The sequence below is a fragment of the Punica granatum genome, chromosome 3, assembly GCF_007655135.1.
Source record: "Punica granatum isolate Tunisia-2019 chromosome 3, ASM765513v2, whole genome shotgun sequence".
Taxonomy (NCBI): domain Eukaryota; kingdom Viridiplantae; phylum Streptophyta; class Magnoliopsida; order Myrtales; family Lythraceae; genus Punica; species Punica granatum.
Window position 1 is genome coordinate 33,835,081 of NC_045129.1, and position 117,894 is coordinate 33,952,974.

Genomic DNA, 117,894 nt, shown 5'->3' on the forward strand with positions numbered 1-117,894 from the left:
TATACATGTGGTGTGATTTGATATCTCCATATCCATGACCTGTGAGACTTAGTCATCAATCAACACTCACACTAGTCTAACCGTATTATCGTTGTCCTAATTAACGATAATACTTTGACTATGGACATTTAGGAATAATATTCTGTAATTATAGGATCTCACAATCAAGTCACACTTGATGCTTATTGAACATACTATTCCAAGGACATTATTATGTAAAATCATATTTAGCGCAATCTACACAATAACAGAAATGTCTCGTTTTATAATGAAATAGATATCATATTACAGAACTGATTATAGATTGCCTCTAGGGCATACACCAATTCCCAACATAACAATATTAGAATTAATCATTAACTCAGCAATCATCACATCTATATCAATCAGACAACAAAAACAATATACAGCACAACCAATCAATATAACCATGGGATCGCATTTCCTCGTGACAGAGTTATAACGTTACCATGATCCCGTACCTCAGCAAAAATCTCCATAACTCACCCTACCACTTCTCATAATCGGGGGCCACCCATTATCAAACCTCTAACCTAGCGTCCACTTTATATCTCACCGGTTCAGCGGTCTAGATGTCCATTTTATATCACGCCGGATCAGCGATCTAGGCTTCCATTTTATATCACGTCGGCTCAACGGTCTAGGCACCCATTTTAAATCCCGTCAAATCAGCGGTCAACCACACCCCAAATCCTATTCCGTTAGATCCAGCGGTCCCATGGCTATAACAATCAATCAATATCAGTATACACAAGCACAATCTCAATCACATATTAATGGTATCATATTATCATCATATATCTCATACACAATCACACTGCATATCTCAGGTCAAAATGAAACATAAGAGGGGCATTATCTCTCAAATCCTTTTACACAACATAGCAAGACCGATTCCTTAATCTCTAACTATCACAATATTCTTCTTAAAGAATGTATATAACTATAATACACCATTTCACAAGGGAATAAAGTACTCACAGATAACTCCAAGAAAGATAGCTCACTGGATCGAGCCTTCGGAGTGTAAGAATTCAGTCTCCTCGATCCCTATTATTTACAAAGATAAAATTAGAGAATAATTAATATAGCACCAGTAGGAGGCTTCCAATACCTCCCACGAGCTTCTTTATAGTCTATTGTCTCGATACAATGCAAAATTATTTATGTCATTTTCATTTTTTCCTATAACTCTCTTATCTTTGTCCAAACACCACTTAAAACAATCTCCATTTGACACCTTGTTTAAGTAAATAAACAGAGGATTTCAAATCGATAGTTAATAGGATAATTCAATCAATAAAAGAGCTGAATTCATCAGTACAATTCTATTAATGACAACTTCCTTTCTTTTGGAGCAAGAACCAAAAATTATACTTTCGAAATTACATAATATAAATCTACCCTTGTTCCTTCGAATCATCTACCAAGGCAAACAATAAAAGAAAATTTCATTTTACCTTCCACAAACTTCTTCACAGTACACTCACTTATCCAATTCATGAGAAAGATATTATCAAACAAAGCAAAAACTCAACAGCACGTTATGACTAAATTTCGCACTAAATCTCAATAAAATCAAATTCCACGGAAATCGTACCTTGACCATATCGATGGACAAGGAAAAGAGAAGGGTGATTCTAGGTATTAGCCAATTCTTGGCTCTTCCATGTGAGTGATGAGTCTGAGGATTGCAAATGACGGCGAGGAGAGGAGAAGAGTGATTCTAGGTGTTAGCCAATTCTTGGCCCTGATGACATGTGATTGTATAATGACATACCACCCTTGTTTGTGTAAATAAATATAGAGAAGCAACTGTACATAAATTACATTATAGTCCTTATAATGTGACGATATCACATATATATCCTTAGTAGGAATTAATGATTATTATTGGCCTAACAATAGAAATTTTTTTATTTTTATATGAAAATTTTGACTCTTTTATGGGTGACTTTCACTCTTTCTACGGTCCATATTTTAGTCAGCTTAAATTAAACATTTGAAATGTTTAATTTAAGCTGACTAAAATATGGTGACTAAAAAAGTTTAATCAAAGTCCAATCATGCATTTCATTCACGCGTAGCATAGTTAAATTTCAGTAAATTGAAGTTCACTAATTTACGTAAGCAAAATCGACATGCTTTGCCTGTAAGAAATGGGAACAGGAATAATGCTCCATTCCTTTATCATAGTTTGGTAATTAAAGAAGAATCCAATTTCTGGTAAGCATTGGCGTCCGCCATTGGATCAATCGCCGTCAGCAGACTGACAAGATGTAATTGTACTGATTAATCTCAACAAATGCGTAGAATACAAAACGTGCATGATAAGGCAACCTCGCGAATCCCACATCTCCTGTGCAAGAGGGACATTTGGATATCCAGTACTTTTGGATGACGAACCTAGTGTTATCACGACCAACGGAAACTTTTGCAACGATAAAGAAGCTTGTTACATTGCGGCAAATCATTTTTTTTTTTTAACGAGAGAACTAAACATATAGAGTTCGACTGACATCTTGCCCGCGATCATCTTATTGATGGTCGAAACTACAAGAGTCATGTTTCTAGGAACCTTCAGCTCGCCCACATTTTCACAAAAAAAAAATAAAAAAATTGGAGCGACTGTTTTCAGTTTGAGAAGGGATTGAAGCTATATTAATATAGGTTTATAATAATATTTGTACAATTAATTCCTATAATTCTTTCCTTTGCATTTTATTCAGGAAAATCCTTTCGTGGGACCTTAGGAAAGTTTTATTCTCCATGGGAAATGAATGAGAAAAAATTGCGCATCATTTCGGGCAATTTACAATTTCCCTTGTTGCATTGCATTTAAAAAAAAAAAGTTAGGACATTGCTAAGTTTTAGATAAAGCAAAATCGCGAGTTGATTTACTACTGTCGTTTCTTATATAACGAATATATGTTTGCTTAAGAACTTGGTTGTACTCATGATCATCTGGATAACTCGATTACTCGCCATTTGATTGACATGAAAAGGAAACTAGACCACCTCCGGGGCACAGCCATTATTTACCTCAGTCGTATGTATCACGCTATAGATATTAAGATGTTTGAATTTTATCAGCTAAAGGAAAAACATAATGTTGAAACACTGAATATGATCACGATTGTGCAGAGAACTATCGGAAGGAACTGATAAATGAGGATGGTCCAGGCGGAATGGGAACCCCAACCGCCCCTTCGATCATTTGACTGACTTTCTTCATAGACGGCCTCATAGATGGGTCTTCCTGAATGCACCACATTGCTATCATCACGAATTTTTGCACTCTGTTAATGTCTCCAACCATTTCCTCATCACCCTCTACGATTAGCTCGAGCTTCTCTTCAAGGTAGCAATCCTAAACCCAGTCAGAGAGTATCATCTGGTCCTCGTCATTCAATTCGAACTGACAGTTCCTCCTACAGCAAATCAGCTCCAGCAGAACAATCCCAAAGCTGTAGACATCCACTTTAACGGAAATCGGCATGTTTCTGAACCATTCTGGAGCCAAGTACCCTTTTGTCCCCCTGACCGCAGTCATTGTTCGTGTTTGGTCAATCTTCAAAAGCTTTGCTAACCCAAAATCGGAAATCTTTGCCGTGAGAGACTCATAGAGGAGGATATTCTGCGGCTTTATATCACAGTGGATGATCTGCTTGCTGCACTCCTCGTGGAGGTACAGGAGGCCTCTCGCCACCCCACGGGCAATCTCGATCCTCTTGAACCAGCTCGGCCTCGAATCTCCAAACAGAAAGTCAGCCAATGATCCATTGCGCATGAATTCATACACCAAAAGGCGGTTTTGCCCCTCGTTGCAGAACCCAAAAAGTTCGATGAGGTTCCTGTGATTGGCACGTCCAATAGGGTCCGCTTCGGCGTTGAATTCTCTATCGCCATCAGAAGTTATCTTTTCCAATACTTTTACCGCAATGACACTTCTCTCATTAGACGTGAGAACTCCCTTATAAACCGCCCCATAAGCTCCCCGGCCCACCTCTTCTTTGAACCCATCTGTCGCTTCTTTAAGCTCCTTGTATGTAAAACTCTGCATTGTACTAGATACTCATTTCCCGGGTACGCTTGCAAAGTTTCAGCTTTTGCCCCACAAAAGTATCGATGCCATATCAGAAAGGTTAAGAAAAGCAGGATCAGGTTCAATGCTGCAGAGCCGCTCAGAAGTACGGATCCGATGATTAATAATGGCCTGCTACCTTTCTTCTTGGAGCAACCAAGCGGGTTTCCCAAAGTAGAGTTACTGGTCCTCACCTTGATGAGGGCTGTTCCTCCAACAGTGTTATCAAGCACTCCATTGGAAAGTGGCATTCTCTTCTTCAAACACTTGCCCTCTCGAACTATTGCAACAGCACATAAGCAATCATCCAAACAAACCTGCCTGCAGAAGTTCTCATCCGAATTTTCAGAACGCTCGAAATCAGACAGCCGCCAGTCAGTGTTGGGCATCTCCTTGAATGTGAATAAATCTGTTTCCGCTGTACCTGAAGAAGGAGAATAGATGAGAGGTTTTGGGAACACTTTGAGTTCTTTTTTTTTTTTTTCTGATTTTCATAGAGCAGATTTTTGCAGTCTTGCCTAATGTATATGATCTCATCTAATATAGCATCGACTAGTTTTGCAGTAATACCTTCGTCACAACTCTGAGGCAGAAAGTCCGGCTTGCATCCGTTCATCTCATTTGATGAATCAATATAGATGTAGTCAGGTGGGCATTTGCATCTCGGCCTCTGGTCTTCGAGGATGCAGTAGCTGTTCCATCCGCATGTCCCAGCACCAATAGTTTGATTCATACTGGTGCAGATGTTCTGTGGGATGGGGGAAGGAGAAGGGGTCCACCCCCTGGACCGTTCCAAACTCAAGCTTGCGTTTCTCGGGTAAACATACTGCCTGAACACTCCATCGAAGTCGAGGACCGCTCTCTGGTATGAATCCCTGCTGGAGGACGTGCCAGGCATTATGTTGTAGACCAACGAACCATTCATTGATATGAGATAGATCTGACCCGTCTGATTAAAAATCACCTGATATCCACCTCCTACAGTTGCGGAATACCAGTAGGAGATCTCATAGAACTGGCGAGTGTGCATACAGAGATTCCCATCAAGCTGCAAGTGGAGCCGGAATCTCCCAACCGAGTAGTTCGTGGCGGAATATTGAGAGATTACTTCAGTCCCTTGATTTAACACCTGTGTAGGCACAATGGTATCCGAAGGTTCACTGAAAGATTCCCACAAGTTGGAGCCTGTTTGGTTCGCTAGGACAAAGTTTCCAGTGTCTAGCATAGAAGCATAGGAAACTCCGGTACTTGTCGCTGGCCGAGCCCAAATCTCTCGCCCTCCCGGGTAATTGAGAATTAAACGCCCTTCCCGGGTCAACTGGACCTTGGACCCTTGAGGAGCTGAATTATCCCTGTTTGCTGACCAGATGACTGTTTTTTCGGGTATCCTATCGAACCATATGGCCAATAGGAAGACCCCATTTCCAATCCTCTGGAACCCAAAGGCAAAGTCTCCCGAGGGTGACTTCCATGATGAGTTCCGATCATCTGCGGTAAGAGATGAGCCCAAACCTATTTGGCCTTGAGCTTGGGCCAATATGGCAAGAGGAAGAAGAACGAGAGGAAGAAGATGCAGAAGTGTAAGGGTAGCAGAACCCATGAGAGAGCAAGTGCTAATTCTGCTTCTTGGGTTGGTTCAAAGCCACGAGACTTATAATAATGCCTATTGCTTGACTTTAATTATAATAACGTGTGGAGAGACATGATTACTTGGACTTAGTGCACCACTTCAGCCATGAACTATCCACTGAATGGAGCCTTTTACGCTAAAATTCCAGTGCATAATTTACTTCCATTGACCTCTCAAGTATTCATCTATTCCACTAGACTCCAGAGTGCAATTTTCTTCCATCGTCTCTTGCAATGATGGCTGTACTGAATGGGAGGGGGCACGGGGGTGGATAGGAAATCGAATTTGCTCCTTCAACCATCATAGGTGAGCTTTCGTTCTGTGGTCTACATTGCATCACCTGATCATATTAATTTGGGAAATATCTTCCAACATTAAGTTGGACCAACCTTGGAAAATATACACCAACAGAACTTTCTTTTGATCTTATCAAAATTGGTGACGCTTGTTTCATCCAAAATGGCATAGCCAATTCATACTGCGTAAAAGGTTGGATGCAGTAACCGATACAAGTCTCATAAATATGCAGGAATTGAATCGAGTTCAATCTTGTATTATAAAAAGGTTGGCTGGCTCTAATACCGATGAACCGTTGCAGAAAGGCAAACATGTGCGAACCAAAGCCCAGCAGAGGACTCTCAGCTTATCCAAAGGTGTTGATTAAAAATCTTCGACTCGCTTTGTTTACGTATGTAGTGCAAAGCCGAGATTATATCATCAACAAATTCTAACTTTATCCGCATGACAGGAAATGTGATTAAAAACTTGGTTGCACTCGTGATTATCAAGACAACTTGATTACTCGCCATTTGAATGACATGAAAACAAACATGACATTCTCCAGGACATAGCCTTTACTTCAATCGTATGCATCATATTACAGATATCAAGATATGATGTTCGGATTTGATATCAGAAACACAGGAAAACCTAATATTAGAACACCGAATACAATCACAATTGTGCAGAGATTTATTGGATTGAACTGATAAACGAGAATAGTCCCGGCGGAATGGAGACCTCAACCGCTCCTTCGAGCATTTGAGTGACTTTCTTCATAGACGGCCTCATAGATGGTTCTTCCTGGATGCACCACATTGCTATCATCACGAATCTTCGCACTCTACTCATGTCTCCAAGCGTCTCCTTATCTCCCTCTGCAATTAAGTCGAGCTTATCTTCATGGTAGCAATTGTAAACCCAGTCAGAGAGTATCATCTGAGCCTCGTCATTCAATTCAAACTCACAATTTTTCCTGCAGCAAATCAGCTCCAACAGCACAATCCCAAAGCTGTAAACATCCACTTTAACAGAAATCGGCATGTTTCTGAACCATTCTGGAGCTAGGTATCCTTTTGTTCCCCTGACCGCAGTCACAGTTTGTGTTTGGTCATTCTTGAAAAGCTTCGCTAACCCAAAATCGGAAATCTTTGCCGTGAGAGACTCATCAAGGAGGATATTCTGTGGCTTTATGTCACAATGGATGATCTGCTTGCTGCACTCCTCATGGAGGTACAAGAGGCCCCTTGCGACCCCGCAGGCAATCTCGATTCTCTTGAACCAGCTCGGCCTCAAACCTCCAAACATAAAGTTAGCTAGTGAACCATTAGGCATGAACTCATACACCAAAAGGCGGTTTTTCCCATCGTTGCAGAACCCAATAAGTTCAACTAGGTTCCTGTGATTGGTCCGTCCAATTGTGTCCACTTCGGTCTTGAACTCTCTATCACCATTTGGAGTTATCTTTTCCAACACTTTTACCACGATGACCCTTCTCTCATTAGATGCGAGAACTCCCTTATATACCGACCCATAAGCTCCCCGGCCCAGCTCCTCATTGAACCCACCAGTGGCTTCTGTGAGATCCTTGTGCGTAAAGCTCTGCATTCTAGAGAACCGCTTTACCGGGTACAGTCGCAAAGTTCTAGCATTTTTCCCGTGAAAGTATCGAAACCAAATCAGAGAAGTTAAGAGAAGTAGGATCAGGTTTAATACTGCAGAGCTGCTAAGAATGGCTGATCCGATGATAATCAATGGCCCGTTACCTTTCTTCTTTGGGCAACCAATTTTTGAAGTAGAGTTATCGATCCTCACCTTGATGAGGGCTTTTCCTCCAACAGTGGGATCTACCACTCCATTGGAGAAAGGCATCCTCTTCTTCCAGCAGTTGCCCTCTTTAAATATCGCAACATTGCATAAGCAATCACTCAAACAAACCTGCCTGCAGAAGTTCTCATCCTGTTTTTCATAACGCTCGTAATCGGATAGCCCCCAGTTGGCATTTGGCATGTCCTGCAATGTGAACAAATCTGTTTCCGCTGTACCTGAAGACAGAGAATAGATGAGAGGTTTTATGAAAATATTAAATTCTGTATTTGTTCTGATTTTCATAGAGCAAATTTTTGCAGTCTTTCCTACTGTATATGATCTCATCTTACATCAACTAGTTTTACAGTAATACCTTCATCGCAACTCTCAGGTAGGAAGTCCGACTTGCATCCATTCATCCGGTTTGATGGATCAATATAGCTGTATCCAGGAGGGCATTTGCATCTCGGCCTCTGGTCGTCTCCGAGGATGCAGTAGCTGTTCCACCCACATACCCCTGGGCCAATAGATTGACTCATATTCGTGCAGATGTTCAATGGGATAGGGGAAGGAACTAGGGTCCAGCCCCTGGGCCATTCCAAACGCAAGCTTGCGTTTCTCGGGTAAACATACTGCCTGAACACTCCATCATACTCAAGGACCGCTCTCTGGTATAAATCCATGCTCGAGAACGTGCCAGACATTATGTCGTACGCCAAAGAACCATTCCTTGCCGCGAGATAGATCTGACTGGTTTGGTTAAAAATCACCTGATATCCAGTTCCAACAGTGGCTGAATACCAGTAGGCCCAATCATAGAACGGACGAGTGTGCATACAGAGATTCCCATCGAGCTGCAAGAGGAGCCGGAATCTCCCGCGCGAGTAGTTCATGGCGGAATACCGGGAGATGACTTCAGTCCCATGATTTAATACCTGAGTTGGCACGATGGTATCAGTAGGTTCACCGAAGGACTCCCACAAGTTGGAGCCTGCTCCATTCGCTAGGACAAAGTTTCCAGTGTCTAGCATAAAAGCATAGGAAGCTCTCGTACTTGTCGCTGGCTGGGCCCAAATCTCTCCCACTCCCGGATAATTGAGTACTAAATGTCCTTCCCGGGTCAACTCAACCTTGGACCCTTGAGGAGCTGAATTATCCCTGTTCGCTGACCATATAATTGTTTTTTCAGGTATCTTATTGAACCATATGGCCAATAGGAAGACCCCATTTCCAATCCTCTTGAAGCCAAAGGCGAAGTCTCCCGAGGGTGACTTCCATGATGAGTTCCGATCATCTGCGGTGAGAGATGAGCCCAAGCCTATGTGGCCTTGAGCTTGGGCCAGTGTGGCAAGCGGAAGAAGAACAAGAAGAAGAAGAAGAAGAAGAAGAAGAAGTAGAAGAAGAAGCAGAAGCGTATGGGTAGCAGAAGCCATGAGAGAGCAAGTGCTAATTCTGCTTCTTGGGTTGGTTCAAAGCCACGAGACTTATAATGATGCCCCTTGCCTAACTTTTACATTAACGTGTGGAGCCCTTTACGTTGGAATTCCAGAGCCTGATGTGCTTCCATTGACCTCTCAAGTCTCTATACATTCCATTCAATTCCAGAGTGCATTTTTCTTCCAGTGCCCTTTGTGAGTCTAAGGCTGCTCTTTGTATCGTCGTAATCTTTTACAGAGACGCCAAAACAGTACGGCTACGGTATACCTTCAGCTTCATATAATTTTCCAACCCTCGGAACCTTTTAGAACGTCTTACCAAAACAGTCATCCTTGACAATCGATTCTCCCAGTTGCAGAGTATGTCCCGATAAGGCTTTTCTTGTTCCCTGATTATCCCTTCTATCATGTGCACTATCTCGGTATGTAGGATTGTTTACAGAGCCATGGCCCATGCATGTAGCAGTAGTCATCACCTTACATACAGCTTTATATTTCTTGTCACTGGTACAAGTTGTAAAACTTTTTCTCATTGACGATGAAAATACGCTTTCTGTACTGCGTTTGCATTAACATATCGAGATATCCAAACGCAGCAGACAGTAATATCCCTAGTCTAAGGAGCAGAGAGCCAGTGGCCCGAGGCTTTATCGTCACTGGCGACAATGAAGCTGCCCACAGTTATGTTGGTTTGAGAGATGGCAATGTGTGGGAGGAGAAGGAGGCAAAGTATGGGAATTAATACCCACAGTATATTAAAATGACTAAACCAAAAACTTCACATCGCACCATATCCACAAGCATTTTGTACATAACTTAATACCTACAATATATATAGTGGATCTAGCATGAAGTCCTTCACGTTGATCCCCGACTATCCAAATGGTTCTCTTATGCTTCCAGTCTAGTTCCTAGCTCATCTGAAACAAAAATATATATTTATATATATTAATATATATGTATATACAAGATGTGTAAACTGTATCTCAGTGAGTAATATGTTCAAAAGTAAATGAACCAATATATCATTATAATTCACATACAATCAAGCATATATATACATGCACACACAAATATATATATATATATATATATATATATATTCTACCACAATATAAAGTCTAATGCCAGCATGTTCCTTTCACACGAGTAACTCAGCAACAATAATATAGCCACAGGGTCGTGTTCCCCGCAATAAAGTTGGGATAGAACTGTGACCCCACATATGTCTAAAAAATTATACACATATTCTCATAACATATCTCATAAGCGGGGGTCGCCTATTAACCTCTGACTGTAAGAGTTAATCTCAATTTATATTCCGTTGGATCTAACAACTGATCAAACCCTTATTTTTATTCCGCCAGATCCAGCCACCCAAATCTTATAATCCATTGTACTTATATCATGCTAAAAAGAAAGAGTATTCAGAAATTCACTACCGTGCTAATCTCAGTCCACAACGATGTCTCATCTCTCTCAATTAATCACGAAGAGTGAAAGTAACATTTTAAGTAACTAGTTCCAAATACACATCGAAAAAATGAACTAAAATCATAAATAACAGAAGAATACCCATCCACGGAAGTCTTAATCCGATTACCAGTAAACAATTCTTAAACACTCACTTTCAACTAACTCCGTTCCCTTCTACTATGTTTGTTCTGCTTTCCTCCCTTTCGTTTCTTTATTCTCGACAAAACCAGCTTCAAGCAGGAGAAATAAAATAAGAAAAAGAAGGCGGCAGAGGGAATTGTCAGGCAGAGGAAAGGATGTGTTTTGTGGGCTATAATTAGTAAGCATAATGGGTTGGGCTTAAACAAATAATCCCATGGGCTTTTTCATGATCTAAGTGAATTAATAGTCCCATTTATACACACATCAGACATAATATAAAATATAACATATATAAAATGCACATCATGATGGTACTTATATAGCAGATATATGATGCACGGTGTTTACAATATCAGTGAGAAAGAGAAGCCATAATTCATCGCTATACGTACCTCAGCTCCGTAAGAACATATGTGGAGTCGTGTAGCAATAGTCATCACATTATACGCGAGTCAATACTTTTGGTCACTTGGGATCACGAAAAAGCAGTTGCTGAATCTATATTACATGCAAATTCCATTTCTCATGCAAGATTTAGACATTCGGTGATGATTAAAGATACGGTTTTCTGTAACTTTTTGCATTCAGTTAACTAGATATGCAAACGAATGTGGGAGACTGACCTTATTTCTTTTGGAGAATTACGAGAAAGAATGAGGATAAGATCTGAAACAATTACCAATAAGCTTCCCGTAAATTTCAGCCCTCGAGCCGCCCATGCTTCAAGAGGATACTAAACTGAGTTTTCCATCTAACTCTTATCAAACAAAAGTAACAAATACAGTCACTGGCTTGGCAGGATTTCATCTTCTAAGAGATGGCTGCACGTCAAAAAAAAAAAAATATATATATATATATATATATATATACCGATGCTACACTGTACTTATAGTGCTGAATGGGAATGGACACGGGGGAGTAGAGACTTGAATTATCCCTTCTAGCATCAGCATGACCTTCTTCATAGTCGGCCTGAGAGAAGGGTCTTCCTGGATGCACCAGATCGCCACCATCACGAACCTCTCGAGCCTCTTGAAATCACTTAATGCCTCCTCATCGTTCTCCACGAGAGCATCGATCATCTTCTCTCTATAGCAATCGTAGGCCCAATCAGCCAAGATCACTTTATCTTCCCCTCCAATCTCAATATCCACGCTCCTCCTGCAGCAAATAATCTCGAGTAGGAGAACGCCAAAGCTGTACACATCAACTTTTACGGTGATGGGCGAGTTCCTGAACCACTCGGGAGCAACATAGCCTCGAGTTCCTCTTATGGCAGTGTTCGTGTGGGTTTGGCTTAATAATAAGAGCTTGGCAAGCCCGAAATCTGAAATTCGGGCGCCATAGTTCTCATCAAGCAGGATGTTCTGAGGCTTTATGTCGCAATGGATGATCTGCGTGCTGCATTCTTCATGAAGGTACAAAAGCCCCTTCCCGACGTCCAACGCTATTTGGACCCTCCGTTCCCAACTAGGCTTCATCTCATTGCCAAAGAGGAAGCTAGCCAAGGTCCCGTTACTCAGGTACTCATAGACCAGAAGACGGTTCTGCCCCTCGTTGCAATACCCAAGAAGTCGGACAAGATTCTTGTGGTGTGTTTGCCCGATGACGAGCACTTCGGTTTTGAACTCCCTCTCGCTTTCCTGGAACAGCCGGTCTAATTTCTTGATTGCGACTTCGGTTCTGGAATTAGAACCATTGCCCGCCTCAATATCACCCCTATAGACTATTCCGAATGATCCCCTCCCAAGTTCTTCCTTGAAACCATTTGTGGCATCTTCAAGCTCTCTGTACGTAAAGCATCGAATGTTTACATCCAAACCACTCTCATCCACAAAAATTCTGCTCAATTTCTTCTGGTATATCAGAAAGAAACCAAGCCCAACCGCAGCCATCAGCATGAAGTTCAGAAACACCGAACTTCCTAGAAGAACCGACCCTGCAATTATCAGAGCATTGTCTTTGTTCGAACCTGAGCTGGGAGAGCCTGGACTCTGAGTTTCAGAACCATACTTCCTCATCTTAACGAAGGCCTTACTGTTGGGATTGATTTCATACCTTCCATTTGACAGAGGCAGCTTCTTCTTCCAACACGTGTCGCCTCCAAATATTGCAACAGCACACATACAGTCCCTTAAGCATGAGTCCTTGCAGTCATCCTCACCAAAAGGCTGCAGACGCTCATAGTCCGAAGTTGGCCAATTAATGTTCACCACTTCATCAAGCACAAACTCATCCTGTGATGAGCTCGGGTCACCGACTCTGCAGCCCTGGGAAAAATTGGGTATGCAGCCTGTATACTCATCACTTTGGTTGAGAAGAGAAAACCCTCTTGGGCACTCACATTTCGGCCTCTTGTCGACTCCGAGTTTGCAGATCCTGTTATACCCACATATTCCGCTTCCAAATTGCACGTGGGTAGTAATGCATATATTATCAGGCGCTGACCAAATAGCTGACCACTTCCTCTCGCGTGCTGATGTTTTCTTAGGATAGGAGTATTGGATGAAAACTCCATCAAACTCGAGAGTCGCTCTCAGATAGTAGTCTTTGCTGGAGACCACTTTGTTCCCCCGAGCCAGTGGGGATTTTTCGCCATTTTGATGAAGAATATACAGGTATCCTGTCGAACTGTTGAACCCGATTCCTTTACTGGGATTGGTTGAAGCATTCGAGTCATCGCTCACATAGTAAGGCTCATTCTGATAAGTGCTAGGGAAGTTCACGGTCCTAAGTTGGACGGTTCCGTCTTGCAGATAGAGTCGAAACCTTCCTTCCCCGGTAAGGTCGGAACCTGATCTCTGAGCAATGAGTACCACTCCATTCGTCTGGATTTCCTGACCGGGTAAGATCGTGTCTGTGGGACTATCGAAGCTCTCCCAAGCTGTCCCGTTGCGCTCGTCCTTGAGGCCAAAGTTCCCAGAATCCTCAAAGAACCCATGGGTGACTCTGCTCACTACAGTTTCGGTGCTCCACAAGAAACCTCCCTTGGGGTCGTTTAGGACCAGCCCACGGCCGGAGGTGACCACCAATCTTGATCCCGTGGGAACAGGATGGCTTCCCTTGGCATGCCAAACAATGGTCTTCTCCGGGATCTTATCGAACCACGTGGTTAGCAGGAAAGAGTCGCTGTTCTCAATTTGACAGAACCCAAACGCGAAATCCCCAGAAGGGGAGAGCCAGTGGCCTGGGGCTTTATCGTCACCGGCGACTATGAAGCCGTCCAAAGATATGAAGGTCTGAGAAATGGCAATGTGTGGAAGGAAGAGGAGGAAGCAGAACATGGGAATTAGGCTTAGCTCACCAAAGAAAGAAGCCATCCTTTTCTTTTCTTTCCCACAAGGCGTTGTGCTGTACTTATAGCTCTTAGCAGAAGGAGATATCGGTGAGAATGAGAGGACTGAAGCTTCCATTAACCTCTTTGTAATATCTTACATTGAAATGTTCAATATTTTATAAATAACAATTAATTTTTTAATCATATTTTACTTTTTTTCTATATTTTTTTATTTTTTATTTTATTATAATTTCTTTTGCAGATTTTAATAAGTTGCCTTTATGAATTTTTTAATAATTTACATAATAATATTTAATTTTTTGAATCATTTTTACTTTTCTGTAAAAGTTTTTTATTAGTTGTATTTATTTCTAAGAACTTTTTAGATTTTAATTATTAAAGAAAAGAAAGAGGAATGTATGAGTGTCTATATCTATATCTATCAATCTATATATATATATATATATATATATTAAAACAAGTCCGACCCGAATTCTCACGCCACTATATCATCAAAAATAAAAAAAATGGAGCTCTCTCACTTTATCATGTCATTACTTATGTATTAAGAAAATTTTTATCATTAATTATGCAATATAATATACATATTATTTGCATATAGCCCAATAGACTATATGCTATATATATTAGCAACTATTTAAGAATTTTTTTATATTGTAATAATTGAATTGTCATTCATATTATTGTAGCAAAATATAGAGTTGGAAAGTAATATTGACGAGAATTTATAATATTTATAGAGTTGTTATTTGCATTATGGACAAATATATTGTTATAATATTAACCACGGTCAAATTCTTATTTATATAACATTGTTTGTTTATATTACCGTTTATATTGCGTCGTTTATATAAATATATATATATATATATACATACTTACTGCACGAGTTGAACAAAGAGAGACAGATTTTAATTGTGTTGGAGCTATATACATATATATATTGCGTCGTTTACATATATATACATATCATTACATTATCGTTTGCAAAGGACATGTTAGCGCCTTTGTGGACTTTATATGTATACTGTGTCACATGCTCATTCATTACCAACACCAACCGATCTATATCAATTTAATCGTTTAAAAACATATTTATCATGTTTTCTCTTCACTTACTTTATTATGATATTTTATTTAGAGAAATTATTATTTTCTATAATTGATATATTTACTAGTATATTTTCATTCAAATCATCTTTTTCACACATTTGTATGAGAATCTTTTATTTTCTTTTAATTGATATGTTTGTTCACATATTTTAATTTGTATTCTTTTCCTCAATTTTTTTAATGAATTTCTAATTGACGCATATATTTATAACATCGCGTGGTTATTCAACTAGTTACATATATTCTTCATGGAAAACATATGCCTTTGATTTTGTATGAGAACACGTGTTGGCACCGGGTCAGAGAGACAGAAAACGAAGACATGAAATCTGACCAGAAGATGAAGACATGAAATGGTCGCATCGAATGATAATCATTGCCCCGATAGCGATGAAGACATGAACTTTTTATTTTAATATGAAAAATTTGACTCGTTGAGTTTCCGTTACTTTTCTAAAAATTTGACTCGTTCAAGGGGAACTTTTTGCTCTTTCTACGGTCCATATTTATTTTAGTCAACTTAATTAAATATTTCATCCGTGCGTAGCATAGTTAATTCCAATAAACTCAATTTCACTAATTAATTAGACCGGCAGCAGTTAACAGAGACATCTGATTTACTTAATCTGGTAAGGAAGAATTCAATTTTCCTTAACCATCGGTATTGGCCATCGGATCAATCACTGTCAGCAGAATGTCAAGATGTAATTGTACTGATAACCTCAACATATGCGTAAATTACAAAATGTGGTACCAGTAAGCTATGCTTTTTTTTTTTTTAAATACGTTGTAACGTTGTCATCTAAAAATGAAACAAATCTCTTTAATAATCTTCCTTCGAGACTTCTAAATGGGGTTGAGTTTCCTGTTCATAAATTTACGCCTATGCACCTTCTATAAGTAATGCACAGAAAGCGTGTTGGATCGATAAACTAATCGTGCCGGACTTGGCATCGTCTCTTTCGGTGAAATTACTGTTTTAGACCGAGTGTATCCCCACAGAAAACGATCCGTCTTGCCACAAAATGTACAAAATACCAGAAAATTCAGTGCCGGCTTACCGTATCCGAATTGATATGCCAACGTTTAATGAATTTTCAATCACTGACATTTCTTAACAATTTGGTATGACAAAATCATAAAAGAATAGTTGGGTCACTAACCTTGGATTTATATGAAACTTAAACCTTCGTAGATGGTTCAAGGGGCTAAATCTAGACGCGCGGGGCAAAATAATGGGTTTATTTACTATTGTCGTCGCTTAACGGATATAAGTTTGCTCGAAACCTAAGTTGTACTCTTGATCATCGAGATAACTCGATTACTCGCCATTTGATTGAGATGAAAGCAAACTAGGCTTTCTCCAAAAAAGAGCCTTTACTTCAATCATATATATGTATCATGTTACAGATATTAATATTATGGAAAGAATCTCTTTCTTTCTATTATCTTGTTTCTACTTTTATGTATATATCTTTATGTACCATACAGAGAATAAACTTAGTATAGAAGTAGATAATATTTTCCTTTATTATCAGCTAGAATAGTTGTATACATACCTTTTCAGAATGAATGCAAATTCAAGCTTTTCTGCTCAATCACATCTCTCTACATGGTATCAGAGCATCGATCCTGAGGAATCGTCAAAATTCTTTCATTGCCGGCCAATCTTTTGGTCGAGCTTCCATCCTGCCAGTTCCATTCAAACTGAGCGTCCTACTCTTAATTTGCTATCTTGCCAGTTCCCTTCAAACTGGGCGTCATCCTTGATTTGTTATTTTGCTAAATTCACCTTTGATTTGTTAAAATGTCAAAGAATACAGACAGTGGTAATTCTGCCACAACCATGCCTCCAGCATACGTTCTGTCTCCCTCTGATGGCCCTGGAACACAACTTATCTCCTGCAAGCTCAACGGAAGAAATTACAATACAGGGTCTCAGGCTATGCAGACTGTATTACGAGCGAAGAACAAGCTCGTTTTTATCGAAGGTAAATTGAAACAGCCGGCAGAAGGAGAGGCTTACCACGAACAGTGGATGACATGCAACTCGATGCTTGTCTCTTGGCTCTTCAATCACTTAGACGAGGAACTACAGAACTCTGTGGCTGGAGCGAAAAACGCCAAAATTCTCTGGGACGATCTCAAGGAACGTTTCTCGCAAGGTAATGAAGCGAGAATTCATCAGCTCAAAACTGAAATTTGCTTACTCAGACAGGACGGAAAATCAGTTTCGGAATACTATTCGAAATTAAAGAGTTTTTGGGACGAATTAGACTTATAACTTGATTTACCGGCATGTATCTGTGACGTCGGTGCCCGAATCGCTGCTCAGAGGGAGAAGGAAAAGGTTCACCAGTTCTTGATCGGGCTCAACTCCGATTTTTCGACCATTCGGTCGCAAATCCTAAGCATGGACCCACTGCCCAGCGTCAATCGAGCTCATTCGATGGCCGCTCATGATGAAGCTCGGCGCTTGATTGCTCAAGGAAGGGATTCCGGCTTCGACGTGATGGGCTTTGCAGCCAAAATGGCGACCGATTCAGGGGTCGTTAACCCTAATTTCTCCAGGGTCGGTAACCCTAATTTCAACCCCAATCGAGGCGATTTCAAACCTCGAGCCCGACCATTCTGTGATTTCTGTGGGCGAAACGGCCACCACCGAGCCACCTGCTACCAGCTTCACGGCCACCCGAACTCCGACCAAGCGAATCAACGCGGCGCGCGAGGGAACCCATCCGGGCAGTCTCGGCCTGGAGGAAAGTTAGGGTTCTCGTCTCCTTCTATTTCGCAGATACGCGGAGGAGGAAATTCCGATTCCGGTTCCGGTTCGGGTCATTCTGTTCTATCGGGCAATCACTATTCGAGCGGCCCATTCCAGACGCGCTCGGCCCAACAGACTCGTGGGCAGTGGAGGCCCAATCATTCAGCCCAGCACATTCCGTCCCAGAGTGGAACAGGCCATATGGCGGCCCAGGCCCAGGCCCAGGGCGATCAGGCCCCTGACCTTAGCAAACTGGCACATCTCACTGAGGCCCAATTACAGCAACTGGTTTTGATGGTCTCACGAGATGATGGTGAGATAAATCGTTTAAGCGGTGAGACTTTTGTGCCAATTACTTCAAAAATTGATTGGATCATTGATTCAGGAGCTTCTCGACATATGACTGGTAACTTGGACAGTTTTTTTGATATTACTCCAGTTCATGATGGTCCGATTATCCATGTTTCAAATGGAACAACGAAAGCCACTTTTATTGGGAAAATCTCTTTGGGAGCAAATATTGTCCTTCCTAATGTTCTCTACGTGTCAGATTTTAATTGCAACTTATTATCCGTGGCTCAATTATATCGGGAATTTAATTGGAGTGTGCACTATATTTCTGGCTTGTGTTTGATTCAGGACCGCACCTCGGGGAGTACGATTAGAGTGGGTGAACTTCACGGGGGGGTCTGGCTTCTGCGACGAGTGTCTTCTTTATTTCAGAGAGCACGAGCAATGAAAGCAGATACTGAAGACATTTGGCACAAGCGGTTGGGTCATCCTTCATGTCGTATTAAGTTTGAGAGTAATTCCATTTTTATGAATCGATCAGACAGTAATGCACTTTGTGACATATGTTGTCGAGCGAAACAAACAAGCTCCAATTTCCCAACAAGTCCCAATAAAGCTTCCTTCCCATTCCAATTAATACATTGTGACATATGGGGGCCTTACAAGGTTTCGTCAATTTCTGGTGCTCGATATTTCTTATCGATTGTGGATTATTTTAGCAGAGCTGTATGGGTTTATCTCCTCCGAGATAAGTCAGAAGCCCAGAGTTTCCTGATCAGTTTCTGCAAGCTGGTTAAGAATCAATTTGATCGAACAGTGAAGACTGTACGCAGTGACAATGGATCAGAATTCACAAGTCGGGTTGTTCAAGGCTATTTTTCTGATAATGGGATTATCCACCAAACTTCATGCATTGACACACCTCAGCAAAATGGGCGGGTCGAACGCAAGCACCGTCACATTCTTAATGTAGCCCGGGCATTAATGTTTCAAGCCTCGCTTCCTATTGAATTTTGGGGGGAGTGCATCTCCGCTGCAGCGCATCTCATTAACCTCACACCTTCAAGTGTTCTATCGGGAAAGACACCATTTGAACTCCTTTTTCATCGGAAGCCGGATTATCAGCATGTTCGTGTCTTTGGATGCCTTTGTTATGCACATCATAATCCACGTTTTAAGGATAAATTTGGGCCACGTTCCAGAAGATGCATTTTCATTGGATATCCTTTTGGAAAGAAAGGTTGGCGGGTTTATGACTTGGAAAACCGTGAGGTCTTTATTTCTCGAGATGTTCGGTTTAATGAGGCTGACTTTCCATTCAGCAAAAGACAGTCCGCTGATTTAATTAGTCCTGGGATTCGTTTCTTAGATGATACCGGCTTAGTAATTCAGGGGGAGTTTTTCGGCTCAAGCGGCTCAAGTCCGACTGGGGAAATGTCATCCAATCTTGACCAGTCCAGTTCAGATGAGGGTACACATGATCTTGAGCCCAATCTGTCCAATAGAATAACTACTGAGCCTGTTCCGCTTGACCCGGCACCCGATACATCTTCTTCTAACCTGATGGTTTCCTCTTCTTCTGGAGTCCAAGCAGATTGCATTGCCCGTTCCAAGGCCCCTCGAGATACTCGTCAACCTAGTTGGTTCAAAGATTTTGTTTCTCACACAGCTCGTTGCCTTGATTACCCCCCCACCATCAAATCACCTACTCCATCGCGCTCTCCAGGTACGTCTCATCCTCTCGAACATTACCTTACATACTCTGACATTGATGCCACACAATTATCCTTTCTTGCTGCTATTGATTCCGACATGGAGCCGAGGACCTACTCCGAAGCAGCTAGGGATTCACGTTGGTGCCACGCAATGTCAGAAGAAATTCGCGCTCTTGAGGATAATAATACTTGGGTTGTTCAGTCACTTCCTCCTAGGAAGAAACCCATTGGCTGTAAATGGGTTTTCAAGATTAAAAGACGGGCGGATGGCACTGTAGAGCGTTATAAAGCTCGACTGGTGGCAAAAGGCTTCACTCAGATTGAAGGTGTCGACTTCCATGAGACCTTTGCTCCAGTTGCCAAATTAGTCACAGTACGTTGTCTTTTAACCATTGCTGTTGCTAAAAACTGGGAAATGCATCAGCTTGACGTTCATAATGCTTTTCTTCACGGGGACTTGGATGAAGAAGTTTACATGTCCCTCCTCCTGGCTTTCGCTCCGCCAACTCTGGTCAGGTTTGTCGATTGCAGAAATCTTTATATGGTCTACGCCAGGCCTCGCGCAATTGGTACTCAATAGCCCATTTCAAGAATTATCTTCATCAATGCTTCCGCATTAAAGATCTTGGACCATTATCATATTTTCTGGGGATAGAAATTATTCGGAGCGGTTCAGGTCTTTTTCTAAACCAACGGAAGTACACTCTGGACATTCTCACTGAAGCTGGTATGTTAGGCTCTCGACCAGCTTACTTTCCCATGGAACAACAGCATCGGTTATCTCATGATAGTGGCGATTCCATTCCTGATCCAGGACAATATCGTCGCCTCGTTGGTCGTCTTCTATATCTTACTATCACCAAACTGGAGCTCAGCTACTCTGTCCATATTTTATCTCAGTTCTTACAGGACCCCCGTCAAGGCCACTGGGATGCTGCCATACGAGTTCTTCGCTACCTCAAGCAATCTCCAGGACAAGGAATTTTTCTTTGTCCCACTTCTCTATCATTAACAGCTTACTGTGATGCGGATTGGGCCAGTTGTCCTATGACTAGGCGATCCGTGACTGGCTATTTTATCACTCTTGGTGGAAGCCCCATCTCTTGGAAGGCCAAAAAGCAAACAACGGTCTCCAAGTCCTCCGCAGAAGCAGAATACCGAGCCATGGCAGCAACAGTCAGTGAACTCCTCTGGCTTCGCTCTCTTCTTAGCTCCCTTGGTGTTCTTCATGCTGGCCCCATGCGCTTATTATGCGATAATCAAGCGGCTCTCCACATTGCCTCCAATCCTGTCTTCCATGAGCGCACCAAGCACATTGAAATCGATTGTCACTTCATCAAACAATATTTACGCTCTGGCACTATTGTCACTTCCCATGTGTCTTCGCGCTTTCAACTGGCTGACATATTCACCAAGGCACTTGGGCGCGATCAATTTCATTTTCTCCTCAGCAAGTTGGGAATTCGGAATCCTCATTTTCCAACTTGAGGGGGAGTATTATGGAAAGAATCTCTTTCTTTCTATTATCTTGTTTCTACTTTTATGTATATATCTTTATGTACCATACAGAGAATAAACTTAGTATAGAAGTAGATAATATTTTCCTTTATTATCAGCTAGAATAGTTGTATACATACTTTTTCAGAATGAATGCAAATTCAAGCTTTTCTGCTCAATCACATCTCTCTACAATTAAGATGTTTGGATTTTGATCAGCCAAAAAGAAAAACATAATATTAGAAGGCCAAGTATGATCGTGATTATGCAGAGAACTATTGGATGGAACTGATAAATGAGGATGGTCCTGGCGGAATGGCAACATCGATGACCCCTTCAAGCATTTGAGTTACTTTCTTCATAGATGGCCTCATAGATGGTTCTTCCTGGATGCACCACATTGCTATCATCACGAATCTTCGCACCCTATTCATGTCTCCAAGCATCTCCTCGTCACCCCCAACAATTAGCTCAACCTTATCTTCATGGTAGCAATCGTAAACCCAGTCAGAAAGTATCATCTGAGCCTCGTCATTCAATTCGAACTCACAGTTCTTCCTGCAGCAAATCAGCTCCAGCAGCACAATCCCAAAGCTGTAGACATCCACTTTAACAGAAATCGGCATGCTTCTGAACCATTCTACTGCTAGGTACCCTTTTGTCCCCCTGACTGCAGTCATTGTTCGTGTTTGGTCGATCTTCAAAAGCTTTGATAATCCAAAATCGGAAATCTTTGCTGTGAGAGACTCATCGAGGAGGATATTCTGTGGCTTTATATCGCAGTGGATGATCTGCTTGCTGCATTCCTCATGGAGGTACAAGAGGCCCCTCGCAATCCCACGGACAATCTCGATCCTCTTGAACCAGCTCGGCCTTGAACCTCCAAACAGAAAGTCAGCCAATGAACCATTAGGCATGAACTCATACACCAATAGGCGGTTTTGCCCCTCATTGCAGAACCCAATAAGTTCGACAAGGTTCCTGTGATTGGTCCGTCCAATCGTGTCCACTTCGGTCTTGAACTCTCTATCGCCATCAGAAGTAATCCTTTCCAACACTTTCACAGCTATGACACTTCTCTCACTTGATGGGAGAACTCCCTTATATACCGCCCCATAAGCTCCCCTTCCCAGCTCTTCTTTGAACCCACCAGTCGCTTCTCGGAGCTCCTTGTACGTAAAACTCTGCATACTAGAGAACCGATTTACCAGGTATGATTGCGAGGTTCCCGGCTTTTTCCCGTGAAAGTATCGGAACCAAATCAGAAAGGTTAAGAGCAGTAGGATCAGGGCAGAGCTGCTCATGATGGCTGATCCAATGATAATCAATGGCCTGTTTATATTTCTTCTTTGGGCAGCCAAGCAGGTTTTCGAAGTAGAGTTATCAATCCTCACCTTAATGAGGGCTTTTCCTCCAACAGTGAGATCGACCATTCCATTAGAGAGAGGCATCCTCTTCTTCAAACAGTTGCCCTGTCGAAATATCGCAACAGCGCATAAGCAATCATCCAAACAAACCTGCCTGCAGAAGTTCTCGTCCTGATTGTCATATCGCTCATAATCAGAGAGCTGCCAGTCTGCGTTGGGCATGTCCCGGATTGTGAATAAATTTGTTTCCACCTTACCTGAAGAAGGATAATAGATGAGAGATTTAAGGAAAACTTTACATTCTTTATTTTTATCGATTTTCATAGAGCAAATTTTTACAGTCTTGCCTATTGTATATAATCTAATTTTATGTAGTATCGACTAGTTTCGCAGTAATACCTTCATCACAACTCTGAGGTAGAAAGTCCGGCTTGCATCCATTCATCTTCTTTGATGGATCAATGTAGCTGTACCTGTGAGGGCATTCGCATCTGGGCCTCTGGTCGTCTCCAAGGATACAGTAGCTGTTCCACCCGCATGCCCCAGCACCAAGATATTGTCTCATAGTCGTGCAGATGTTCGGTGGGACTGGGGATGGAACCAGGGTCCATGCCTTGGGCCATCCCAAACTCGAGCTTGTATTTCTTGGGTAAACATATTGCCTGAACACCCCATCATACTCGAGGACAGCTCTCTGGTATAGATCCCTGCTCGAGAACGTGCCAGATGTTATGTTGTAGACCAATGAACCGTTCCTCGCTGTGACGTAGATCTGACCTGTCTGGTTAAAAATCACCTGATAGCCACTTCCTCCAGTTTGGGAATCCCAGTAGCCGAGATCGTAGACCGGGCGAGTGTGCATAACGAGATTACCATCACTCTGCAAGATGAGCCGGAATCTCCCGCTCGAGTAGTTTGTGGCGGAATAGCTGGAGATGATTTCAGTCCCTTGATTTAATACCTGCGTAGGTAGAATTGTATCGGAAGGATGACTGAAAGTCTCCCACGAGTTGAAGCCTGTTTCGTTCACTAGGACAAAGTTTCCAGTGTCTAGCATAGAGGCATTGGAAGCTCCGATACTTGTCGATGCAGCCCAAATCTCCTCCCCTCCCGGAGAATTGAGTACTAAACGCCCTTCCCGGGTCAACTCGACCTTAGAACCTTGGGGAGCTAAATTATCCCTGTTTGCTGACCAGATAACTGTCTTATCAGGTATCTTATCGAACCATATGGCCAACAAGAAGCCCCCATTTCCTGCAGTCCTCTGGAACCCCAAGGCAAAATCTCCCGAGGGTGATTTCCATGAGGAGTTCCGATCATCTGCGGTGAGAGACAAGTCTAAGGTAATGTTGCCTTGAGCTTGGGCCAACGTGGCAAGTGAAAGAAGAATAGGAAAAAGAAGAAGCAGAAGTGTGAGGCTAGCAGAAGCCATGAGAGAGCAAGTGCTTCTGCTTCTTCGATTGGTTCGAAGTGCACTGCATGAGATCAATGCTGAGACTTATAATGCTTCGTGTTTGACTGTAAATTTGGATTTCTTAACGTGTGGAGCCCTTTACATTATGACACCACAGTGCCATCTTCTTCCATTGACTTCTCAAAGCCTTTTTTGGACAGTCAATTCTCTGGAACTGGTCATTAATATGCGATGCGAGCGTAATGCTTTTCTTCTACTGTCGTAATCGTGTACACAGACACTAGCTCAGCAAATATCGACTATAATACAAAGCCATCGAGCAGACCTTACAATATGCCAAGATATATACTTCCTCTCATTCGGAATCACATGGTCTAAACGAAGAACGCTTCTAAAGGATTCAAATATTGGACCAGCAACAAGGAAAACTAGCCTATCAGCCCGCACATTGCGCGGGATTCATTCTTAGTCATTCTGAAGAAATTTCTCTATCATTAACAAGTAATGGTACTTTTTAATTCTCATTATTTAAATTATTTCTTAATTAAACAGTAACTTAAACTATTTTACCTAGTGTTGAGAAGTTAAAATTGAATGTATTCTAATAATTTTAAAAAAAATCATAAATTTAAATTGAATTCCTAATGAAGTTCTTATTTAAAACTTTGAAAATTTCCAATATTTAATTTATAATAATATATACAGATATAAAATATCTATAATTTTTCCCCCAGCAATTATTCCATTTAATGAAAGTTAAGTAAACATTTGATGATGATGATGATAACATAATAGAAATAATATAAATAATATTCTTTTAAGTGAAAGTTATTATTATTATTTTTACTTTTCCTCAACGATCAGCCCATATAGTGAAAGTTGTGAAAACATTTGATATATAATAATTATTATTATTATTATTTTCTCTCATATTATTATATATAGATTATTACTTTTGTCCCCAGCAATTATCTCATTCGGTGAAAGTTATTATTATTATTATTATTATTAATTTTATCCCCAACAATTATTCCATTTGGTGAAAATAATGAAAACATTGATTTATAATAATAATAATAATAATAATAATTACTATATTTCTCCCATATTATTATAAATAGATTATTACTTTTGTCTCTAGTAATCATCTCGTTTAGTAAGAGTTATTATTATTATTATTATCACTATGATTATTATTATTTATGTCCCTAGCATTTATCTCATTTAGTGAAAGTTATTATTATTATTACTTTCGTTACCAAAATTTTTTTTCCCGTTTGGTGAACGTTGCGTAAACATTCAATATATAATAATAATAATAATAATAATAATAATAATAATATTGAGAACATTTGATTTATAATAATAATATTGATTATTATTATTCTTTTTGTAAGAATTACGGAAGCTTTTGAGCACACAAATAGTCAGTGAATGAGAAACTCTCATTTGGAGTTTTCGGACAAGTGGCATGCAACCATAATCTTCCTAACAATTATATATTACTAGCCTATGAACCGCTCTTTGTGCGAGATTCTTTATTAAATTTTCATAAAAAATTTACTCGTTGATAACTTGTAAGTAGTTTAAACCATAATTTATTTGGATTGTTATATGGTTTTTATTAAGCATAAACCTGATGAATATTGAGTTTCTCCTACATTGGTAGCTTTTCTAGCAAGTCGAACATATATAAAATCCAAGTTTTTAGTATCATGGCTGAGTATCTAGAGAGAGACAGATTGTTAATTTGATAATTCGTATAATTAATTGAAAAATACTTAATTTTAATTTGAACCGAAATTTATGATTTTATTATAGACAGTGATGTCGAAAATCAATATATTTATATATAGGTAGATATGACAGTAATATATATCACTCATAAATTCATTTCATATGTTAAATACATATAAATAATTATACTATGTACTTCTATGTATATTTATATATAGTGTACTTGGAATTGCGTATTTTTTAAATTTTTTAATATTATTTATTTCGAAGAATAATTAATTAAGCATAAAGTTTATATTAAGATTAGACTATTTTCAGGTATATTTAATGTAACCGGTTAATAATCATATACAATTAATTGACGTTAGTGATTACAAATGCATATGGAGCTTTCATTTTGCCGAATAATACATGGGGAAATTCCGCGATTGACCCAACAGTTGTATATTATATATATATATATATATCCGGAATTATATAATTTCTAAAATCGTATTTATTTTGAAGACAATTAATTAATGATAATATCATAGAAAACAAGGAGTTTGGGATTTGAAATTTAGGCATTTTCGGAGAAAAATTCAGGCAATTAGTTTAAACGTAGTTATTTTGAATTTTAACTAAAATTTATTATTTTACTATATGCAACAACCCATAAATATAATATGAATATATATAAGATTAATATAATTAAGCATAAATTTTATATTAAAATTAGATTATTTTTAGGTATATTTAATGTAAATGGTTAATAATTGTATACAATTAATTGACATTATCAATTTCAAAATGCATGTGGAGCTTTCATTTTGCCGAATAAGCATGCATGGAAGAATCTGGTGATTGACTTAGCAATTATATATTATAGATACACATAAATAGATTTAGTGAAAGTTATCATTATTATTATTACTTTTGTTCTCAACAATTATCCCATTTGGTTAAAGTTGTGAAAACATTCGATTTATAATAATAATAATAATAATAATAATAATAATAATAAATTTAGAGTTTTTGGACAAATGGCATGCAACTACAATCTCCTCAGCAATTAAATATTATATATAGATTGGTGAAAGTTGTGAAAACATTTTAATAATAATAATAATTATTATTATTATTATTATCTTTCTCTTAAGTTGTTAAAATATTGAGAACATTTTATTTATAATAATATTGATTGTTATTATTATTCTTTTTTGGGGGAGTTGTAGAAATTTTTGGACATACAAAGAGTCGATAAATGAGAAATTCTCATTTGGAGTTTTTGGATAAATGTCATGCAACTGCAATCTCCTAACAATTATATAGCATATATAAATTGGTGAAAGTTGTGAAAACATTCGATTTATTATTATTATTATTATTATCTCTCTCAAATTATTAAAATATTGGGAACATTTGATTTATAATAATAATAATAATAATATTTTGTGGAAGTTATCAGACCTAAAACAATTACCGATATGCTTCCCGTAAATTTCAGCCCTCAAGCCGACCCTGTTTCAAGAGGATACTAAACTGAGTTTCCCATCTAACTCTTATCAAACAAAAGTAACAAATGCTGTCACTGGCTTGGCAGGATTTCATCTTCTAAGAGATGGCTACACGTCAAAAAAAGATACCGATGCTACACTGTACTTATTGTGCTGAACGGGAACGGACACGGGGGAATAGAGACTTGAATGATCCCTTCTAGCATCAGCATGACCTTCTTCATAGTCGGCCTGAGAGAAGGGTCTTCCTGGATGCACCAGATTGCCACCATCACGAACCTCTCGAACCTCTTGAAATCACTTAATGCCTCCTCATCGTTCTCCACGAGAGCATCGATCCTCTTCTCTCTATAGCAATCATATGCCCAGTCAGCCAAGATCACTTTATCTTCCCCTCCAATCTCAATATCCACGCTCCTCCTGCAGCAAATAATCTCGAGTAGGAGAACGCCAAAGCTGTACACATCAACTTTTACGGTGATGGGCGAGTTCCTGAACCACTCGGGAGCGACATAGCCTCGAGTTCCTCTTATGGCAGTGTTCGTGTGGGTTTGGCTTAATAATAAGAGCTTGGCAAGCCCGAAATCTGAAATTCGGGCGCCATAGTTCTCATCAAGCAGGATGTTCTGAGGCTTTATGTCGCAGTGGATGATCTGCGTGCTGCATTCTTCGTGAAGGTACAAGAGCCCCTTCCCCGACGTCCAACGCTATTTGGACCCTCTGTTCCCAACTAGGCTTCATCTCATCCCCAGAGAGGAAGCTAGCCAAGGTCCCGTTACTCAGGTACTCATAGACCAGAAGACGGTTCTGCCCCCTCGTTGCAATACCGAAGAAGTCGGACGAGATTCTTGTGGTGTGTTTGCCCGATTACGAGCACTTCGGTCTTGAACTCCCTCTCGTTTTCCTGGAACAGCCGGTCTAATTTCTTGATTGCGACTTCAGTTCTGGAGTTAGAACCATTGCCCACATCAATGTCACCCCTATAGACTCTTCCGAATGATCCCCTCCCGAGTTCTTCCGTGAAACCATTTGTGGCATCTTCGAGCTCTGTGTATGTAAAGCAGCGAATGTTTACATCCAAACCACTCTCATCCTTAAAAAATCTGCTCCACTTCTTGTGGTAAATCATAAAGAAACCAAGCCAGATCGCACCCATCAGCATAAAGTTCAGAAACACCGAACTTCCGAGAAGAGCTGACCCTGCAATTATCAGAGTATTGTTGCTGTTCGAACCCGAGCTGGGAGAGCCTTCAGAACCATTCTTCCTCATCTTAATGAAGGCCTTAGTGTTGGTATCGAATTCATACCTTCCATTTGACAGAAGCAGCTTCTTCTTCCAACACATGTCGCCTCCAAATATTGCAACAGCACACATACAGTCCCTTAAGCACGAGATCTTGCATTCATCCTCACTGAAAGGCTGCAGAAGGGCATAGTCAGAAGTTGGCCAATTAATGTTCGCCACTTCATCAAGCACAACCTCATCCTGTGATGAGCTCGGGTCACCGACTCCGCAGGCCTGGGAAAAATTGGGTATGCAGTCTGTAAACTCATCACTTTGGTTGAGACGAGAAAACCCTCTCGGGCACTCACATTTCGGCCTCTGATCAATTGAGTTGTGCATATCTCGTTATACCCGCAAATTCCGCTTCCACGTTCCATGGAGGTATTATTGCATATATTATCAGGCACTAGCCAAATAGCTGACCACTTCCTCTCGCCTGCTGATACGCTCTTCGGACAAGAGTATTGAATGAAAACTCCATCAAACTCAAGAGTCGATCTCAGGTAGTAGTCTTGGCCGGATACCACTTTGCTCCCCGTAGTCAGTGGGGATTTTTCCCTATTTTGATGAAGAATATATAGGTATCCTGTCGAACCGTTGAACCCGATTCCCTCACCGGGATTGGTTGAAGCATCTGAGCCATTGCTGCTGTAGTAAGGCTCATTTTCGTAGCTGCCAGGCAAGTTCACTGTCCTTAGTTGGACAGTTCGGTCTTGCAGATAGAGTTGAAACCTTCCTTCTCCGATAGCATTGGAACCCGATCCCCGAGAAATCAGTATGACTCCATTCTTCGTAATCTCCTGACCGGGCAATATCGTGTCCGTCGGATTGTCAAAAGTCTCCCAAGCTGTCCCTTTGTCGTCCTTCTTGAGGCCAAAGTTCCCAGAATCCTCAAAGAACCCATGGGTGACTCTGCTCGCTCCAGTATCAGTGCTCCACGAGAAACCTCCCTTGGGGTCATCTATTACCAGCCCACGGTCGGAGGTGACCACCAATTTCGATCCCTTGGGCACCACCAATCTCTTGGGCACCCGACCTCTCCCCTTGGCATACCAAACAGTGGTCTTTTCCGGGATCTTATCGAACCACGTGGCTAGCAGGAAAGAGTTGCCGTTCTCAATTTGACGGAACCCAAACGCGAAATCCCCTGAAGGGGAGAGCCAGTGGCCTCGGGCTTTATCGTCACCAGCGACTATGCCAGTGCCCACAGATATGATTCTTTGAGAAATGGCAATGTGTGGAAGGAGGAGGAAGAAGCAGAACATGGGAATTAGGCTTAGCTCATGAAAGAAAGAAGCCATTTTTTTTCTTTTTCTTTTTTCCCCATGGAGAAGAACAAATGGCATTGTGTTGTATCTATAGCTCTCAGCAGAAGGAGATATCAGTGAGAATGAGAAGACGAAAGCTGCGGGGAAATATCCATAAAGACTACTAGTACATTGGAGAGTACATCATGCATTACATTACATTACCTTACCTTACACCACCACCACGCGGATAATATTTTAATTTTTAATAACAAGTAACATGTAAAATTAAATACATTATCAATGCTTTCAAGCAAAATATGTTATGGGTCAAGATGATTATCAAATACGTTATATGGAGATTGCAAGAGCTTGAGTTTGGTATATATATGTATGGATCTTATAAGTTGGTTATGTGCTGATGTGGCGGTAACTTAAAGTTTACTCTAATGTTTATTGTCTGATTTTATTGGTACTTGATTGATTAAGTATAAATATTTATTAATAATTCCTTTTATTACAAAATGTTGTACTCACTTAAATACTGCCCGCATTCTACTTATATTTTCATATAATTTCTAGCTTCTTGGGAGAGATATTTTGACAAAAGGGATTAGCATAGCGAGGCCTTTCTATCTTATAGGCACTAAATTTTTGTATAGAATGGTTAGGGGATTTGTTGCGGCCTGGAAATTTTTGTTTAGCTTCTCTTGGTTGTATCAAGAATTATGTGATTGTTTCTTTTTGCAGTTTTTTTTTAGGTATATATTATAGGGAGCTGGCTATTACAGATATCAAGTCTAGGAGTTTTATAGAAATATTTTAGGGATAAGATGCTCCCCTTGAGATGTTAATAAAAAAATATATTAGTTGAGTATTACTCATTTACCAAGTATTTGCTCAATGTGATTTACTAGTTTGAGTAATTGGTTTAGTTGATTGTAATAACTGTTGTATTTGGAAGTTCAGGATCTTTTTTTTTCCATTTAGCAGGTTTTAGAATTTCAGGAAAAAATGTGTCAAATTTTTGGGACATTGGACTTGGACGATACTGAGATATACATTGCCTACTTTTTTTTTTGTCCTTATTTTATGAGAGTTGGATTTTTGTCATATTGGAGACCTTAAGGTACGTATGAGTCCCTTCACACTAAATTCCACAGTGCAATGTTCTTCTATCGACTTCTCAAGTCTATAAGCCTCTAGACCACTCAAAATTAATTCTAGTCCTATCAACTTAGTTTTTTTTTTTTTTACCCAGCAAAAATAAATAAATAAATAAAAGTTTAAGACTATTATCATACGTACCGTCTTTGAAACAGCTTTTCTCATATAGGAGACCTTAAGGTACGTGTGGGTCCCACTAAATTCCACAATGCAATGTTCTTCTATTGACTTTTCAAGTCTATAAGAGTGTGGACCACTCCAAATTAATTCTAGCCCTATCAAATTAGTTGTTTTCTTCTTCTTTTTTTCTTTACCCAGCAAAAAAAAAAACAAAAGAGTTTAAGGCTATTCTCATATGTACCGTCTTTGAAGGCACGAGCTCAGCAGGTACGAGTACAATGTGATGCCATGGAGCTTTCATCACAACATCCCGAGATGCTACTTGTCATCTGGAATCATGTTTAAAGAGTTTGTTATTTCTAAGATAAAACTTTTACTCATTCATGCCTAATCTTTTGTCCTTTTTATAGGACTTGAATTTTTCTCATATTGGAGATATTAACGTACGTGTGGATCCCGTCACCCTAAATTCCACAATGCAATGTTCTTCTATTGACTTTTCAAGTCTATAAGCGTCTGGACCACTCCAAATTAATTTCTAGTCCGATCAGATTAATTGTTTTCCTTTTATTTTTCTTTACCCAGCAAAAAAAAAAAAAGAGTTTAAGGCTATTCTCATATGTACCGTCTTTGAAGCAGGCACGAGCTCAACAGGTACAAGTACAATGTGATGCCATGGAGCTTTCATCACAACATCCCAAGATGCCACTTGTTCACGTCAAAAGAGTCTGCTATTTCTACTAACAACCCCTGCAGGTTAATCGGGTTTCGCTCCGGAAAGCGGCATAGGTGCAAGAATGGAAAGGAAAGATAAAGTTCGGGAGTAAAGATGCAAGGAAAGGTAAAAGTGCAGGGTAAGATAAAGATAAGTAAAAGTAAAGTGCGGGAAATGAAAAGATAAGTAAAGGGTATGTATTTGATGTATTGGTCGGGGACTCTTATAATAAATTTGAGAACGCATATTTATATGCGCGTACATAAAATCCTAAAAAATTTATTCAAATCGGATACGCCTATAGAATACGATATCAAAACTCTAATCCAAACAGAGAGATTTCTTTAGAGCCGTCCACTTGTAAATGCACAAGTATCACCTCGTGTTCTAGATCGATTCAGTCTGGACCCACTGAACAGCCAAATAATTTGGTGGGAAAAAAAAAAAGAGTGCCTGAAACGCCATTTCAGATTTGTCTGGGCAGTTTTCGTGCATGAATCATTTGTTATTATGTGCTGGTGCTGATAAATTTTGAACTTGTGCAGTCAATTTATTCAATCTGCATTACCATGGTCAACAGAACAGATCTTTAAAATGGTAATATGTCTATTGGGCTAATTAAAGAAAAGAATACATCTATTTTTATAGAATATTTGAGCGAACAATTCAACCCTTCTTTTCTAATGCAAAACCAAACAGAAAGCAGCAATGGGAATAAAAAAACTGCAAAAATGAAGAGATCTGAATTCGGTTTCTCTTCGCTTCCTAGCTGGGTGGATCACTACCTGAAATCCTCTCAAACAAGGGCCATTTCATGTCCATTGTCATCTATTGTGGGTCGGGTTCGATTTGCTTGGTGGCTTTTTCTGCAAGCTGGCCTCTAAAGTTTTCTTCCCAGGTTGAGACCTCTCAGATTCATCGATCATCAACTCCAGTGTAGCCGGAGAAGATGATGTCTTGGAGAAGGTTAGCAGTCTTCTGGGTCGGCTCCAAACATCCGGGCTGCGGACTCGATGCTGCATGTGCTGGTGGACTCTGAGGAGAGACAGCACCACCAAGAAGTGGAGGAGGATCACTGAGAGTACTGTGACGAAAGGCCGATGGATGATCACCATTTTCATGGCTGTGCTCCTTTTTCTTTTTTCCTGGTGGGAAGAAGGGGGCAATGGGAAGAGCTTGTCTGATATAACAGAGTAGAGTGTTCAGTGTTCTGTCTGTGTTATGTCTTGTTTTATATAGAAGCCTACCTTCTTAATGAAAGTGAGTAGCTCCGAGCATACCATAACGGTCGCAACTCCTAGCTAGTGACATGGATAACAATTGCTTTTCTTTTTTCACCCCCTCAAATATTGATCTTGGAAATTGGAAGAAGCTCTAATCACCATGTGATGCCGAATCGAGAGTGATAATCTCCTTCTCCCGATGCCTCTGCAGATCCCTTTTAAGATATATAATTGTAGTAAGGCAACATGTCCTCATGTGACTTAATCACATGAGAGCTGAACCAGTGTTCTCAGTTTCCTGTCCTTAATCCATTCTTAATTTGGCCCCATATGTCTCTATATCAATCATTAATTGTAACAAAAACAGCTCAAGCTAGCTGGGTCAAGCCCCTCCCATCACCTTCCAGGAAACCAATACTCGTTTTCACTCAATACTTGAGAAGAGAGCAGTTCTTGCTCAGAGCTCGTTTCCCCACCACCTTACCCGACTGGCACAGAACGCTCAGCAGGCCCGGCTCCTACTCTAGTTTCTTAATCCTGGCTACAGAGTTCAAGGTTCAGGCTGCTAGGAAAAGCTCTAGGACTGGCCTTTCCTGCTTATCGGCACATTCCAGGACCTACACAGCGAATACTGTAACATCTCGATATCGCTATTCACAGGTTTGAATCCAAGCCTAAAATTAATCAAAACATATTCGAGAAATTGATTTTCCTACCGATAGCTGGCTCATCAGACATGATGGAGCTATCATCTTGACTAGCACGCACAAAAAAAGGATAATTCCCTCATGAATGTGGAATTATCTCTATCTCCTCCAATTCTGCATTCCGTCAAACTGAGCCGGATCGATTCCATTGTTTTGTTATTTAATTATTACGATCCAATTTTTCAAATATTTTGGTTATGATCCACATTTTAAATTGCTACTGCAGACATATCTTGGACTAAATAAGCGAAGAACTCAAAGCCGCGTTGTATCTAAGTCTTCCATGGCCTTAGTCTGGTATGACGCAATAGCAAGAGAAAAGGGATCGATGGAAGGGAACAACTTGCATATTTCGGTTTTGGTATTGTAAAATATGGTTTCATTTCATTTTACACCACTGAGTAAGCAGCAAAATTAGCATCAAATCACCGTCCTGAGATTCTAATTAATTTTATAACTAGAATCCGATCGCATGCCGAACTATCTCTTACTTCCCCTTCATCCAGCCTCCTACATGGAAACATTATACAAGTTCCGATTCCAAGCTCAGATTTCCATAATAATATGCCCAGTTGAAGAAATTCAGCAATTTTACTACATCTCAAGCAAAGATCCGCCGAGACATTTCGTTGCTGTATGTTTAACTAAAATAATCTGGCAGCTGATGGTATTATATCAAACATCTAACTCTTGTGAGCTGGCGAAGAGCAAATTAGTACTCGAGAATTTTCTCTTTTCTCTTGTGATTCGATCCAAATGCTCGTCTGAGCTAGAGGATTCGTCTGCTGCTAGCCTAGCACGTGAGATATCTTGGTTTCAAAACTATTCGAATCATGAACCCAAAGCAGAATCTGGTCGATGCTTAGAAGAAAATTCTTCTCTGGAATCCACACAGAACCTTCCATATGTTCTAATTTCTTATGTTTATACTCGCACGAGATTACAATCTATTAGGATTTTCTTTTTAAATAACTGATAGGGTAGTAAATTTAGAATTCGAGTGTTAGTTTGATTTTTTTGTTATCTCTTAAGATTCTTTTGTATTATTTCGTTGTAGGCCGATGGCAAGGGGAAACGTTTTCGATTGCATTGCCCTTTAGACGTGATCAATTCACTTCGAGTCTCAATTCAGATTTGGACTTGAGAAACCATAATATGTCTACCGATTCAACATCGAGAAGTAACTATTTACACTGACTCGTGCTCCTTATCGACATGTCCAAAAGGCCGTCAAGAACTATTAACATTGCCCGACTGCCCATAAGTTCTCTCTGATACCAAAGAGCTAGGAACCTCTCGTTTCTCTGTTCGCTTGGAGTTGGAAACCATAGGAAATCAAAATTCCGTTACAAAAATTCTCAATTTTCTCCAAAATTGTAAAACGTTTCCTGATTGAAGACGAAAAAGGAAAGCAAAAGGTTTTCTTTGAACCTTTTGTATTCCAAATAAGAGAAGTAAAGGAAAACTTCAATTTTCCGGGAAAAGGGAATTATCATTCACGCGCCCAAAGGTAATCACGGAACTCAAACGCAATCATTAACAGAAAAAAAATATTAGGGCGCGGCGCCGCAAATCGGATTTCGAGTCCGCCTGCCTCCTCTGCCGCCTCTCCGCCCTCAACAGTACTCTTCATCTTGATCGAATCTCTTCCGAGCAATCGGAATTTCCATGACCCTTTTGAGCGCTTGATTTCGGTGGAGATTTCTCGGAACAACCGATCGGTTTGTCACCGGAACAGCGTTGACTCGGGGACAAACACGGAGCAGCCGATTGATCGCGTTGTTGCAGTGTTTTTGCCCTTTTTCGGGCTCAATTCTGCTTCTTTTGAGGTCTTGCGGAGATTCCGAGAGGATTTGGATCAATTTCGGGAACCTTGTGGGGTCCCGGGAAAGAATTGCCCGGTTCCCGCCCTGAAGCATTCTTTCGAGTTCTCGCGATTCGAGACTGCAGTTGAAGTGAATTGGGGGCTTTTTGTTGATTGGAGTGAACTTTCAGTTCGAAGAAACGGGGATGGATTATGATTTATCGGACAGTAGCGGTGAGTGTGTTAAAAGTTTCAATATTTATATTTTCATTGGCTTCATCCTGTGGTTTGTAGGGTTTATCGTAGTTCGGCATGAATGTTGTTCTGGTATGGTATCTTGATGGAAGCTGATGCAATGTGCTTAGATTTTCGGACCTTTTTCTTTCAGTTCTTGAAAGCATGGAATTTGATGAATAGGAGGGGTTGGGGAATCATTTATGTGGACTGCAGAGGTTGAGATTTTTAGGCATAAAATGTTGTCAATTGTTGAAGGAAAATTAAAACTGATGATCTATTTGCAGGAAGAAAGGATCCAATACGATATTGCAGACGAATTCTCACGAATTCTCAGAATGATTGTTGCTTAGTTGCAGAAAAGTAATTAGCAGAACGAGTTTGACTGTGATCTTTCTACCTATAATTTTTTCTTCATCATTGATGTACACTCCTAGCTCTTCAAGGGAGTGCCTAATTTTGAGTCTATGGGAGGTCTTGATTTGATTTAGACACTGCAGGTCTAGTATGGTTTGATTGGCTTAGCTGTTTAAGTTACCCTACAATCTGACTTTTATTTTATGCTTTGGTTAAGACTTGCCCTTGCGGCTTCGTTTGATTAACTGATGAGGCCGATTATGACCGTGGGAATACGGGAAGTGCAGCACTGTCCAAAAGCTAATTTATCAACTCAAAGGAGTTGATGGCATACGTCTCTATGATGATGTTGCATTCTATTATCAAACTTGGCAAGAGCAATGTGTTGTTCGCATAATGGCCTTATTCCTTTCCTTATTGAGTAACTGCAGGAACAGACGATGACCTTCCTCCTTCCCATCAGAATAGATTCCAAAGAGGTGGAGGACGTGCTACCGGAGATGGAAGGTCTGCTATTGTAGGAGCAGCACCATTGCCTAGGGTTCACAACGAGATGGAAATTCAGATCCACCTTATAGAGCAAGAAGCTTACTGTTCTGTTCTTCGGGCCTTCAAGGCTCAGTCTGATGCCATCACTTGGGTATCTATTGCTGATTTCATAATGCTCTGGTCAATCGTCAATTTTGTAGTTTCCATGTTTTGTGTGAGTTGTGGCTATTGCCTGATTGATCTCATCTGCTTCCAGGAAAAGGAAGGCTTAATTACTGAACTCAGAAAAGAGCTGCGAGTGTCAGATGAAGAACACAGGGAGCTCCTGTCACGAGTCAATGCTGACGACATGATTCGGAGGATAAGGTCTCATTACTGACACAAGCATCTCATTTCGTGTTATATTCTAGTGAATGCAGCAACTTAGTGCATATTACTTCACCATCTGTGGATTCAGAGAATGGAGGAAAGCCGGTGGACCTGGACCAGGCCTGCTCAGTAAATCTAAGCCAGTTCATGACCAAGCTCCTAGCCCCACAATGTCGGCATCTAGGAAGAAACAAAAAACGACAGGGACAGTGGCTTCTTTGCCCTTTCCAGCATTCCATCCCTCTATGCAGCCATCTTCATCTGCATTGAGATGTGGACCTTCCTCAATTTCCAAAAATAAGAAGCAGAAATCAGTGAGTTTTTACACTTAGTCCAAGCAGCAATCTTATTAATTGAAAATTGTTCATTTTCTTATACTTTTGAAGTCATATGTTTCCTTGCAGTACCCTTCTGCCGGTGCTAGTGGGAGGGCCCACGGTGCTAAGAGGAGCTCCTTGGGTGCCTTTGCAACAAATGAGCCTGGTGAGGCAGCAAATTTCGATCCATTGATAGGAAAGAAAGTTTGGACGAGGTGGCCGGATGACAATAACTTCTATGAAGCTGTAATTACCAATTACAACCCAGCCAAGGTAGTCAGTAAAGCCTTATTATATAAACTCAGTCTTTGTGTCAGTATAGTGCATTCATTGACCTGCTTCTCCTGTTTTCATAATAGGGTCTTCATGCGTTGATGTACGATATAAACACCGAAAATGAAACATGGGAATGGATCAATCTCAAAGAGGTGAGATGGTTTCTGGTCACTTTCACTAATTTTGAAGTTTATCTGGGGTGCATTATCTTGGAACTTTTCCATGGAGGCCAAGAGGAATATCTTTTTTTCTGCTGAATGTCAAGAGGAATATCTTATCCTATTGTCAATTACTGGAAAATAAAATTGTAAACTCGGGCATTCTGTGGAGCAAATTATATAAGTGATAAAATAATTTTACAGTAAGTTGCAAACTCATCAAATCTTGATTAGGGTCTTCTGGCATTGACTGCGATTCTGATTTTCATACTAGATACCTCCAGAAGATATTCGATGGGAAGGTGAGGATCCCGGGATTTCACATAAAGGAGGCCGTCCTGGACAAGGCCGGGGGCCCAAGAAGCCTGTGGTGCGCGAAGGCAATGTTGGCGGTGGCCTAGGGATGGTTAGAGGAACCACGAAAACTCATCAACCCAAAAAAGGATTTACTCCCTCACAGAATGGCAACACCAAGAAGGGTCTAAGTGATATCGTAATACTTCACACAGATACCCTTATTAGGGAGGTAAAAGAAAATAGTGTGAACCTTCTGTGCCAAATCTTGATTAATTACTCCGTAATTCTCCTCATTCCTGTATTGTCATGGCTCTCTGAACAGCTGGAGAAGGTTCTTAGCACCAGTAATTCTGATCCCGCAGAGATTGAGAAGGCAAAGAGAGTGCTCAAGGTAAAAGCACTTACAGATTATATTCAACTTGCTTCAGCATTGTCTTTTAAACTTTCCCAGAGTACAACCAGATGGAGCTGTTCTGTGTGCAGGAGCATGAGGAAGCCCTTGAAGATGCAATTGCGAGACTCGAGGACGCATCCGATGGAGAAAGTGGTAATAACTAATTTCTTGTTACCATAGTGTATAATAATACAATTGATAGGTTAAGAAGGGGACGACAACACTTTGTACTTCAGTCTGGTAGATTCTTGTGTTCAGACAGTATAGTATTGGCTTTGTAGAAAGAAACAGATTCATCAGAAGTTTGCAACAACGAGAGAATGGAATAATCGAGATCGTGAGAAGTTTTCATTCTAATCATTCCCTTAGTAGCCTTCGACAAACAAATTAGTATTTGTAGCCTCAAATTAATTGAACCTTAAGTCGTTCTTCATTTGAACAAAGTTACCTTAATATCAAAATGGCACCAACTTACTGGAGAGACTTTTTACCTTCATTTCACCCGAAAGGGATTCATCTCTACTCTAGCCCATTTTTATCTTTATTATTATACTTTTCTGCGATCAAAAGCAGATGGTGCCGGACAAAGAGCCTGGAGAAAACGGCCATACGAAGAGGTGGGTGAACGTAGAGTCGAAAGTTCAGTTGGTGATAAGACAGCGAGGGACATCTGATGATCAAGAAGGCAATTAACTAATGATATTGTTTAGTTGTAGAAGTAGCCGAGTGACTCTGATAGGCAATCTCAGATTACTTGCTGCTATTTGTAGCAGGTTTGACTGTTAGCATAGGCTTCTTAGCCCCTTGTTTTACCCTCCTTGGGTGCTATGTAAGCAGAGAATAGCATAGATATGGCTAACCTGCATTTGTAACTTTGATTCAACAAATAAAACTTCAATTGTATATGCTTTTACATAGTCAAACATTTTGGCCACTCAATTTGCACTCTCCCCCCCTCCCTCTCTCTCCCTCTCAAATCAATATCACGATTCGAATAAGATATCCAACAAATACATAATTTACATATGACACAACTGATTCAGTGTTGTTTAGCCTACAAAGATGCAACGAAGTCAAGGATAAGACTCACCATCTGAGCATCATAAGCTGGTCCTTCCATTTGGAAGTGTCCTGCTCCTTCGATTAGGTGGATATCAGCACGTCCTGCAGCTCCGCTGAGCTTGCTCCTTAGCTGCTTCACACTCGTAAATCCATCTCGAGTTCCCATCACAAAGAGCTTGGGCTTCGGGGACTGCAGAATATTCTTATGGTGACGCCCAAAGAGGATGGATGATAGCATCCCGAAAGGATATCCGAGGCTCACGTAGCCAATTACTTGCTCAACCTGATCCACTGCTGAACCTGAGATCGGCGCACCTGTGTATAACACAAGGAAAAGAGGGGCCAAAGGATCTATCGTTAGCATTTCATCCTGGGCATTAGAGTGAAATCAGAAGTTCCAGATGGACAATTCCAAATCCAAACTATCGTGCATTCATCATTAACAGAGAACATAAATCATATACCAAACTTGAACAGTCATTACAGTCATGACACAGGAAATACAGTAGGCTCTGTTAAATATGGAAAACAAGACAATTTCTAGCTAGGAAGATTTCCAGAAGAAGGAACTAACTTCTCGCAAACTAAAGAAGCTCGGCGTTTCGTGTACATGAAAGTACTTGTGCAAAATTGTACAAACATTTGCCACCTCAAAGATACCAAATTTCAAGGTAAAATATGAAGACCATTAGTCCTCAACAAACTCGGAAACAACTAGTTAACATATCACGATCGGACCCGAATTCCTGGGTGTTTGTTTTCGTTACAACTTCCTACTACTTCATTCGATGAAGCATACAGGGGAAGAACAACTATGCAAGATACAAAAGATTCTCCTACTCATCAAAACCATCTTCAGAGAATACTACAGACAGCAATATTAACATATATCTGCAGACAACATATCAACTACAGACAGCCCAGCCGATCTGCAAAATCGTCTCAAACAAAGCAAAGAACCAACACAATCTTTGCCCAAAAAACCATCCAAAACAGCTTCAATCCTTCTAAAGATAATGAAGCACGGCATCAGACAAAGTCAGAAGCTTGGACAGATCAAGATAATGAAGCCCACACCTGCAGATGAACCCGCAAGCAAAATCCTGTCGACAGAGAGATCGCTGTTCCCGCAGACCCACTTGCAGACCGACACGACATCCTTAACTTCCGCGAACCCAGTAATGGAGGCCCTCCCGGTGGACCTCCCGACGCCCCTCATGTCGAAGGTCACGGCTAAGTAGCCCTTTTCGGCTAATCCAACCGCGATTCCCTTCAGGAGAGCCTGGCAGCCGCCGAGGACGGAGTAGGGGTGGACGAGGACGATGCCGAGGTTGTCCCTTCGGATGTCGGGGTTGGGTTTGAAGATCCGGGTGTGGAGCTTGATCCCGTCGGGGGCCTCGACCGTGCAGGACTCGTACGTGTAATTGGACATCTCGAGGCCCTGGGGGTTAAGGAAAAGTGGTTGTCTTTCTCGGAAGGAAAATGCAGAGTACGTTGTTCAAGAGCCGAGAAAAAATGGGGTTTTTGCAGAAACAGAGAGAGAGAGAGAGAGTTAGGTGAGGCTGTTGGCCAGTGACAGACAGGAGGACATGTAATTTCCTCTTTCTTTTTTGTACGTTTGATCTGAAATGAAATATAAAACGAGAAGTTTCATTTATGAGAATTATTACAGAAATGAGGATTTTATTTTTCCGTAAATGAATGGGGAAATTCGTCGGGAAGGTTTGATTGCTCATGGACCGAATTGATCCGCAACCGATTGATCTCACCACTGAAACAATCTTATTCATTTTGGAATCATGCTTGTTATGCATGTGCTTTATGTTATTATAAACTCACATTAATATATAAAGCATGAAAATCCTAATGAGAAGGTAGGATGGCATCAACAATAATCCATTCACTGTAAACAAACTATGCTTCCGTTATTTGTACTTTCAATCTAATTTCAAATAGACGAAAAGATGGAAAAATGTTTGGAGGACGAAATGCAAGAAAATGGGGGAGATTTTATGTCGCAGTCAATTAAAATGGTTGCACCTTACAATCAAATAAATTTCTAAGAAATTAAGTAAAAATCAATTGTTTTAGTAAAAGTTTAAGTAAATTTCTTTAAAATCTGTGTAAATTACTTAAAATTTTGTGTGATTACAAGAAAATGACATTCCCTTGAATATAGTGGCCCGTGGTAGTCGGTAAGCGGCCATTTATGTTTACTAAAATGAATCACTAAATAATTATTTATTTTAATTATTTTCAATTGAATGATGTACATGTACCTTGATTGATTTCACCAGGAAATGATAATATAATCAAGAAATCATTAAAAAAACGGGATTATTCTTGCAAAATGTCTAAAACATGTAGAAAAATGGGTTTCAATTTTACACGGTCTTTTATCACGAATTAACCACGAGATTCCTAGTTAGATTGTTACTGCCGAAATTTTCCATGCAAATATCACGATCCCTTCTTGATCACACGTCTCCTTTACGCAAAATAAAAAAAGAAAAAAAATTTCTTCGCATGCAAAATTAAATAAAACAGTTGTCTATTGAGATGGGACAATATTGACAAACACGAAAGGCTTCTGCTATATCTACTTTCCAGAACTATACATATTTTATAAATTTATAAAGGGTTATACTATTATATTCTCTAATGCAGTAAATTCTCTTTTCTTGCTGAATGGTAATTCACAATGAACTAAATTTCTCAGTTTATCAATAATCAACAAAATTGTAATTCGAGAAGAAAAAAAATTATTAACATGTGACATAGAAAAGACCTTAGAAGTCTCTTTTTTATTACTGTATACTTAAAGTAGTATAATAATAATAATAATAATAATAATAATAGTAGTAGTAGTATTAAAATTAGAATAGTGACAGTCACTAAAATGCCGATAAATGTCGATAAAATTATAATACATGCCATTGCTTTTAGTTAAAAGGATTATTAGGAGATTAATTATAGGAATTTACAAGACTCTATTAATAAAAATAACAACAAAACCAATTGATAGCGCTGGTTCCTTGCATTGCGGCTCTATGTGATGAGCCCCAACCACAATTTCACATCAAACAAACAATGGGAAAAAAAAAATAAATGCAATTTCTCGAGTCTGCACAGCAAATATCGATGTCTTTGGAATTTCTCTCGACTTAGATAAGGTTCCACGTACGCTTAAGCTGTTAACTTAATTCATTTTCGAAAGTTCGTGCAAATTTACATTCTACATCGAAAAAACTAAGAAAGATAAATTTGGTAGCAAGAAGAATCAGTTTATTTGTACCCCAAACAACCTAACTCCATTCTCTTCTTCCTTACACTCTTCCTCTTCTGCTTCCTCATTGTCATATACCCCAAGGCTGCAACCTTTTCCCAGTTTCAACTCCAATTCTTCCTTATTTTGCAAGGGCGGCTCCATCCCGTTATCGTTACACTCGCCCTCGAAATAATTTACATCGATCAGCAAAAATGCGTCTGCCTCCTTCTCTGCCCGGTTCACGTATGTGCAGGTATAAAACGTGACGACATCTTTCGCTCTCAGCTCCTTCTCCCGCACGAACTGGTTCCACCCCCTCGTGAACACGAAGCTCTGACTGCTCTTCCAGTAGCAGTACCTGAACTTCCACACCTTCATGAGCCTGTCATGGAAGACCAGCTCGGTGTCATCCACGTAGTTTTCCCGACCCTCGTGGCCATTCCTGGACTCCATTATGCATGGGAAGTGCTTGACAGCATATTTCTTCGGGATCACGAGCCTATTCAGCTTCCCGACATCGCTTGGTGTCAGCTCCTTATGGAAAAGCTGTCGGCACGATATCTGCCCTGAGTTCGAATTCATCCTCCTCTGGGGGTGGCACAGAGCATCCTTTGTTTTCCCCTGATTTCCTGATAGGTTCCTGATAAAATCCCTGAACTTCGATTGGTACGTTCCGTCTTTGATCCTGTCGAGAATCTCCTCCTCCGTAAAATTATCCTGAAAGGTCGGCTCGAGACATGTGTATTGCGTCACCGGAAAGTTCCTCTGGGTGTCGCCCCTACGGAGCTTGATGGAGGCGCTGTCGTACGCCATTGCCGCCTCCGTCTCGGTCCTGAAGGTCCCAAGCCAAATCCTCTGATGGTTTGCATAAATCTGGGCCCCCCAGTTTCCGTTTGGCTGGGGCAGGACCCCTCTAAACTTCACCGATGGGCCAGTCCGCTGATCGTGCCTCTGGCGCTTCCGGGACTGCAACACCATCCATTCATCTCCCCTGCTAGAACCGAACATCGACAAGGATAAACCGGTGGAATCCTAGCGATGATCACATCAGTCAATGGTCGGCCATGGGTTCAATGTAATCTGGTCCCGATCCTTGAATTAGATCCAGACCCGGCATGGAGACGATTCCCGGAGATGTGAAATATCAAGAGGAAAATTTGATGTTGGGAATTATCAGGAACACGGAAATGTGCATTACGATGTTTCTATTATAGGTAATTAAGGTTAAGGAGAGCTGAAAAGAACAGAACTAAACCTTAACAAAAACTGTTAAGGTGGAGAACTGGTTTGAAACAAAAGACAAGTGGATTTGTCTTAAAATAGGAATCTATTCCTTCTGAGCTTCCAACAACTGAAAACCACTTAGATTAAGTGTATGCATAGATATTACTTAACAATTAATTGATGAGATCTTAGGTCGTAGTTTGGTGTCTTTTGGATAGCCTCGGAGATGCTTAGGTTATAATTAAGTTCGATCTCGTGCTTCACTGGGCATTCGTGTTCTAGTAGCAATAAATTATAATAACCCCACCAGCTTGCTCGACCCTATATGTTAAAGATGGATCAGTGATTGCATTAATGCAACAGATGGTATCAAAGTTATACGTATGTTTGTTGACTAGGGTTTGCAATATTCGAAATTAAACTTTCACAATTCGTGTCGCATTGGGATATCATGAACCCGTCCGAACTCATAAGCAAAATTTCAGAATGTCACTGCTGGTTTTTTATTTGAAGTTGGAAGCAGAAGGGCTAAACTGACTAACAAATTAATTAATGGATAGCTAAATCAAGATTACTTACATATCTGGGACAAAACTTCTCTACTGTTTGATTTAACCAAAAATAATCCAACCAAAAAAGAAATACCTACAAAAAGAAACCCTATCTATTATTTCGTAAAAAACATTCCTAACATGTTTTTCTCTCTGCCATGTAAAGTAAAATACCCACTTTGGCCTACACGGACTCTAGCCCATCTGCAACCCAAAAGCTTAAGCTGATAGGTTACTGGACCCAAATCTCATATAAGCTTGTGGTTTCTTTATCAATTTTTCGATGTGGGACAACATATCTCAACACCCGCCCTCACGTGACAACGTGTGGTCCAACACGTGCCACGTGCCTTAAACACCCGCCCTTAACAACTGACCCGAGCTGGGCATCCTCTTCCGTGCTCGGGCAAGGGGGGATAAATACCAAACTAGCCTCGAGCTCCACACTCGGGCCTAACTAGAGGTGCACCTTTAGCTACCTCGGAACTGGACCGGACCACTCTTAGGCCTGATTAACATGAGGCGCACTATTGGCTACCTCAAAATCGAATCTGGCGTGGTGTGAGTCCACATGAGTGCGCGGAAGCATAACCTACTCTGATACCAAGTAAAATACCCACTTGGGCCTACACGGACTCGAGCCCATCTGCAACCCAAAAGCTTAAGCTGATAGGTTACTGGACCCAAACCTCATATAAGCTTGTGGTTTCTTTATCAATTTTTCGATGTGGGACAACATATCTCAATATGTAACATGATCTTTAAGGATATATTCTGTCCAGTCCACTGTTTCCATAAGAATTTCGGAGGAACTCTTGAGGGCTATTCCGAGAAGTAAGACATTTGAGTCGCGGAAAAGTGGGTGTCTTTCATTTGTGATTGCACCAGGAACAATCGTTCAAGTTGGTGATTCAACATTTCGTGGGGATTTCAGTACTCCATTCCAGTTCGGTATGTTAAATTCGAACCATACCCGTTTATTCCCCAACGTCCAATGTAAAACATTTCCTATGGGTGATTCAACATTTCCTACGGGTTATTTGATAGCCAAGAATAGGTTATTTATTATGAACTAATTCCGTGCAGAAGCCCCATTTCTTGGTCTAGTATGCAAACATGGAATGGCTTGCTCTCCAGTGGCAGTACCTGAACTTCCACACCTTCATAAGCCTCTCCTGGAATACCAGCTTAGTGTCATCCACGTAGTTTTCCCGACCCTCATGGCCATCCCAAGACTCCCTTATGCATGGGAAGTGCTTGACAGCATACTTCTTCGAGATCATGAGCCTGTTCGGCTTCCCAACACGAGTCGGTGTCAGCCTTCTGGAAAAGCTCTCTAAACAATATCTGCCCCGAGTTTTCGAATTTAGCATTCTCAGGGGGTGGAACAGAGCATCCTCTGTTTTCCCTTGATTTGCCAAGTGGTTCCTGAGAAAATCTCTAAACTTCGATTAGTACGTCCCATTATTGATCACGTCGAGGATCTCCTCCTCCGTGAAACCACTTGGAATAAGTGTGTATGTGTGCATTAATTTTGCTCTACGATTAATTAATGAGATCTTGGCCTTGGCCCCGTGGTTTGGTGCCTTTTTGGATAGCCTTGAAGGGGCTTAGGAGTTGGGACGTTATAATTGATCAGTTCGGTGTCGTGCCAGATGTTCACGTCCTATTAATGAAATTATGTGCCTACGATCATAACCACAACCAAGTTCAATTCATTCATTAAAAAAAAAATTAAAAAACCTAGTTCGATCCTATAATGTAAGATTGGATCAGTATCGATGGGAATGCAATCAATGGTTTCATGTTTGATAATTAGGATTTGTAACATTGAAATTAATTTGTGCATATCTTTGTAGGTAGCACCGGAAATTCATCAGTTTGTGTCCGAATTAGGAACCAACATGTCCCTGTTTTTTTGTTTGAATTTGGAAGCAGAAGGGCTCAACTGATTAACAAATTAATTAGTGGAGGGCTCAACTTATTAAAAATTAATTAATGGAAGCTAAATCAAGACAAATTATACGGCTGGCGGCGCAAACTTCTATACTGTTTAATTTAGACAAAAATCATTCCAACCAAAAAGAAAATGCCTACTATCTATAGCTTCGTGAAAAACATTCCTAACATGTTCTTTGGTTTGTCGTATAAACATGATCGACAGGATATTCCATCCAGTCTACAGTTCCCATAATTTATCAGACCATATATTGAAATGGAAATTAACCTGAAAATGTAAAAGATTAGAAGTTAAAAAAAAATTTCAAAATTTACCCCAAGAAATCAACGTGAGTTGGGTCAAGCGATTTAATACTTATTAAATAAAATTTCAGATTTGAGTATTGTGAATGAAGAAAACTCACGTTAGGAGAACTTTACCACGTTTTTGGTAATCCAACCCCGTTCAAACTAGAGTAATCGAGGTCTATTGGGCTTCCAATACCAAAGTGCACCAAAAAAAAAAAGCACCCAAAAGAATAATGTGATTTAAAAGCTTTTGATGAGGATTAACTTGCAAACCCCATGGAAGATCAGTGGAAGTGATCAAATTGGTCCATAATTATAAATTCTATTCGAGAGAGATTTTCTGTTCAGAGTGATAAATGAGCCGGAACCAAAATTTACAACCTAAGATATACAAAAGTTGTTACGGAGGCCTCAATAATATATGCTAACGACAATGTCATAGAGGAAGAGAGGAAGCTCCCAGTCTAGCAAGTCAGTCAGCACGAGAGTTTCCTTCTTGGTGTGTATCCCGCAGAACGACCTCCATTAGTCTAGTGTAATAATATTAATTATCTTGTAACATAACACAAAAGCATATATATGCTAATTCAGTAAAATTCTTAAGTAAGCAATGATCAATAAAGCACCGCCAAGAAATTAACTGATAATAACCTCTGAAAATGTCGAACATGCACATAAAAGCATGCAAATACAACCCGCAAACCGAAATTCAAATGACAAATAAGGTATATGAGAGTTCTCATAATTTATTTCTAAGATCCATACTGTAATATATGAAGCTGACCTTGAAATGTCTATGGCACCATCAATGCACGTACGGCAGCATCATTCACTTTTCGAATAGAGGAAACAAGGTGTAAAGTGTTACACCTTTTTTTTTTTTTTTTGCAGAAAATGTGATACTGTCGTACCCTAATGGTGTCATAGAGATTTCCCATCGTTTTATTAAGAAAGCACCCGAGAATTGTATTTCGGAATAAGTCCCAAACAGCACATCCAAGACATATATTGGATGAATTGCAGAAGAGCCCACTTTATGATTAAAAATGGGAAAGTGACCAGCGACCGGCCCTGGAGTTGCCGAGCGCCCTTGCCGTTTTCACCTTCTGCTTCTCCTCCTCTTTCCGGTACTTTATGCCGCATGCATTACAAAGTGTCTGAAAATTCAGTCAGAATCATATATTGTCACTTTTTATCTCAAAAAAGAATCGAACAAAATAAACAGCAACTATAAAGGTTTCCAAGCTACGAACTGGTCAATATCTAAGCTAAGGAAAAAGAATGATAAAGAAAATTATTGTTAGAGTATTTTTACGAACCTTGGGGCCGAAGGGACCACGGCGCCACATTGGAGTATCAGTGGTGTTGCAGTTGTAGTTCGAGCACCTCTTGATAGGGTTCTGAACAGGTGCATTACTCCCCAATCCTCTCCTCGGCATCGAAGAGTTCCTCCCATTGTACATGTAACTGGTGTTGTTGTTGGCAATACTGTTACCAGGAGGGGCACCAGAGGAGTCGACCATGACCTCCTCGAGATATTTTCTTGCAGTAGACATTGGGAAGCCATTGTTACCATTCATTGGAGCAGCTGGTGATGCCGGGAAGCGGGCATATGATGGATTCTGATAATTGTAATTATAGCCAGCCGAGGATGGTGGTGGTGATGGTGATGATATGGTGGAGGTTGCAGGGAAGTTGGCAAGACCACCACCATGTCCTGCAGGGTTTGGTCTTGGAAATAAATGGCTTTCCCTGGGCCTCCCTCCAATGTTACGTTCTCCGGTCCTTTGGGGAAAAAACGGAGCTCCAGCCTCGAGACTTTTGTCCCTCATCAAACCGGAATTGCACGGGGCCACATTCATCTGCAGTGAAGTTTAGACATGTGATGGAAAAGTACACTAATCAATTCACATGTAAATAGCACTAAAAAATATTTATCAAAACCGATGTATGCCAATGCTTTTTCTAAATGTTGGCACAGAGTGTAGCATATATATATATGATTTTTTGGGGCCGGTACGTTTAAATAGAGACAACCAAACTCGGGAAACATTCTAGGAAAGAGCGAGCTCGAACTTCAATCCATAATTAAACACTGAAAACATCAATTAATTAGCAACTGACCAATCATTTGATGGAGATAGCAATCTTATTGCTCACATTGATTAAGTGTTCGCGTTGTAATTCGGAAAACTTGATTGGCCAAATATTATATTTATTTGCGGAATTTAAATTTTAAATAAACAAAGAATATGCAAATATTTACGCATTATTAGAATACTGATGGTACCTGGTCAGGGCAATTAAGGGCGGTAAAATTAGGGAGCTGATAAGGAGCAGCCATGGGAGCTGTCCTCGGGACCCTTACTGGTCCAATAGGGTTGCCCCGAGAGTTCCTCATCAGTCCAATAGGGTTGCTCCTTACGTTAACATTATTTTCTTCCGGCAACCCAAGCCTTAGGGTTAGGTCCATCCCGGCACTTGATTTTCCCATTCCATCGACTTCCTCATCAATCTTCTTCATTTTTCCTTGGAGCCAGTTGGAATTCATCTTACAAGTCGCACTTCCTGCGTGAAAATGCAAAAATTGTTAGTAATTAAACGAGCGAAAGTTTGATATATATTAAAATGGGATTTAAAATTCTAGAAAAGGGATTCTAAATGTGTTATTGACCATTTTGTAATATGTGTTTTATCCATACAATTTACAAAATCAATATACATATATTTATATATTCATACGCGCGCACGTAAACATATGTATTGCACTTGCACTCCTCAAACCACTATATTTATTAAACGACATTTGCTAAAAAATAGTGCATATGTAACTATTAAGCAAAGGTTATTATGCGTGTATAGCTCATGGTTGATGAGATCGTAGTTTAGATTCCCATTAGTCCACATGATTTTGTTTAGACAAATTATATATATGTAATTATACAAAAATTTACACTATTTGAAGCGTAACTCGAGAGAATAAATTCCTCATAATAAGAATGAACATAAAATATGATTTTAGTTTGTTTTGGGGATTGGAATAAGGCATTGCATCAAAAGGAAAGGGGCACAAAAATGATTATTGGAGGACGTTAAGAGAACCATTGATTGTAACCAATAGGGATAATAAGATATAGGGAATGGTTGACAAACGTGGTTATCATCATTAGGATGTTTTTTCTTTGTACTTGTCCTAGATTTTCTTTTCTCAAAATAGAGAACAACAATCCAAAGCTCAGATCTAGTGATGATCATCTCACCTAATGTGAGATTCCAAAATTTTAAAAAAAATTAATTAATAATAATAATTAAATGGATCTTTAACAAATATATATATATATATATATATGCATGGATCGCAAAAGGCATGTATTTTTCCTTTTGGGTTGGTCTGTAAAACCAAATATTGGGATAATTGGTTTGAAATTTAAGGTGGATGAATATATAACCATATCTGAAAGACATGGGGATAAAATGAATGAATTGAGGGTGGACTTGCAGAGATCTAATCAGAATCCAGCAAATTGCTAGAACAAGTCTATTTTGACTGCATAGATTCACATAGAATGGCACGTCAAGTCGTATAACAATGTGATCAAACGTATATTAATGAAATAAATAAATGAAAAATAGGAAAATTGTAATGAAACAAAAAATTGCATAAACAATTGTGTATGTCAAAAGGAAAGGCGGTTTTATTGTGGACTAGGCACATGCGCCTCCTCGTAGCCACAGTGGTAAGGACAGATCTGAGTGGGCACGATGGTGATTGCATCACTAGATCCCGAAAAGATAGTAAAATTATATTTATATATGTACTCTAATAATTTTTAAAAAAATAAAATTTTCCCAACACACATCACCTGGTGGTAGGATATCTCACTACGGCCGGAAATTCCAATCCTCTGGCATGACCAGATTCCTGGATATGGCCTTACTATTATCAAGAGAACAACAGAAGAAGAAATGAGTGACTTACAGACTACAGATGGGATATCTGGACTGGTAAAGAGCACTGCTGCCAGATTCAGTTTTTGTGATATAATCGGTGGCGAATAAAATTCATATTTATAGACCGATATAGCGGTAACATATGGAAAGATGTTTCTCTCCAATTATGGATTGAAAAATGTACATAATTTACTGTGGAAACGTGGACGGCGTGGATGAACCCACGAGTCGTCCCGGTCCATTATCAACGGCCGGAAACCTAACAGGTGAGATCCAATGCAAAATCTAATAGAAATTGTAAAAGAAGAAGGTAAATAGTTGTAGTATTTCTGTCAAGTGGTCTAATTATTTTTGTGCCAATGTGGCCTAATTATCAATTTAACACCGATTCACATGGATGTGAGATGTCGATCATCTCCAAGATCGTTGGATACAGTAGATCCACAATCCATTTTTCAAAGTCGCATTTTTTCTCAAAAAATAAAAAGAGAGGGAATATACGTGATAAATCTTTTAAGATCAAATGATTATTGGCTTAGGAATCTGTTAAAGGTTGTCCTGTTGCGTGTGACACATGAGGTTTTAGAGTGCAGGGATAGGTGATCATAAAAACTATTTCTCTTATACAATATTTTTTTTCGATTACAAAAGAGATACAATACCTAGTATACTGAAATAAAAATTTTAATAATTAATAAAAGAATACGGATAGTCTCGCTGGATATCGAATATGGACCTCTTAGTTACGAGGCGAGAGCGTGCTCCATTGCGCTACGTCCTCTTTTGATCACTTAAACAATATTTTAACTATTGAATTAATCTTCTATATTCAGCAGTTTTACGTCTTTCATGTACTTTTAACTTTTTTGGCAGATAAGCTAATGTTTCATTGTTTTCTTGGAAGAAATGACATTAATCATTTAAATTACATCCTTGCCATATTTCCCTTTGTGCATTTCATAAAGTACAGAAGAGGATATTATTACCTTGACTTAATTGGATAATGCATGGAATTGGGTCCACAAACTTCCTAAATAGGGTTTCCAAAAAAAGAATTATAACCTCATAGTACAGTTTTGATGTGATAAGAACAGCAATATTCCAATTAAAAGCCTAGATTTTCTTTTCCTAAATTACAAGGAGGCTATAAAGGAGTTTAATTGCAGCCGAATCACCCTTGGCATGTGATCGAGAGGTCATGGTTCGATTCTCATCAATAGAATTTCTCATGTCCCAATATTTCCCTTTCCATATCTATCCATTTCTAAGCTTAGAGCGTCATTTGTAACCGGAAAAAGAAAAATTACAAAGGAGACACTTAAATCTAATAACAAAGAGGAAAAAGGAACCATAAGGCAAATAAATTCTGATTGATGAGAAAATTAAACTTAAGACCTCTTGATTCAGGACTAAGGTTAAGTGCCAGTGCACAAAATTTATACTAGATTCTATACCCGTAGTCCGCGCGGTATAGTATTCAAGTTTAATTAATATATATATATATATATATATATCCATGTATATATATGAAAACAAAGTGCCAAGTTGAATTCTCACGCCGCTACATCATCAAAAATATAAAACGGTGCTCTCTTACGATGTCACATCATCATTTATACAATAAAGAAATTTTACAATCTTTTATCAAGAAATATTTATCCACCGAGAAAATATATTCATTATATTTTCTTATTTAATATATATATATAGTAGAATATATAGATTATATCCACATATAGCCCAACAGTATATATATTATATATTGAGACTTAGACTGTTGTTATCGATTATATCTATGCCGTATATATCGTATAGTGGAACTCAGACAATTATTTCCTAAGATAAAAATTTTATTATATTGAAAGTTTTATATTTGATAGGAAATTTCCTTATTAATTTGTATGATATTTGCACTATATATATTGTACATGTTTATTCGATATACGAACACCAATATTTCACAGGGCTCCACCAGTATTTCATTAGGCTTCGTCAAGTTTTCTCAAAATTCATGATCATCAAATTTATGTATTTTTTAAAAAAGTAATTTGTTTAGGATGTTATATCTTTATAATTGATATTAATTTGTTTGGTGCTTTTATTATTTACTTAGAACTATTATATTTGCATGAAAATCTTTCCTCCATGTTTATTTTTTTAATCTATACCTTTTATAGATTTTGAGATTATACAATGATTTATCATATTTATAAAAGAATTGAGACCGAAAAAAGTAACAAAATTATGAAATTTGATAAGATTTCCATTGATAAAAAAGTATACTTTGCAAGTTTGACTAACTATATTATTTTATTAATCAAAATTAATTATTGCTAGTTTATTATTTTTAATGAAATTAAATATATTACTAATTTAGGATCCATTGATGCATTGTAAGTATAAAAGAGTCTTAAATTGATATGTTTCGGCCCTTACTTTGGGAAAAAAATTATACACAATTAATAATTTCAAGATATTATATTCTCGACGAAGTTTTGTCCAGTTAATATTGAAGTAAAGATATCGTTTTTGTTTAGACAATATGAATCAACTTTTGTAATTTAATGATATCCTTAACATAATTCATTTAGTTTTAACTAAAATTTATTTATGCATAACGTGTAAAATTATTTAGATTAATTGCAATAAAAAATTATTCAATTACGCCAGCACACGGCGCAGGTCATCAACTAGTTAAATTAAAATTTTATCAATAGTGGATATGTAATTTAGAAATTTACAAAAGTTTACTTATAAATTTTAGTGATTCGACGTACTCAGTCATGCTGTACCATATCCAATTTACAGTTTTGCCCCGTATTAGATGTTTTATTTTTCCCTAGGCCAATATAATTAAAAATAGTAAGGACGATCTGGTATAAACAGTTCGAAAGTAATTGATGGGGGACCCAAATTCTCCCATTATAGTAGTCTAGTATAGATTTGTCAATCCAATAATTAGTGTATTTCTAGTTTAAAAAACTAAGTCGTCAAGATAATCATTTTTTTTCTTGGGAAAATTATGAGAAACAATTATTTTAGACTTAAGGTTGTTTGGTAGCCATTTAAAAAAAAAAAAGTTGATTGGTAGCCAAGAATGGGTTATTATGTTATGGACCAATTCCATGCGGAATGCCCATTCCGTAATTGGTAGAAATATAACTTAAAATGATCTTTTTGGATTGGACCTCAATTTTGACGCAATAGAAAATTAATATTTACTATTAACAATTAATAATTAAGAATTAAGAAGAATCTTAAAAACACATAAAATTGCAAAGCTTTGAAGCTTAATGAAGAGAGTGTAACGTTGTTTTATAATCTTGCAACCTTTTTTTTCGTTTGCTTTCTTTTAAAAATTACTTTATTCTATTATTTTATTTTATTCAAATTTTTATTAAAAAAGAAAAAGAATGATGGTTTGTCTTATTAGGTAATTTTAAAATATTTTTTTCTTTTTTGTTCTACTTTGATAATTCAATATATTATTATTATCATTTCTTGATTCAATTTTCTAATGCATACAACAAGAAATATTGAATAATAAATTTTGTAATTAAGGATTTTATTGCAATTTACATATTATTGCTATAATAGAACCTTAAGACCCTAAAAATAATAAATTTTGAATGATAAATATTGTAATTAAGGATTTTATTGCAATTTAGATATTCTTGCTATAATGAAAAGAAAAGAAAGACGGTTTGTTTTAGCAGACAATTTTGAAATATTTTCCAAATTTACTATACTTTAAAATTTAAATTTATTATATTATTTTCAATTCAAAATTTGTGAGTACAAAGATAAAAGAGAAAATTTGTAATTAAGTATTCTGTTCCATTTTGGTTATTTAATTTATTATATTATATAATTTCAAAATTGTATAACCTCGATTTATAATGAATAGAAAAAAGAAAGAATTTTTTTTAGGTCATTGAAAATAAAAAAAAAATAATAATGAAATATATTCTTTAACCTCTTTTTTTCGGTTTTATTGATATTAATTTAATATTATATATATTTTCTATTCAATTAACATTAAAGAAAAAAAAGGACAGAAATTTTCTCATTTCTTATTTTACTTTTTAGGCTATTTAAATATTACAAATAAGAGTAACATATCAATTGACAGTAGCGTGAAGAAATGGGATAAAGTTCATAACTACGAAGGATTTGATAGAAAAAAAAATTGCACTGTCATATAATACTAAATCGATTGTTGTTTCCTACCAAAAAAAAAATTACTAACGGTGCATGCACGGGGTATAATCCTAGCTGGGATACAAATCTAGACTGGTTTCTCATTGGCTACAATAAAATAAAATTGAATAATCATATTAGTCCTTGTATTTTGTAAATTTGCAAACCTATCCCTATGCTATGCTACTTCATTCTGAGTTACTCTATTACCTTAGTATAATTCATTAAGCATTTAAGGGGAAATTATTTATTTGATTTAATTGGATAATCATTAAATTAATATGGATGCAATTTAGTTTATGAACTTCCTAAAAAGGGATCGTTGCCTTATGAAACAGTTGTAAGGTAACGAAGAAAATTGGATATTCCAACTAAGATCCTAGATTTCTTTCTTTCCATCAAAAAATATATATATATATATATAAATTATTTGCATGTCTCTCGCCCAGTCACCTTCCAAAAAATAAAACGTGAAGAAGTCACGTCATCACTTATAGGCTTTCTCGCATAAACTCTCTCATCAAGCCAAATCGTTGTTTTAATTATATAAATAGATACTATATGATGAAATATATGTGGAATATTTGATAGACAATGGACTATTATATGGTGATATGCAAAATATTTAATATACAGTGGAATCTATATATTAGCAGGTGAAGATAAATTACAATCTTACATTATAGATATATATATATATATATATATACTATGATATAATAAAATATAGTGTAATTTTTAATTTGGCAGATATGCATGTGCGTAGCCTTTGATGCATTATGCCATTATAAAAATATAGGTTCCCTGTAATAGGCAATATATAGATATTTATGAATTCACATAATTGAGGTATGTCTAATTTTTTTATATTGTATTAATATATTCAATGACTTCATTTTTATATAAAAGTGTATAAATGTTTTCCTTTTTTCCTTATATATATATATATATATGATCCATCTGTTTTGAAAAGATGTGATATATATTTATATATATATATATATAGTATTTTATAAAAAGTAATAAATGGACGTAAATAAAATAATACTTCCTACTTTGATATTTGATTATTTTTTCTTTATTCTACTTTGATATATTGATAAAATTACTTTAAAAATCATATTTTTATTAGAAATTGATATATATCATGCAATATTTAAATAAATAAAAACCATTAATATCTTAATTGGCATATAAAATTCGTATATAAGTACCTATTGTCAAATTTTTAATATCACAAACTTTTTTTAATTTCATTCATATTCCAATATGATAAACTTTTTCTTTCTCTTCACTCCTATATCTTCGTATATTTCTTCTCTTTTCTTCTTGTAATTTAGGTCGATCTATTGCTCCTAATCGTTGGGGATTATTCTGTTTTACTTATAAATGTTTATATTTTATGTTGACGGATGCAATAAGTGATTTTGTCAAAACAATGTATATGTATTTGATACAAATGATTTGTTGCAATATAACATATATATATATATATTTGAGCATATTAGTTGCAACTAAAAAATATCAGCTTGTGCAATACGAGGGTCTCCAATTAGTTTTTATTATTTTCGAGCAAAAAAAAACTAGTTTTTATTATTAGGGAGACAGGTGATCTAGTAAGGGAGAGGAACATGGAATTAAAAGACTAAAATAAGCCCGATTTATAAAAATTAAAATAGAGGACATCTTGGCTCGAGGTCAAGGGTGATAAAAAATAATGAAGTCGTACTTGAAGTCTTGAGCCAAGGCTCATGCTGTCGTGCCTTTTCTACCCAATAAGGTTCGAACCATTATTTTGCCGTGCCGGGTGAGGTCAACAAAAGAAAAGAAAAGTATAAAGATCCATGATACATTCGCTTCGTTCTTATACACGATTCCGATCGACAATGCTGGTCAACAAAAGAAAAGCCTAAAGATGCCCTGCAAAATTGGACCGCAGTTTTGGTCCATCCTATAAAGATCGCCGCGGTTTAGAATCAAGCAAGTTAAAACACGACAATGAACAGAGAGAAAAGTACCGCTATATTCAAGTTTTGGTCTTCTTCCGCTTCCACGACTTCCTAGAGTTGGAACATGAGTTCTTCCCAGCAGAAGGTTTCCATTTCTGCTTCTTGCTTGGGTTTCTCCTGGACAGTGTTTCAGTGTTATCATCGTCACTCGACGGCCCTTCTTCATCAGAGCTCATAACTAAGTCCTCCACCACATCTTCCTCCAGAGCTTCTGCCCCTTCGAGCTCATCAGTCTTCTCATTCTTTTTCCTCTTCTTCTTCTTCTTCTTCTGGACCTCCTCCTCCTTCGAATGCATAATCCTGTGGAAAAGCAAATTGCACCAATTCAATAAATTCCTTGAGTCCCATTACTTGCACAATCTCATTGAAAAAGAAAATTAAAATCCTACTTCGAATCGCTTCTGGGCAACCAAGAGGAGCTAAAGGCTGCAGCACCCTGTTCATGTACAGTGTCATCATCCTCGTCGCTTTCTGTTTCATCCTTTCCAGGCATTTTCCTGAAGACCGAGGATCTCTCGCCAACAAGAACACTGAAGGCAAGTATTGAGTTAGAAAACGAGAAAATATAAATTATGTATACTCAATTCCCCCTGTCACCAACAGACAAATTAATATTAGAAAAGAACCTCGACTCCGTCAGGGATTCGCTTCGCTGCTGGGCCCTCTGTCTTAATTTTAGAACGTACTGTGACAAGGGACTTGTCCCTAACTTCTTCTCATCCTGATAATTATACAAGGAGTTTTCAGTTTCTGAAAGGCAGTATCAATCAGAAAAGAACTCATGCTAAGGAATTTCAACTTTTAATCAGACTCGAATTTCGTGTGGCAGGGGAGCTTCACGAAATGAACTGAAGATGAAATGTTGAGCCAAACAGTAAAACTAGCACATTTCTATAATATATATGTAACTTGATCGACACTGGAGAATACGTGTTACGACTTGATTAAATATAAGCTTCTACTCCATGTACAATATACGCATAAAGATCATAAATCCCCACAAATTACATCAATGGGACAGATAGGAATGTAATATGAGTGACCAAACCTCAAGAAAAGAGGAAGCAGCAGGATCACTTGGAAGAAAGGATACTGACGAACGTCTTTGGTTAACAAATTCGGAATTGGCATTGATCTGTAATATAGAGTAGCAGAAGCATCAGAGCACTGTTGAATGAACTCCGGTATTAAGTAAAAGGATGAACTTTTTATCAACATGGGCATAATATCAACCATGAATTATTAGCTGACTTATACCTGACGAACAAGGTGCCTCATTTCCTTGCGAAATCTCTCGACTTTGGTAGATTTGCAAAAGCTACGCAACCTCACAGATGGGATAAAAGCCAACTCAAAGAAAGCAACACTGTAACTCCATTGTGCCAAATGTTCGGCAAGTTCCTCGATCACTGAGTATACACATTCTTCTTGAAATGCTCGGGTTTTTATAGTTTGTTTGTTTACCTGACAAATTCAAAAGCAAACCGTAGACATAATAAGATAATCGAAAGCAAAGCAAATTAAATAAAGGACATTGCACATTCATCTTCCGTAACCACCTTGATAATGGTACGCAAGTCAACGGCCTTCCCGATACCACCAGTGGGAGGCCTATTTAATTCTTTCATCTCAAGCATGTCCAAAAGAAGCATTGAGACCGGTATAAATGTGCCGGTAGAGACTGCAATACGGTTCAGCATTCTAATGCACCTCAGTCTAAGAGGAAAATAACGAGCAGAAGGAACAAGACGGGCAACCCCCGACATAACTTGTGTCAGTGGGTAAGCAAGAGGCTGAAAATCAGCTTCTGCACCGTAAGCACATATAGCTCCTGTCCAGAGCTCAAGGCAGTTCATGAACTTCCATTCATACACCTTCCTAAATGCATCCTGAGGAGAAAAGGAACATGAGTACCAGTATGATGAGAGAGAGAGAGAGAGAGAAGAGTATACAATGGAGGTAAAGTAGAGGAAATGCAAAGCAAGTACACCTACTTAGACACTACTTTGCAGCAATACTCATGAAGAAACTTCTAGGTACTTGAGCCAAAATGGCAGTTAATCGAGCCCCAAATTGATTTCCATTTACAACTTGCACACTTAATCGAAAAAAGTTAACTTGCAAGTGAGCAGCAAGGTGAGAGTAATACCTTAGTCTTCATTGTAAGTGCTTTGTGTAAGATCATCCCTAGTTGCCTAATATAAACAAAGGCATGCTGATATGCAGTTCGAAGGTCTACCCCAAGAAGTTCAATGACGCAATTCCTGAGAAACTGGATATGCTGTAGTTTGGTTGCATTCACAAACTGGCAGTTCATAATGTATGCTTTGTAGACCCCTTTAAAGCATTCATCCAAACAATCCAGACCTACTCGAATGCAAATATCTCTTAGGAAAAGAAAAGAGACAACAGGTAGTGCTCCTCCCCCCGTACCCCAGAAGTGAAGAACAACCTGGAAAGGTCAAAACCGAAATAAACATGTCGTTACAATATAAAATTAAACACAGATAAGTTAATAGCAAGGCTAAAGATCGTGTAATACCTTGATATACCTCCTTAAGAGGCTGGGGAAAGCAGCCAAAAATAAGGACGAGCTCTTGAGACGACGTAGAGTGAAAGATATCATATCTGTGTCGGTCATCTGGTTCAGAATGTGCAAGGCATTCCCAAGATATGACTTCACCATGTGGCTATAGTTTTTCCATTGCCTCGTGAGCATGAGCTCCATTATGGTCTCTTTCTTCCCACCAGAAGCCGGAAGCTTCAGTAGCTTCCGAAGCACTCCATCCATCTCAGTTAACACAGATATCATAATCTTATTAAAGACAGTACTGGTCATGGTCCTAAGTTTTGCTGCAGACTCATCCCCTTCATCGTCACCGTAGTGACTGGCACATCGAAAAGCTCTCAGAAGAGATCGAGTCGCTCCAACTTTCGGACTTTCTCTGATGGAGTTACACCAGGAATCAACCATGGCAGTGGTAATGGTCTTCGCGGTCGGCTTCTTCTCCTCGTCAACATCATGACCCATGATCTCATCATCATCTCCCGGTATCTCTCCATCATCTTCCAAAACCGAACCAGCACTCTCCTGCACGGATGATAATACGTACTGATAAGGCAAATTTCCTTGGATAACTTCACTAAGCATAAACAGATGCAATATTCGTACTCACGTCGACATCTTCGTCATCAAACTCAAGAAGCTCCTTATCATGCTCCTTCAAGAACTCGTAGAACTCTGGGTCCTGCACAAAGAAACTATTGAGAACTTGCACCCAACAATCTAAAACGACAGCAAAAGACATGCCCGGAAGGAATCCAAGTCACAAACCTTTTCAGCCAGCCTCTGCAGCTGCTCTTTATGCTCTCCGGCCTTACCGCTCGACATCCCAGGGTCTTCTTCCTCTTCTTCCTCACTCATTTCGTACTCCAGAGTCTCCACTGCACACAGAACATCCGTAAACACAAATACAACACGAAAGAGTTCACACCAAAATTAATCACCAGAGGAATCAAGACATGAATAAAGACCTGAGTCCTCTTCGCCCATATCTAGAAATTCGACAAGTTCCAAACTTTTCTCGACAGCAAAGTGACAGCCGACAAGTGTTGTTCTCCTGCTTCAACCATCAGACAACAATTCTCGCAAATCAATCCCAAGCTTACGGGGCAAGAGACGGAACGAGTTACACTAACCCAGCATGAAAGTAATCACCTTTTCCCTTTCTCTATCACCCCGGCGGCTACTGCGGCTGGGGGAAACCTCCGTTGCAGAGCAGAGGCAGCTGAGAGTGCGAACGGAGGGAAAAGGAGGCGGAGCTGAAACAGAGGGGACTTCCTTCATGGGCGAAGAGGAGAGGGAAGAAGGAGGAGGGATTTCAAAATGGCCTGGGCCTAGGCCTTCTCCAATGGGCTGGGCCTGGGTCTTCTTCAATGGGCTGGGCCTTGGCCTCCTCCACCACCGCGGGAACCCTTAAACTGACTAAAGCATTAGCATCTTTCACCTCCCTCAATGCGGCCATTGCAGCAGTCACCTGATCTCCGCCAGGCCTCCCCCTTCCGCCGACGAGCCCTGGAGCTCGGAGCCCTCCACCGGCGACCACTGCAGCACGACCCCTCCTTTGGGCGACGCCTCAGCCCACCTTCGTCTTTGTCGGCCGAAGGGGTTGCTCTTTGGTGCCGACTAGAGCCCCTACCGCCACCTCCTGTCCGGCAACTCTTACAGTCACAAGAACCGCCCGGGCCGCGGCGACTTCACCGCCCTTTCTCGGCCCCAATTCGAAGGTATACACTTGCACATTACTCTGAATACGTTTGGAGAGATTTTCTTGATTGAATGCCACTGCCAAGGACATTAGTTAGAACTGACTTCACGAGTTCATGAAATGCTACCGTCAAGCATGTTACTTCCATGGTGAAACTGAAAAGCGGTTGTGGATTTTATGATATATTGGGGACAAAGTTGAAAGTTGATGTTTTTAGATGTAATTTACCGTTATGATTTTGCGAAAGCCATAAACCCTGTGATTGTCGCAGAGTAAGCATCAACAGACGATCGGCTGACGATCGGCAATGGGAGCGTTAGGGCTTCACCTGACGGACTGCGAGATTGTTCTGTCGGAGATTAAGCATCAGGAGAAGCAGCTCCGTCTCAAAAGGAGGTTCGTCATCTTCTTCTATTCCTCTTTCAGTCGTATTTCCAGTCGACGAGATTTCTAGATTATTGCCAGTTTTAGTACATCCCTTGCTTAAGACCAGGCTGGCTTCATTGGGATGATTTTGTGCTTTTAACTGCACTTTTATTGATGTGATGTAGCCATTACATTCATTGTGTTATCTCACATATAACTAGGGAACATTATGCAGGTGGTTGATGGGATTGCCATTAACCCAAGGGGAGCAGAGGCATTTCGAAGGACCCAAGTTCTTGAAAGAAAAGTAAGTGCCACGTTTTCTTCTTGTGTTGACTTCGTTTTAGGGTTTCTGGTTGTAGTCTTACCCCCGTTACAAATTCCGTGCATTCGCAGGACCTTGCCTGAATCGCTGCTCAGAGAGGAAGATGTAAGTTTTTTGGCAAGAACTGAAGCCTTACTAATTTTATCATACTATTTTGTGTTACATGTATGGCTGGCACTAATCGCTAATACGATTCGGATTTCTCTCAAAAAAAGTTTTAGTATAAGATTCTAAAAAATTGGAATATTAGCTATCTTTGGTTTGTAAAGTCATCTGCCATGATCATCTGTGTTATCATCTAAAAATCAACTTGTTAATGTCATAGAACACTGGCTGCTTAATACTCTCCTAGTAACATCGTTTTTATATTATCTCCTCTATCCTTATTTTTGGCAGTCTTCCTCTTGTCTCTCAGATTTTTTTTGAGACTGCAAAAGATCGTGTTGAGGAAGCATTTGGAGAACGATGTACTGAAAATGAATGCAGTGTTGCTCCTGAGAGTTTTGAACCTTTTGACCTGCCTAAGACAATAAGACATATCCGCTCTCATATCTATGATTTGACCTGTCGTGGACTTTATCATTTGGCAATGATAGTTTCTGGAGGCTCTACTAGACTCTCGAGAACTCGCCAAAGTATGAGAAAGGTTGTTATAGAATCTGTCCCAAAGGTTCTTCGTAAGCACAGAAACTGTCATTGCAACTGTGAACTGTGTAAACAGCTTTATCAACTTCTGCATGATCCTCGTAATTTCAGAGGAAATAATGCAGTGTTCTTGGCTCCTGTAACGTGGTCTGAGAAGGCTGCTGTTATTAAGATTCTTGATAGACTTGAGGGCTTGCCTTACGAAGTTCTGAATGCAATTAATAGAAAGCTAAAAGGAAAGGCGGTAAAAGCCCCTTCCAGATGTGGACGAAGTCGAGATCAACTGGTGAAGCAAGTGAGAAGAACTAGTATGGAGATGCTTTCAGAACTTGGTAAGAAGGATGTGCTACCGGAACCATTAGCCAAAGCAATGACAATAGCTGTCTTGTCTCTGAAGCTGATTTCTGGCCCTCAAAGTTTCTCCTTTTCAAGATTTTGCAAGATTTCAACGGAAATGAAAACCTTGCAGGATGACATAGTAAATGCTCTTTGGCTAATGAGAACAAAAGAATTCCAATCTCAGGAGCTGAATAAATTGCGACTTTTGTTTGACCCCAGTGCTAAAATTTCCAGCAAGTATACAAAACCTTTGGTTAAAAAGATGCTTACTGGATATCTTTTCGAGTGCTCTGATGTGGATGCCGTTCCCAAATCTATATTGGAAGGACTAGCTTTTATTAATCGGAAGTCTTGGACTGTATCAAATGCACTCTTTTCCAAGGATAAACTTGAAGAAGACATTGAATGTATATTGGATTTGAGTGCTCGGACCAAGCAAATTGCTTGGGATTTGCTCCCTGAAAATGAGTATCACAAAGGTTTCACCGATGCATATCTGGAGGAATTACAGGAGAGTGATTATGATGAATCTGGAGATGAAGATGGGGATGAAAGATCCCCAAAATGTCTGAAAGATGATGGCTCAGAGACTGACCTCCTTGTAGAAGGTTTTGGGGAATCAACTGCCGTTAGTTTTGGCCAATCACCTGTCACTGTTAGGGAGAATAATATTTCCCCTCTTGTCACCACCAGCGGAGTTATCACTCCAAAGCTAGAACCAGATTGCTGTACTGGAGTTGATTCTGCTTCACCTTGGTATACTGGTCCTGCAGTCCTATTCCAAGATTTCAAGCCTTCTGAAGGCATGGATATAGATGCAACAGGACATATGAGCAGTTTCTGTTCTCCAAAAGCAGCAGCTGAGGATACTTTCACAGCATCCCATGTTAGATTCTCTGCCAATTCGTTTGAGAGACACAAAGTTGAAAATGATAATCTAGAGGACCAGAAACAGTATCCCAGCAAAGAACTTTCTTGGAGAAATCAATACCTCGCTATTCAAGATGCTTGTGATGAGACAAGTATGGTCGCCTATGATCTTGTGGGTTTTATGCTGGAGGAATTGGCCCAGGCGGAAGGGTTAGAGCTTGACCCAACGCAGAGATTTTATCTCAAGGGTGATTACTCCGTTGATGAAGAACTTTCAGGTAAATGATAAGAATGTATTTTTCGTTGAAAAAAGCAGTTACTAGCAGAGAATGATGTAGGTGCGACAATGCGTACTGGTGACACGATAGAAAATTTAACGAGAACAGTTGAATATGTAAGGAAACTGCAACAATAAGGTCCCTAAAAGATTTTAACTGGATCAGAATGAAGCTAATAATTCATGCTATTTTCTTTTCTCCTTTGAACTTTCAGATGATATGGTGAGTCTCATTCTGGAGTTGATGATTAATTTGACTCAACTTTGTTCTCCAACCCACTTAAATGTCTAGGCTGCCTTTCTACTTTCAAAGAATTAGATTCTAACAATTGCATATATGCTCAAACAGTTGGAAGAAAGAAGAAAGCCACCTCGTGGGAGGATGTTAAAGGTTCAGTTATTCATCGGGCAGTTCAGAAGTTAATTCCCTCCCTCCCAAAGAGGTAACCTGGGTTCTTAGAATTATTCTCTGGACCTCCATGTTCTTCGCATCATTTATTGCTAGATGATTCTCATCCTTGCAGCATCTACTTTCCTGCTCTCAATTGCGCGTTTCTAGCAAAAGCTACTTATTCACCATTTGAAAAACAGAGTTACAAGGATTCATGGATTTTCACAATAAATTGCAGGAAATGTGTTATATATCATTCTTGTTGCACTCTTTCCTTGGTATGGAACATAAGTACGGTACAGCTTGAAATAAGATTAAAAACCTTTGCTGTATAAAAATCGTGGAATATCAGTGAGATAACAAGCACGTTGTCCCCCTTGGTCATTTGTAGTTTTTATATCTTTGAATGTGTTGCAAACTTTTGATCCCTTTGAATTTTCAAGTTTTGCGTATATACAATAGCAACAATACCTTAGACTCTGGTTCCTTTTCGAGTCAACTGCATTTTTTATTTTTTTTCTGTTTATGCGTTTGTAATCTTCATGATTCTTTTACTTTAATGCAGTGTGATGGAAAAAGTGGAGCAGATCCTGGACTTTAGGTGATATCGCGCTTCTTCCTTCATTCCTCAAACTCCATCTGTCTCATTTACCTCCTCACTTCTTTTTCCACAAGTTTTGCTTCGTGAGGGTATTTGATGAATGGTTTAGTTTAGGTTGAGGTGAGATGAATCTGGGAAGAGAGAGATCGATGGAAGCTAAATGAACCCAGGATCATAGCAAGCTCATCTGAAATTCATATAGAACTTTATTGAACTACTTCGATTCTTTTAGCATGTGCTGGGGTTGGAACCCTTGGGCTACAGCAAGTACTGTTAACGTGGAAGGCATGCTCGGTCTGAACCTGCATATCTCAAACTCAACCAGGATGATATACTTTTATAACGATATAAACACAAAGTACAGTTGAATGTATTGTTTTATAATTGTGTATATATCATCTAGATTATAGCATTTTGATACTTGTAGATGAATGTAGAGGGTCTTTCAGGATTTCATGATTTCCCCTATCACTATATTGGGCAATTTTCAGCAGTTTAGTGCTGGTCCGGTTAGTTCATTTATGGTGACCTGAGCATTTACAAGTTATGGGTATTATCGTGACTCGTGCTGTGCGTGGAGTTGGACATAATTTTGTCAGTTAGAATTGATTTCATGTTTGAAGTATGAGAAATTCCTCCTGCCTAAGACCTCCCAACACCATCGAATCTTCTCCAGATAGACTAGTGCCCTCCCAGCATCATAGAATTTCCGTTTTACATATGTCGAAAACTATGTCAAATACAATTGTATATGAGTTTTACCCTATGATCGATGTAAGGTGGGTGAAATAACAGCAGCAGCGATCAACCACAAACTGAAGCTGTGCCTTCAGGAAGGTAACGTTGGAATTTATAGAGCCACTTTTATCGCATTCGAGAATAGCTTATAGTGCACGAGTATTCTCTCTGAAGCGATTAACTTTTCAGCTTTGTAACAAAGTACATTAGACCTTTCATCAATCACGCAGAGAGAGGAGTGTTTTCGGGTATATCGCAAGCCAAATCCTCATTTTCATTCATAAATTATTATTTTTAATTGTTTTTCACTTGGCATCATTTTCCCAGACATTGTCCCACGAACCAGTTGGAGCGGTGGTGGCTGCAGCAGCAGCCTTGGGTCCATCCATGAATCCCTGGGGAGGTCCATTGGGTCCAGGGAGCGCGAGACCATCGGGGCCAATTCGGTTAACCTTCCTCAGCTTTGTCCTGATACCTAACAGCCTCAACACGAATCTTGCTAGCTCACCATACAACATGCCAGAACGATCAAAAAGCTGCAGCACGTATTTTACAGTAAATGAGGCGCAGCTTAAGAACAAATTGCTCCTTTTCCTGTCGAGAACAAAATTGCCTTCAAGAGAAATGACGAGCTAAAACATAAAATGAGAAGCGAAATTACCTGAAGAAGTGCGGTCATAAACATGTGGAAGGCTTGTGTATTCTGGTCTATGAGCATCGAAACCCGTCCGAAAAAGTTTACCACCCCTTGCATCTGCAATCGCAGAGAAGAAAAGACCATGAAACAAGCTTTTTCTACCGCATAATCCGACGAGGCTTGTAGAGTGCAGTCACTATATTTCCCCTTACTGCGATCTTTTATAAATCGAGAAACAGAGAACTGTACGACATTGTAAGCCATGGATTCATCTTGCAGGACAACAGCAGTTTAGAAGTACTCGGGCATTGAGAACTTCAACCTTCTAATTGAAGAGAGGCGCACAGCAGAGAAGCGTATAACTCACCACTCGTAGAAATGATATCCAAAAACCAGGAGGAGAGGGCGGTGCTGCATATGGATCGTTCGGATCGTGAGGCCCGTAAGGACCACCCATGCCCATAGGACCACTCATGCCCATACCGTAACCGCCCATACCACCTCCATACATCCCACCCCCGTACAAGCCCGATGATCCATAAGGACCACCATACCCTCCCCTGTACATTGAATTACCGTACATTCCGCCGCCATAAAGTCCGCCTCCTAAGCCACCATACATACCACCCCCATAGGCAGAGTTATAACCAAGACTAGAACCATAACCTGCAAAAAAATCTCTTAGAAATTAGACATTATTAACTTTAAAAGGGGCCCTTCCGTAGTCTCTTGTCTTAGACCAGGTAGCTACTTCAGATTTTTAATGACAGAGTTAATTTATCCCTAATGTTATCCGAACCATTAAATTCGAACAGATGACATCACATTCCAAGTATATCATCCATCGAAAACGACCGAGGTAGTCATTAATGAAATCAGCGAGCAGCCAAGTAGTTAGCCACTGCATGCTCAGTGGATATGGCTTAATCCTCTATAACCAATCTCAAAGAATCATAAATTAAGCTTCCGCTGAAACGAACCCAAAATTCAGGGGACGAAAGTCGTAAAGTTCTGGTGCCGCTTTTTCATTTACCTCCATAGGTCGTTCTGCTCCCGTAATTCTGCTCCCATGGGCTTGAGGGAAGAGGCCTTCCCAGGGCATTTCTATTCTCAGTGGTACTCCTGTCAGCACTGGAAACTATCTCATCGGGATTTGCGGTTCCAGAAGCCTCAACGACATCGCCGGTGTTCCCTGCAGAAGGTGGTTTGAAAGGTGCTGGCCCAGATGAGCCACTGGCTCGTTCCCGAGGTTTTGGTGGAGGACCACTACCTGAAATCAAGAAATATAATACCTATCTCAGAAAGTGATATCAAAGAAGAGCATGATCGGGCGACCTTCAAACATAAGCCGCTGTTTATGATCATCCGAGCAATTAAATCTTTGACAGAACTCAAATAAGAGTGGCCATGTATAGCAACCTAACAATATTCTCAAAACTCCAATTATTTTCTAATTTTCCTCCATTCAGCCATCTAGCTTGTCCCGCAAGTCAAATCTAACTACAAGCCTATATATCGAAGACGAAGGAACATTCCACATGGAACCTAAAAGAACTTGCAAGCATAACATAAATACGCCAAAACGAACATTCGAACATTCTTTATTTCATGTACTCCATGGAAGAGAGCCACACTCTGACCCTAGATCTTTCTTTTTTTTTTTCTTTTTTTGGCCCACTTTAGATCAATCACCACAACTGATAATTTCCTACATTTAAAGAGTTGCAGAAAACTAAATAAGCACTTCATCTTCAACCTTTCCCCAAGAAGAAGGAAAAACAGAACAGTTTACGGACAATGCGATACCCAAAGATTCGAGATTTCAACCCATAAACCCGACAATCCACCTCCGCCATAGCTGAATAGCAGTTCAATTTTCAGAATTCAAGATTTAAAGCCATAAGTATTCAAGATTTCAACCCATAAACCCAATAATCCGCCTCTGCCAATGAAATGCATCAGCCCGACAACCTCTCTCCATCAATGAAGCTGAAACTGAGCTCTACTATTCAGCAGAGCACAAAACGCAAACTTCTTCAATCATTTTCTTTAGCTCCCGCAGCCAAACCCACGGTTAGATTAGATTAATCTCCATTGAAAAGCATGAAGTGGACATCGATGATCAGCAGGAACACTATGAGACCGACATGAAGATTACTATTTAAAAATAATCATAAAAAAAGAGTAACGTACTGGCTTCACTGAAAATCAAATGAACTCATAAGTAATGAAGAAACAGAAGGAAAGAGAAGATTAAGGAACCAACCTGAAGGTTGCTGAGGATTTGACGCCATGGGAGTTAGAGAGGAACGACATGTATGACTGGAAGAGGAAAAATAAAAAAAAATAAAAGAAAAAAGAAATGCCGGAGAAATATATTTCGCGGTGACCATAAAACGGAGAGAAAACAATATATATATATATATATATATATTATAAAAAATAGATAAATTAAATAAATATATATAAATGCCACCCCAATAACAAGGATCGAAATTTCATCCACGAGAAGCGGAGCAATCGGCAAAATGCACTATCAGTGGACGAAAGCCTACTTGAAGTGGTCTGTGATCTCCAAGCGAGGAGTCGCAGCTAATAAGGGTAAGGACACCTCACAACTCGTGATATCGATGGAAAAGGCAATAATTTGAATATGTCACCTGAATTTAGCTCCTTACTTCTTTTGCTCTCATATTTCTCTTTGCTCCCTCGAACTCTTGGCATCTTCATTTACGAGAATCATATCATATCATATCAGGCGCTCTGTGTAGAACTATTAGTACATTTCTACTAAGCCAACTGGACACCTAATTTGCGTAAAAATCAATATCAAGAGCCAATCGAGATTTGTCGTGGTTTTTGGTTTTTCTCATTTTTTTCTTTTAATCAGGAAATATAAGAATTATATTCATTTATTGATTGTTCACGAATTTTAAAGACATTACCTTAATCCAAGAAAAAAATTTATAGAATGTATTTTTTTTGGGTCAGGTTTCATAGATAGATGTATTTACGGCGTTTTATTTTTTGTGACGACCATTATCTTTAATTGGTTACTTTGGATTTTCGTAACCTTTTCTTTTTGGCTAGTACATTATCTATTATTAATTTGTATTATTATTTGATTACATCTCATCACATGATGTGAGAAAATACTAATTTGATTGTGAGTCACGAATGATTAAATGAGTGTTAATAATTCGACTAGTATCACAAATCGTGACTAATGTAGAACCATCTAATATCAAGGCCACGATGAAGCGCATCCATGTAAAAGTTATTTCATACTTTCGAGTTAATTTTACTATAAATTTACGCAACTTAAATTGATCGATCCGTCTTATTGAAAAATCCTCCAGCTGCTTACTGTTGTTATAGATGCCAATGAATATTGTAAAGTTACAACCGATTCCTTTTATGATGATTTGGAGGATTTAGCAAAATCTATGGTAGAAATGCTCTAATTATCGAAGAATGAGCAAATTCTTCTTGGACTGGACTGATCTAACCTAATTAACAGTGGGCTTGAACAACCAAGCCCATTTGAATGGGCCTTGGGGTTTTGAAGAAAATGTTGAGGCCCAAGAGACCCTTATTGGGCTTTACCGGCCCATGATCACGAGCCGACATGGGAAGAGTGTCCTCCCCCCATGTTGAACTTAACATTTGATATTTTTGCGCGCAGACAGAGAGAAGAAATTTGTTCGTATACGTACAGAAGGATCGCGATCTTTCTAGAAAGATCATTTGAGCCTAATTCGACGCATGTCATTGTTCATATCATTTGAACGTTTATATATGTGCTCATGATGCATACCAATGTCATAATAGAGACTTGCAACTAATTAAAAGACCTATTCGACATATGCATAGACGAGTAACTGTTTTCGCATTAGACATGTGAATTATGGGTTACGGGTACATAATGGTCTGGGTAGAGAAGCGTTTGATTGAACATTAAGTCAATGGATTTTCGACGTGCCAATGGTCGTACTCGTGTTTTAACCTTAAGTCAATGTTAAAATCTTCGTTCACGCGTACAAATCTATCTGATTCACCTCCTTCACGGGAGTCATTTTGAACCGGACGCTCAATATATTTTTCTCATACGACACTCTTTTTTGAAGATGTGGTCTGCATTTATCAATTGGCTTCCATTAACAGAAACAAAATGCATGAACGTCAATCTCTCTTTCTCTTTAAGGCAAGCAAATTCGGGTCTCGGTTCAGTTGCTCAACTCGTTTCCTGACATGCATATTTATACTTCGTTTGGTTTCGCAGTTAAAATCACAAAAAATTTAATTTTAATTTTAACTCAACACACTATACAATAAAAATACACTGAAAATTTTTAACTTTAACTTTAACTCAACACACTACATAATTATTTGTCCTTTTCCACGATCAAAATCAAAATTACTTTAACTCTAAAAAACCAAATACACCATTAGGTTCTCGGCCTATTTGAGATTTCTGCAATAGTAAACGATCCTAATCCGACCTTCCAATCTTTCCGTGAGAAAGAGGGAGCCCAAACATTTCTAGAAATGCCGAAACATAAAAAAATCTTGTCACACAAATCACGTTCTTCCTAATGACACGAAAATCACATGTTGATCCTCAAAAACGAATGAATAATTTAACTCCTGGATTTGAAATTGCGTAGTTTGAAAAAGAAAATTAAAGTTTAATCTAGATCTTCCAAATAAAGGAAGATATACAATAAAAACTCGCACACGCAATCGGCATTCCGTGGAGGATAAGTTGTCCATCGATAGTGATCTCTCCTAATTAGAGTTACCCACTCTTTGACACTGTTTTCTTGTCATTAAGCAGGAATAATCGTATCAAGTAAAAATAATACATGTCTTCTGATAAGATTACTCTTTCAATATAGTTTTTCTTTTAATAAACATTCAAAAAGATTCATATGATATCAGACTATATGTTCAAAACTAGTAATTGTCTAATTGATCAACGTGTTGTATGCAGATTGAAAACGAGAGAGATTCTCTCATCTATCGTTAGGCGAACACTGAATTCAAGAGATATGCTTTCCTCCGATTGCATATCATTAGATTCATTACATCACAATAGAGCCCCTTCCCGTGAAAATTCTATGGTACAATAAGCAAAAGTTGCTGGAGATCAAAGTTTTCAAACTCATACTCCGAATCCATTGACAATCAAAAAACTTATTTCAACAAATACGCTTTCCTTGTTTGTCATCTTTTCGACTTTGAGTTCATTTCGTCTTCTCCGAATCCGAATTCACTGCTATCTTTGTCTCCGAACCATCTACCCTAAGGTACAAATCCCCAACAAAAGTGGTGGTGTATATATGTATATATATATACATATATATATATATATTTATTTATTTATTTTTTATCTTTTGACAAGTATAAAAATAATGGTATAATTTACCGAAATATTCTAGTAAAAATTTAGGTTATCTTGAAAGTAATTTAAAAATTAATTTCTCAACATACATATAAGATACTTAAAACTTAAAGTTAAGCTATTTATTGCAATTTTAAGTAATTTAGTTGAATGCATAGTGCATCAACTAAGCGATTGCACCTTAAACCTTTCGCCATTCCCATAAAATGCAGCATTTTTTATTGCGTAGAGACCACCAACTAGGGTTAATCCTTGTTCGGTGACGTGTGATATTGCTGTTGCATGTCCAGGCGAAGAGCTCTATCTGGTGCGAAGACTAAAACCCTTTAATTTAAGTGATGAAATTCTACAAGATTAACTACAATACTAGTAGTGACATAACCATAAGAAATGGTGGAGTTGATAAACTGCTCTTCAAGTATGGACGGACTTTATTTGTTGTATAAGGATTTCAAAATTTATTGAAAGTATCCTAATGGTAGATTAAACGTTCAAGTGAGAATTTATATCAATCAATATTTTGATAATATTTCGTGTCTTTAGCAAATGGCATTAACTATTGTTGCATATATTTAGGGGCGCGTATATATTTACTTTTGATCTCCACACCTATGTTTACGTAAACAAGTTGATTAATTAATCTACGTTAACTTGGCCAAAAAAATAATAATAATGATAATCTATGTTCACCAAGGGGATGCTCGGTAATTGTCAATGAATAACAATTATAATACATAGGGTTAACGGTTATGCTTTGTGTTCTTCTCAAAGTGATGTTTCTTCCAAATTATTCATAAAAGAATATATTTCTTCTAAGCACAGAATGGTGACTGGATTCAGTGTCTCTGGTGATCTCTATTTGCTTATATGTTAAAGCAAGGAAAAATTCAATTAAAGAGAAAAGACATGGAAGAACATCATGCGTGGATGGCTCCAGAAATGATAGAATCAGATCAGAGGTAACTAACCACCTAAAATTGAGAAATTTCTATCAGATTTTCTTTTTCGTGTATTCTCATCTATCTATCTTTTTTTTTTTTTTGATAAGACATCTATCTATCTATTATTATTATAAAAGGTAGAACTTAATTTTTTAACGGCTGTATAGTTTTCTTCAATAACGGCAAGATACCCCGTCCTACCCAGCGAGTGACCATATATCTGATAGATGGTCATCCTACCATTCTTGAAGGTAAGAATCCGCGAATTTTTCCGGCTAATATAGGACTAGGATGATGGTTCCGCTTCTCAGGACATAGGCATGGGGATGGTGCACAGCCGCGATGGCCAGGTAGGTCTTCAAAGTCGGCAATGTATCATGCAGACCGCAACCACTGCAATTGCATATCGTTCATTTTCGAGTTGTCAAGCCTTCTATATAGGTGAGCACGGGAGATCGTTGCACTGATTTCTATGTTAATTCCACGATGAGAACGTCCTAATGATCTGCTCGTGCAGATTTTCATCGAAGGATTTTCTACTTGATGGGCAGAGAGTAATGGGAAGTTGGATCTCAAGGCTGTTGAAGTTTTGCACTCAATAGAAGTACACGGCTATAGGGAGAAGGAGTTGGTCACGATGAAAGGGGGCAAGAGGCTCAGGGTGTCATGCCGGTCCGGACCAGCGGGGATGGCCTCCGATTTGGCAACTGTTACAACGGCCATGTAGTCAAATAAGTAATCGCTGCATCATAAGAATACATGATTATGGAATCATTAAGAAAAATAATTATGCGTGACGGTGTTACTGAAAAAGCATTCCCTTTTCGTTACGTTTACTACAATCAATCAGGACAAAACAAAAGTTATTGGGTGCCAAATTAAACCATGATGAATTATTGATACAAGCCACAATGCACTGAATATGGACTAACGTACGAGTAAAAGTACAAATTCATACATCGTATGTCGCCTAACAATTTTTGACTCCATGGCCTCGAAGAAATTGGTAAAAATTTCAAAAACTTCATAGGCAATAGCACAAAAGGTTGAATTTTTTTTTTGGTCGGTGCTAAAAGTGGAACTATCATCTAATAGAATCTGATAAATCGGGCAATCGCTCATACCATTCCGTTTGTGCGGACTAGTATTATATATAATATATTAAAGAAAATTTCTGCTTAGAAGTGTAATTCTTCAATTTTTTTTTTGAAGAGCACAAGCTTTCGATTGAGACTAATACATGACTAGACGTTAACCATATTATCCAAAAAAACAAATCTTGCATCGATGGAAAAACGAAAATTACTAGTCCTCCCATTGGGATCTCATCTCCAGTATCCGAATCTTCAAGTCCGTCGCGAAGAGGGGGAAAAAATGCAAAAGACAAAATACGTCATTCATATTTATTTATGGATCGTTAAAAATGTGGGAATTATAAGGAAGAGAGTTTTGACTCAGCAGCATGGTTATTAAAATCGTAATTCAAATCGTAAAATCTTACAATTTTATTATTCAAGGGGTGGCTAGCGATTCCAATTTCATGGCATGAATCGAGAAGGTAAAATCGTGGCTGAATTGCTATTCGAATCGTAAAATCGTAGAATCGGACCGATTCTACGATTCTAGTTTCAACCCAAAGTTGTATACTCCCTCCTTCTCCCTCCTCATTTCTCTCATTGTGCGATAATATTGCTCATTGATTCTCTTATTTTATGAAAAGTTTGAAACTTGTCTTTTGATTGTAAGTGATAAGGACTTGGAAAGTTTTTCGAACTGTTTTGAATTGGGTTCTGACCGATTCCTAATTGTAGTTTGGTTTGATTTAGGCTGAAATTTTTTTCAACCTTTTTAGGTGCAGAGAAAGATGATTTCAAAAAGGGATAGACAAAAAAGAAGTTATGGAGAAAAAACAGCTTCGCCTACAGGATCCGTGACCACGGTACTATATCAATTTTTATTGAAAGTTGTTATAGTGAGAGCGTTCTCCTGTGAAAACTAAGCACCATTAGATTCTGACAAACGAAATAGGAAGTAGCAAGATTTATCATTTGATATTTACTTATACTATTTTTAACATGAGATTTGACATATATATGTATATGTTATTTTTTTAATTATAAATAGAATTTTACGATTAACGATTCGATTTTACGATTCACGATTCCATAACCTTCGACCGATTCTAGGTAGAATCGCGATTCTAACAACCTTACACAGCAGCGTAAATTCTCACCTATTAATTAAGAAATTATAAATTCAATTCTCGTTATTGAAGTATTCACGCTCATTTATTAGCTACAATAATTTTTATTTTATTATATTAGGATTTTAGGGTATTGTTAAAAAAAAAGTGGGAATTGTTAAAAAAAGGGTAAAACTTATGGAAGACTAGAATCAGCCGTGCATCAGCCACAGGTTTATGGTTTGTGGTTGGAAATTAAGCATGACGCGGACCGAACGGGAGAAGAGACGGCAGGCAAACGGAAGAGATATTCCAACAGGGGTCGACAAATCCCGAGGTGGATCATGTGACCCTCACGTGTCTCCCCCCTTCTCTCTCTCTCTCCATCTTTCTCTCTCTTCTGTCTTCTCTCTACGTAGTGTTAGGGGTGCCATGTCGTGTTGACGAGTGTTCCGCGATCTGCTTTGCTTTCATGTCGAAGCCACCACGGCCAATTTCGTCACATCAGTGTGGGATCCTCTTGCTATGGTCCCATGGTGGTCTGTGCACATGCATGATGCATTAAATGAGGGAAGTGTTTGAGCTGCTATTATAATAAATAGCAATTAGGTGCAGGCCCGGGCATTAAGAATTAATTATTCCGAGCAATGAGGAAGATAAATTAACTACGGACTGAGAGTTCATAAAATATGACATTGCGACGCTTTTTTATGCCGTCAATTTATACCGATATTCCAGGTGAATGCAATTCCTCAAATGACTATGGGTCTCGAGATGAAGATATTGACAAGGTGCATATATATACACGTTCATGGATTTAAGGGAGGAGCACATTTCAGCAGAGGAATGATGAATGATCACCTTCTCGACGTAACCATGGCTCATGCTGCGATGATAACGGCTACACGAGAGAAAAAGACCGACTTATTAAAAAATACAGGGTAAACTCCCAACACATATAAGGTCACATACTATTGTAACAGAAGGCGTTATATATAGTTGCAATATATTTAAACATATGATCATTTGTACATTAACTGTCCACAAATTTACGCTGTAAAAGTCTATGGGAATTGAAAATATAAGAGCATTGTTATCAAGAAGAATTTGCCCGAAATATAAGATCTTCATAGACTTTTTTTTCTTTTTCAGTGTACAACTTGATATTCAGAAGTCCAATGAACCCCGACTAATTCAATCGAGTCGGGTAGGCTCATTAAGAAGTAAAATTCTCAATTTTCTCCATTCTTAAGACTCGAACTCGAGAATTAACTTGAGGAAAAAAAGCGTTGAATGGATTAAACCATTCCCCATATGGATTGAGCAAAGACTTATTTCCTAAGTGTGAATAGAGCTTTTTGAAGAAACAAATTTATATCTCTCCCTGTCTTAGCTCTAGCCCACGAGAGTGTACTAAGCTAAATACCAATAAATCCAATCTCTGTACTAAGCTAAATACCAATATCTCTCCCTGTCTTAGCTCTAGCCCACGAGAGCAAAGACTTTTTTCTTTTTCAGGGTACAACTTGATATTCAGAAGTCCAATGAATCTCGACTAATTCAATCGAGTCGGGTAGGCTCATTAAGAAGTAAAGTTCTCAATTTTCTCCATTCTTAAGACTCGAACTCGAGAATTAACTTGAGGAAAAAAAGCGTTGAATGGCTTAAACCATTCCCCATATGGATTGAGCAAAGACTTATTTCCTAAGTGTGAATAGAGCTTTTTGAAGAAACAAATTTATCTCTCCCTGTCTTAGCTCTAGCCCACGAGAGTGTACTAAGCTAAATACCAATAAATCCAATCTCTGTATTGGACATATCGAGAATATAGCATTTGTTATTTAAAATAGGGTATAGTGCAGTGACGCACGTCTTTACCTGTTGATCTAGAGGTCATAAGTTTAATATCTGACGTGACTATTTATATATATTTATTAATTATTTAAAAATTTTCTTTTATTATACTTGAAAAAAAGAAATTCATAAAAAAAGAATTGGTTAGTAAAGGCGGGTCAATCGCACTTACGGCAAGATCAATACATTAGCCCCTCAAAATTAGCCCATTTGATTTCACAATCTCATTTTAAAATTTTAACTTTACTCACTACACAATAAAAGTTAACAATACAATTATTATTTTTTCATTTTTCTTCAATTTTTTTAACCATTCAACTTAATTTTTAATAATAAATTCTCTCAATTATTCATTACTTTTTTCATAATTCAATAATACAATTATTATTATTTTAACTATTCATTACTTTTATATACTTTTTCTTTTAATTCAACATCATAATAATTACAAACCAATTAAAATCAAAACTCAACTCAACTTAATTCTAAAACCAAACATACTATAAGTATCTCCTACGTTCAGCGGACCTAATCAAGGTGATGAGGCCGTGGTGGTAAAATGCCTCGAGATAGTGTTTTTTCATGTAAAATTGAATTACGTATAAACATGACTTGGTTTAAACAGTTCGGACACTTATTCCTCTTAAATAAAGTCATGAGTTCAAGTAACATGAATGAAGAAAATTTATACTGGGAAATATTAAGAGTGTGTTTGGAAAATGAGTTTTGTTCAACTCAATTCTGTTTAACTCGCATAAAGACAAATTGGCCCCAACATTTGAAGGAGCAGTGGGTTTCGCATGCTTAGTTTGACTAGTCGTTACAAATAATTTTTTTTCGCCCCTATCGGTGTTATCTCAGAGAGCCGTTGAGAGAATAAACACACAACAGAAGCCGCTTATCTCTCTATCTCATCCTCCTTTAGGCATGTTCTCCTTTCTTCCTTGTCTGCTTTGTCCGTATAATATAGGCCGAAATCAGCGACATTTCTTTGTAATCGAGGTCGGAAACTGCCTATTTACTGACTCGGAGTTATCAATTTCACAGATTACTAACTTATCAACACGTTATTTACAGAGGGCTGTTCGTCCGTGAAGGCTTACGTGTGCAAAGTTGGTGCAAAGAACAGTGAAAAGCACGACCTTTTCAGGAGTGATTCGCAAAGGACGTCCTGTCTTCACCGGCTGCCAGAGATTCTCGACTTTGGTCACTGTTGGGGCCCCCTCTAGTTCACTGTTCTCCACCAGGGTTGGGGCTTAAGAACCGCAGAAAGTTGTTGTTTTGGAGAGGCATCGGCAGTGAGGTAACATCTTCTGCTCACTATCTTGATTAATGCTTATGGATTGCAAAGCTTGGTGGAATTTCGAAGCTATCTGCTTAGTGAGACCTCCCTAGTTATCTGGTGCCATTGCCCTGTTAGTGTAAGGTGACGTATCTGTGTCAATTTCATCGATTTGTTTTTCATCTCAATGAATAAACCTTGTATGTTGTCCTTTCCGGAACAGGCTGAAGTTGTGAGCCTGTTCTTCCTGATCTGTTAACAGAATACCCATGTTGCTGTGGATTTCTGGTTCGGCCTGTTTGTGCTTTTCTTCCATGTTTGCTCAATTAATTTGAATCATTCTAATCTGGTTGCAAAACTCTATGTTGACGCCATGGTCGTGGTTCAGAATTTTTGGTTTATGGTCGTTGCCATCTTACTGTGCATTCTGTGGGATAGATAGATGCATGTTCTTTGCAGTTCAAGAAAAGAATGTCTGATTTCGGTGTTTAATGTTGTTTGTCTATTGCTGCTGATAGATCATTATTAGGTGCATTGTTAGATCATTGTTATTATGAACCAACTGCATGCATCATGGCTTCTAAAGGTGAAAAGATCATCAAATGGAGTGATAAAATGGAGTTCGCTTTCATAAACATAATGCTTGAGAAGCTGAGAAGAGCACACACTACAACATGAAAGCAAAATGCTTGGAAGGATATCACAACTGAGATGATAAATCTATTTCTCGATCAGCAACCATAAAAGAATTTTTAAACCCAAAGAACCCTACCATCCCACAGTTAGTCCCCATGTTTTGGCATTTGCTGAAAAAAGATTCAACCGAATTTGACCGTGTGATTGTGCTGCAGCTGGGTCCCACAGGAAGGGAAAATGCTGACCCAGTTATCGGGTAGTAAACCAGGATTGAGCAGAGTTGAACAAAACTCATTTTCCAAACAGGCTCTTACCATTTAGTGGGTAATTCGGCTTGAACTAAATTTGTTGTGATTCATTGAATTTTCGGATGTTGAAGTAAGAAAAATTTTTTTTAAAAAAAGGTTAACGGGCGAAATTGGAAGGGAAGGGAAGGGTTGGCCCATGTCAGACAGACAACCGCATAAATCCAAATCACCGCAACTGCTCATCATAATAGAGCAATTCTTTCTTTTATGGTCCAGCTTGCAACATCCCATGCACGCAGGGGCATTTCCGTCATTTCGAGGGGAGAAATCTCGTGCGGCGCGGACCACGTAAGCCTTTCCCGAAGAAGCATGATCGTGCCGTCGATCCCCTCCACTTTAAAGGCACGCCAACCTCAATAGGTGGCATCGGAGCCACCGCGAGGGCGACGCGTGGCGGGCGGAGAAGATATTTGCATTCCAGGCGGAGGGTACGGGAGATTCCATGTGGGCCCGGTCTCTCTGGGGGTACCCGTGAAGATTGTGCTTATATACAGCCCTTCCCCATCTCCCTCTCCCTCTTCCACGGCCGCATAAAGAGGGAGAGAGAGTTCAGAGCTGGGAAGAGGCTTCGATATCCCTCCGAGGTACATTCCCTCCCTTCTTCCCCATCCTTATGCCCGGCGATGTTCGGCGCGAAACCGAACATAGCCGGGATACGTAATGGAAATGGAATCGCTATACAAAACAGTGCTTTAACGCGATCTGCTTAATTTTATTTTATTTGTTACTCATCGAATATGCTGATATTATCGCATTAATTACTTCCCTTCCCATATTGCTTTCTTTCGTATCGAACGCAGTACTTCACTCTGACCTCATTCCTAGTGTTTCTGGGCTAGAATGCCGGCTGGGCCTGCCTTTGGTTTCCCTTCTCTTGATGGGTGCAATCGGCAAGAGCAAATGCACCGGAATCGCGATATTATTCGATCGATAGAAAACGGAAAAAAAAAAAGCTGAAAGCACCTGTTGGATAACGGATAAGCTAGATCTATTCTAATATGATTGTAGATCTTTGGTGCGGTCTGTGGGTTTTTTTTTCCCAAGCTATTTTGCATGGATTTCTTAAAGACAAACAAAAATAGAGAAATTTAATTTGTTTTATTTATTCAACTAAATAATAAAACAGTCATGGGAGCTGAAATATTGGCTTTAATGGTGATTTTAATATCGTCAGGTCGTTGTGTATCTCCTCTTGCAGTTACATATTTCATGCTTGATATAATATTTATTTTCCAGATAAAATGTAAGAGGAGAGTAGAATTCCTCTTGGGAAGAAAATTGTAAAATTAAGTAAATTAATTAATGATGATAAAGGCGAAGAAAAATTCCTCAGTAACATTGCATGACATTCTGTTCTTCGGAAGTGAATTTCTATGAAATAATTTTTATTAGGCTTCTGCATCTTTTATCCACCGAAAGAAATAATTTTTATTTTCTTAGGAAGCTGAAATTTCAAAGTCCTGTCCATTTTCGACCGTAATTAATGTTATAGACTATTATTTTCCAAGTAACAAAAAACAAATTACGAAGCAGAAATTTCAAAGTCTTGCCCATTTTTGACCGTAATTATTTATAGACTTTTATTTTTCAACAAAAAAACAAAATACCAAAAATTACGCGATTTCATATTCTACTGTATGTTATTTCGCCACTCAATTATTAGCTGGTATCTGCTAAAATCCTGTATATCATCGAAAATATTCTTGACATGGCAAGTGATTAATTTAATAAAATATAAATAATATAAGTAAAATAGAAAACACATCGCCCGACCAATATGGTAAGTGGACAAAAAATATCTTATTTGGTTTCTTTTTTTTTTTTTGGGAATCTGGGAATATCCGGCCTTTAAAAGATTATTTGTTCATATTTGGACAGTGATATTGCGGTATAAACAATGATACAAAGTCAGAGAAAAAAAAAGCATATCCATTTTTTTTTTTGGGATAAGTAGCATATCCAAATTAAGCCTGCATGCGTGTCTTTTTAATCTGAAACAAATCAGTAGTAAAAAGGAAAAAAAAAGTAAACATCATGTCAGAATCAAACTAAAATAAGAAGAAGAAACCTTTGGATATTTCTTCTCGTGAAGACAAGATATTAACCCCTGAGATGAAAGCAAATATGTTTTACCTTATTTAATTGCTTAAATTAATAATTTTACATTTTTCTTATCTATGAATATATTATTGAAAGTGAAAAAATAAAATAAAAAATACAAGCTGGCCATTCAATTGAAACTCGATGTTCATTATCTCCTGCACAGCATGGGAATGCGTGCTGCGGACCCCGGCCATGCATTCTCTTTCAGCCCAACATTTGTCGCACACACACACATATATATATAATAATTTTAAATTATAGGTCCTGCCGATATTAATGCTGTGCTTGACCGCTGTCTGTTTCTGCCCCTGGATCTTTTGATTTTTTAAACACTATTTTTGGGACCAAAGTTCTTTGTATTTATTATATTTTTTGTCGATAAAAAAGTTATAAAAAATTCATTAACTAGTTCAATTTCGTCACTTTGAGAAAACAATAGTATTTATCGCAACAAACTTATGAATAAGTCTCATAATGCATGACAATGAGTTATCCATTTATAAGTTTATCAAAAGATTCATCAAAAGACAATGAGTTATAAGTTTATGTAATACAAGGAGGGGCTTGTGATGCTACCCTTAGAATGGACTGAGATCTTTAGATTTAAGAGTAACTGAAAAAATAGATTTATGACAAAAATGATATAAGTATAAAATCATGTTTTTTTCGTTTCTTATTCTTATTAGCATACAAGCTAGTCTCCATAGGAGAAAGGTCTAATTCATTATTAATAGAATTTTTTCTCGATTACGAAGAAGATTATTGAATCTAATATAATGAAGTTAAAATTTTAATATCTTAATAATTCAGGGGCACGATAATTTTTCTGTGAGATCGAACATGTAATATCTTGCTTGGCAGGCGAGGGCGTGTATCACTGTTCTACTCTTTCTTTCTCTTGTTGCAGGAATTATTTTGGCTAGAGAACAACCAAAGCCTTGTTTGGTTTGTGAGTGTTATTTTAGAATCATAATTCTAACTTAATTCTACATACTACAAAATAAAATAATTCATACAAAGTCAAATAGTGGACCTCATTTATATCACTTTTTTTTCACTACAAAACAACATAATTCATATAAAGTTAAATGGTGAACCCCATTTATATTACCCATTTTCAAAATCAAAATTTGATTTTAAAATCCTATTATGAAACCAAACGCAACACAAGTCTTTCCTTCAATTATGGACCATACTTTCTTTTAATATTTCATCACGATATTGTCATATTTTCCAGTTGATCATTTTAGTCCATGTTAGACGTACTATCATGTCATATGATCGACCGATTTGCTTTCTTTTCTTGGAGATTGATTGGTCGCTTGACACGATGAGAAAAGTATCACGTCACGTGTTCGATGATTAATTAATAAGCTAAATCAGAAAAGTATAGATTTCATTAATTTTTCACGAAAGTAGTGTCATATCAAAGGCTTTGATAAGAGATCATGCGCCACGTACTGCACTTGTCTGGCCACCGTAACTTGGGTTTAGTGGGGCCCACGTAATCATGAAAATCCATTACTTTTCTACGGCCTTGTTCGGGACGTGGGCCCGCCATACTTTACTACGTAAACCGGCTTGGCTATCCCCCGACCTAATCAAGGGAGAAGTGGATTGATGCTGCGAGCAGGTCAAGGTGCTCTTTACTTCAATTCATGCCCTTTTCATGGAGGCCTAATCGGTTGCGTACACCCCGGCTTGTAATAATAGGGCTTGGTATCAATAGCATTGGCTTCTCGCCCGATTTTGTGGTAATGAGAGCACGTATTCTGAACACGCTCTTGTTGGGGCATGGGGGGTTGATGTCAGGTTCCGTGTTTATCTAGCGTTTTGGCAATAAAAGTTTCGTGTTATCTGTGTGTTTTGTAGTAGTGTCCAGGCTTGAGGAAAATGCTTGTAAGTTTAAAACTGATCTCACAATAGTCTCGTAGATTTTCACTTACTAATCGTTACCCGTTCTTAGTTGATGATGAGTAATATTCATTGGATATATTTTCGTCTAGTTCATGAGGGAACGCCGCAACAGTACGAGTTCGGACTGTATTCGCATTGTCCTCTCCATGAAATAAATTGTCCGATTCCTACTTGGGTCGACTGTATTTATTCAACACCGAACTTCCAAGTGGGGTGCATTTTTTCTCTGGTGAAAGGAGCCAAAACTTTAATGCATGACCTGATTGAAACCTTCCCAGCTGTTAATTTGCCATCCACAACTGGTATTATATTCATTCCCATACATTATAAACGCATGCGTATTGGTAATTATGTTACACATTTTCGTGCGATCAAGTGCCAGACCAAATTAACTTACTTCCCGAACCGGCGTAGACCAGCCTCACCAGTTTGGGTAGTTAGGTCTAGTTTCAACTCACATAATGTCTTCCTGTGTCGCATATAACACCCAGATTTGTTACTACATCTCTAACAACTTGTTCGATTGTCAGGTCCGGAGAAGGTGAGCTCTCAGGGACGACGCGATGGGAGCCGGTGGAAGAATGACGGTCCCGAACAAGTGGGAAGGCGAGGGAGACGAGAAGAGCCAGAAGCCGGTCCAAAGGGTTCCCTCCGCAAAGCCACCATTCACACTAAGCGAGATCAAGAAGGCCATCCCGCCACATTGCTTCAAACGCTCCCTCCTCAAGTCCTTCTCTTATGTCCTCTATGACCTCACTTTGGTGGCCATCTTCTATTACGTTGCTACCACTTACATCGACGCCCTCCCGGGTCCACTACGCTACGCGGCCTGGCCCGTGTACTGGGCCCTGCAGGGGTGCGTGCTCACGGGTGTCTGGGTCATAGCCCACGAGTGCGGGCACCATGCGTTTAGCGACTACCAGTGGGTGGACGACTGTGTCGGCCTGGTACTGCACTCAGCGCTCCTCGTTCCGTACTTCTCCTGGAAGTACAGCCACCGCCGGCACCACTCCAACACGGGCTCGCTGGAGCGTGACGAGGTTTTCGTCCCCAAGCCCAAGTCCAAGATGCCGTGGTTCTCCAAGTACCTGAACAACCCGCCAGGCCGAGTCATGACGCTGATTGTGACCCTGACCCTGGGCTGGCCGTTGTACTTGGCATTGAACGTCTCTGGCAGGCCCTATGACAGGTTCGCTTGCCACTTTGACCCGTATGGCCCGATCTACACCGACAGGGAGCGTCTCCAGATCTACATTTCTGATGTAGGGATCATGGCCGCCACGTACACGCTGTACAAGATCGCAGCAGCCCGTGGCCTGGCCTGGTTGGTTTGTGTATATGGTGTCCCTCTCCTGATCGTGAACGCATTCCTGGTCACGATCACCTACCTCCAGCACACCCACCCGGCCCTTCCCCACTATGACTCGTCGGAATGGGACTGGCTCAGGGGGGCACTGGCAACAGCGGACCGAGACTACGGGATCCTCAACAAGGTCTTCCACAACATAACCGACACGCATGTCGCCCACCACCTCTTCTCCACCATGCCGCACTACCACGCGATGGAGGCTACCAAAGCGATCAAGCCGATACTGGGAGACTACTACCAGTTCGACGGGACTCCGGTATACAAAGCGATGTGGAGAGAGGCTAGGGAGTGCCTGTACGTGGAGCCCGACGACGGGGCCAACAGTAAGGGGGTTTTCTGGTACAAGAAGAACCTCTGATCACCATTTACCACATTGCTGGTCGCAAGTTAATTTCAAGGTCATACCGAACAAAACGAATTAGAATCTTTAGCTTTAGGGTGTCCTCTCTCTCTCTCTTGAGCGAGCGAATAAACTAGTACTTGATCGGACGTTTGCGCCAACGTGAACAGTTCGTATCGTGTCGGTTCGACCTTTAGTGTACTGTGTGTTGGCTGCAAGTGATGTGTATTGTAACTTTTATCTCCGCTTCCAAGCTTCTGAACTCGAAATTGAAATCCATTCCCAGTTCTCCGTTTTTTCGAGATCTTATACTGCTCCACTGCGGAACCAATTGATAATGCACGAGGTTTCGACTTCGCTATGGAACTATTTTGGAATGTATCAATGTCAGGACCAATGGACTCTGAAAATGTCAATGGTAGATAGATGATGAATCTGCCACTGCATGTGCTGTTGGTGTGTTCAGTAGGCCCATTCTTGGGCTTATGGGCCCAATTGAGGATATGTCTAATTGTAGGGCCCACACGAGGCCTTTCTTAATCAGGGAGGCTACCAAACTCGGTCAACTGATAACTCAGACCAGCCGTTGACGGGGAAAGGACACGTTCTTAAGATAGATCTGATCCCCTCAAATTTACGCAATAATAACATTCATATTATTATTATTATTATTATTATTATTTCATAAAATACAAGATACATCAATTTATTGGGTGAGACTGCTACTAACTTCATCTAAACATAGATAGATACTCAAGTTTTGAGGTTGAAACAGTGAATACACAATTCGTCAAATACACTACATTCAGTAATTATCATAATCAATAATATTAGCAGCCTATCCAAACTAACACATCATTTAGAGGCTGCTCTAGGGTATGATCTAACGGTCTGGACATGTTTTTGAATGGTCCAGCTCTTGAATCAGATAATTCTTCTATAAGTGGTTTTATATTTATTTATTAAATAAATGAAGCTTAATTTCAGGAAATATATATTTTTTAAATTGGCGCTGATATTTTCAGAGGAACGTTGTTGAACAGTTACCGTAACCGTAACGGCCGTTACCTCAAGACTTTTTGCTGGCGGAAAAGTCACCGGAGGAGAGGCAATAACACGGCGCCCTGAGGTTACTTATCCGCGTCAACCGCGATCAATTCAATCGAAAGTCCTCTCTCCACCGTCCCCCATCCCCCTTCCCGTCACCGGCTATCGCCGGTTAACCGTTACCGGCTCCCTGTCTCCTCACTCTCCCCCCTCCTCCTCCTCCTCTGCTGATCCATCTTTCTCTCAAAAAGCCATCTTCAAAGCTCAGAGAAAAAGGAAGAAGAGAGGTTTTGAGGTCCGATCGACTCGAGTCCTCGTCAACTCAGTTACTAGGTTTTCATCATCTCCCGAGTCAGGTGAGTGTCGTGATTCCCGATTCCTGCTCCTGCTCCCTGCATGTCATCCTCCACGGCGCGAACTCGAGAGTTTCGTGCTATTTCATGGAGCTTACGCTTCCTTCTCTGGAGCTGCGGGAGGCTATGAATAATGCTCTATTAGCTGAATGTTTCTTCTTCTTTGCTCGGTTCTGCGGGGCCGTACCTTTAGCTTGCAGTCTTTCGAACAAGCTGTAGATTCACTCCGGCAAATTCGACGGAGGTGCGGTGGGTTTTTGTTTCAGGTGGAGCTGACTTGCGTGTTTTTTTTTTTTTCTGTTGAATAGGAGATGTCTCGAGCAGAGCATCTATGGGAGAGGCTGGTGCGAGCTGCGTTGAGGTGGGACAGGACGGGGACAGACGTCTACGGGCGCCCTGTCACTGGAATCGCTGGAAATGTACCATCCTCGCTCGCGAATAATAGGGATATTGATGAAATTCTCAGAGCTGCGGATGAAATTCAAGATGAAGATCCCAATGTCGCTAGAATCTGTACGTGTTGCACTCTAGTGACTTAACATTTGCCTTCTTGGAGAATCCTGTTCGTGTTGTTACAGCTTTTGGTCGTGAATTTGGTTCGAGCTCTTCTAAGATTATTCCCTCTTGCAGTGTGCGAACATGCTTACTCACTAGCCCAGAATCTGGATCCCAATAGTGAAGGCAGAGGAGTTTTGCAGTTCAAGACTGGCTTGATGTCTGTAATCAAGGTTCGGTTTAGTGATGGAATGAATTCCACCCCCCCCCCCCCCCCCCCCCCCCCCCCCCCCCCCCCCCCCCCCCCCCCCCCCCCGAATCGGTGTAGGCATTCTGTGTATTATTAGTAGTAGTTTCTGGCAAGCTTCGATGACTGATGAAAAGTCTCGTGCTTGATTTTCTATCCCGAACATGCTGTTCTATGCTTGCACTTCTCACCTTTTATAAACTATATCATGCTACTGTATATCCAAGGAAAAATACATATAGAATGCTCAATGCATCTCTCAAATAGTTCTTCTGGTGACTCTCTGTACTTTTTTGTTCGACCTATAATTGCTGTATAAGTAGATGCTGCTTTCTCAGTCTGGTGACTGTGCTAACCTTGCGGTTTATCTTATGCTGTGGCTCTTGTCGAAGATAAATTAGTAACATCTTTATTTTCTGGTTCTTCAAACAAAATTCAGCAAAAGCTAGCGAAGAGGGAAGCTGGAGCCATAGACAGAAGCCAGGATATTGCTCGTCTGCAGGAGTTTTACAAGTCCTATAGAGAGAAGAATAATGTGGTAAAATTGCGAGAAGAGGAAGCGAAATTGAGAGAGTCTGCTGCTTATACCGGGAACCTTGGCGAGTATGTTTTCTGTGCTTCTTATGTTTATTAACTTGACTTTGACTGAGATGTTTCCCTGAGATACTGGATAATACAGTATATACAAATTTGACCATATTGTGTAGTTTAGTGCAAGTTACTTGCGCCTCTTTACTCACATGCATCTCATTAGTATGAAGGTAGTGTTCAAATATCTGGCCTACCAACCGAAACTGGTGTTGCTTGGTTGCCACCAGTCAAACTTACAGTCCCATTAAAGAGCATTCTACAGGATAGAGCCTCTTTGGGAGGAATGTAAGATTTCATGAGGCTGATCTTGAGCCATCATCTAGGCACGAATGTCTTCGTTAAAGAGAAACTCTGGTCTAGATTGTAGAAAACTTTAAATTCAGGATCTCCTGCTGTGGATTCTCCTGAGGATCAGAATCATAGAAGAAAGCGCAGGTTCAAAGCCTGACTAACCACTTCAAGTGCACTCATCCACAAACTGGTTACTGTGTCGAATAAAATAAAGGAATTCAGAAAAATTTGGTTGAAAATAGCAACTCCAAAGTTTGGACTGAAAGACAGAAACGGTGACCATTGTGGAATCACTTTCAGTGTCCCTAAATCGACAGAGGTGGCACATCTTAATTGTTGTTCAAGATTTACCATATACAATAGTTTAAAATTATCAGTTACTTACGTTTCCATTGCTTATAAGAGTATTGCTTCTTATATGCACGGCAAAATGATCTTTCTTCCAAACATCAACTGATGGATTTATCTTTTGTCAAATATAGACTGGAAAGGAAGACAGTGAAGAGGAAAAGGGTCTTCGCTACTCTAAAAGTTCTAAGGTCTGTCTTGGAACAGTTGGATGAGGACATTCCCGAGGAGGTTAGTTCATAGCTGCAATGTGGCTTGGGTAGATGCTGTCTGGCTTCTTAGATGTCTCTTTTGATTTGAATTAGAGCTTCCTTTGTGGCACTTGGCTTCTATTGGGTTTGTTTTGTTCAACTAAATATTTTTATACTTAATGTTGATGTGGGGTGCACGTGCTTCTTGGAAGTGTTTGGCGATGCTTTGGGTCAATTGTATTGGGTCGGACTTAGATTATGTTTTCCTTCCACATCAAGATCACAACTTTGCTTCTATTGTTCCATCAACTTCTGCCATAATGTCTGTCTGTTATTTCTTGTTCGCTTAAGCAAGGGCCTTAATTTAGGAAACTGTAAATACTCCTCCTTTTACTTTGTGTAGTTTGTTATCAAAAGCTAGTTTCCATCTGAGTTCTTCATCATATATTCCTGTGTTGGCCATATTTGCAGTTGAAACGAATGATGGAAGCTGATGCAGCAATGACAGAGGACCTAATTGCTTATAACATAATACCGTTGGATGGTCCAAGCACAACAAATGCTATTGTGACATTTCCAGAGGTTACTGTTTTATCCTGGGATTTAAGTTTAATTGTTGTTGATGGTACCTTGGTATAATCAGGATTGTTCATTTGTAGGTTCGCGCAGCAATTTCAGCTCTCAGATTCACAGCCCTACCAAACTTGCCCCCGGATTTCCAAATTCCTGCCACAAGGGATGCAGACATGTTTGATTTTCTTCATTATGTTTTCGGATTTCAGGTTTGTGGATGACATGATTTTTTGCGATCTTCATAAATCTCTTCTAGACATTCTGTTACTCAGCAGAAAAGTGAACTGAGTCTAGTCATGGAGTTGTACATTAGATATTGAATTTGTCAGGGGAGATAATACTAGTCAGAGACACATGACACTTTGCAACTAATCTGGTGATATATGTGCATGATGCTCGGGTAGACTTATAGCTAAAAGATCTGAGGCTGAACATTGGTTCATGATGTGTACTGGAGGCACCTCATTTATTTCAGCACAGTTTCTGATGCTGCCTCTCTCTCTTTTATACTGGCATTGCTTTTCTGGCATCTCTCTTCTCTTTTGTATACATTGATAAATGAATATATTGGGTCACATTTGATGCACCGCAATAGAATGGAATGTATGTCCCATCCTTTCACTTTATTCTTACTGTCACTTTAAAAGAGTTTGAATGAATATTCCATTAGGAGGGCCTCATTCTATCCTTCAAAAAACTTAGGTAGTGCTTATTCCACCATTTTTACTAATTTTGATATAAGGATCATATATATTTTTAAAATTTGTTGTATCTATTCATGTCACTCTATGAAACGATTTCATTCCATTCATGTATACTGAACGTGACCTTATAGTTACTGTCCTGTGTCTCTGTTGGTGTTGTAAAAATAGGTTTTTTAGTTTTTTTCTACTGTTAAGATATAACTGCTATCATGTGAAATCTAATGCTAAATTAATTTGGCTACCAGAAAGACAATGTCTCCAATCAGCGTGAGCACGTCATTCATCTGCTGTCAAATGAACAGTCTAGGCTGTTCATACCGGAGGTACCTGATCCAGTAAGTAGAAATTACTCATCTTATGACTAAAAAAAGGCATTGATCTGCAGCATTTGTTAAACTATCATCGAAGTTTGGGCTTTTGACAAAGTGTTAGTTCATTGCTTTGACAGTTAGAGGCCTCATTTGTTGCAATAAATTTTCTTGAGTTCATTTTGGGCGTCAATAAATAAACTCTTATTATATAGCTGTCATCCTCAAGGATTTGGCCTGTTTATTGGTAGCGTCATTGAAGTAGGTACATATAGGGTGATTTAAGTCCCTAATTGTCATAATTACCAAAATAAGTGCTCCTGCCTATGAATTCAGAATTGACATTACAAGTGTCCAAGAATAACGAAAAAAATGGTCTATCTGGTCTTAAGCTGCTTACTAGAATTGCCGCCGATAGCAGGGATGGATGTAGGATTTACCTCGAGGGGTCCTTGGAGGGGCAATAAGAACACAAAATTTCCGATTTAGGGGGGGCGAATAGCAGTAATTTTATGAAAATTTGAAGGACCATATACTTATTTTTTAGAACATCGGAATTTTAGGGGAGGGCAACTGCCCCTCCCTCGCCGTGGGTGCCGCTCCCCCCCCTCCCCCCCCCTCCCCCCCCTCCCCCCCTGGGTCCATCCCTGACCGACATGAAGCATGAATGCATTTTTTGAGTCTAATGATATTTTCATTTTTCCATTTTAGATTTAGACTGTTGTAATTTTGATCTTCAACTTGAGCTTATTGCAGAAGTTGGATAAGGCTGCTGTTGAAAGGGTATTCCAGAAGTCCCTGGATAATTATATTAAGTGGTGCAGCTACTTGGGCATTCAACCAGTGTGGAGCAGGTGCTGACTATTAGTTTATTCTAGTCCTGTTGATCAGATAAATCACGGTATTCCATTTTTAATATTTGTGTTTGACAATTATCTGAATCAACTTTATTGCACTTGGCAGTTTGGATGCTGTTACTAAGGAGAAGAAATTGCTGTTTGTTTCGCTGTATTTCCTGATATGGGGCGAAGCCGCAAACATAAGATTCTTGCCAGAGTGCCTCTGCTACATATTTCATCATGTATAATTTACCTCACAGAAGTCTTATCCTTTTCTGTTGATGGGCTCACTATCACCTTTCTGAGTAATTTCTATATGGACTGTATTTGATGCACAGATGGCTAGGGAAATGGATGAGATATTGCGACAGCAAGTTGCTCAGCAAGCCAATAGTTGCAGTTCTGAATCTGTTGCATCATTTCTTGATCAAGTGATTGCTCCTCTATATGAAGTTGTTGCAGCGGTATGCATCAACTTTCATTCTACTATGTCCTCACAGCGAAAAATGACGCCAGTTTCTGTAGTCTCTAATATAATTAGTATAGCTATTTATGTCTTAAATGTTTCAATATGAATAATTATGTCCTACAAGAAAGTTAACCAATTATAGATTTATTTCTAGAAAATTCTTCATGTGAAGAGATCTAGTCACTTTTCTACTCTAAATAATATTAGTTAATAGAAGTATTTAATCATGCTCGTGAAAGAGATCAGATAAATAGAAAGAAGCATAATTGAGCAGATCCTTTTTAATGTTTTATGGATGAATATTTTGTTTGCGGGATTCGGAGGAAGATAGCGTTAATTAGACTCTATGTTGTTCCTTAATTTTTTTTTTTGGGATAAGCAATTGTTCCTTAAAAATTAATAGTTGTGTATCTCCGTTTTATCATTTAGTTAAGTTTATTAATTCAGATGATGGTGATGTCTTGTCTTCTCATGTATCTTCTGTGATGAATGAGCATGCAGGAGGCTGCAAACAATGACAATGGGAAGGCACCTCATTCTACTTGGAGAAACTATGATGATTTTAATGAGTTTTTCTGGTAATTTATTCCTCTTTTTCTTTCTTCATGATGGAAGGCATATATGCTATATTTTCTGTTTATTATCTGTAGTATGAAGGTTTCACTAAAAGTGCTTGCTTCATAGGTCTCTTCGATGCTTCGAACTTAGCTGGCCTTGGCGTAAGAATTGTCCCTTTTTTCAAAAGCCAAAGCCACGCACAAAGGTACAATTTTTTTAACCCTTTATGTTTGAAATTCAATCTAATTATCTTTTATGAGTTAGTACATAGGTTAACTGAAACTTTATTTCTTTTTTGGAGAAGTTTTATTTCACTGTTGGTTAACTTCAAGCTACATCGTAGTTGACCTTATACTTATGATCTGTCATTATGAGTGTTACTATATGATTTAGGCAAATAACAGATTGCCAATGCTCTATTTGGTTCATTAGTGATTAGTGTTGTACGTATAGTAGCATGTTTTTATTTGCTTCATCCTTTATCCCAGCTTCTTCTCAAAACTGGTGGAACTGGAAGCAAGCGCCGGGGGAAAACTTCATTTGTCGAGCACCGGACGTTTCTTCATCTTTACCATAGTTTCCATCGCCTCTGGATCTTTCTTGTTATGATGTTTCAGGTTAGCAGGTCTATTCTAAAATGCTTGATTAGATGTCCTTTCGTGCTGCTTCTAGTTCATTGATCTCAAATACATCGGTTGGGTACGTATTCGCCTTTGTTGCAACATATAAAGTACTATTTAAGCTGGTAAGGGAGCATTTCAAGTCTCTCACTCGCCCCCTTCCCACACCCTCGTCCCCCTCCCACTCCCTCCCTCTCCCTCTCTCTCTCTCTCACTTGTGCTTTTAAAATTGCGTGTTTACTATTTCCTCCCTTTCCTCTCAAATCTTCCCACCTCTTGATGAAATTGGATGAGGGCCAAGTCTTCATTTTTTGTGTTGACACGTTTTTTGGGCAAGGTGTTGATTTTGTGAGTGCTAGAAATTGCACAGATGGCTTAGTCTTAGAGGCTACTTTTTGGCAGTAGTTTGTTATTTCCATCTTGAAGACTCAGTGTACATCTCAAGCTTTTCTATTCATCAGGAGGAGGATTTTTTTTCTATTGTTGCTTTGTTTTTATTATATTATATTATATATATATATATATATGGGGCCATTTACTCTCTCTCTCTCTCTCTATAGGGCCTTGCTGTAATTGCTTTCAATAATGGTAATTTCAACTCGAAGACATTGCGGGAGCTTCTCAGCCTTGGTCCTACATTTGTCATCATGAAATTTATTGAGAGTATGATTTATCTTGTTCAGTTTGGTTTGTTTATATCGGCATGTCATACTTATTTTCTGCAGAAGAGTTGAATTTCGTGAAGTTTTTCCATGCTCTGCCATGACCTTTACCTGATATAGTTATCTTTTGGGACGTAGGTGTTCTGGACATTATTATGATGTATGGAGCATATTCTACGACAAGGCGCTTGGCAATTGCTCGCATTTTTCTTCGCTCCCTTTGGTTCAGCGCTGCTTCTGGTTTCATTTCTTTCCTTTATGTGTACGTATTTTTTGATTTCTTTAAATATGTCTTTTTTCCACGATTTCCTTTTGCCTTTTGGCATTGTTAATGCAAATCTGAAGGCTCACTTTTTCTTTTTTAGTAATATATTTCCCCCCCTACATGCCCTTATTCAGGAAGGCTCTCCAGCAACCGAATCCTTCAGATTCGGCTGTTTATAGGTTGTGCGTGATTGTTATAGCCATCTACGCCAGTCTCCAATTTTTCCTGAGTTTCCTAATGCGCATACCATTCTGCCATCGTCTAACTAATCAATGTGATCATTGGCCGGTGATACGCTTTCTAAGATGGATGCGCCAGGTTTTCATCTATTATAAGTTTCTGTGGCTTTTAGTGAATTATTGGATCTCCATTATGGATTCTTATTATTCATCCACATGTTCAATATTTAATCAATTTCATATTTTTTGTTTGAAGGAACGGTACTATGTTGGACGTGACATGTATGAGAGGAACAGAGATTTTATCAAGTATATGCAGATATCTTTTCCTCTTAGATTATATTTTTGTTCTTATTTTATCTCATTTCTATTAGCTCACTTGGCAGGTCTTTTATTTTCTTTTAATGATAGAGAATGTGCATAAAGATAATACAAAATTTAGCGGTTACTTCCCATTCAAAGAATAAATAAATAAATAATGAAGAAATGGTGGTTGAAATGGTCGTAATTAAAATCATAAAAAGTACTTGGCATCAAAGAGAGCTTGCTTTGTGCTCTTGAAGAAAAGGGAGCAGCTCTTTCTATGTAGTGCCACAATGTAGGCGGCAACCTCAGAAAGTATTTATTAGGCCCTTGAGATGTCTCTCTGATGTGCACCCAACAGCTTAGTCAACATTTTTGGAGACTAAGGGAAGGAGGATATGGTGAGGAAGAATAGGAAGATGAGGAAAGGAGAGGATTTGAAATTGGAATGTTAAGCAGGAGTTTTTTTTTGTTTTTTTTTAAATAGAGGATGTTATCCAAAATTGCCAGCTCGCTTGAAGCACCAAGCAGAACAAGAAGTTGGAGTTGAGGGTCCTAGATGATATAGTTTCAAGTGGTATGGAAAGACTAATAAGGAAGAAAAGCATTTTGGTTTGCAAGCAGTGGCCTATTCTTCATTGAAATCTGGAATTCTTCTAACTGATCGAGGAGGATAGTTATGGGAAGGACTGATCTCTGGGCTTCTAGGTTAATTTGAATTTGTAGACTGATAATTAAAAGGGAAATTCAAAGTGATGTGTAATGAATGAAGGATGTCAAAGATGACTGGATAGCTTTTGATGGGTAGAGACTATTGATTTTCCTTTCACAGAAAGATGGGTTTGGCTTTTGAATATATGGTATAGTCAGGGAGATTCCTGGGAAATTCATGTGATCTTGGAGATGATAGAATACCTGTCACATCATTGAGTGTAACTAGATCATTGTACATTTGTTGTTTCTCCTTCCGATGTTTGTTAGCAGCTTCTAATGGAACCTAATCTTTCAGGTTAAAATTTGGCAAAGATTACTGACTTTATTCTTTTGGTTAGTAATGCTATAAATTGTTTGGGGGTGGGGGAAAACGAGGAGCGTCTGTTTAGAAAATGTCAAATTGGTTTAGGTTGGCTACCTGGTTAATTAGATGAATCGGTTCCATTCTTTTTATTTTTTTTAGAATTTCTTGTTTGATTAAAGTGGGCCTGTATATATATATATATAAATATTATATACAGATATATTCATACAATCCTACAATATTTTGAAGTACGATTCCCTTGGTTTAATGTTATTGGAAATTGGAGTCTAATAAGTTTCTAATCCTATAGAGATCCCTTACACATATATGCATTTTGCTGTTTTACTCTTCCACTTAAGTTGAATCATATGATAGTGTTGCATATCCCTTTTTCAACCCTTATCGGCTACTGTTATGACTTTGACTTTTGCTGGCTTTGGTGATGAGCTTGTGATTTGTGCATAAACTTCTCTGGGACTGTTCCTTTGCAATTTTGACAATGAGGTTAAGAGCTCTTAAAAGAACCTAAAATGTTTTTGACGTATCTGAACTGCAGGTACATGATATTTTGGGTGGTCATTTTGAGTGCAAAGTTTTCTTTTGCATATTTTCTCCAGGTTGGCTATGATTCACTTTAGTTTGTATTATATGACATTACGCAGCCATCTCTTATTTACTTTTAATTTATGTCCGTTTCATAACGCTGCTGCTTTCTGCAGATCAAGCCATTGGTGGAACCAACAAGAATTATAGTGGAGCAGAATAACATTGCGTATTCATGGCATGATTTTGTATCTAAAAGTAGGACTTGTTATCTTTGTCCTCTTTATGTCTTTCTTTGAATTTCAACATATTCATGAGCAAAGCAACTATCTCACTTCATCTCCCCCCCGCCCAAAACAATTATCTGGTCTCGCTCCTTATCTTTTAAAATGCTTTCACTTGCAGATAACCACAATGCTTTGACTGTTGCTACCTTATGGTCTCCTGTGATTGCAGTAAGTTGGAATCTGAACCAAGATAGTGCTAATCTAATGTCTTTTCAATATCCATTTAGATGTTTGTGGAATATGACTTGGTGACCTCTGGGATGTCCTGGTACTTCAGTTTTGTGATATGATTCCTTATGTAATTGAAGATGCTGCTAGTAGAGGGGTGTGGCTTAATAATACCAACTCCTGCCTAGGGTGATTGTGACTATGCTATCGTATAATAAATGTTGTCGCACATGTATTTTGATTTGGCAATTGATCTTTGTGGCATGGGTATCAAGAACCAACTTACAATGGGGTCAAGAGAACTAGTCTTTGAGGGTTTATGTGTGTGATAGCCCTTATTTCATTTTACATTACTGTTAAGAAAACAGTATCAACTTGCTTTACATCGGTGGGCTGTTTCCGTAATATTCTGCCTTATTTGATCAGATCTATCTTTTGGACATCCATGTGTTTTATACTGTCTTCTCTGCTATATGGGGATTTTTACTTGGAGCAAGGGATCGCCTTGGGGAGGTAAATTTTGCCTTTGTCTTAAGATTACTGCTATTTGCTCTTCTGGTGATTTCACCTTTCTATCTCATGTTAAGGCTATGTTTGACTTCTTATGATCCTGTCTCATCCATCTGGAAATCTTGGTTTTTGATCCAACTTGTTCTATTATAAAGAAGTGAATTTTCATGTTGATTTTGTAGATCCGATCCTTGGAATCTGTGCACAGAGATTTTGAACAGTTTCCTGGTGGTTTTATGGATAATCTTCATGTGCCACTTCCTGGCAGGTCTTGCATCTCCCTACCTTGAAGTTGCAGATGTTTTTCTTTTCTTCATCCATATTCTTTATCAATATTGTGGCATTTCTATGTTCATCATTTTCTCTTAACACCGTCACAACTTTTTTGTGCAGGGAGAAAAACCGCTATGGCAATCAGGTGAAGTATGGTTCCAGAATGTAATATATACACATTTGCATGCGTGCACACAGCCACACATGTTTACATCTCTATTTATCAAAGCTGGGTGGACACAGCTTTTTAACACAACTATGTCTGAAAAATTCTTCTTCCGTATTGTCTGATATATAGTGGCTTTTCCTGCCCCTCTCTTTCTTAAAGCATGAATTTTGAGTAATACTTTAATTAATCTCAAGCCCATTATGTAGACAATGGACTGTCCGCTTTGAATAAATAAGATAGCTGATGGTTAAAATTATTCTTCCCTTCTTTTCTTTATCTAATAAAGATTTACTATTCTAGTATATCACTTCTTGGTTACATTCTAATATCAACAGAAATTCATTATTAAAAATCATGATCATGATAAGGATCTAAATTCGTTACTCCATGGAGTCAGAGACCCTGATTATCACATGTTTAGAGATTTTGTTGATAGTCTGATCCTTTGTTTAGTGCCTCTCAAACTGCATGACTTTGTAGTCATGTAGAGCAAGCATTTTTTTTGGGGGGTGGGGGGGGGGGGGTGGTGGGACGGGACAAAAATACTTGAGCAACTCATGGATAGAGAGGTTTTTTATTCTGTGAAGGATGTGGAAACAAGCAAAGTGGATGCTGCCCGATTTTCTCCATTCTGGAATGAAATTGTCAGAAACCTTAGGGAAGAAGATTATATAAGTAATCTGTGAGTATTGGAACACCTCTTTTATTATGCTATATGCTTGATCATCCTGCACAAGAATCCTTCATTATTATTTCTTTTGGCATACTCAATATTTCGCGTGTTCCTTTGTTATAGGGAAATGGAGTTACTTCTGATGCCTAAAAATTCTTCCAAACTGCCTCTGGTGCAATGGCCGCTTTTTCTTCTTGGTAGTAAGGTTAGATAGTCACTTTTTCGCTCAGTTACAGTTGCTCTTTCCAAGTTATTGACTGCTCCATAATTTTATTTTGCATTTCTTTCCAGATTGCATTATTTTCTTTTAATCGTTCAGAAGGTTTGAAATTCGATTAATATTTCCTTTGGACTATCTGTGCAGATATTTCTAGCTAAAGACATTGCTGCAGACTACAGGGAGTTGCAAGATGAACTTTGGGAAAGAATTAGCAGAGACGATTACATGAAATATGCTGTAGAAGAATGCTTTAGTACCATCAAGTATATTCTGCTAGAAATATTGGAGGGAGAGGGACGGATGTGGTATGTGTACTTTGACTGTCTGAGTTCATCTTCTCATATTGGTTGTGAGTGCTCTAATTATTACCATACGCCAGGGTTGAGAGAATATATGAAGATATTGAAGCCAGCATTAAGAAGAAGAGTATCCAAATCGACTTTAAACTAAATAAGCTGTCACTGGTGATTTCAAGATTAACAGCACTACTGGGATTATTGGTTTGTCTACTCCTGACCTGCTATATTGATTTAATTTATTAGTTAGTTTTTATGTATTTATGCTTACTCTCTTTTTGCTGATCTGTTACTTCTGTAGCAGTGTAACCCCGCATGTTTTAAATCTGTCCAGAGATGTAATTGATCTGGACTGTTTGGACTCAAGGAGTGAATCTGTTTAGAAAAGTGGAATTCTCTGCCTTCCATTGGATGCAAATTACTGTTTTTTGATAAATAATGCAAATTACTCATGATTGTATGGTTTGTGGTTTTATTATACATTACTTCTCTTGGGACCCTTTCTTAAGTTCTGTTGATATGGTTGTCCCACAGAAAGAGGCAGAAACTCCAGATTCAGACAACGGAGCTGTGAAGGCTGTTCAAGATCTTTATGATGTTGTGCGGCATGATGTGCTTTCAATAAATATGAGGTTCTTACATCATCATTCTTGGTTACTGTTTGCTTGATCCTTCTTCCCTTTTTCTATATTTTATATATATATATATATATATTCAGGTAAGTCTTCTATGACCATCATTTACAGGGAAAACTATGAGACATGGAATTTGTTGTCCAAAGCAAGGAATGAAGGTCGTTTATTTTCAGATTTAAAGTGGCCTAAGGATCCAGAGCTGGTAGTTACTTGAATCTTTTATTTAAATGGTGCTGTTGTATCCAACTATTTCTCATTATATTTGGCTGGGGGATTGAATAACTTCATATTGTTTACAGAAACTACAAGTCAAACGGCTACATTCATTATTAACAATCAAAGATTCTGCTGCAAATATTCCCAAAAATCTCGAGGCCCAGCGGAGGCTGCAGTTCTTCACTAACTCACTATTCATGGAAATGCCCCCAGCCAAAGCAGTCAGGGAGATGTTATCCTTCAGGCAGTATTTCTGGCTTTTCTCTATATTCTTCTGTTTTAGATGTGTTAGAATTGCTACTTAATGGTGATAACATTGTAATTGGTTCTTTATGTGCAGCGTGTTTACCCCATATTATTCCGAGATTGTTCTTTATAGCTTGTCTGAACTCCAGAAGAAAAATGAAGATGGAATATCAATTCTGTTTTACCTCCAGAAGATATTTCCAGGTATTTTTCTTGGGAATTACTTTGTCTATTCCATCTACGGTGGAATCTTGGCCCTCTATATTGCTGCTGTAATTGTAAATTGGCAAATTAATATCTTGGGTAGATGAGTGGAAGAACTTTCTTGCTCGTATTGGGCGCGATGAAAGTGCTCTGGAGTCTGAGCTTTTTGATAGTCCAAATGAATCCCTTGAGCTTCGTTTTTGGGCTTCTTACCGTGGACAAACATTAGCAAGAACAGGTACAATTCATTTTTGAAAAACATTAATGTTTTTGTTAACAGTGCTTGTTTCTTATGGTTTATTATTATTTTGCATTTCAATGTTAATGGTGCCTTGATTTTAAAGAATTTTCTTACAGGATTAAATAGTCAAGTTAGGCGAGTTAGTGTTCATGCCTTATTGTGGTTGCAGTCCCTGCTCATTATTTAAGTTTAATGGGATCTTTTTCATTTGTTTATTATATTTTAATGGGTAATCATACTTATTATTGGGGAGAAACTTGCCAAGTGTACAGTTGGCATAGCCTTTTTTCTTTTGAGAGGATTCCAAACACTTGTTGCCAAGAAAGGGCATTCTTACTGAAAAAGCATTATCTTTAATATGGACACCTGCAATTCTTGAAATATGTTAGAACATGATGGCAGTCCTTAAGAGTCATTTGAGCCAATATTTATTTGACCTTGGTGAAGTTATGATGTCGTGAGAGTAGATATTGTCGAGTTTCGACATGGTATGTCCGTATGAATGCTGTGACGAAATTCATGAATGTGGGTAAGTTTGTCTTCTTTCTATAAGGAGTTTCTTGCTTCTCAAAGTTTCGCAATCTCCTGGTTTTGTTTGATTATAATGTGTTTTTATAATGTGATCGACTTACTCTTCTTCGAACAGTCCATGACTAACCTGTAATTTTCAGTTCGAGGGATGATGTACTATAGAAAAGCTCTAATGCTTCAATCCTATCTGGAAAGGGCTGGTGCTGGAGGTTAGTGCGCTCAACTGTTTAATTTTCATTGCTTGCTTGGATTCTGCATTCTTATCTGATTGAAATGTTCCAGATATTGAAGCTGCAATTTCAAGTGGTGATGCGACTGATACTCAGGGATTTGAGTTTTCTCCTGAAGCAAGGGCTCAAGCAGATTTGAAGTTTACTTATGTACTGACCTGTCAGATATATGGAAAACAGAAGGAGGAGCAGAAACCTGAGGCTGCTGATATTGCGCTGTTGATGCAAAGGTAACAAAGTCAACAGTTGTCTTTGCTGGCAGCTCCAACTTGTGCATATGAGCAAGTAATTGTGCATTTGAAATATTCAATATGGCTAACTTTAATGTTACGTTGATATCTTAGAAATGAAGCATTGCGTGTCGCATTCATTGATGAGGTTGAGACTTTGAAGGATGCGAAAGTCCACAAAGAATTTTATTCAAAACTTGTGAAGGCAGATGTTAATGGTAAAGACATGGTAGGTTCATCTTTCTTATTCCACTAGTTAGATGGTAGCAGTTTTATTTGCGCTAAGCTGCTTAGTGAAAAATGAAGAGATAGAAAGTAAGTGAGTTTTAAGTCCGTTTTTCAACTGAATCTGTTGTAAAATTACAAAAGAATGCTTTTTGTGATCTGGTAGTCAAATATATTTGATCAATGCTTATAGTTTCTTTCTGAATGATACCTGTCAATGAAAATTTGGTCAACAGATCATGGCTGATGGTTCTGATTATTAATGCTCTAGACCCAAGGTCACGAAGTGGTAATTATGATTCTAAACTTAGTTGTATTTTCTCCTGCTACTCTCTTTCAGGAAGTCTACTCCATAAAATTGCCTGGAAATCCAAAACTTGGCGAGGGAAAACCAGAGAATCAAAACCATGCTATTGTTTTCACTCGTGGAAATGCAGTTCAGACCATTGACATGAATCAGGTAGATATACTGTTATCTTTTCCCGGAGATGCATCCATTCTTTCCTGCTTGGCTAGAGGTATCCTTGACTATTGGTTCTTGAATCTATCATATCTTATCATGGCTATTCATCTGGTTGATTATAAATGTCAAATAAGTCACTGAACTTGATCGATATCTTTTGGCATCTCTCATTGGAAAAGCCTAAATTGCTTAGTCAAATCTTGAGCATACTACGGTGGTCACGTTATATTTATGATGATATGCTTGTCAGCACATTATTTGATCCAAGGAAAGGATGATTTATAACATGATCAAAATCCTTTCAGATATATTAAACAGTATTTATCAAGACTGGTTCAACTTGGTCATGCTAAGGATTATAACACCCTTTTCATGTTTCTTATGTGGCGCCTGTTTTGATTTCTGTAATTTATTTTCATAAATTATAATTATCCCCCTTTTCTCTTATCGTGGAATCGTCTTTCAGATTCATTTCTGATAAATGGTTGCCCCTTCAATTCAGGATAATTATTTTGAAGAAGCCCTGAAAATGAGAAATCTATTAGAGGAATTCCATGGCAATCACGGCATCCGTCCTCCTTCGATTCTTGGTGTAAGAGAACATGTTTTTACGGGAAGGTATATCTCTGACTCTGATTAGTTTATAATGACTTTCTGAATGTTTATTTCAATTTGAATGTGACTAATGCTAATTCATATAATTATCTGTAGTGTCTCGTCTTTAGCCTCATTCATGTCTAATCAAGAGTCTAGCTTTGTAACACTGGGCCAGCGTGTTCTTGCAAATCCTTTGAAGTAAGCAATTGTTCCTAAACATGTAACGCTCTTTGAGAGAATTTTGTAATGAGCTGCGTGTCTTGACTTTTTTTTTTTTTTTTACCCAACAGGGTTCGTATGCACTATGGTCATCCCGATGTCTTCGACAGAGTTTTCCACATAACTCGAGGTGGCATAAGCAAGGCCTCACGTGTGATCAACATCAGTGAAGATATCTATTCAGGTTTCACATTATTTGTCTTAGCATCATTCCTTTTGTTTATGTCTGCATTAATTGTTGTTTTACTTCTATTAGCAGTTTTATGAGCGGGGTAATATTACCTGATTAGTCTCACACTGTATTAGTTCATCTTGTACAATCTATGTTATCTTAGCAACGGATTTATGTATAGTATATGTAATTGCTTCACTTTTTAGTTGTAGGTCCCAAGTGATTGGTTGTCAGTTATATGATAACTTTAACGTTGAACTGAAAGTAGTATGGACCTTAGCTTGTGGTTTGGTACATCTGTCAGACATCCAAAATTTCTGCCATTGAATTATAACTGTCTCATCTGATCAAATTATCCAAGTAGGTTTGTGATTGTTTGCCCCATTTACTTGGGCATTGTTAAGTGGGGATTGCTGCTTCCGAGAGATATAATCCAACTTTTCTTGTTATCTGAATCTTGCTTCGCTTGTCTCTGACCATATGGAGTTAATAAATGGCAGGGTTCAACTCAACTTTACGGCAAGGAAACATCACTCATCATGAGTATATTCAAGTAAGATTTCAATCTAACAAGACATCCCAAAGACATGGTTGTCATGTGATAAGTTTGCTCGTCTCTGTGGCTACATATAAGCATGCTGTCATATATTTATGTGTTATTAAACTTTCAGGTTGGGAAAGGACGTGATGTTGGCCTCAACCAGATAGCATTATTTGAAGGGAAGGTTGCTGGTGGTAATGGGGAACAGGTTTTAAGCCGAGACGTCTACAGACTGGGGCAGCTCTTTGATTTCTTCCGAATGATGTCATTTTACTTCACCACTGTTGGTTACTATTTCTGCACTATGGTATGCTCTTTTGACATCACAAGTGTCAGCTAAAATTCTTGAGCCTCAAACCACCTTCTGAAAATCAAAATATTGTTTCGCTAGTAATTTATAAAAGGAGCAACTAGAAGGTTTGATTGAGAAACTTATTAATACTTCTCAGTGACTCTGCGGAGTGACTATTCTAATTGAGCATTTCTGTTGATGTTTCGCAGCTGACGGTGTTGACTGTGTACTTCTTTCTGTACGGGAAGGCATACTTGGTGAGTTGCAAGCAACTTTAAAGAAAAAATAAAGGGAAATAATGATAAGAACAAAGTGAATTACCTGTCATGTTATCATATATAACTTGCACTAAATCGTAGTTCTTCACAGGCACTATCTGGGGTCGGTGAAACAATTGCAATAAGAGCTCAAATAATGGATAATACTGCCTTAAGTGCTGCCATCAATACGCAGTTTCTATTGCAAATTGGTATCTTCACGGCTGTGCCCATGATTTTGGGTTTTATTTTGGAGCAAGGTTTCTTGAAGGTTAGCTATTTCTCCTACCTTTGCATTTCTTTCGTTTATTCTCTGCAGCAGGTGCATTTATCTTCATCTAGATGTAGCTCTTTTATTATTTTTTCCTTTTTTTTCTGGGGGACAAATATTTGTAATGATTTGGTATTTATCGCATCCTTTATTTCCAATTTCATAGTAATCTTTCTGTTTTAACCTCTGGACTGCTTTCTTTTGAATCTTGTTGCAGGCTCTCGTCAGTTTCCTAACCATGCAGTTTCAGCTTTGTTCTGTCTTCTTCACATTCTCATTGGGCACAAAAACGCATTATTTTGGCCGGACTATTCTTCATGGTGGAGCGAGGGTCTGTGTTCTGCTCTCTTTTTCTTTTCCTCCTTCTGTTTCCAGCATTTCGTGGAGTTTTACCAAAGTGATCAATTTTCTTCTCATAGTATCAAGCCACTGGTAGGGGGTTCGTGGTCCGTCATATCAAATTCACTGAGAACTACAGACTTTACTCGCGCAGCCACTTCGTGAAAGGGTCTCTCTCTGTCTCCCTTTCTCATACACCTATACCCACTTCCACACACCATGCTTTAAGATTTTACTGAAAATGCCCTTTGGCTGATTTGCTCGGCAGGTTGGAGGTTGTGCTATTGTTGGTGGTGTATCTTGCATATGGATATAATGAAGGTGGTGCATTGTCATACATTCTTCTCTCAATCAGCAGTTGGTTCATGGCCCTTTCCTGGCTCTTTGCTCCATACCTGTTCAATCCATCGGGATTCGAATGGCAGAAGTAATCTCTGAACTTATAGACACAATTCCAATCTGGGCCATTTCATACTATAATCTTTCTTCGATTCTGTTTTCTTCTCAGGACGGTGGAAGATTTCAGGGATTGGACGAATTGGCTACTTTACAGAGGTGGAATCGGAGTAAAGGGTGAAGAAAGTTGGGAAGCTTGGTGGGATGAAGAACTGGTATCCATTTCCCCGAGTCAGTATTATTCCTCATTCTAAAATAGTCTAGAATGCAAAGTTGACCGTCTTGATAAACTGCTTGTACAGGTGCATATTCGAAACTTACGCGGAAGGGTGATGGAGACTATCCTGAGTCTCCGGTTTTTCATCTTCCAGTATGGTATTGTGTACAAGCTGAATGTTCAAGGATCAGACACATCATTGACTGTAAGTACTTCCTGTTAGAGTCCGTTTGATGCTCCTGTTAGTGACATTATTGATCAATTTCTAGACTTGATAAACTGGATTGACATGTTTTATCAAATCTAAAATTTCTGTGCAGGTTTACGGTCTCTCTTGGGTTGTACTAGCAGTTCTCATAGTCCTTTTTAAGGTGCGCAACCATTCTCTGACAACCGATTATATAAACTCATGTCTTCAATATGATGCATGGTAGTAATGTTTACGAGTATCACTGCAGGTTTTCACTTTCAGCCAGAAGGTGTCGGTCAACTTTCAACTTCTCCTTCGTTTCATTCAAGGCCTCTCCTTCCTGATGGCACTGGCTGGTCTAGCCATCGCAGTGGTGTTCACTGATCTGTCAGTGCCCGACATATTTGCTTGCATCTTGGCCTTTGTGCCCACAGGATGGGGAATCCTCTCCGTAAGTCTTTCCTTTAAAACGAAATCAGTATGAGCTGTGCACTCAATTCTTACTCTAACCTAAGAACTTTTGAATTTGGAACAAAGTTCTTAAAAGATGCATTTGAGTATTGCTTTGGGTTTGATAAATTGATATGATTTTGCAGATTGCCTCGGCTTGGAAGCCATTGATGAAGAGGATCGGTCTCTGGAAATCCATCCGATCAATAGCTCGGCTGTATGACGCGGGGATGGGAATGATCATATTCATTCCAATCGCGTTGTTCTCTTGGTTCCCATTCGTCTCAACATTCCAGACTCGGCTTATGTTCAATCAAGCTTTCAGTCGAGGTTTGGAGATCTCGCTCATCCTTGCCGGGAACAACCCCAACACTGGGATCTGAACATACCACTCGAACTTCTTCTGAGCTCGAATATGTAGTTCTTTCCTATCCCTTTATCGAATTCAGAAGGCTTATTAGTTGCAGGGCAGCCTAGATATGACTCGACCATGGTGATGTACATGTACAGATTGCTGCATTAAACTTAAAACCGCAAGCTGATCTGTTGTATCTTATGTTTATAATCTGTGGACAAGTAAATTAATGAATTTTCCGCTTTTGTAAGCTCAGAACCACAAGCCCTATGTTACGCGTACGATTCGTGAAAATTTTCAAATGGGCTCTAAGCGAATAAATGAGCGATATGGGCCCCCAAAAAAAGTGACAAATTATAAAAAAATTTCTTTCTTGCCTTTTGATTTTTTTTTTCACATTCAAAAATTGTAGGGTACAACAATTTTGTTGGAGACAAATGCCTGAAAAAATAAGCAAGTTATGCTGTCTAATTTTGAATTAATAAGATATTATTAAAAATTAAGAAGGGTGGATGACCCAAAAAATTACGAACTGTCAACTCTTTTTTACGTTTTATTACATTTTTTTTCTGCGAAATATAAATGAACTTTCGATACGTAATATGATGTTAATTTTTCTGTCAATTTTGACTGATGTGCTGTACTAATGGGGCCGCGTGGCGCACGCTAATTCGGCGCGTGGGATCCACATGAATTTTTTTTTAAAAAATAAATCTGAAAATTTAAGAACAAAAAATAGCAAAGTTCGTGTATATTTCGCAGAAAAAAAATTATAATAAATAGTAGAAAAAATGAAAAGTTCGTGATTTTTTGAGTTATTTACGCAATTAAAAACGAAAAATTATATTAAAATAATTCTGTCCATGCAGTTCAAGCAATGACTGTCCCATTTTTGTCGTTCTTTTACGTTTGAATTTCCTACGAGATGGTACATTCCTTCCGTTGTTTTAGTTTGAACAATAATAATCATTAAAATCCAAATAATTGATCAAATGAAAATAATAAAGACGAATATTAGAAAGAGGCACTGAAGTATAATTAGCTGTTCCGGATCCATAATAAGCAAACTTATCGGTCCTTAGCAAACGCTCTAGTCGGCGGACGCGTGTCCCCAAATCCCGAGATCCTGGCCGTCCATCTCATCCCCTTCAACTTGTCCTACTATATAAACGCGCCCCCCACCCGGGAATCCTTTACCTGTTCGCCAAACATTGCCACCACGGACGAGAAAGGGAGATTCGTTCGAGACTTCTAGAGAGAGAAAGCATACAAACGCACAGAAGATAGAGAGAGAGAGAGAAGATAAGCATCAATTCTAGGGTTTCGGTCGAGATCTGTGATTGATTTCGATTTCCATTTCAAGGTTAATCGGTGCAAATCGTTAACGATTTCGATCCAAAAATCGACTACCGATTTCGAGATTCGTTTAGGGTTTTTGTGAGAAACTGCACTGAACTGAAAACGATGAACGATCAGCCTCAGATAATAAACCAACCACCACCACCACCGCAGCAAATGATGGCGCAGGGTCCGATGCTCAGCAAGGCTCCCCCTCAGGTAATGATAAATGCCCCTCCTCCTCCTCCTCAGATGATGGCTGTGTCGCAGCCCCAGATGCTGGGCCAGTCTCAGTTGATCGGCCAGTCTCAGATGATTGGCCAGGCTCCGATGTTCAGTCAGTCGCAGCCTGTGATGAATCGGAATTACAAGCCCTGGCAGCAGTCGGGTTTGGACCCCAAGGCTAACAACCCCAACAAGAAGTTCCACAGCTCGAAGCCCGGGTTCAGTCGGGGCAATTGGAAGGGCAAGAAGCCCAATGATATGCTGCGCAATGATTCAAGGATGGCCCCTAACCAGTTGCTTAACCCCAGCATCGGTGGTGCTGCTGGCGCCAGCGGAGGCTACCAGCCCCCGACCCTCAATGAGCTGCAGTCTCAGAACCGGCTTAAAGCCCGCAAGTTTTACCCGAAGAAGAAGTTCAACAATAGGTTCGCGCCCTATGCTCCCAGGAACACGACCTCGTTTATTATGCGGGCGAAAAAGTCTGGTGGAATTACTTCGCTGGTGTCTCCGTGCCCGGTCACACCAACTGTGCTCCCCACCCCAATATTCTCTCCCTCGAGGGAGGTCCTCGTAGACATGGCCAAGGAGGAGTGGGGTGTTGATGGGTATGGGTCGATGAAAGGCCTGATTAGGCTTCGCAATGAGGTAGACAACAGGGAGAATGATGACGAAGAGGTCGACGACTATGAGAACGAAGATGATAATGGATCTAGTGAGAGTGATGTGGAGGAGGAGAAGAACAATGTGTTGAGCAGGTTGGATCATGAGATGAGCCGGTTTGAGATGGTTTATCCCAGTTATGGAGTGGGTTACAACAACAATTTAGAGAATAGGGTTGATGATCAGGATACCCATATTGCACAGCTGGAGGAGGAGAACTTGACATTGAAGGAGAGGCTGTTCCTGATGGAGAGAGAGCTCGGTGACTTGAGGAGGAGGTTGCTGTTGTTGGAGAGGCAGAATCGGCAGGGTGAGGATGCTAATGAGGAGGTCGTGGAGAATGGTTCTGAAAATGAGAGTGAGGGAGGATCAGATGTTCGCGGTTTGGGAGGCGATAGCAAGGAGGCAGTCATGGAATATGTAGATGCAAACACAGCTGCGCATTTCTGTGAAGGTGGCATTGCAGAGGATGATAGCAATGGTATTGACGCAGAGAATAAAGGTAAAGCTGATGCTTGTATGGTAGACTTTGCAGCAAATGAAGCTGGACTAGGGGCTATAGCTAAGGAACATGATGCAGGGAATGAGAAGGTGCACTGCGATGTAAGTGAAGAGACGAATGATGTGAGTAATGAGAAAGCGCAGGATGTGTCAGCAGTAAACGAAATTGATGTGCAGGACTGCAGAGAAGAAGGTGCTGGAAAGTTACATTAGGAGAAGAGCATTGGCGATGGAGACGAATGTTATGTCCCTCGTTCTTGTAAGTCTCTTCTTTGGATACCAATTGGTTTTTGGAAGTAACAAGCAGAACGCTGCCATCTCATCCATGCTCTGAATATATCTACCTTAGGAATTTTTTTTTCTTTTTTAGTTTTCTCCTCTTGTATGTTCTGATTGTCTGAGGGGAAATCAAGGAACAAGAAGCTTTTGTTTTCATTGGTATGCCCTCATTCTGCTTTGCGTACAACTGCAGGGTTTAGTTCAGATATCCATTGTAACTTTAATGTTTTTTACTTTTCATCCCATGTTCATGTCATCTATGGCAGTGTACTCTTGCTTATAAGTTTGATACTAGTACTGTTGGAACTCTCAGTTGTGCATTGTATATGATGAATCTAGTATTGGCTTTCTATCACTATAACTTGTGTGATCTCTTTTATATTTTATAATTGCACCGGCTTCATGAATTTTGGTGGTTTGTAACAGTATGAAGACTTGTTCCCCTATTCTATCTGGTCAGGAAGTGGTATCCAGGATCGAGCAAGTGGTGCTTTGCCCATCTGCTCAATCTTCAAGGAGAGATTTCCAGATAAGTCTCTACCAGGAAATTTTGATTTCCAGATGAGTCTCTACCAGGAAATGCAATAATGCGAGTCTTTTACATGTATAATCGGATGGTAAATTGCCTCTGTGAGATGTTTCTTTGGTCAAATAAGTCGGTAGTCTGCCATGCTGTCTTTTCTGTGATCTTGTTGTGATAACGAATAAATGAAGCGATAAAACTCATTTTTTGTGGGTTGAGGGGAAAATTAAAACATCTTTTCCTCTGAAATGTATGAGCGGGAAAGATTATCCAACAGAATATTATGGAAGCAGTCTGTCTCCTTTTAGGACTGGGCATGTGTTTATTTTAGTAAGCAAGAGGCCATTTTTTCTCAAAGGGATTGACTTATTTATCTGCTGGGAACTATGTAAATGTTTGTAGATAAAGGACCAGAAAAGTTGTTACCTGTGAAAAATTCCCTCGGGTGGACGCTTCGTGTCAACTGCTGCAGATGTATACACTTAAAATCTTTGCTCGCTGGAAGTAGCTTTGGAGATGAGATGAAACTCAATCGGAAGGGGATTGAGTTGAGCATATGAAGTCCGTGAGGGAGAGTGATGAGACTGACAGAGATATGGCTTGCCTGTGGCTGGAGGATATTTCTATTATTGAATGATTAATGATTATTTCTTGTTTATCAGCTTTGATGTTCGACGATGTATCTTGAATAACTTTGCGAATTATGCTATGTTTCAAAGAGTTATGCTGCGTTTGGTTTCAAAGTAGGATTTTAAAATCAGATTTTAATTTTGAAAAAGAGTTGTATAAATAGGGTCCACCTTTTGATTTTGTATGAGTTATTTTGTTTTGTTGTGGAAAAAGAGTGGTATAAATGGGGTTCACCCTTTGACTTTGTATAAGTTATTTTATTTTGTTGTGGGTAGAATTATTTTAAAGTAATATTTTAAAATCTTACTTTGAAACCAAACAAGCCACGTATTTTGCTAATCTTGCTGATAATGGATTTTTGAGTCAAAACCATGGAAGAAATATTTGTTTGATGTGGCAGGCCAGTCATATGAAGATCATCCTCTCTCAAGGAGGTCGGTTTGTTCAATCTATACCCTCTTAATTGGTGATTAGTGATCCGAGTGATGTATGTGTTTGAAGAGGGCAGTCTCGATGGTGTCTTATGAGAATTTATTGAAAATTTGGCAACTCAACTCCCTTGAATGAATTTTTTAAAATTTTAAATTTTGCTCAAGCTCCTTCTCTCTCCTCCAGTTTACTATTCATCGTATTCCTCCTTTCCTTCCACTGTTCATTGTCCCCTCCCGATTGACCTCTCTCTCGTTCTCTTCATCTTAATGCCTCAACAAAGCCCTAAATCATTATCGAAGGAGAAATGTAATCGGCCGAAAAGAGAGCCAGGCCATGGAGGACGAATGCTCGACGATCTCCACCTTCGAAGGCTGAACAGTAGAGGTTTCATTTCCTGAAAAGGGCAAGGTCCTTCGAAGGCTGAATCGGCAGCGAGAAGGTAAGGGAGCAGCCGATGAAGGTGGTGTCGATGCTGGAGGTCCTGATGCGTGGAGGAGAATGGTTCATTCCAGTTGAAGGAGGTAAGGGGCCCGCAGATCTCGGAGTTCTTGCTACCGCTGAGGAGGTTACGAAGCTCCACGCAGGAAGTGGTGAGGAGGTCAGGGCATGAGAAGTCCTTGTCGGGGACGAGGGCGGCCTTGGTGGGGTAGGGGAGGTCGAAGGAGAGGGCAAGGTCGAGGCGGATCTCGTCGGGTCGAAGGTGATGGTGGGTCTAGTGCTGATGAATAGTGGAGAAAGAGGAGGAAGACGATGAATAGTAAACCGGAAGAGAGAGAAGGGGTGGGCAAAATTGAAAAATTTTAAAAAACTTGAGTCATTTTGAAATTTTAAAAAGTTTAGAGTTAAGTTAAACAGAGTTTTACTCCGTTGCCAAATGTGAGTTTGCATTGTTCGGCTGCCATGTTGATTCCTCCCCTTTTATTTTTGGATAAATGGTAGAGATTTTCATTAATCAAATGGATTTACATCAATAGACCATTTATCATGTACAACGTCAACAACATCTAAGAACTCCCAATCTACACCCCAAAAGAAAGCTGATTAACTATGAGCATTAATAGAAGGGTAAAACATATAATTGACTATGACAGAATTTACAATTTTGTTAGAGAATCGGGGGAGCACATATAACTTTGCTTTTACATCTGCAAAAATCTTTCGAACCATAGCCGATGTAGATGAGATCTGTCCTTGATAGATTTTAGCATTCCTCTATCGCCATATGCTGTAATTGTAGTATGTCCAAAGAAACTTCAGGCAAATCACATCGAGCTTCTAGCCTCGAAGAGAGGGTATCCAGTGGAATTCCGTACTCCAACTTACTAGTGTTCGGTGCACGCCGATCCGAGCCAATAGACTTCTCCAAATACCTTGGTGACTGGACAATCAAAAAAGAGGTGGTCGCGAGTCTCCCACTGCATACTACATAATTCACATTCAGCTGCTTCGAGCTGAATCCCCCATTTTAAAAGACGATCTTTTGTAGCTAATGTGTTATGTACACAGAACCAACTAATAAATGAAGAACGAGGAAAGTGCCCATCAAACTGAATTGCATTGCTCCATTCAATTCTTGGACTGCTGGGACTTAAACACTTCCAAGCATTAGCAAGAGAATGTTGCCTCGATTTGTGAGGAGACCATAAAACTCTATCCTGGTTGGAAGGTTTGAGAGTAGCGACCATGTCTCGGATCAAAGAAGCTTGTAGGTCAGAGCTCCTCGGCCAGCGCCAATGGCCTTCCGTTAGAACAGCGCTAACATTCACATGCTCACCAAGAGAAGGGAAACATTGAAGTTCTCTGAACAAAATTTGATCAAAGAACCAACTGGAAGCCAAGTGTCATGCTAAAATGAGATAGTTGAGCCAGAGCCCACTTCGCAACTAACATAAGGAAACATCAAAGGTCTAAGTTGCAATAGTTTTCTCCAATTCCAAGAGCAGTCTCCAGGTATACGTAAAGACCAAAGACTTTGGTATTTTGTTAAGTGTTTATTAGCCCACGTAACCCAAAGGGACCCTGAACTCATTGGGAGAGACCATAAATTTTTCAGCACATAAACCTTGTTCTACAAACTTAGATCTTTGATGCCGAGGCCTCCCTCAGCTTTGGGAAGACAAACGGTCTCCCAACTGATTTTGCCTCCAACCTGCGTGCTGTTCGAGACCTTTCCAGAGGAAGGATCTGCTAGTTTCACGGGGCGCAACGGAAGCGAAAAAGGAACAGAAATTCAAAATTTCTTACCCGTGAAACAAATTCCAAGACCTACTAGAAGAATAAGAGTAAATAAAAGCGTACCTGGAATATTTAAAATTTTCGACCGAGCGTCCCACGCGTGACGCCTCTACCGGTATCCACACCGATTTTGTCGACGAGTCTTCGAGATCGGCGGTGCTAGCGACCAACACTCGAAAGAAACACTGATGCGACATCCGAAATTTTCAGACTAATGGACCTAATTTGAGTTGAACAATTCAACCCAAATTATATATATATTTTATATGCATACACATATATGCACGCAGACATATATGTATCAGCACATATATATATATATATATATGTGTGCTTTTATATATATAAAAGTATATGCATATACACACATATAAGCATATATCTATCTTATTTATCTACCCAAGACTTCCCCATTTTATAATCAAATTTGGGGTAGCCTTGGACATGCACGGCCGGTGTGGGATAAAAGGGAATTAATTTTCCCAAGTGACATGTGTCCATACACATGTCACTCCAAATAAAAGCCATGTGTCATCATATGCATCGTGTATCAATTTGGTCCATTTAATCTAATAAATCGAGTCTAATTAATCGACAAATTTAATCTCATTAAATATCCGATTAATCGGTCACATCATAAATCATCTAATCTCAATTAGACGATTTTATTATTTCAAAATATCTCGTCAATTTAGTCGTAGTGTGTGACCCTGTAGGTTCCTAATTACGTTGACAGTAATATCGAAATCTCTATTTCAATATTACAAACAGTGAGCGGCATCTAGCAATGCATCACTATTACTCAAGTAATCGGAAAGTCAATTTCTCGACGAACCTCGTGACCCATATTACTATGTAATATAATCCCTTTGTCCTCTATATATCTCTATTGAGCTCAAGGCATGGTCGATGACATCCTTGTATGGCTCAATATCTCTTTTTCTTGGTTTACCGGTTAAGTCTATCAGAACAAATGAGCTCGATATCGCTATATCGACTCATTTGGGTATGCATACACTTTTAGACTTAACCACCAAGTGGCCGTGAGATATCGCTCCCGTTTCGTAGGAGGGACAAATCCTATCTTGGTCACTCACATTCTTTTCCATGCTTTGTGGCATACCCAATAACTATCTTTATAACCAGCCTGTTACGGTGGCGTTTGACAGTATCAAAATATACGACATTACACGTAGGAATCTATGGTGACCTCAAGTCAAATGACCATTACACTATAGTCACTTTGAGATATGCTAATGACAGTCACGTAACAACCCATATAGCAATCTCATGGCGGGTCAGTCCAATACACATTACTCTTAATGTATACATGTGGTGTGATTTGATATCTCCATATCCATGACCTATGAGATTTGGTCATCAATCAACACTCACACTAGTCTAACCGTATTATCGTTGTCCTAATTAACGATAATACTTTGACTATGGACATTTAGGAATAATGTTCAGTAATTATAGGATCTCACAATCAAGTCACACTTGATGCCTATTGAACTTACTATTCCAAGGACATTATTGTGTAAAATCATATTTAGCGCAATCTACACAATAACAGATATGCCTCGTAATATAATGAAATAGATATCATATTACAGAACTGATTATAGATTGCCTCTAGGGCATACACCAATTCCCAACAGGATCGACATTTCTGATACACTAGCTTTACAACTTGTTTCGGAAGAATGAAGTGGCAGCACCAGTAATTGGCCATACCGAAGAGGATATAGTTGATTAATTGCACTTTACCTGCATAAGACAGGTGCTTCACAAACCAACTCCTGATTCTTTTCACAATTCTCTCTGTTAGGGCTTCACAATTCCTTAAAGAGAGTTTCCCAGAGACAAAGGGAAGACCTAAATAACGCACAGGAAGCACACCTCTCTTAAAACCAGACCAAGTCATCAGGTCAGTCACAGATTCCCCAGAGATGTCTCCCGTAAATATTCAGACTTTTCAGGGTTCAACTTCAAACCAGACCAATGATAAAATGTGTTCAACAGATCAAGAATGGCAGTGATGGACGTCTTAGAACCATTTGTGAAAAGTAGCAAATCATCCGCAAAGCATAGATGGGTTAGTTTAAGTGACTTACATATTGGATGATAGCCAACTTTACCTTCAGTTGCAGCCGAATCCATAAGCTGTGAGAACACCTCCATGGCAATGACGAAAAGAAATAGGGATAGCGGGTCACCCTATCTGACACCTCGCCTGGGAAGTATCCTGCTAAGGACCCATTAATAGCCACAGAAAAATAAGGCGAGGTGATGCAGCCTTTAATCCACTAGAGAAAAATGGGAGGAAATCCCATGGCTTCCAAACTGTTGAGAATAAAATCCCAACTTAAGGAGTCAAAAGCCTTCATAAGATCTATCTTTGTAGCACATCGAGGGGATACTCCTTACCGGTGGTAGTTCCTCACAAGCTCATGAGCAAGTAAAACATTATCTGAAATTCTCCTTCCTTGCACAAATGTTGTTTGGTTTAAGCTAATAATATCAGGGAGTACTTCTTTCAATCTATTGGCAAGCACCTTTGTAATGCATTTGTAAACTACATTACAGCATGATATAGGCCGAAAATCTTTCATGCAATCAACTTTCTCCTTCTTTGGAACTAGGGCAATGATAGTCGAGTTTATCTCCCTTCGAAGCTTTCCTGAGGAGAAGAAGTGCTGCACAACACTAGTGACATCCTTCTGAACGATGTGCCAGGCATGCTTATAGAAAAAAGCTGTGAAACCATCCGGGCCCGGTGACTTGTCATTACCCATCGAGAATAAGGCTTCTTTGATCTCCGCGTCCGCTATGGGTGACAGGAGCATATGATATTTGGAAAGGGGAACTTTCCTCTTGAGGATGGAGGAAAGCATAGAGGCCGAGACTCCCCTGATACAGTCATCCTTCCTCCCTATAAGACCCTCATAGAAATTTATCTGCAATTTTCCTTCTTCATGCCCTGTAAAAGAGTCATGGGTTCTCCATAAGTTGGCCTCATGATATAGAGGGAGGAGGAGAAAGCAATTGGGAATTTGCTTGCCCTTTTACTCTTGACGAGCAGTTGGGTCCCCATTGAAGCAGCAGGACATTCGGGTATGAAGGAAGTTCACCTATGCCTGTTGTTCCCTGGAGGCTCGGCAAGAGTACGTGCCATCGAATTCCACCATCTCATTGAGCTTAATGGAGTAAGTAATGAGTTCCATCATCTTCTTGAGCTTGATGGAGTAAGTAATCGGAGAGAGAGCAGAATCGTGGTATTTGATCATTCAAGGACTCAAGACAAGTCTGTTGGGATTTATCGCACCGAACATCAGTGGGATGGTCTGCAGCTTTCAGAGTTATGATTATGGGATCTTGTTATCGATTCTCGTAGGGTCGTGTTGTTATTGAAACTTGTAGGCTGTATGGGCATTACGTTCCGATAGGAGCTCTTATTCCTTGGGGGACTGGGTACCGTGGTCGGACCACTATGTATTTGGACTTTGAATCTTCCCTTTAGTAACGACTTTCATGCTAAAAATGAACAGAAGTTTGTTAAAGAGACTGCGTCTTTGATGTATGTTCCACGGAAATGGTTCCGACCTGATGAGCTTAGTGCCCTATCTACAAGTATCACTAGATGAAATCCATAATGTGGATCCAATCAATATCCGTGTGAGGGTGGGAGCTCGTACGCCCGATGGATACTTCCCTCATTCGATCATGCACGACCACCTCACAGGGACGTGGAACTCCACCTTTTCATTAGTAAACCTGGAGAATATTCATCTGCTGATCGTGCGATTGTCGGCGCTCGCTTGATGGTAAAAGTTTGCCGTCGGACCATTCGAGCAAGCTGGGCTTCTGTGGTCCCAGTTTACTGGTAACCCCGGCCGGTTTAGTTGGCCAAGAAAATAAAATTCTACTGGAAGGCAGAAGAGAGCTTGCAAGCAGGCAGGATGAAGGGACGGTAGCAGTTTCCCTTTGACATTTACGCAGTCCAGAAGCTGAACCCGAAAGATTGGACCAAGCCCCCCCCGTTCTCCCTTCTTTATCTCGGGGCCACGGGACCCCGCAATGGGACCGAATATTTGCTGAATGGGTTTTTTTTTTTCCCATCGAAATGCGATCACACGTGTGAATAGCCCTCGAACTCAAAGGCGTTTACATCAGAAGCTTCCATTTGGCGGGAGGAGAATGAACGTCAAGGGAGCAGGTTAGAGAAAGGTGTTGCTATTGCCTCGCCCTTGTATCGGGCACTTGTGCCATGACGATTTTGGAAATGCATCGAATGGATATGGTACCTCCAAACCAAGAACAAGGCGTTGCAGCACTTGATTCTCTTTAGGTGCTTCGGTTCTTTGCCTCGTATCCAGGCATCATGTACGTATAATACATGATTGTTCGGAATCCCCTTGCAACTTCCTCGGGGGCCATGGGACCCCTATAATGGGAGCGAGAACGTTTCCATAACCGTAATCAATTAATGGGTTTTTACGAGATACGATTGAATGTGTCATAGCCTCCAAAGGTGTTTGCCCTGGCGGAGAATCGAACTCACAACCAGATGAAGAGCATACGCTACACTAAAACGCGATAGACCACCTCAGAAAAGTCAGTCGAGATCCCTCTCTTTTTCTTCTTTAATTAATTTTTTATTTTTCCCTTATATTTTTTTTTCAGTTACAAAGGAGGAATAAAGCCTAATAAAATGAAAGAGAAATTATAAATAACTAATAAAGGGGCACGGATTTTCTCACTAAATATCGAACCTGCGACCTCTAGATCAACAGACTAGGACGGATGTCACTGCCCTATACCTTTTTAAATTTTTCTTTGAACAGTTCTCCACAGGAATTGCCTTACGTTGCAGTTAAGTTCTTTAGAAATATTCTTCTTCAACCAACCTGAGTTGGTTTAAGTAGTTCAGTGCTTGTTCTCCTTAAATAAGGTCATGGAATTCGAGTTTTGTGAATGAAGAAATCAACGGTAAGAGAGTTTTATCCCTTAATGGGCCCAACTCGAATTGAGTCAATCGAGATCTATTGAACTTTTTGGAGTGCACCCCGAAAAATGAAATATTCTTCTTGAAGTTCACATAAGAAAATTAAAGCAATCGACAGCCGTAATGTGAATCTAAATGTCAACCCAAGCATTGCCTCTCCTCCCTCCCTATAAAAATGGGCTCCGACATTGTCCTTCTCGCTCACCCCTCATCATTCATTCAATCATTTTCTTATTCATCATCTTGAACTTTAAACAAAGAAGTAATTAAGTAGTAACCATACTGGAGAAAATGACTTCGCCTCCTCTCGCAGA

At 39.2% G+C, this 117,894-nt stretch overlaps 13 protein-coding genes, 2 long non-coding RNA genes and 2 pseudogenes across 19 annotated transcripts; 7 read left to right on the forward strand and 10 right to left on the reverse strand.

Moving 5' to 3' along the window:
• Positions 1–3,087: 3,087 nt before the first annotated feature.
• On the reverse strand, positions 3,088–5,707 carry LOC116199191 (annotated as a pseudogene).
• An 881-nt stretch (positions 5,708–6,588) lies between these two features.
• LOC116199356 (G-type lectin S-receptor-like serine/threonine-protein kinase LECRK3) lies at positions 6,589–9,269 on the reverse strand. Its single transcript, XM_031529679.1, has 2 exons — positions 8,197–9,269; positions 6,589–8,059 (listed from the first exon to the last, which is right to left on the reverse strand). The coding sequence occupies exons 1-2, from the start codon at positions 9,254–9,256 to the stop codon at positions 6,708–6,710; spliced, it is 2,412 nt and encodes an 803-aa protein (XP_031385539.1). The 5' UTR covers positions 9,257–9,269; the 3' UTR covers positions 6,589–6,707.
• Positions 9,270–11,564: 2,295 nt separating this feature from the next.
• On the reverse strand, positions 11,565–14,183 carry LOC116201265 (G-type lectin S-receptor-like serine/threonine-protein kinase LECRK2). The gene has a single exon (XM_031532430.1). The coding sequence runs from the start codon at positions 14,158–14,160 to the stop codon at positions 11,752–11,754; it is 2,409 nt and encodes an 802-aa protein (XP_031388290.1). The 5' UTR covers positions 14,161–14,183; the 3' UTR covers positions 11,565–11,751.
• Positions 14,184–21,563: 7,380 nt separating this feature from the next.
• Positions 21,564–24,374, reverse strand: LOC116199220 (G-type lectin S-receptor-like serine/threonine-protein kinase LECRK3). Its single transcript, XM_031529504.1, has 2 exons — positions 23,321–24,374; positions 21,564–23,178 (listed from the first exon to the last, which is right to left on the reverse strand). Exons 1-2 carry the CDS (start codon positions 24,351–24,353, stop codon positions 21,830–21,832), a joined length of 2,382 nt encoding a protein of 793 aa, XP_031385364.1. The 5' UTR covers positions 24,354–24,374; the 3' UTR covers positions 21,564–21,829.
• Positions 24,375–27,437: 3,063 nt separating this feature from the next.
• Positions 27,438–30,356, reverse strand: LOC116198703 (annotated as a pseudogene).
• A 5,173-nt stretch (positions 30,357–35,529) lies between these two features.
• LOC116200290 (protein EMSY-LIKE 3-like) lies at positions 35,530–39,650 on the forward strand. 2 transcript variants are annotated; one of them, XM_031531142.1, is made up of 10 exons: positions 35,530–36,070; positions 36,859–37,067; positions 37,173–37,282; positions 37,374–37,599; positions 37,672–37,875; positions 37,962–38,030; positions 38,311–38,562; positions 38,656–38,724; positions 38,817–38,880; positions 39,298–39,650. In XM_031531142.1, exons 1-10 carry the CDS (start codon positions 36,043–36,045, stop codon positions 39,399–39,401), a joined length of 1,335 nt encoding a protein of 444 aa, XP_031387002.1. In that variant the 5' UTR covers positions 35,530–36,042; the 3' UTR covers positions 39,402–39,650. The 2 variants fall into 2 exon arrangements, with proteins under 2 accessions (XP_031387002.1, XP_031387003.1); XM_031531143.1 differs by having other exon boundaries at positions 35,533–36,070; positions 37,690–37,875.
• LOC116200291 lies at positions 39,580–41,374 on the reverse strand. The gene is made up of 2 exons (XM_031531145.1): positions 40,867–41,374; positions 39,580–40,104 (listed from the first exon to the last, which is right to left on the reverse strand). The coding sequence occupies exons 1-2, from the start codon at positions 41,219–41,221 to the stop codon at positions 39,782–39,784; spliced, it is 678 nt and encodes a 225-aa protein (XP_031387005.1). The 5' UTR covers positions 41,222–41,374; the 3' UTR covers positions 39,580–39,781.
• A 1,570-nt stretch (positions 41,375–42,944) lies between these two features.
• Positions 42,945–44,312, reverse strand: LOC116201472 (AP2/ERF and B3 domain-containing transcription factor At1g51120-like). Its single transcript, XM_031532719.1, has one exon. It carries the CDS (start codon positions 44,063–44,065, stop codon positions 43,070–43,072), a length of 996 nt encoding a protein of 331 aa, XP_031388579.1. The 5' UTR covers positions 44,066–44,312; the 3' UTR covers positions 42,945–43,069.
• A 3,685-nt stretch (positions 44,313–47,997) lies between these two features.
• LOC116202016 (GATA transcription factor 29-like) lies at positions 47,998–48,920 on the reverse strand. Its single transcript, XM_031533524.1, has 2 exons — positions 48,399–48,920; positions 47,998–48,236 (listed from the first exon to the last, which is right to left on the reverse strand). Exons 1-2 carry the CDS (start codon positions 48,909–48,911, stop codon positions 48,120–48,122), a joined length of 630 nt encoding a protein of 209 aa, XP_031389384.1. The 5' UTR covers positions 48,912–48,920; the 3' UTR covers positions 47,998–48,119.
• Positions 48,921–56,935: 8,015 nt separating this feature from the next.
• Positions 56,936–61,109, reverse strand: LOC116199311 (nucleolar complex protein 2 homolog). The gene is made up of 12 exons (XM_031529632.1): positions 60,958–61,109; positions 60,774–60,859; positions 60,574–60,683; positions 60,416–60,487; positions 59,782–60,330; positions 59,389–59,691; positions 58,799–59,128; positions 58,497–58,703; positions 58,288–58,374; positions 57,866–57,960; positions 57,629–57,769; positions 56,936–57,539 (listed from the first exon to the last, which is right to left on the reverse strand). The coding sequence occupies exons 2-12, from the start codon at positions 60,790–60,792 to the stop codon at positions 57,257–57,259; spliced, it is 2,196 nt and encodes a 731-aa protein (XP_031385492.1). The 5' UTR covers positions 60,793–60,859; positions 60,958–61,109; the 3' UTR covers positions 56,936–57,256.
• Positions 61,110–61,236: 127 nt separating this feature from the next.
• Positions 61,237–65,890, forward strand: LOC116199312. 2 transcript variants are annotated; one of them, XM_031529633.1, is made up of 7 exons: positions 61,237–61,526; positions 61,779–61,903; positions 62,109–62,180; positions 62,270–62,303; positions 62,614–64,330; positions 64,679–64,772; positions 65,286–65,890. In XM_031529633.1, the coding sequence occupies exons 2-7, from the start codon at positions 61,815–61,817 to the stop codon at positions 65,323–65,325; spliced, it is 2,046 nt and encodes a 681-aa protein (XP_031385493.1). In that variant the 5' UTR covers positions 61,237–61,526; positions 61,779–61,814; the 3' UTR covers positions 65,326–65,890. The 2 variants fall into 2 exon arrangements, with proteins under 2 accessions (XP_031385493.1, XP_031385494.1); XM_031529634.1 differs by lacking the exons at positions 61,237–61,526; positions 61,779–61,903 and having other exon boundaries at positions 62,595–64,330.
• A 331-nt stretch (positions 65,891–66,221) lies between these two features.
• Positions 66,222–69,108, reverse strand: LOC116199313 (peroxisomal membrane protein 13-like). Of its 2 annotated transcripts, none has more exons than XM_031529635.1 (5): positions 68,963–69,108; positions 67,730–67,966; positions 67,064–67,362; positions 66,721–66,813; positions 66,222–66,595 (listed from the first exon to the last, which is right to left on the reverse strand). In XM_031529635.1, the coding sequence occupies exons 1-5, from the start codon at positions 69,087–69,089 to the stop codon at positions 66,365–66,367; spliced, it is 987 nt and encodes a 328-aa protein (XP_031385495.1). In that variant the 5' UTR covers positions 69,090–69,108; the 3' UTR covers positions 66,222–66,364. The 2 variants fall into 2 exon arrangements, with proteins under 2 accessions (XP_031385495.1, XP_031385496.1); XM_031529636.1 differs by having other exon boundaries at positions 66,513–66,653.
• LOC116199314 lies at positions 66,235–66,782 on the forward strand. The gene is made up of 2 exons (XR_004155518.1): positions 66,235–66,307; positions 66,387–66,782. It is a non-coding gene; the product is annotated as an uncharacterized LOC116199314 (long non-coding RNA).
• A 3,898-nt stretch (positions 69,109–73,006) lies between the features above and the next one.
• On the forward strand, positions 73,007–73,935 carry LOC116201597. The gene is made up of 3 exons (XR_004155903.1): positions 73,007–73,059; positions 73,353–73,482; positions 73,559–73,935. It is a non-coding gene; the product is annotated as an uncharacterized LOC116201597 (long non-coding RNA).
• Positions 73,936–79,731: 5,796 nt separating this feature from the next.
• LOC116200216 (delta(12)-acyl-lipid-desaturase) lies at positions 79,732–85,334 on the forward strand. The gene is made up of 2 exons (XM_031531009.1): positions 79,732–79,887; positions 83,854–85,334. The coding sequence occupies exon 2, from the start codon at positions 83,887–83,889 to the stop codon at positions 85,048–85,050; it is 1,164 nt and encodes a 387-aa protein (XP_031386869.1). The 5' UTR covers positions 79,732–79,887; positions 83,854–83,886; the 3' UTR covers positions 85,051–85,334.
• Positions 85,335–86,213: 879 nt separating this feature from the next.
• LOC116200215 (callose synthase 9) lies at positions 86,214–106,006 on the forward strand. Its single transcript, XM_031531008.1, has 52 exons — positions 86,214–86,435; positions 86,741–86,945; positions 87,063–87,160; positions 87,614–87,777; positions 88,539–88,635; positions 89,067–89,177; positions 89,255–89,377; positions 90,118–90,207; positions 90,937–91,034; positions 91,144–91,261; positions 91,358–91,483; positions 91,990–92,066; positions 92,173–92,251; positions 92,535–92,663; positions 93,227–93,329; positions 93,467–93,590; positions 93,728–93,911; positions 94,029–94,081; positions 95,650–95,710; positions 95,813–95,894; positions 96,042–96,091; positions 96,518–96,604; positions 96,784–96,869; positions 96,995–97,019; positions 97,631–97,725; positions 97,840–97,921; positions 98,081–98,241; positions 98,316–98,436; positions 98,767–98,864; positions 98,979–99,069; positions 99,167–99,327; positions 99,424–99,533; positions 99,637–99,771; positions 100,446–100,514; positions 100,588–100,765; positions 100,880–100,994; positions 101,331–101,450; positions 101,956–102,071; positions 102,165–102,248; positions 102,341–102,453; positions 102,942–102,994; positions 103,113–103,289; positions 103,484–103,531; positions 103,644–103,802; positions 104,020–104,133; positions 104,222–104,310; positions 104,410–104,568; positions 104,650–104,752; positions 104,840–104,959; positions 105,075–105,125; positions 105,213–105,395; positions 105,541–106,006. The coding sequence occupies exons 2-52, from the start codon at positions 86,744–86,746 to the stop codon at positions 105,775–105,777; spliced, it is 5,709 nt and encodes a 1,902-aa protein (XP_031386868.1). The 5' UTR covers positions 86,214–86,435; positions 86,741–86,743; the 3' UTR covers positions 105,778–106,006.
• A 924-nt stretch (positions 106,007–106,930) lies between these two features.
• LOC116200158 lies at positions 106,931–110,018 on the forward strand. Of its 2 annotated transcripts, none has more exons than XM_031530880.1 (2): positions 106,931–108,732; positions 109,179–110,018. In XM_031530880.1, the coding sequence occupies exon 1, from the start codon at positions 107,214–107,216 to the stop codon at positions 108,684–108,686; it is 1,473 nt and encodes a 490-aa protein (XP_031386740.1). In that variant the 5' UTR covers positions 106,931–107,213; the 3' UTR covers positions 108,687–108,732; positions 109,179–110,018. The 2 variants fall into 2 exon arrangements, with proteins under 2 accessions (XP_031386740.1, XP_031386741.1); XM_031530881.1 differs by having other exon boundaries at positions 109,213–110,018.
• The last annotated feature ends 7,876 nt before the right edge of the window (positions 110,019–117,894 follow it).

Coding starts and splice junctions, on each gene's coding strand:
- LOC116199356 (XM_031529679.1), bottom strand. CDS start 9,256: ATGGCTTCTGCTACCCATACGCTTCTGCTTCTTCTTCTACTTCTTCTT. Junction 8,060..8,196: donor ACCTGAGAGTTGCGATGAAG/GTATTACTGTAA, acceptor CTCTGTCTTCAG/GTACAGCGGAAACAGATTTG.
- LOC116201265 (XM_031532430.1), bottom strand. CDS start 14,160: ATGTTCTGCTTCCTCCTCTTCCTTCCACACATTGCCATTTCTCAGACC.
- LOC116199220 (XM_031529504.1), bottom strand. CDS start 24,353: ATGGCTTCTGCTAGCCTCACACTTCTGCTTCTTCTTTTTCCTATTCTT. Junction 23,179..23,320: donor ACCTCAGAGTTGTGATGAAG/GTATTACTGCGA, acceptor ATCCTTCTTCAG/GTAAGGTGGAAACAAATTTA.
- LOC116200290 (XM_031531142.1), top strand. CDS start 36,043: ATGGATTATGATTTATCGGACAGTAGCG. Junction 37,876..37,961: donor CCAATTACAACCCAGCCAAG/GTAGTCAGTAAA, acceptor TTTTCATAATAG/GGTCTTCATGCGTTGATGTA. Junction 38,563..38,655: donor CAGATACCCTTATTAGGGAG/GTAAAAGAAAAT, acceptor CTCTCTGAACAG/CTGGAGAAGGTTCTTAGCAC.
- LOC116200291 (XM_031531145.1), bottom strand. CDS start 41,221: ATGTCCAATTACACGTACGAGTCCTGCACGGTCGAGGCCCCCGACGGG. Junction 40,105..40,866: donor GCTTGCGGGTTCATCTGCAG/GTGTGGGCTTCA, acceptor TGTTATACACAG/GTGCGCCGATCTCAGGTTCA.
- LOC116201472 (XM_031532719.1), bottom strand. CDS start 44,065: ATGTTCGGTTCTAGCAGGGGAGATGAATGGATGGTGTTGCAGTCCCGG.
- LOC116202016 (XM_031533524.1), bottom strand. CDS start 48,911: ATGAGGGACAAAAGTCTCGAGGCTGGAGCTCCGTTTTTTCCCCAAAGG. Junction 48,237..48,398: donor GTGGTCCCTTCGGCCCCAAG/GTTCGTAAAAAT, acceptor CTGAATTTTCAG/ACACTTTGTAATGCATGCGG.
- LOC116199311 (XM_031529632.1), bottom strand. Junction 59,692..59,781: donor TCTTAAGGAGGTATATCAAG/GTATTACACGAT, acceptor TGACCTTTCCAG/GTTGTTCTTCACTTCTGGGG. Junction 57,540..57,628: donor TTGCCCAGAAGCGATTCGAA/GTAGGATTTTAA, acceptor GCTTTTCCACAG/GATTATGCATTCGAAGGAGG.
- LOC116199312 (XM_031529633.1), top strand. CDS start 61,815: ATGGGAGCGTTAGGGCTTCACCTGACGGACTGCGAGATTGTTCTGTCG. Junction 62,181..62,269: donor CCCAAGTTCTTGAAAGAAAA/GTAAGTGCCACG, acceptor GTGCATTCGCAG/GACCTTGCCTGAATCGCTGC. Junction 62,304..62,613: donor CGCTGCTCAGAGAGGAAGAT/GTAAGTTTTTTG, acceptor CTTGTCTCTCAG/ATTTTTTTTGAGACTGCAAA.
- LOC116199313 (XM_031529635.1), bottom strand. CDS start 69,089: ATGGTCACCGCGAAATATATTTCTCCGGCATTTCTTTTTTCTTTTATT. Junction 67,967..68,962: donor AAATCCTCAGCAACCTTCAG/GTTGGTTCCTTA, acceptor TCTTGATTTCAG/GTAGTGGTCCTCCACCAAAA. Junction 67,363..67,729: donor GAGCAGAACGACCTATGGAG/GTAAATGAAAAA, acceptor ATTTTTTTGCAG/GTTATGGTTCTAGTCTTGGT.
- LOC116200216 (XM_031531009.1), top strand. CDS start 83,887: ATGGGAGCCGGTGGAAGAATGACGGTCCCGAACAAGTGGGAAGGCGAG.
- LOC116200215 (XM_031531008.1), top strand. CDS start 86,744: ATGTCTCGAGCAGAGCATCTATGGGAGAGGCTGGTGCGAGCTGCGTTG. Junction 92,252..92,534: donor AGCCAAAGCCACGCACAAAG/GTACAATTTTTT, acceptor CCTTTATCCCAG/CTTCTTCTCAAAACTGGTGG. Junction 95,895..96,041: donor GCATGATTTTGTATCTAAAA/GTAGGACTTGTT, acceptor TTTCACTTGCAG/ATAACCACAATGCTTTGACT.
- LOC116200158 (XM_031530880.1), top strand. CDS start 107,214: ATGAACGATCAGCCTCAGATAATAAACCAACCACCACCACCACCGCAG.